The sequence below is a fragment of the Hippoglossus hippoglossus genome, chromosome 6 (assembly GCF_009819705.1).
Source record: "Hippoglossus hippoglossus isolate fHipHip1 chromosome 6, fHipHip1.pri, whole genome shotgun sequence".
Lineage (NCBI taxonomy): Eukaryota > Metazoa > Chordata > Actinopteri > Pleuronectiformes > Pleuronectidae > Hippoglossus > Hippoglossus hippoglossus.
Window position 1 is genome coordinate 22,807,729 of NC_047156.1, and position 134,324 is coordinate 22,942,052.

At 40.6% G+C, this 134,324-nt stretch overlaps 2 protein-coding genes across 4 annotated transcripts; one reads left to right on the forward strand and one right to left on the reverse strand.

Moving 5' to 3' along the window:
* Positions 1 to 1,750: 1,750 nt before the first annotated feature.
* On the reverse strand, positions 1,751 to 65,491 carry cacna2d4b (calcium channel, voltage-dependent, alpha 2/delta subunit 4b). Of its 3 annotated transcripts, XM_034586928.1 has the most exons (40): positions 64,846 to 65,491; positions 58,177 to 58,258; positions 54,605 to 54,721; positions 52,282 to 52,341; positions 50,774 to 50,936; positions 50,294 to 50,425; positions 49,451 to 49,511; positions 47,005 to 47,155; positions 46,744 to 46,818; positions 45,794 to 45,883; positions 45,552 to 45,665; positions 44,140 to 44,218; positions 43,889 to 44,022; positions 43,627 to 43,644; positions 42,889 to 42,966; positions 42,697 to 42,777; positions 42,015 to 42,089; positions 41,732 to 41,818; positions 40,623 to 40,694; positions 39,727 to 39,788; positions 38,668 to 38,735; positions 38,468 to 38,513; positions 37,962 to 38,059; positions 37,625 to 37,715; positions 36,802 to 36,894; positions 36,201 to 36,322; positions 36,005 to 36,073; positions 19,320 to 19,381; positions 15,948 to 15,962; positions 15,475 to 15,519; positions 15,311 to 15,373; positions 7,390 to 7,460; positions 6,446 to 6,521; positions 6,179 to 6,231; positions 5,504 to 5,559; positions 5,171 to 5,191; positions 4,361 to 4,478; positions 3,379 to 3,494; positions 2,959 to 3,041; positions 1,751 to 2,190 (listed from the first exon to the last, which is right to left on the reverse strand). In XM_034586928.1, exons 1-40 carry the CDS (start codon positions 64,929 to 64,931, stop codon positions 2,089 to 2,091), a joined length of 3,285 nt encoding a protein of 1,094 aa, XP_034442819.1. In that variant the 5' UTR covers positions 64,932 to 65,491; the 3' UTR covers positions 1,751 to 2,088. The 3 variants fall into 3 exon arrangements, with proteins under 3 accessions (XP_034442819.1, XP_034442820.1, XP_034442821.1); XM_034586929.1 differs by lacking the exon at positions 43,627 to 43,644; XM_034586930.1 differs by lacking the exon at positions 5,171 to 5,191.
* LOC117762558 (leucine-rich repeat and transmembrane domain-containing protein 2-like) lies at positions 25,332 to 34,609 on the forward strand. Its single transcript, XM_034586932.1, has 4 exons — positions 25,332 to 25,777; positions 32,266 to 32,428; positions 32,699 to 33,382; positions 33,713 to 34,609. The coding sequence occupies exons 2-4, from the start codon at positions 32,344 to 32,346 to the stop codon at positions 34,192 to 34,194; spliced, it is 1,251 nt and encodes a 416-aa protein (XP_034442823.1). The 5' UTR covers positions 25,332 to 25,777; positions 32,266 to 32,343; the 3' UTR covers positions 34,195 to 34,609.
* Positions 65,492 to 134,324: the final 68,833 nt, after the last annotated feature.

A 134,324-nucleotide genomic window follows, 5' to 3' on the forward strand; every position in this document is an offset into this window, starting at 1 on the left:
TGAGGTTCAGTGTCTTGCCCAAGGATACTTGGAATGCGGGTGATGGGGATTGAACCGATAACCTTCTGGTTAGAGAACAACCAGCTTTTTCAGTATGACATTTGACATTCTCTGAGGATATCAATAACCTAGAAAAAAGAAAAATCACTGACTGCAAGTTGGACACTGCAGGAGCTTTACTAGTTTTTGATCTACTCGTCTCTCTCCTACGCACCTTTTCTGCAAAATGGAGGTGTGAAGCATTCTTGAGAATTTTTGAGTAATAACTATGTGTATGGCACTTATCTAAACAAGGTTACAAAGTGCTTCACACAAAAGTCCATGGCTAAATTAAGATTCGATTGAAATAAAAGATATTCTGTTGAGTCCAATTTGAGCCAAATCATAGCAAGATAGGGTCAAGACCTTAAATATTTTAGAGAAACCCACTATATATGATAAAACCTTTTATAACATATAACTATATAACATACAACACTTTAACATGGAAAATTACAATGAATTAAAAAGAATTTAAGCTATGACCTTTTTAACTGAATAACCTGTTTGTGTGGCTCATACTGTGACATTTCTTCATAACTTTCTGCTGTAGCATTCTATTTAACTCAAGTGAGTATAATATAACAGCAGTACTTTGCAGAACATGGCACATTTTCTGATAAATGTCTAAAAGGGTAAAATAATGACATTTAATCTCCAAAAGGTCGAAGGTCATCTTCACTGTGACAAAAAACCTCTTTGGCCATAATATAAAACAACTCCGAATGAACAGAATGGGAACTGTGACCATATTTTATAGATCTTGAATGATTGGATGTCAACAAATTTGGACATTTTCATCCACTTGGTGCTGGAAAGTAAAGTGAAAGAAAAACAAACATACCAACAGGTAGAAGCAAAAAATGTATTAAGAATCCAGAATTAAAAGCCGTTAGACTTAAAGAGGACATCCAACATCTGATGGTTTCACTTAAAGGCTCCAGCTGATGCAGATACAGTATTTTCTCTCATACCTGAGTCATGTTTAATGTGCCGGGTAGTTCATCTACAATAGATCTGTTTTAAATAACAGGTCAACTGACGTCTCTAGTTGAATGCAGTGAAAACATGTTTAATACATCTAGGTGACATATAAGTGCTGTTTACACAGGAATTAGTTGCATCCCAATGAAGTTTGTTTAAATGTTGACACATAAAAAGTTCTTGCTCTGCTGCATTTTTTGTAAAAGTTTCTGACATATACAAAAAACATCCAATGATATCAAACCTAGACCAAATGTGCCTCTCTTTTAAAATAGGCAATATATTATATCTTTTACCTGAAAATCACCAAATCAGAGATTCCTGGGAAGTTTTCTGATGACTTAATAAAATGACTATATCAATACCATATCTTGTGTCCCATCATATGTAAAATATGAGACATGTAAAAGAAATGTTGGTGGAAATTTTAAAAGCTGTATCATATTTTAAGCTCTCTGTTCCTCTTTATGGGAAACCAGTCTAAAAACAAGCTACTATGTATTGTAGAAATCACCTTTCTGCCACTCACATTGACCTATACACCACAGTACATTGATGTCATCACCATCTGATTCTTTGTCTTGTAACTGTTTTTTTTTGGTAAATAATTTCAATGTAAAACTCTACTTTTATACAATATTTCTGTATCAAAAAGCTACATTCTTGTTGTGAGTAATGGCAACATTTCTCCAAACACAAGCTGCACTGTTTAAACTCCAGGTTCCTTCAAGAGTCTGTTCAGAGCTTCAGCAGAGTGATGACTCCTGATTCTCACGCAGCTCAGAGTCGCCTCTCAGTTTAGCTCCTTCTTCAGTTTGACTTATTCCAAACTGACAAATGAGTCCATTTAAAAAAAGAATAATCTCATAGCCCTTTATCTCCACTGCAGAGTGAACTGCAGCATGTCTGAGCAGTGGGGGGGGGGGACATCTGAGATATTCCATTGTCTCTTGTGGCAAGTATTTAAAAAAAAAACTTCCTTTGGCTATTTGGTCAGTGTTTTGTTATGGTACATCCTCGCTCCGGCTCCCCTGTGAGCATCCTGATTGGTGGGTTAGTCCTGGTTTACGTCCAGTGGTGGAGGACCAATGAGACGAGCGCAGAGGCAGAGAGAAGAGAAGAGGACAGGGAGATGGCCGACGCTCCGCCACATTCCTTAGCATTCTCCTGTTGAAGTTAAAGATGATATGTGTCTGTATTCGTTATTAATGTACAACATATCAGCATTTTATCAACTGCATTCACTTTTATTAGTTCAAGTATTATCTGTTTGTGATTAATGCAATGAATTGATGACTTAATATATGATTTCTTTCCTTTACCTGTTTAAAGTGAGCTCTGTGCATTGTACATAAACCAACCAGTTGCATGCTAAACACCGTACACACAGCTGAGTGCAACAGGAATGTTAGAGTAATGTTCATTTTCATTAGCCACATCAACAGCTTAGTATACATTGTCTATTAAAATGACTATTGTTTATTGTAACATTAAAGGATCATTTAGTTGAACACATATTAATAACACACTACAATGTTGCTATAAGCAGCAGTGATTGTATTTTTAATTGTTTAGATGATGTATTTGTAAAGATTTATAATTTCTCATTTCATCTGTGTTTAGCTACAGTACACTATCATTCAATATCTGTGTATGCAACACTGGAAGAGTTGTAGTTATTAACAAATACATGAACAGATAAACTATAGTTATTAATTTAAAAATACTAACAGTGACTTAAAGGTAAGTGTTACCATGTTATGTTTTCTTATTTGTTTGTTGATAGTATTTTTGTATTAATTAAATATTTTTATAGTCATGAATCTAAAAAAGTCACACACAAGTCAGTTTGGTCAGTATCAGTTAAACGTGCTCTGCTTCAGAGGCTGTGTTTTAAATAGTCCATGTGTCCACCACAGCGTCAGCAGCGCTCACCTTCGGGTGGTAGGAGTGGCACGACTCCGGACGCCGCCGGACCTTCTGGGATTTCATCCTGTTGCATTTCACTGTGGCATTATGTTCACTGGAGTTAAGGAAAACTGAAAACTGCTCAAGAGAGTGGAATTCTAGGAAAATAAACCAAGACCAAAGACAACCGGCACAAATGAGAAGAAACAAATGAATAGACAGACTGGCTCTTAACTGATGGACCTGACTAGTTGGAATATGGACACTTATCCCTCTGGGCTGCACTGAGGGGTATTTGAATGCATCACTCGCTCTTTACACGAGTTTCTATTGAACCAACACCATCAAGACCACACTGTCCAAATCACAAGGTCACAGCTGTGTCCTCCCTACAGCGTCTCCAGCAGGGGGCGGTGTTGTTGCTGCTTGTCAGTGAATGAAGGATATATTTGATCTCTTTGGGTTCCAGCAGGATCGCTCCATACTGACGGGAACAGTCACAGTCGGCCTGAGTCACAACCAGAACCAGGTTACTGTCAGGAATCTGCTGCACCACGAACATCCTGAAACACAAACACGTTACAGCTCATCAGTCAGTCATCAAACGTGTTAGATGTAGGTGAAAGGGAACTATTGGGAGATATTGAATATAAAATAATCTGTGTGATGTTTTTACTAGTGTGTTCCATCTAAAACACATCGGGTCCTCTCTATGGAGGCCTCCATGTTTTTTTTTCCAGTTATCCCAACCTGGACAAACTAAACACCTTTTGAGTTTTTATGACAAGTGAAGGTTACCACAGGTTCTCTTTCATGTTTGGAAGGGGAGGATGGGGTGAGGGGTATTCAGCTGCAACATGCAACATCACCACTAGATGTCACTAGATTTTACACACTGAACCTTTAATAAACAATCACAGATCATATTCACTCAGTTAACAACAAATAACTCGTGATTTGGAGCTATACAAATAAAATTGAATTGAAAATTGAATTGATTTGGTCTTCATCAGTCCAATTAACAAGCTTGTTAACTTCACTGTAACAATAATATATAGGCAACATAATAAAATATATAATAATAATATCTTTATTTGTATAGCACTTATCTAATCAATGTTACAAAGTGCTGCACAAAATACATGGCAACAAAAAACAAATTAATACAAAATAAAAGGTAATCGGATATTAGGGACGTATTCAATTCAGTTCAGTTCAATTCAATTTTAAGCACCAAATATTAAGGTCGAGACCTTGAAAATTATAGAGAAATAACAACAGACCTTTAAAAGATAATCAGTCACAATGACAACAATGTTTGGTAATTATAGGAAATAAACTGACAGATGATATTCCTTTTAGTAAATAGAGGAAGAGGATTTCATTTGTTTAGTTAAGGTCAGTGTGTGTGTGTGTGTTTGTGTCGTACTTCTGGCAGCGTCCACACTTGATGAGGCTGTTGGCTTCTCTGATAGATGAGTCGTACATGAATCCAGGATACTCAGTGTCACAGGGCTGCTGCGCCTCCACCTTCCTCTGCTTGTGAGCTGAAACAAACACACACACACACACACACAAATTTGAATAATATTATATTTATATATATATAACAAAGGTGTTAGGGTAAGACCTATATTACTGGGAAAAGGTCAAATTTAAAAACCTCTGATCTCTTGTGTGTGAGGCTGTTAGTTAGTGTTTTGCAGAAGCAGCATTGGGCAAGCAAAGGGAGTGATGGGACATTTTTGCAGCTTAAATAGGCTGCCAAAATGGGAGGGTGTGTAATGTAGAGGATTGTGGAAAATTAAACATATCACATGATTCGAGCTGGCTGCCTGAACTAGCTCGCAAGCTTCGCTCCCTATATTCAGGTAAACTCACTCTCTTTCTGCCATTTTAAAACACTTTATTGTAAACTTTTTTTTCCATGTCAGGATCCTGTAGGAATGACGACTCAGTCAACCTGTTAACAGGATATTTGTGATCTGATCCTCTAAGCCCCTGCAGCATCTGTTACCATGGTGATTTACCTAGGTTAACAGTGAACCAGCTTCCTGGTGCGGGATGGCCTGAGTTAAGTCCAAATCTAATCTTGATAAGAAGCTAAACCTGACGACCATCAAACCACCCCCACAGTGTGGACAGTTTTCATCGTTTTTCTGTCATTGTGAGGACATGTCCTCTTCATAAACACAAAAACATCAACACGCACACACACATACAGACATGATGAACTTACTTGTGTGATAACCAGCCTTGGCTGAGTGGATGAAGATGGATCACAGAGCAGACACAGGGAACACACCGAGGTGGTGATGAAGATCATGATGATCATGATGATGAAGATGAAGATGATGATGATGAAGATGAGACCGCCGTATTGGAGACAGATGTTTGTAAATGAGATATAAATTGTGGAAAAACACACCATCAGCTGCTCTGGCACTTTTCAGTTTGACATGTATTTTATTTAACATCTTAACTTTTTTTTAACTTATCAGTAATCGTCATCAAGCACCCGAGCATTGATGGACGAGTCGTTTTACTTGATTTGATCATCAGAGCATCTTACCGTCCACAAAGTAATCAGAGTGCCAGAGACCACAGAGGTTAAAGTCCAGCAGAAACCTGGCAGGAGACACAAACACCTCATTACAGATTATTTAGAAAATCATATGCAACATACCAAACATATAGGCAGACGCTAATTTCTTTCACCTTGTTTAATACAAATTTTAATACAGGTGATATTGGAAAGACTTTAACATATTTTCAAAAAAGGAAAAGTTAAATTCTGCACACTGGCTCATTAATATAAAATATACCCACTGGACATATTTCACATCCTGCTGATGCTGAGAAACTACCTGCAGCTCTGTCTTCATGTATGAAATTTGAATAGATTTAATATATTTGGGAACTTTGGGAGTTTATTTAAAACGGACAAATGGTTTCCAGAGCAGAGTGAAGAGTAATCGATTCAACTTTTATTTATTCCCTTTATAACCTTGAGAAAATTATTGATTTTCGTCTTCACTCGCTGTGATGATTTCATAGGTTCACCACTGTTCAAGTATATAAAGTAGCCATGATTGTGAAATGAAGTCTAAATTGTGTATACGTTAATATCTGAATTCACAGTTGCAGGAGTGCCTCATGTCACTGAAACATCCTGGATCCACATCAGCCTCTTTACCACAGTTTCTGTCAATTTCACTGATAGAAGTAAAAAACCCTCATCTCTTACATCAGTGTGTTGGAGAAGAGCCACTTTATCAACGCCGCAATGCAGTAAAATGGCTGCAAGAGGAAGAGAAACAAGAAGGGAATTAAAGAACTGAGGTTTTTTTTTTTAATTAATGGAAAATCAACAAACTCTTACTGCATATTTCTGTAATGACACTTGTTGCTTATGTTAAATGGACAAAACTGAACATTTAGTTGACTGATGCATTCATAATCAAGACCCATAAACTACATATATAGTATATGTTAGTGCAGTGGTGCGACTCACGCTGAGCAGAGGTCGGGCGCTGCTGGCGTGATGATGAGTGTTTCTACACATCGCCTGGTAGTCAAACAATGACACTCTGCAAACATGCAAACATTCAACTCAGTAACATGTGAGCAGAGAACAGCTCGGGAGTTCACACACAGTCATTCATCACTCTCAAAACAAAAACAAACAAAATCAGACGTACATGTGTTTGCAGGTTACACATCATTACTGAACAGAGTTAAGAAATGTATTTCTATTTGTGTAGTTTTCTGTATGTAATGTCAATCAATCAATTGAATTTCATTTGTATAGCCTATATTCACGAATCACAATTCGTCTCATAGGGCTTATCAAGGTGGGACACCCTCTGTTCTTAACCCTCAACAAGAGTGAGGAAAAACTACCACAAAAATCCTGTTAACAGGGGAAAAGAAATGAAACCTCAGAAAGTGTCACAGGTGAGGGATCCCTCTCCTTGTTATTTGAAATGTATTGTAACTCTCGGAAAAGACACAGTCAATGTGTGTAAAGATCTTTAACTGTACACATTATCATATTTTAATGTGCCACGACTTTGTGTGTAATTCTTTTTCTTCAAGACACATCATTCGCATTGGTTGACATCAACTGAGCTTAGATTGGGTGACTGTGGCTTAGGAGGTAGAGCCACTAACCAGAAGGTTGTTGGTTCGATCCCCGTCTCTCCCAATCCCATGCAGATACTGAACCCCATATTGCCCCTGATGGCTGTGCCGACAGTGTGATAGTGATGTATGATAGCAGAAGTGCTGCACATAGATGCATTGTTTGAATGTGTGTGTGAATGGGTGAATGGGAAAAACTAAAAATGTCTATAACTTGTTTAAAATGTTTAAGTTGGACGTGTAATGTGTTCGCTGTATTTCTAAAGAAAACTTAATGTTGAACTGATAAGAGATCAAAGCAGCAATCAGTCATACTTTTGAAACATGCCCATCTTGATGAGTGACGCCATGACAGACCCGTCCACCTCGCCAAAGAAGCGACCGACCTGGAAACGACAACAAGAAGGTACAGTTGAGATTTGTTCTTCCAGTTCAATGGAACATCCACATTCATCCACAAAGAGACAGTAATTTGTGCATCATCATTTATCAGTTGATATTACAATCAACGCTAATAATTAAAAGAGAAGTTTAATGTGTTAAATCAGTGTGTTATGATATTAGTTGGTATTTTTATGTCTTGACAACTCAAGAGAGTGTTATGACTTCTATTTCAAAACCAATCAGGAAATGGTTGATTGATAATGCCATTTCATGTCCCTTCTGTTCTGTTTAACATGAGTTCACAATTACTGTTCTCTGGATTGTTTTTCTCAAACCAAGCAATTAGACTGATGTATCTGTTTTAAAGAAAAAAAATTGTTATCAATACATTTTCAGTCAACACAGGAGCTGTGGACTTAAAGGCCTTAAAATCTACAATTTGTTTGAATGAGTTTATGAATCTTTGCGATGGGATCTTACATTAAGCCCCTATGTCCCTCTATGTGTTACACAAATATTACAACAAATACTTGTTTCCCATCTTTTCTTTGCGCTCCTCACTGGTAGAAAATGGTGGTGTCATGTACTAAGATTTAACGACATCTGAATCAGGATCTGATGATTGTGATCTGTGGTCAGACTGTTCAGTCACTGTCAGTGAAATCTGATCAAACACAGCCACAAAGTTCTAATGATGTAGATTAGTTGAGTTTCGTAAATACTGCACCCATCTCCTGTGGAGTACCACACGGCACCATTGTAGGCCCTATTTTATTTTTCTAATAATTGCTTCTGTTAGTCTGCTAAGGACTAGTGAAGTACAAAGTTGGTTTTAGAATTATTTGATTTGTTTTTAAATCACTGCATGGACTGGAACTACATTACATCACCTACTCCACCTTCAGACCCATCAGATCTGCTGACCAATCACTGCTCTCCATTCCATGCCTCCAATTAAAATACGAGGTTGCTAAAATAAAATAAAGTCTTTACTTGTTGGTTGCTTTTCAAAATTATTGTTTGGAAAAGTACATTTAAAGTAAGATAAAAATTGATTTGTGTCTGACAACCAGTAGAGTCGCTCCACAGAGTACTCGTAAGATAGATACACTGCTGTCCTCTTCCTATCTGCTTGATCACGTGCATCTTACTGAATATTTTATCATTATATTTTTTTCTGATCAATAATATTTTGGCTGTGCTTTCCTTGATGCTGTTGCACTTCAGCTTCAATTCATTTACCAGCAGTTATCTTAGATTCTCAAATCAAAGCAAATAAATTAAATTTCATATTATAAGTAGCTCTTACAAATATTAAAGTACTGCCAACAAACATTAAAATCTTTAAAGAGTGCCATCTTAAACCCTAAATAAAATTATCCTCACTGCACTTCATTACATTTCTTGAGGACATTTGTCTCTTGAAAGGCTCCTCCAGTCTACTGCTTAGACAAAAGACATGATGTACGAGTTTTAAAGATTACAATTTTGATGTAAGGGAAAAAAAATAAAAAGTCTGATTTGGTGGGGTAGCAGCTGGAATAAAATATTAAAACAAAGATTTTCACACTCTCTTTCTCACTCTCTCTCTTTCTCTCTCTCTTTCTCTCTCTCATGCTTTGTGTGTGTGTGTGTGTGTGTGTGTGTGTGTGTGTGTGTGTGTGTGTGTGTGTGTGTGTGTGTGTGTGTGTGTGTGTGTGTGTGTCCCTCCCTGACTGTTTTGCCTAAGCAGCTTTGTTCGTGTTTGCAAGCTGCTCTCTGCCCACACTCCATCTCTGTCTGGACTGGGTTTTCCCAGCAGCCTCAGAGGACTCACAGGTTGCTGAGTGTTAGCAGTCAGATGCTGCGTATGCTGATACTTCACCCTCTTGTCAAACTCCTGCCAGGAGCTATGCAGACATCTGGCAAAGGAGCAGGCTCAATTATGAGACTGCCATCAGAACTGGTTTACTGACTCAACCAACACCCTGAACATACAGCTTGCAGGACAACATCAAATCATTACATCAAAAACCTGTTCAAATATTCATTCTGAGAGAAGTGGACATGTTCTGGATGTTGATATAGTGGCCACAAACAAATCAATATGTGATCACTGAGATGCACAACCTTTCTTTGTATTCATTATGAACCAGTTCAGAGAAAGTCATCTCCTTCAATGTGGTCCAGGAGATGTTCACATTCACACAGCTCAAATAATGTGGCCACATGAGACCCAGATCCCCTCTCAATGTGGTCTGAGTCATCAGATCTTAGGACGCACTCAGGATGCATGTGAGTGTGTTAAGACAAAAAGATTTGCGCTGTCCACTTGTGATCAGATCTCTAGATTGATGTTAATATCAGGTGTTAACGGGGTCAATGACACAAAGAAGCAGTGTTAGTGTGTTGACTAACCTCAGTGAGAAACTGGGCCTGGAAACAACAAGATCCTTTAATATCTTAACTTACAAATCTCCATTCATCCCAAAGCGCAGCTCACAAACACTGAGAGTTTCACCAAATGACACTGCAGAGCTGAGCCTGACCAGCTGAGTCAAGACACCCTAAATGGCCACTATATACTTAATTGCTTAAAATGCCTAGTAATTGAACAGAAGGTTTTCTCTTAGGTTTCTGTCCAGTGGTGCACATTACAGTCCCATGGAGCTGCCATTGTAGCCACACACTATCAGTCTTGTTAATGTCTGAACTGACTACAGTGGATATAAAAAGTCTACACACCCCTGTTAAAAAAGTTAAACTAAGATAAATCATTTTAGAACTTTGCCATCTTTGATTTGACCTTATGCATAAAACCTATACAATTCAAGCATAAAACTAATCATTTAAGAAAATAAATAGATAAAAACCTTAAATGAACCTTTTGGTGTGAACATCTTTGTTTGATTGATTTGGACAAACTGTATGCTCTGGGTCATTGTCATGCTTGCTGGTGAACTGTTGGGTTTCTCTATAATTTAGTAGGATCTCGACCTTCCTATGTAAAGTGCCTTTACAGTGTGCGGTGTGATTTGGTGCTTTGCAAATAAAATTCAATTGAATTGAATTATGCAAATCCTCGGCTGTGTTCAAATAGAAGTATTTCAGCGGCCGCCATCATAAGAGCTGTTCAAATTCTTTGAAGCATAAGGAAAGGAGCTTCAATGCTTCCTAACTTATCTCCTTTAGCATTGGAAACATCAGGCCATTCTTTATAAAAAGGAAAGGAGAAAATGCTGCCCCACAATTCTTTGCAGCTGCCATGCAACCTCATAGTTGCACCTGAACACACCCACGTAAATATAAATCTCCTGACACGATCCAAATCTAATGTGAATCCTCACATGATGTCTGAGCTACTGATTTCTTCTGTCACATCTGTCCCGTGAGGAATCACAATAAACAACATTTTAATCCCCTTACTGTGGAATGTACACAATAAATAATTTTCTCCAATTACATAAGGTTTGTTTTTACGTTCATCCCCCACAATATTATGTTATTTCAACATTTCAGTCCTGTTTGTTTATTTTCATTTTCAATTGAATCCCTTTTGTTGTTATTTCTTGTGAGTAAATTAGGTTAAATGTTTCCTCTGTATAAACTGAAACTATCTCTTCTCAGGAAGTGCCATTCTGTGTCTCAATGGAAACTTTATTATAACTTTCAGCACACAAACTACAGCACTGTTCATTTTGTGCACATCTTCTGTTATAAATAAAGTATATACACCGGGTGTAAATGGATTTTCTCCGCCCTGTGTTTGTCCTTTCCTAACTCCCAATGGCTTCTCCTTCACATCTTTCATTGACCTTGTGTTGTTCACACCCATCTGGTTTAAGGAATAGTGGTTATGAAAGGAGATGATTTGGATTCTCCGAGTGCACCCCTCCACTCGTAGGAGATATTCACAATTCTCTCAGTGCATCATGGTTTTAGCACCAAACACACTGTTTCTGATTAGGTCTCATCAGAAACATGGTTCTGAAGGACAAGACGTAGGTTTTCTTTTCATCACAAAACATTCCTCCGTCTTTCCACCCTTCCCCCGTAGAGCACACACATTAATGGTAAATGGTTTGTATTCATAAAGCACTTTTCCAGTCTTATCAGTCACTTGAGGCGCTTTGTCTATCACACACCATTCATACTCACTGCATGAATCATGCTGACTCTCTGATTGGTGGATGACCCTCTCTACCTCCTGAGCCACATCGGCCCACATATGAAGAACAAATGGAAATTGTTGTCACATGAATGGAGCAACCATCACTAGCCAGAAACTCCTTCATCCAGTTTGGTCCTGTCCTTGATAATGTGACTACTGTACCATAATGTCCTCACTGGGTTCCATCATAAATCGAAAGCCTTGGAAAATTCTTTTGTACCCCTCTTCTGATTGATGCCCTTGTACAATAGGATGCTGTCCATGCTCTGGAAGCTCTTTGTGGACCACAGCTTTTGCAGTAGTATGCAAACAAGAGGATGTAAGAAAAAATGTGAGATCAGTTTTATTTTACTTTTCCTGTTGGATATCAGAGATCACAGGTCATAAGAAAGGTGTGAAAAGTGCTAACATGTTTGACCTTGGCAACATTTTTTTACATGACAAAACCCTGACATTTTAACAGAAGTATTATATCCACTGCAGATCGTGTACATCCATCTGAGCGGCTGGCCGCCCTGAGGATGAGCTTCGCAGACAGGGACCATTGATCACACAGACATTTCCTCAGCACACGACCCAACACCACCAGCAATAACCAGCCCTGTGTTTTGCTTGGTCACCCTGCACGCGCCACTTCCTCCCGCCGACGTATTTCTTGAACTCAGCACTGACCTACTTTCTCTGCTGATTAAATATTTACCGTGCCCTGCAACGACCTATGAGCGCCACCTTCACACCTCCAGAGGAGGATGCTGGGTGTTTCCACAGGCTTCCTGTAAAAAGTTCAGAGCTCAGCAAAATATGGAGGCAGCACTTCATCATAATATCTGCCTAGTAAGGCCATTGGGAATGCAGCAGACATGCAAATAATAAAAAATGAGCTCAGTTATTCGAGGTTTAAGGTTTCTCTACAGCACAACATTTTACTGCTGTTTGTTGAATTCTTTTTTTCCCCGTTCTCCACCAGTGTCACACCAATACTTTTAATTTGGATTAAATGGGGGGGGGGGGGGCAGAATCAAGCAAGTTCTAATTTGACATCCAGCAGACACAGAGCAACATGATGATCCCACTGCAGTTTTGTTCGTGAGTTAGTGAGTTGCAAAGATGACAGTTCATTTAAATGAGTCTTTCCTATTTAAGAGTAGAGACCAAAGGAAACGTCACGTCACTGTGTCTCTTTAACTTCTGGTTAGAAACTAAAGTACATGATCAGACTGTTCACTTTGTTTTTTACTGAATGGATCTACAGCCACAACAAACTGTTTCAGCTCTCTGTTTACAGCCCACTCACATTTACACAATATTACATAAGAGATGGAGTTTTCCACAGTGTTTCATTAAGAGAACGTAAACTACACATAACCTCCATTTGACCCTGACTGCCCTACAGATAGCTAAGCCTCATCTGGCCTCAGCAGATCCAGTTGCTGCTGCACATCTGGCAGCCTCACAGTCACCGAGGCTGCACTGTCACACACACATCACAGGTTCCACTCTTGGTAACGAACCAAACAACACGCTGGAGCTCTGGAGAGAGAGGAAATAAGTGAAATAGAAGTAATGTATTGGAGCTGAAGAGGAGATGTGGGGCATGAAGTGGTTGTGACTGCACAGCTGAGAGTGTGTGTGTATTTATCGAAGCATGGTGGGCTCAGGATTAATCCTCAGTAATATGGCTCCTAACAGGCTAAATTAATCCAGAGCTAACAAGCAGCTGTCCGATGGACAGCAGGGGGACACTCTGCACGTCTTTACACACACACTCAACTTTCCTTCTGTTACTATTTTGGCCAAGGACAGAAAATTGATGAAAAATAGGTAAAATCATGCGATACTAATAAAACATAATTGTGAGATAAGGAAATAATATTATTATTTCGTTTTTAAATAATTCAGTTTGCATTTACTACAATAATATTTACATTTTTCAATGTCAGACAAAGTTTTATATGACATGTGATTACCACTTCTGGTTATTTTATGATGAATACAAGATTAACAGAAACAAACTTATTTAAAACATAATTGTTAGCAGCACTCCTGGACTTTTAGCTGACCATCAGTTTTTTTTGATTTCATTATAATAAATAAGAATAAACCTTTTGTTTTTGTGTTATAGCATTTGGATGCTCCATTCCACATAGGAACAGAAACACAATGATGTGGCAGATAAAGAGAAGCTTCTGGTGACTGACATTAACATTATAATATTCTGTATGTAGCCCATTCTAGCAGAAATCAGAAAAACTGAAATAAATATTGTCATTATTTAAAATTAAAAAACTATAAATGAACAGAATAAAGGACAACACACAACATACATATAGACTGTAATTAAAACCCAAACCAATAATATGAATTTTATGTCTGTATGTCTGTATTTTTTATTCCACTCTACAGTATGAAAACATTTTTATTGTTGTTATTACTCGGTAAAATTGGATGTTTATTAAATATTCTGGTCATACGCAATTGATTCATGACAGATGGTGATAATGCACAAAGAAATGCAATGATGTAGAAGACTCCTGGCAAGCAAACGTGGAAATGATGTGCAATTTAAAACTATTTCATATAAAAAAAAAATCTTTCAAATGTTTTGTAACAAAGCAAATAGAATAAGCTACTAGTTAGAACTCAAGAAAACAACACATTTGGGGTCTTTTTTCCTTTCTGTGACAAAGAGCTCAGGTTCTCATGATACGTCTGAACACAGACAAAACAAAACATCACATCTGTAACTCAAACTAACACTTTAAAGGCTGCAATTATAAATACATGTTTTAATCCTGGGTCTCTGTGTTAATTGCTCATTTATCTCTTGTTAGTTGCCATGTCCAAGAGCTCTAATTGTAGCTTTTAGATCTAAATCTCTGTCTTTTCTCTTCCTCTAAAACAGTTTTGAACTGTTTGATGACTCATCCTTCACTCATAGCTTAATTTTACCAGACAAATTATGCTAATTCAAATGGTGTTCTGACATCTGTTTCATGGGGTCTTTAATCCAACAGTTTAGGACTTTAATTAGGTTCAGACTAGTGTGACCTCCGCCTGGACAGATCTCGTCTGTCCTGGGTCTGGCGGCACACTCCGTGCCGGCTCAGCTCTACCCCCGGTCAGATAAGGTTGGCAGGTGCATCTGCTGCTATATTTCGCTGCTAACGCTCCACACACAGAGATTAAAACCATAACTGTCCTCAAATCCTGTGAGCCATCCAGATGTTGTTTATGAGCGCGTGAAATGATCCAAAGAGCTGGCGTGCAGCAGGGAAATCACCTCCTGACACTGACCTCATGGACACTGAACTTCATGATCAAAATAGAAATCTATTACTAATCTATCGACTCTGAGTGGATTAAAGGAGAGTGTTCACATTTAATCATCAGCTGTTATTTAGGTGTGTTTTCAGTTCATTTCAGTTTACCGAGAAAACCAACATCAAACCAGTTTACTCATGTCTCATTCTTTTGAACAGATCCCGTCTGCTAGTGCAGGGTTATCTGGGGAAATCACAGGGCGTGGCCTATCAATGCAACATCAGCAAGGCTGATGTTGCATTGATGATTAAGGCCACCTTAATTGGTGATGCGTTGGCCAATAACATTATTAAATCAGAACCACACAGAGAGCCCAGGTCATTTCCCAGCATCCTTTACACTGTGAGTTTTATTTTCTCCTGATCAGATTCTGGATCTCACCTCGTTCCTATCTTTGGACAGCAGGATGAAGCCGTTATTGTCGACCAGGAAACAGTTCAGGTCCTGGACAGGAAGTGACAGAAAGCAGCGTGTGTTTACATTGTTAAATATAAAAGCACTAATATTTGGTGGAAATCCTCGGTCAGGGGCCAGTTGGTACTTACAGCACTCTCACAGCTGAGTGGACACACGCCTTCAACGTTTGAACACTAAGACAAAAAAGAGGAGAGGAGGAAGCCTCACAAGGAGTGAGGAGAGGAGGAAGCATCACATTCTCACAAACAAGCTGAATCACTGATCAAAGCTGCAGAAGCTGATACACAGACCAACTCAACTAACTACCAGCTCACTAAATACATATTTCATGGTAAAAAATAAATGTTTTACAGTGGAAGAGCAAACCACATCTTAAAGAAACAAAGGATATGTGTCACTGAGGTGAATGGTGCAATGAACTCAATCCGTTTTTGAATAATGCTTACAAAATCAAAATGTGGCTTGCCAGTTTGAAATAGAAAAGGACTTTTTTGAACTATGAATCATGCAAGGCTGCTCTGGTGGAGTCCTACAATAAAAATCTAGAACTAGATACGAGCATAATAGATTTCCTTTAAGTCAGTAATCAATAATCACTTACGTCTATGTCGCTGGGCTGGAGACAACCATGTGAAGAGTCAAGGAAAAAAACAACAGAAAATCACATGAATATCAATATTGCTATTATCATATGAATTATAGTAATGTTAAGTATAAACTAAATAACATTTTGTACTCTTAGTGTTCAGTAACATTTCATTAGGACAGTCCACAGACAAAGAATCCACACAGTGTGTAACATTTCAACAGGGTCTTAGTTGAGATTCAACAATTCAACTGAGGCTAATACTATCTTTGCATAGACATTGTTGAATATCAGTTGGTCATTAGAATGTTCAGCAAAGATTAATGACATGTTAGTTCTTGTTTACCTTCTGCTTCATGATCACCTTCATGTTTACTTCCTGCTACATGTGAAGGAAACTTAAGATGACAGTACTAACAATTCACTGTCAAAGAAATCCACACAGGCCTGATGATGCAGTTTAGTTCAGTTTCACAAACACTGCACCCATCTCTTTTGGGGTACCCCAAGGTACTGTATTAGGTCCTAGTTTTGAATAGAAAATTAATACACACAGTGAAAGCAGGGATTCCTTTGGTTTGAAAGCTAACAGAGGTGATCAGCTTTTTCACAATGTTTGGATCTGTATTAAATGGCCTTTGCTTTGAATGGGGTGATGTCATGTTTTGATGAACGCATTGTGACTTTTATTTCCTGTGTCCAATGTTGCATTAACATTAGGGACATTAGCATGAAAGCTCCAAGTGTCAGGTACGCCCACTGTCAAGCATTAACGCATACGTGTGAGTCCTGCATCCTGACAGCTTCAGTGCAACAGGACACAGATGGAGAAAAGGAATATATTCAGGTCTTGTTTCAGGACAAAGACACAGAGACAAAATTAGACTGTTCAAATCAAGATAAAAACCTTGTTAATCCTAAATATTGACTCTGAAGTGGATGTTAGGCCGAGCCTTGTTTTAAATTGACTTTTGTTTTTATATTGAACAGAAGAAGCCTTGAATAAACCTCACCTCAGAAAATGTAAATCAGTGGTGACAGGATGTAAATGTGTGTTCAATGACTTTGACTCTTATGAGTTAATGTCGGCAGTGAATACATTAATCCAGCCTGTCACAGCTGTCTGCTCTCATTAATAACATTATCTACACCATCAACCTCCACAGGACATCTGCACACATTCAGCTGCAGCTCTGCGTCTGCTTCACTGAACTGCAGGAGATGTCCACAAGGTCGAACACCTGCGGTGTGTGTGTGTGTGTGAGAAAGTGACAGTGTGTTTTTGACGTCATATTTTTGGGCGAATACTGACACAAGACAAGAAGTCTGTGGACAATCGAGGGTCCCCAGGGCTGTAATGCTCATTACACCAGGAAACTAAATTGCTGGGGGGATTTCTTTAAGTAGGATCTAACCACTAGTGAGGCAAAAATTAAAATTACAATAAATTTGTCCTGAGGGTGGTGCCAGAGGAAAGGTCATGTTGTTCACGGGATGAAAAAGGTTTATGTAGGGTGACAGATTTAAGACATCGCAGACTTTCAACACCAGCTGTCCATTTTCAGTAGAATTACTGCAAATGGCAAATTGGTTTGCCATTGGGCAGTAAATCTGACCTGCAAATTTTCCCTCTTGACAAATGGCAAACCCTTTCACTGCTAACCTTCTCACTAACCGTCCAGTACATATGGGTGCTGTCGGTCCTTCAGCCTCAGTGGGTCAACTTCAGTTGGGTGCACCGCAATGAGGCGAAGTACATGTTGCACAAGAAAGTTTAGCATAAAAGACACAAATGTGAGATTTATTCTTAACTGTGCGACTCAGCTGTTCCTTAACTCACCTGTGCTATGATCTGATGGCTACATTTTGCAAGCTGATATGGGTTTTGCGAGTTAGCATTCAAAACTTTGTTTACATGCCTACAATATAACTGTTAGATGTATATGTGCAAATTTTGACCATGCATGTTCATTTGTACCTTTTAAATCTCTAAATTTAAATATGTTAGTAATTATTGTTATAATTACAAAGCCAATGTTACTATTAACAGCTGTTCATTAGCAAATGTAGCTATTACAGCAAATAGAAAATGTACAAATAGCTCTTTTAATGTCTCCACTTTCTCTAAACTGAAAAGACTAAGGAAAAGAAGGTTTAAATTGTATAATGAAAACTCTTACTCATGACACTATGAGCAGACTGAAAAGCAAAAGAAACTGACATTATCTTAATTTTCTTCTCTTCAGGGAGGAATCCTGTTGTTTTACATCGTAATTGGAATTTATTCTGTGCACATTCCTCTTAAATCTTAATGAAAAGTCTTAATGCCCAAAAAATTAATGGCCTCTGTTCCCTGCTGAATATAATGGAAGAATTAACCAATGAATACAGAGGATTACTGCAAAAATCATTCATCTGTCCTTGGAAACTCAGTGATGTATTCACTGTACATGCTCAGTCTGAGATATCTGTCTAACTGCGGATCATGCTGCATCTCTGTGCGATGCAGTTTATACACCCACAGAACAGCGTTATATAAAATATGATGATGCACCATAGCTAACGTAATAGTTTGCTTCATTCTTGGACACACACGGCTCTCTGTGTACTCACAGGTCAACAGTCAGGGCTTTCAGACAAAGAGTGCAAAACAAAACAGTTTGCACAAGGCCGCGTTCAGGATCAAGTTTAGCACCAAACTACAGACTACATCATAAAGTAAACTATCTCCATATTCCTTTGTAACCTTGTCTGAAACTGTATATTCTGTGTTGTGCTGGGTTCTGGGGATCAGTGAGGTTCATACGTGTGAATTCACAGACGTACAAATCCACTTTTCTTCCATTCTTCTTTTGAATTCAGTTTAATTTGAAACCTGGCAGAAGAGAATCGTAAAGAGCTTGTGGAGTATGTTAGGAGTACCTGTTCTTGTTCTCACACACACACACACACACACACACACACACACACACACACACACACACACACACACACACACACACACACACACACACACACACACACACACACACACACACACACACACACACATAGGTGGTGATACACAATCCTGTAGATTTTTCTACAGGTGGTCAAAAGGAAGCAAATTCCAATCATCTGTGCAAATGCTTTATATGCAAATACCTTCAACATGTCTGTTAGGCCTCAAGGACACACACACAATAAGTGTTAGTGAGAAACTGACAGTAAACAAACCCTCGGTAAACTGCACTGTGTCCTTGTGATCAGCTTGGGTTTTAGAATCAAGAGTCATGTATCAAATCTGTTGACGGTAACATGAGTGTAAGCCTCTGGTAATAGACAGGTTTCAATGAAAAGTCCTCAATAATGACATGAGCCAACATGTGTAAGAGGTCCTCCAGTCACCTGCTTTGTGATGGTCCAGAACATCTTCTCCAGCATATCCAAGGAAAGCTGCAACCCGATGGCTAAAAATAGAAAAGACACACACAAACACACACTTTTTGAGACAGACACAGGACAAGATGGACTGAGCAGTTTGCTGTGTTAGTGGAGGAAAGAGGGTGGAGGACAGGAAATCAATTCAACCCTGGGTTCACCTCTGTCGTGTCCTGATGCTAATGAAGGGATGTAAACACTGATGATCTTGATAGTGTGTGTGTGTGTGTGTGTGTGTGTGTGTGTGTGTGTGTGTGTGTGTGTGTGTGTGTGTGTGTGTGTGTGTGTGTGTGTGTGTGTGTGTGTGTGTGTGTGAGTGAGTGAGTGTGCTCCCTGCAGGCTGGGTAATGACATGTCCCTTAGTAATGCACCATAGCAGCTTCATCACTGAGTATCAGAGTCAACGACACAGCGAGTATTTAGAGGCATGTTTGAAGGGTGAACTGTTGATAGTGGTGTGTCAAAGACTTCAGAAGACCCCATAAATCCCACCTCACAACAGAAACTGTCCAATCGCAGCTGGTTTATTACTGCAAAGTAAACCTTTTGAAATTGAATTTAATGGAAATCAAGTCCCAACATAAGGTTCAGGCTCATCTTTTCTAAGGTCCTTCTTTTTTTTACTGTGGCATGAAACTAAGATCTGAAGAGGTCTTGCACTGTAGAGTACTACTTTCTGAGGTTCAGTGTTGTCCTCATATTGCATCATCATTTCTGAGGTTTTTCATAAACTGGAAACATAAAAGTTGTTTTTACTTGTGTCCGGCACCAACAGGGGGTCATTTCACCACAGAGCAACAGAATATCTGCAACTCTTCCTGTCACATTGATAATGAAAACTCGTCTTCACACAGGCAGCTGGTCTACAGCGCGCACACACACGCACACACACGCACACACACACACACACACACACACACACACACACACACACACACACACACACACACACACACACACACACACACACACACACACACACACACACACACATTAGGTACCACCACATTGAGCCTCTTGTGTACTGCTGTTATTGGAAAAGTAGAACAGCTGAACAGAACATTTCTGGTCACTGCTTGTTATTGAGCTTATAGTTATTGTCTGTTTCACGGACTGCAGATTCTCTGTGGATGCTGCTATACAAAAAACAAAACACTTCACATCAAACAGTTGCACATTTTTAATACTGCCTCTGCAGCCAAATTCAGTGATGCCATTTTCAATTACCCTTTTACCCTTTGAGAATCCAGATGAACCCTTAACCTCTTTTGAGAGTCACTATCTTTCCAATCTCGACTGTATTGCTCCACTAAAAATTTGAAAGTTAAAATCAAACACCCTCCCCTGGCTTAATGATCACACTGGATCATCGAGAGGACCAAGCAGAAAATTGGAACAGCAATGTCAGTTTAAAAAATACTACTCATGTATGATACACTACTAGAAAGCACTGAAAAATACAATATCAGCATAGTTTTCGAACCTATAGAAAAACAAGCATAATCCCCAAAACTTCATAATCAGTTCTGTTCCCAATTGCTCATTGAATGTCTTATATATCTCTAAAAAGACAGAGAATATTGCTGCTCCTTTCATTGTGAAAATACAGACCAATCAATTCATATAATGTATGATGGCATTTTATCACTGTATTCTTCTCCACCATCTAAATGTGGGTAGGGAACTCTGAGGAACTGCTTTATATCTACTAAGTTCATTCCTCTCCATTAGAACCTTCTTTGGTATTGGAGCAAATGCCTGCTCCTCTGTTTAATTGTGGTGTTGAAGACTGCTCTAACCTGGGACCACAGCAATTTTCATTCTACCTGTTTCCTTTCTGCCATTCATTCAGAACCGAGGTGTCGCCCACCACTCTTATATAGATTGCATGTTCCATTGCAAACCAACAAACCCACAGCCTTGATCATATGTTCGACTGCCTCAGTGACGTTAAATGCTGGTTGTCCCAAAACTTTTTGAAAATTCCTCGTTAATAAGTTTTCATTTTAACTCACTGGTCCCACGAATTATACCAATCGGTGTCACTGTTAACTTGATCCCTTAACCAAGAATATGAAGCCGTCCGCAAAATATCTTGGCACTTTTTTTGATGCACGATGTCTGTTTGATGCTCAATTTAAAACATATTGTCCAGTCAGTCATATAAATTACGTAATTCCTGTCTCGTACTGATTTACATAAGGCATATATGAATTTATTTCCCCTGTCTTGACTTTAATCCACACATTACTCCAATACTTATTTATTCCTCATTCTAGTTGAGAGTTTAGGACAGAGGATGTCACAACTTGTTTTGCTCTATAGGCAAATTGTAATTTCTGAATATGGGCAATACAAATAAAATTCGATTGATTGCTGAATGGAGCTCTGCTAGTAAAATGCATCACAGCTTTTGACTAAGGGTAACGAGGCATTTGCAGTTAGAGACCACAAACAGGACAGGACCAGCCGACCTGTTGAGATCAGACATCGTCAGTGTCTTTATAAACTCTCGACACTGACATGTCATCACCTATTCACATCCATACCGCTCAGTTGATGTGGTGAACTTGTTGGAAAATTTGTCACGTGTCCAGCAGTGACAGAGCAACTCAGGCATTCCTTTGGACCAGTGTTTGTGTCCACCTGATCAATCTACATCCAATATTAATTTTCTTTTAGCTATGTTTTGGGACTCCACCACCTTCTGCCTTCTGACAGTTGTCTGTCGACCATTTGCTTTTAAGTTGTTGGTGAACAGCAGCTTTTTACAGCCTCTCCTATGAAAACACCTGCTGCAACAGAAACTGATGCTTCAAGAGCGAAGCAGTAACAGTAAAGCTTTGATCCTGATGGATAAACAATGGGCTGATAGTCACTGTGAAGCTCTGTAAAGCTGAGCAGAGCTGCAGATTCAGCTGATGATTATCTACATGTTACTGCAGACACCTTTCACATTGTTTCTGCATTTGTCATCATTAGGGTTCAAGGGCTAGCTAAGTTAGCATTTTGATTCCAAATAGTTAATTTGTCAACGTTAAAGGTCAGTTCATGTGTTAGTAGAAAAGTTCAAATGTTATCTATATGGAAGATATCACTATGTTAAAATAACATTTGACTAATGTAGGCTGTGGTACTGGGACTGAATGTAATCAAAACTGTGGAAGTATCTTAGCTGAAACTCATCACTGAATAAAAACTCAGACAAAGAGCATGAAATGTGATTTGTTCTTCAGAGCGAGCTGTGACCTTTGAGTCGTGTAAACCTCTTAAGGCATCACTCTTCTTCAATCCTGTAAAATTGCTGCGGACTCAGTGGTCTGCAGCTTTGCTCTGCTGTTTCATTTCATTTCTCAGTTTTTTTTCTCCTTTCCTGTCAGCAGTGTCCTTATAGCCGCCCTTCAGCACTGCAGCTGCACTGTCTCTGCTGCAGTCTGCAAGGACATGTCCACGATGGGGCAATGTACACCTGAGACATTTATTCTCATTCATTTTCTGTTGATGTAGGAGCTCGTTTCTGAAACTATTAAAGTTTAATGGTTCAATTTATGACCAGCACCTACTCTCTTTGTAGGCTTTGTTCTCTTTCCATCCATCATGTGATTTTTTTTATCCATCTCCTCTCTCTGTGTCCGTTCACATGTTTTTTTTGCTGCTGGTGGACGCCTCAGTGTGACTCTCTGATACTTCTCATCGCTGTTGTGTTTCCTAGTTTATTCTGCAGCTAATTTCATCACAGAGATAGTTTTATTATATTATTAAAATAATAAAAATGAAGTAATGACAACACAGACACAAACACTTGCTCTTGCCCTGCAGTTTTGACTCTAGTAATCTGCTCTGTTGAAGTGTCAGTTGTTTTGAGGAGTCTGATACATGATTTGATGTTGATTACAGTTTTTTTCGATTGCATAAACACTAAAATCAAAAGTATTACACAATTATCAAAACCTTACACCCAAGGAGCAAAACATGGGCCCAGATTTGCACCACTATAAGCACAATGTCAGCTTCACACTTTTTGCAAAACAATACACACAGTGATTTGCAAAACACTAAACACACTTGTATACATTAGACACAGAAGTATATCAAGATGTCACTTCCTTGCAATTCCAAAGCACTGACTGTCAAATGACCCCCCCTATGAGCCAATTGGTTCAACACAGCCATCAGGTACGCAAACACATGATTGCCAAAATGGAAGGAGTCAGAAGAAGAAGAAGAGTGAGAGTGAGGGGGGGAATCCACGGAGGAGGAGAAGAGGAAGAGTTGGAGGCCGTGCCAGAGGTAGAGGCCGAGGTGGAGGTAGAGGAAGAGGTAGAGGAAGAGGAAGACCTGAAGCAGGAGGAGAACGTGCTCAAAGAAGAAGAGGACCAAATTTATCAAATGAAATTCGTGCAACACTAGTTGACCATGTCGTGAACCATGGATTGACGCTGAGGGAGGCTGGACTAAGAGTTCAGATCTTAGCAGATATACAGTGAAATCTGTCATTGTAACCTGTACTGGATACAGAATTTTCTGTTTGTCTGATATTTGCTGAGCTTACAGTGTTACGCACACTACTGTAGTAGCAAGAAAACTGGGACATGTTTTGTTGTGATTCTCCATGTTGACATGTTGACTGATTTGGGTTTATGGAGAGAAATTAATTATAATTTCATCAGTCTGCAGCATTGGTCTTGTGTAGTGAATTTATTGTATATTTGCACTTTCTCTGTGTACTTCACTTACAGTACTCTAATCACTGAGAAGTAGAATTGCTAAAAGTGTTTTAGGTTACCAGTACCAGTGTGTAACTGCTTCAAACAGAATTAGGTCATATGAAACGTGCGTGTTTCATATGGTAACAAAATATGGTTTTGATAAATTAGTGTATAGTTTTTACAAGAGTGTTTCATTTTGCAAAGGATCTGTGGTGTTCTGCTAATTGGGTGTGTGGTTGTGCTAATTGTGTGTAGTGTTTTGAAAAACCGGGCCCTGTTTTAAAAATCGTGCTTAAGCAATCGAGAAAAACTGTAAAGGTTCAGTGTGTAATATTTAGTGACATCTAGTGGTGACGTGTTTCTTCATCACCATCAACACACACACACACTGTAGTTTATTTTGACTCAGTCCAACACACAATTGTCCTGCTGCCCCAAACACTCCCCCAGAGGACCAAATGGGGATTTATCCGCCGCTGAAAATAGTCCCCAACAAATGCACCATTTTCTCCTGTTTAAGGAAACATTTAAACTAAAGTGTGCAGCTGTTTTAGAAACAATTGAGCCCATCAGGCCTTGGAGAGTGGGAGTAAAAATGTGAATGAGAAAATCTATGAGTGATGTCAAGAGAAATTTGTAAAAAAAACTGTGGACCGATAGGTGCAGCTGTGCAGACTGCTATAGGACAACACACAGCGTCCTCTGACTGACCTTAGAGTTCAGATATTGTTTTCAGGGTGTACCCCACCTCTCACCCAATGTCAGCTCGGGTTTGTTGACCCTCAAAGGATAAGTGGTAGAGAAAATTGAAAAAAAAAAACTGTGGAACATGTTTGGAAGCTGCTGTGGTACACTTATACCACAAGGTGGCCCCATATCTGGTGAGGGTACATACTGTATGCTCCCCTCTGGTAACTATCTCTTTTTAAATATCATTTCTTAGTTTCTTTAATTTCATACAGGTTTTCTATTCAAATTCAAATCTGCTTAGTTGCCAACTATAAAACGAGTATGACAGAGTCTCTCTCATACAAAGTGCACCACTCTCTCTTCATTCATTCAGAGCTCAGCCTGCAGCTGCAGCACACACTGCTGTTACTATTTCTGTCAAACTGCTATAATGCACATCACACACGCTGAACAAAACACAGAGACACACACACACACACACACACACGCACACGCACGCACGCACGCACACAAACAGGCACACACACCATTAGCTCAGCAGCAGCATGTGGCTCCTCCAGCTCTTTCTCTCTCCCTCTCTATCTCGCTCTCTCTCTCTGTCTCAAACATACACAGAGGCTCTCTCCCTCAGTCGGTGGCTGGGTGTGTGTTGGACAGAGCTCTGAGGCAGTAAGAAGAGGCTGAGAGCAGCAACGTGGAGGAGGAGAAGGAGGAGGACAACAATGATGAGTGGCATTTGATCGGAATTCTAACTCCAGTCCAGCTTCTGGTTTCTGGGTTAAAGAAGCTTCCTGATTCTGGTTTTAATGAGGAACTGAGCTCCATGTGTTTAAAAGACTAGACCAGTTTCTGTCCTTGAAGAGTCCAGCTCAGCTCGGGCTCAGATTCAGATTCTGGTTTTAAAAGGGAAACCTTTGGTTTTTAAGCTGAATCTGGAATTTTTCCTTTTTCCTCTGAACGCTGCAGATGAAGGCGAGGGAGAACAGTTTCTCTGCTCTTTCTCAGTTTGAAGCCGCAGAACAGATGGTGAGCAGTGTGTGTGTGTGTGTGTGTGTGTGTGTGTGTGTGTGTGTGTAGCTACTGTATATACAGTAAAATGTGTCTTTGAAAGTGGCAGTGACTGTGTCTCTGTGCATGTACATGGCCAGAAGTAAGTGGACAACCTGTCTTCACACTTTAATGTACTTTTGGTGTGGGGTTGTTTATCATGGCTAGAGCTCCTTAGTTAACAGTGAACAGCACGCTACACCTGTAGCTAATGATTCTTTTCAGTATTCAAATTGTCTGTGAGTAACATAGACCATTTAAACAGATCTGTCAGTTGTTGGCTCACAGCAAGAAGGATTCTGTGTGTTCTGTCTGTGCCTGTGTGGGTTTTCTCTGGGTGCTCCAACTTCCACCCACAGTCCAAAGACATGCAACTTAATTGGCAACTTTGACTGGCCCATAGGTGTAAATGTGAGTGACACACTGGTAAACTGGCCAGGGTGTACCCTCCCTCTTGCCTTAATGCCAGATGGGATTGGCTCCAGCTCCCCTCCCACAACCCTCAAGGGTCAAGCAGCATAGTTTTAATGACTAGCCAATCATCAAATTTGTTGTCTATTTGTTGCAGCAGTATTTTAAACAGTACTGTGCCCCCCCCCCCCCCCTGTGTTTAAAGTGGCCCTATTAGGAAACGGTTTTCACAGTTTGGTGTAAGAAGAATTGCACAGACAACCTCAATGACCTCAACACCATCCAACACCTATGAACTGAACAGTGATTGTGAGTTACACCATTTAACATCAACATTACCACTGGATCACTTGTGTATGAGTGGGAGGAAGTCCCTCCAGCAGGATGAACGGCTGGTGACCGAAACCAGAAGTTTAACCATCGCTGTGGTCCACATAGCTTTGGCCATGTAGTGTACAACTCTATGCCCGTGCTTTTAATGAAGAGAGAGTCTGAAGGCATGTGGGAGTGAGCTTGAGTGTGCGAGTTTGGCGTGCAGTCAGTGTGTGTGTGTTTGGGTGTGTGTGTGTGTGTGCTCATTGTTTACATGCACGTCCTGCCTCAGTGTGGATGCTGCAGTGTGTTTGTGCTCTCTGCCTTTTGGACCAAGCGCTCGGCTGCCTCGTTTTCGGACTGTTGAGAGGAAAAGTGTAGCCACAGGAGGGACGAGGCCGCCTGTCAGAGGCCATTAAGCACCTAGCGGGATGCCACGTTAGAGCCCAGAAAAGTGGAGCGATGCACTGCAGATGAAGCAGGGGACATCATAGCGGCAGGACTTCAGTGACAAACTCCAAACAGCAGCAGAGTTTTGAATCCAGATAAATAAACCAGCACTTTTGCACATACAGAAAGAAGTGGCGTTTTTGCTGCTTTTTGTGACAAAGTTAGTTGTCACTAAAAATGCTTCAAAAAGACAAAATCCGTGCATTAGCGATATTTTCTAGATGTTTTGGAGGGGATCTTTTGAAGTCTTAACTAATCGCATCCTTGTTCATCACTTGCGCTATGATGTGCCCTGGGGTGGAAACCATTCACGCCTACAGTCACTTTAGAGTTTCCAATCAACCTAATCCCAATCTACATGTCTTTAAACTCTTGAGGAAAGTCCTAACATATGAAGCATGTACAGTTCACTGTTTACCGCTGGTACTGTGAAAGTGCTTTAAATGAAAACCTCTACAAAACAGCAGATGTGTGGTGATGGTACAACGGTAAAAACAGAAAAAAAGTGTGGGTGTGTGTGTGTGTGTGTGTGTGTGTGGGGGGGGGGGTGTTCGCTGGGACCACTTGTTCCGATACCATCTGTCCCACTCAGGGATTGAAACCACATTTTTAATCTGTGACCTGCCGATGCTGCGCGGGCAGCGTCTAATCTGGCTGATGGTGCATTTGACAAGCTGTTTGCTTCCAACTAGTCTTGCACATGACATCCACGGTGAAGATGACGGTGATAAGACAAAAAAAACTAACCTCTAGAAAAACAATGATTTTGTGCCACATTGAGATCTCTCACATGTAGAACTTTTGTTTGATAGCCAGCATTTAGCCCAACACCAAGTATCACAAACATGTCACATGACGAAACCTGGGAATCTCTCCAGTTCTCTAGAAAAGCAAACTGGGGCCGTCCTCAAGATCAACCATATACTACGATTCCAGTGCCCACCCCAAGTAGGAGATCAACCAGAATCACTTTGCTTGATGCACAAGGCAGCATGAAATAGTGTCAATAAACAATTACCTGAATCCCACATCAGTATTATTTGTTACAAGTTAGTTTTATGTGAAGTTAGTGCATCATCCAGTTCGTCAGTCATTTATACTTGATTAGAATAATATAGTCTAAAGGCCAACTTCAACTCAGTCTTTGAATTGATGCTGCATGTGGTAGCTGCGTGCACTAAACCTTAGCTTGCTGTTCACCTCCCTAGAAATCGGACATGTTGTGGGGATGCAGACTGCAACACCGTGATTGGTCAACTTGTTATTATGTCACATCCATGTCTCTTATCCTCTCTTATCTTGACAAGCACACAACACTCTCTCAGCCTCTGTCAGTGTAATGGTCGTATACACCTCATCTTCTATTATCTCTTTCCTGTGCTACAGTTATTTTTGTTTCAAGTGTGTGTTTCAGTCACCATGGTTTGAAGTGTACTCACAGTGGCAGGAAGCACATTGCCAACTGGCAGTTGACAGTGAAAAGTAACCCTGTTATTTCTTGTTGGTTTGTTTTTTATCTCTGCCTTGTAAGGTGACCTTGAGTGCGGTGAAAGGCTCCTATAAAGAAAAGGTATTGTTATTATTTTTTTTTTTTATTATATGCACAACACAGCATATAGGCCCCATGCCTATAGGCTATATACTCTGCGTCAATCATATCTGGAAGTCACTGCAGGCTTTAGTGGTCAGAATAATTGTCTCCGCGGGTTTGCACATTTTTAGTCTCGTTAATCTCCTCAGTATGAAATTCTGAAAGATTATTCAGTCCCTTGTCTGAGAGTTAATTTTCTGCATGGCAGCACAACCCACTACAAGACCTGTCTGTTAATACTTTTTGGGGATGACCAACTACAGAAGAACATTAATTTAGACAAAGAAACTTAATCGCCTGTAGCTACAATTGAGGTAAAAAAAACCTAGCCCTATAGTTGCGAGCCCTGCCTTAGGATAAGAGCATCACTTACACTCACAAGTCCAAAGAAAGAGATGCCAAGTAGGACAAGGAGGAGGGGTCTCTCAAAGAGACACATCAATGTAGGGAGAAATCGTGCTGAGCAGCAAAGTAGCACTTTTACACTCTGAGATGCAATCTTGCATTCGTTTGTCCCCATGTCTGCTTTCCCCTGAGCTCCACTGTCTTTTGGCTCAAAAGTAGTTGAAGCCATCAATGACCAGAACAAATGCACAATTTACCTAAAAAATACTACAATAGATTTTACTTAGAAAGCTTGAAGACTTTAAGTCACCGATGAACCTGCTGGGTAAAGTTTGAGTTTAGGTGAAGCTGACATCCCCGACCTACACCCAGCAGCCTCAGCGCTCTCAGTTATGTCCTTAAAAGTCACGAGTCCAAAGAAAGACACGCAAAGTGGGGTGGAGGAGAGGACGCTCTCAAAGAGACGAATGAATGAGGAGATGTTGAATAGCAGAAAAGCCGCCAGGAGCAACTTCAGCTCTTGATAAACACAGGATGACATACCCACCCCTTCTTTTGCCTTTGCGTGTTGGAGTGTGTGTAGGTAAGCAGCGCTTTGTGTGTGTTTTGAGGCTGGACAATTTTGTGCAATAATCCTAAAGTAAAAGTCTCTAGATGAAGACATCATGGGGACGTTAAGTTTTTATTATTCAGCTCCATCAGCAGGATTTATGTGGCGCAAGATCGTGTTTTTTCTATAAATCCTTTCTCCTCATTCCATAACGTGTAGCATGACTGATTGCCATCTGTCGTTACGACCATCAGACAGTGTAAAAGGTCAAGTCATCTCCTCCATGAGATGCTCTAAGGTCTGATACAGGCCCCGCTCATCCTCTTACAGGATGCTGTGGTTGATCTACTGTTGCTGTCATTCAATGCCTGATCTGACTCACTGGGTTTGTAGAAATGTTTTTTTTCATGGTGCATTAGTTTCATGCTTCACTAATGCTGAACCTGAAACCTGCCAATAAGTTGTGACCCATTTGTTATCACTTCATCATTTGTTACACGTATGTGTTACATAATTACAATATGAACCCTTGAGTTATCGACAAACAATACGTGCAATCTTGTTTCATGTTCATCAGAGGAAAGACAAAATAAATATAGAAACGTAGAAAACAATCACCTCTAAAAATCTATTTGAATTGGTCCAATGACATTTGGGTCTGTTGTATTTAATTCATCTAGAGTCAGACAATATTGTATATAAATGGTGTATACACCAGTGTGAAGCAAATGCTTATATGCAAGTTGAACTGTGTTGAAACATTAGTTATTTTTATTGATATTGTTTTTCTGGTGAGAACTGTCTTCAAATGAGCATCAGCATTGACTGTGCATCACTATTTATCCTCTAGACACATGTAGGGGGTTTATTTGTGAAAATCTCCCGGGAACTATGTGACATTCTAATGTCTTCTCTCCTGTGAAGTGATGTCAGATATTCATATGTCACATTTGCCCCTCTCCACATCATCTCCCTGCTCCACCTGCATTCTAATTTCCCCTGCTCTGTAATGCCATTTGAGGCCTGAAGGCATTTTCCCTGCCTCACGCAGTCCTCAGCAGAGTGACTGGCATTTTTGTGCCAACTTAACAACAGAAGGACCTGCAACAAAAGAAAGACCCCGAGGCAGTGTTTCCCTGGCTCTTTAGAGCAGCTATACAGAGGGATGATGGAGTGACAGCACTTCTCTTTTTTCTCTTCAGCTTTATCTCTCATGTGCAATTCCCTCTGCATGTCAAAGTGGCTGAAACTACCAAAGACATCGTGACAAAATTGAAATCGAACGAATTATTAAAAGAAAACAGATTACTTGATATTCACTGTTTTCTTTTAATGATTCGTTCGTATGTGTGAGAACAATGCAGATGCCATACAGTAACTGCAGCGTACAGGAACTGTAGGTGGGTGTTAAGAAGACAGAAATTGGCATTGACTTTTCTCCGGTGTTGCTGGAGGAAAATACAGGTTTATTTTACTTCATCGTGAAGCTCCTTGTTTATTCTCTCTGAGTGAGAGCGAATGAAAAGGACAGAAGAAACAAGCTGTGAATGACAACACAACTCTGTAATAACGATAAACTCTAGATCGGCTCTGCCAGCGACTAAGCTGTTGATGTTTTTAAATCTGTACATTCAACGTACTCCACTTAATCCCACTCATTGAGTTGCACTCTTGCTGGCAGCTCTTGATGAGAGGTTTGAGAAACTGGCTCGTGAGATGAAAATCATCAGTTTCAATCGTGGACCAGACCATAAGTATAAAAGCTCGGGGAGGGAACGAGTAAATCTTTCATTTAAGACCGATGAAATGAATGAATGTAAACGCATGAGGAGCTGAAAGAGAGCAAAGTAAATCAAAACGAAGCTCATGAAGGATCAACGTCTACAGTGGAGAAGAGAAGTGGGAGAAAATCCAATCGACCAATTTAGCGCAGTTTATCTTCTCATAATGTGATGAATGGTATTTTTGTATAATGCAGGAGATATAATAATTCATATAATCAATCATTATCATGGCTGAGTATTTCCACCTTGGAACTACAATGTACCAATGACAGTCTGAAAAGAAAAGATACAGACTGCAAGAATTTCACATTTCACGTAGCTAAGCAACAAATGTCGTGAACTTGCGGGGCTGTTCTTCCTTTAACGTTTCTCCATCGCAAACCTCTGTCACTCCTTATTTCACTGTAGCATTACGAAGTCCTGTGTAGCTATTTATCAGTACAAGCTAAGATAGCTAAGGTAGCTAAGTCAAAGCTGATGATCGTAACCAAGGTTTGGCAACACATCCTTAGAGCTGTTTACAACCGTAGCCACACCAAAGGCTCATCTGTACGTGTCGAAAGTTGTAGATATCATGTTTCTTTGTTTGTTTTATGTGTTGACAGATTTTCTAATCTCTGAGATAAAATTACAAATGCTGATAAATCGACATATATAAAAAGATATATGTGATTATTTTCATAATTGATCAGTTTACATAATTTATCAAGTAAAAGAGCCAAGCAATATCGAGTAGTATTAAAGGTGTAAGTATAATTGTTAGCTGCAGAACTGCATTGCCTCATAAATTCAGTTTTGAGGAGGTTGCAGTCTTTGGGAATGAACACATACGATTAACATAATTAAATTACATAATTGATGACTGTAACATTAGCCCTTATTACTGTTAAATTTGTGTCAAGTTTCTATGTTGACAAACGCCAACAACCAGTGGAAACTACTCTAAATTTAGCAGCACTTTCTGAAACACGTCAATTTTCCCTCAAATAACATCCTCTCCTTTCTTTATCTTTTCTGATGTCAGGACAGTCTCGGCAGCCAGATGTCAGCGTGACCCAATAGAAAGCGAGGACAGCCGGATGCCAGACTTTCTGCAACAGACATGAAGAACCTGGACCAGTATGGACGAAGTCACACGGAGACTCACATGGTTGAGGCTAGGCAGAAGATTCCTCCTTCACACAATAGTAATTTAACTCATGTTGAAATACAAACTCTCTTGGTCCAAAAAATAGAACAATGACTGTATCTTCCCAAAGATTACTGATGAGGAAGAGGTAGACAGAGAACCATTCTTATTAATGTTTAGCGTTGCTTTTCTGTGTTTGCTCGCTTATTTCCTCATTGTAGTGTTGCAGAGCTGTTGTGATATCACCACAAGATTATCATAGTTGTCTAGTTTATTAAAAATCCTGAGTTTTGTAGTTGATTTCATGTTTGTCTCTCATGTTTTCCAGTCTATGCAGCTGTGTCCAGCCTGGTGTTGGTTCTACTTGGCCTGTTGGGTTCAGCCCACAGTTGTCCTGGTGTTTGCACCTGCTACGGTAACACCACTGACTGCTCCTCCATCGGCCTCCTCTCTCTGACACCCATCCTCTCGCTGCTGGACCAGGACTCTCTGGTACTCCGCCTACCCCAGAACAACCTCTCCTCTTTGGGCAAGACAGGGCTGTCCAATCTCAGCAGCCTGGAGCTCCTGGATCTTTCCCAGAACCACTTTTCCTCCCTGCAGCCTGGAGCTTTCTCAGGCTTGAGCGGCCTTCGCTGGCTCAACCTCTCCACTAACTACCTCGGGGTAGGCCTGGTGTCATCTGACCCCAACAATAGCACAGATGCCACACAGGGCTTGAAAGGAAGCCAGGGAAGTGTGGGCTTGAGCAAGGAGGTTTTCAAGGGGCTGTGGCGGTTGCGAGGGCTCGACCTATCCTCCAATGGCCTCCTTTGGCTGCCTAAAGGCCTACTGAATGAAATGAAGAGACTAACCTGGCTGTCCCTAGCCAGAAACCAGCTTGTGGCCCTCGACAGAGTCACCTTTGAGCCCATGGTGGGTCTGCAGCAGCTCCAGCTGGCAGGAAACCCCTGGGAGTGCGACTGCAAGCTGAGGGACTTCAAGCACTGGATGGAATGGTTAATTTATAAGGGTGAGCAGGGCTTTAGCAGACCTCTTCAAATCTCAAATACTCTGAAGTTGATAGTTTTGGCAATCAGCTTACATGGTTTAAGAATGTGCAGGTGAAAATCCCTTTGTATTTCAAGTCTGTTCTTCAAAAGCTGTCTAATCGAAGCAATTAATCTCTGCTCTGCAGGATGGATTTGTATTGAGCAAAGACATCTAACAAAACCGTTTAATAACCCCGATCTCTGTCAATCCTGCCCTGTCTCCCTTCGTTTTCTGTCTTCCTCCCTCCCTCTTCTTCATCTTTACCATCCTGCTCCTCTCCCTTCTGTTCCCCTTTCCATCTGTTTTACAGATGGTCAGGTAGATGGCATGCAGTGCAATCTTCCAGGGGATTTGAAGGGCAGGGACATCCGCAGCGTGCCAGCAGAGATGTTCAGCTGCTGCCTGCAGAGTCCAACAAAGGAGGGCGGGTCAGGTTATGCCACCCGGCCCCCCTGCCCACCCGGCCGGATCAGCAGTAATGAGGAATGTGTTCGGCAGCGTTACCGGCCTGTCAGTGTGCGCCGGGCACACGGCACGCAAATTGTTGCAGGAGTGGTTTGCGGTACGGTGTGTGTCATGATGGTGGTTGCGGCAACCTATGGCTGCATCTATGCCTCGCTGATGGCGAGATACCAGAGGGAGATGAAGAGCCGTGGGCAGCCTCTGATGGCCGAGTGTGGAGCTGAGACTGACCTGGAGGATGGACAAATGTCCCCACTGAACTCGCCGAAGGAGACACCAGCCAAAGAGGCCTGTGGCATTGTGCACGGGTATCGAATCAGTAGCTTTTGAAATACTGTTTTCTTTTTCCTGATTATTAATCCTACCTGGACGTCTTGGCTCCTCTGCTCCGGACCTCCCATCACTGATGAGACAATGACAGGAGAGAGAAACCCTGCAGCTCTGCAACTGTGCTGAAAATCGGTGGGTGGGACCGATTGTTCCACTAATGGACCAGACTAGATTCAGTGAAACAGGAATGTTGCAGCACTTCCTTTAATGTATGGATGCTCTGTGAATTGTTATTCCCCACGCTGCATCTCTCAGCCAGCTCTAAACTCCTCTGAAGCTGCTGTTTTTGCACTTCTGAACCTTGACTCATCTTCATCTATGTTTTTGTTTCTTTCTTAGGAATATGAAACAACAGTTTTTGTTTGAACCGTCTGTCTGTATCTGAGCCCGACAAGCACAAGTCCAAAAAGTTCGTTAAAAAAATGATTTGTACCTCTGTTAGGTGGATACCCTGTGGAACACTTTACTTTACATTATGTCAGAATCCTGCTGCTGTCAGGGAGATGCTGCTCTAAACTTCACCACTGAGATTAACTGCATCCCAACAGATAGTGGAGCTGTACTGCCTCCTAGAGGGCAAACCTTGAGCTACAACAGCTTGGAATCCAGCACACACAAACTCACAAACTCAATGAGTCCAACAGTTATATTCCCACCACAGCAAATTATGAGACCCTGACTGAGAATATCTGAGAATTTCCGCCCACATATATACTGTAACTTTCATATGTGTTCTTTAGTTTGTCCATATTTTCTGTGATAGTTCAGATTTAACTCAAGGACTGTCAATGAAGCTGAAGATAATAAACTCTATATTTATCTAAATTATGTTTTATTTCCTTCTTAAAAATGCACAACCACTTGACATGACGACAGAAACCACAAATGGTTTAGAAATGTTTTTTCCAAATGATGGAGAGTCGAGAAAACCTGCAGACATCGTATTATAAGTTCATCCACACTCTGGATCTATAAAAAGTCTTCAGACTTGCCAGGCCTGTGAAACTCCACCAACACTCTCACCACCACACTAATTGTTGAAGGCAGCATCTTCTGTGTGTCTGAATGTGAATGTTCAAATGCTGGGAATCTTTACTTTCTGATGCAACAGATTCCTATATTATAAAAAATATATATATATATATATCGATATGACAACAGTAACATTCTCATTTGATAGGCTTCCAAACACATAGCTTTTTCTTCAGGTCAAGCATCACAATATACAAGATTTAACCTTTTTACACATCCTGATCCACTACCACAAGAAGTCCAGAAGATACCCCAACCACCTCAATGGACGCCTTGTGATGGAAAGAAGCAGCTGCTCTACTACAAACTACCTCTGGAGCTCCTTACCCTCTCTGTAAGGCTCAGTCCAGACCCTCTGGAGGAAACTCATTTTGGCTGCTTGCATCGACAATCTCATCCACAACTCAGAGCTCAAGACAAAAGATGAGTGTCGGACAATTGAAAGATTTGCCTTGTGGCTCAGCTCCCTCTTCACCACAACTTTGTTAGTTTAGAGGTAAATAATATCTGACAGCCTCCAATCCCGTGCAGAAACATTTTACAACGAGGCAAGAGAAAAAGTTTAGTAAATTCAAGATCTTTGTCATATGTTTTAGGCCTCTCATAAGGCTTTTGTTTATAAGGAACCTAAACTTGGTCCTTTTTAAGACTTTGTGAACAGAATGCAAGTGAAAGCCACAAACTGTTTGAGACATCCCACAGACGAAGTAAGAACCAAAGCTGTTCCTCAGTTGGAATGCTGAGTGTTCAGAATCAGAGCTGCAGCAGTGACACTGACCTCCTGCCATGGCCGTCTTCCCTCCAGATGACACCGTCACTGATGTCGTCGCTATGACATACTTCACCCCTGTCGGGAGAGGACATTTAACAGAAGATTAGCTGATTAGTGAAAGTTGATGAGGACTGCATTATTTGATGTTCTCATAAAAAAAAAAAGTCAAAATAGAAATAAATACTGAAGGTAAGAGACAGACCTTTGTCGTTGACAGGGAAGAAGAAGAAGCTTCCAGGAGTGTTTTCCACGGCCAGACGGTACCACAGAGGGAAGTGGTCAATGGTGAACAGGTTATCTTTATCAGCTGCAGTCAAGAACTTTCTGTTGGGTGAAATTTCATCTTCAGACAACATTTAACTTTGAAAGCAACGCTACTGAAATGTGATGGATTAAAGGCTTCACTGAGTAACTGGTTGTACAAATATAATTTCTGTAATCTCAGTGTAATCTACCTTCAACCACGAAAAGGGTTTAAAGGTAGAAAACATGAGCTTATCTTCAAGTAGTTGTTTGACCTCAATAATATCAAAGACCAGTTTAAGTCTAACAGGTGCAGAGAACAGTTCCCAGCTATAAGAGTCCTCACTGGGACGTCCCAGTGGCCTAATGGTTTAGGACAAAGACCATGACACACCAGCTGCAGACTAGTATTTGATTGCCTAAATGTGAAGCAGAAAGACACATCAACTATTGTTCCTGCACGATAATAATAATAACATACAATAACAGTTCAAAGGGTTAGTAAGGTGCTGTTTGTATCTGTCCAACATGCTGTTTTGTTGTGAACAGTTTGAACTTACTTTGCCGATCTGGTCTCCACTCCTGCATATCTCATGATCCTCATCAGGCCGGAACGAGTACCGAGGAAGGCCGTCTCAATCCCCGGCTCCACCCTGCAGAGCCCAAACACAGGATGAGGATGAAGCTTCAATCAACCAATCAACCAATCAACCAATCAACCAATCAACCAATCAATCAATCAATTCACAAATCACAGTTTGTCTCATTGGGCTTAACAAGGTGCAACATTCTCTGCCCTTAACCCTCATCAACAATAGAGAAAACTACAAAAAGAAACCTTAGATGCAGCAGACATAGTTTGTATCCTCCTGAACTCTGACCTTCGACACTAAAAACTTAATTATGGTAAAAACTAATTAAAATGATTTAATCATGAGGCTGCAACCTAACAAAATGTGGTTCTTCCACAACTTTCTGAATGAACGATGTAAATGTTATAATACAAATGTAATATCACTTTGAACAGAAAATAGTTCCCAGTGAAAACAGTGTGTATTAGGAACTGTCCCTTTAAAGGTGCTCTATGTAGGTTTTTGCTATTGCTACATTGCTATTGTTACAATGAACAGCTGTTTACTGATCTGTCTAACTGAAACTACACGAATTGAGCTTCAAACTTTATTTCTTTACTCACCAAGAGCTGTCTCCACTGCTGGAAAGCAACATTATTGTTGACTACGGTTTTCTTGTCTTGTGAAACAAACTATGGCTGAAGAAGCTCTTGGTAAGAGAGCATCATCACCACTCGCTCCCCAGAATGTTCGTAGAGAAAATGTACATAGAGCACCTTTAAAGCTTCAGAGGATGTTATATATATATCACCTGTCGTTGAGCATCAGTGCATTCCAGTAGGCCTCCAGTGGAGCTGTGACCACAGCGTCAAACAGCATCTGCTGCAGCAACAGCTCGTCACCTACACAACAAACAGCCTCGGTCAAATAAAGGTGTAAAGGTCAAAGAAATAGTCAATCATTCTGAGGCAGAACTTCTCAAGTTCTCTCAAAAGACATTTTCTTTACTGTTCTACTCCAAAGAGAGGCATCTCGGAAATACTACCTAAAATATTCAAAAGGAATTTCAGGAAAGTAGAGGGAATACAAATTCATGGGAGCCTATGAAACACATATTTTATGCCTTTAATATTAAAAAAAAAACCTACACTCAAGCTCGGGCTCCATCCCCAGCAGGTAGCGTATGGCGACCTGCAGCTGTGAGTATTTTCTGTGAGCGGGGTCGATGTCCGTCTCACAGTAAGTCCTGAGGAAAAAGGTTTATTAAATCAGGATAAACACACACACAGACACATTATGAGTATCAAATGTTTTCTCTTCACTGTGGAAACAAAGTGTTGGTAAAAAAAAAAGATAGTAAAACAAATTGATATATTAGAATAATGTCATGAATCTGCTTTCAAAGACATACATTATCCTGACTTTTATTTTTTACCTTTTTACACATGGCTGCAATCTCCTTTCATTTCACTACTTGGACTCCTGTTTCATATAGATGATTTAAGTTGTCTAATTAGCTTTTTTTTTTACTGCTGCTCTCAGTTGCTGATCACTGTGTCACAAATAAACTGACGTAAAGTTAAACTGCTGCATCTGGATGAAATCTGTTGCATCAGCTCATGTTTCACAGTCGTGTTTCAGGTGTCGGACGTACCACTCGGAGGCAATGCTCAGGTCTGGGGAGGTGAGGTCATGCAGCCCTGCAAAGGATGGTAAAAAGACTATACTTAGTAATTCAGTAAATCAAGTAAATCAAGAGCAATTCAACTGAATAGGTAACGTTTCTTTCTGATCAAACTCAATCATACAAAAGTAGGAATGCTTTTCATGTTTGGGAATTGTGGGAAATCGTACCTTCCTCAACAGACACGTTTCCGAAAAACATCAGACTTCCATGACCTTTCGTCAGCACCATGCCGAAGCTGCAGAGACACAGGGAGGAGGTGAGTTGTATATGCTGCTTTCTCTAGTGGTCACATCACACAGAGAGAGCTGCATGTGTCCACAACGTCAGGATGAAACCGTTTGACCCGAACTGACTTTTCGACGGTCAGGATTCTCACTGATGTTGATATCGGACAGCGACAAATAAATGATCACAATGTATCGGCAAAAACATTTTATGAAAAGACAAAAAATATAAGAACAGTATGTTTGTTTGATTGAGAAAAATTCCAAATGGGTTATTTTGAGGGCCAGATATAGCTCATTCTAAATTTGTGATTCTTATGTTGTGTTGCAGTTTAATCTATTGACACAGTATCAACACAAACTACATATTTCTGCTCACGTTAACACAAGTTACTATTGTGCAAATCAAAAATGCAAGTTCAGGTTCACTACTGCCAACGTTGTCTCTGCTACACCGACAGTGGACCTGAGAGAAATTGAGTCCTCATCATATTATCATCTTATTATCTATACTTCAGATTTGACCGAAGTGGCTAACCTGCCTTTTAAATTGTGCTCAATTACAATGATGAGCTTCCAGGTACAGTCGCACATATATTTCTATCTTAAGATGTTATGATTTCTATTATATCTGATACTTTATGAAAAATCACTGCATTAACCCCTCATCACAATTTTCACTTGGTATATAACATATAAAACAGGAAGAAAAAGCTTAAATCTAACATGTTAATACAGAGAGCTCAATAACAAGGCGAAGAAGAAGAAGAAGAAGAAGAAGAAGAAGAAGAAGAAGAAGAAGAAGAAGAAGAAGAAGAAGATGCAGAAAAACTTTGATGACGATGATGATTATTATAATAATAATAATGATTACTATCATTATTATTATTACTTTGCATTGATCTTTTGTATGTCTGGTGTTGACTTTTGTGAAGTGACCAACTCAAATAAACAGACAGCATGTTTAAAGCAGTGTTACTTAAGAAATTCAAACTGATTTACCTGAAAGGTGTTTCATCAATGTTTGTGTAGAAGTAGTCATTGTCGATATACAGAGGTCTTTTCTAAAGAGAAGAGAAACATCAGTAAAGTCAGTGCCTCTCATTCACTGTCACTGTGGACTTTTTGAACCTTTCATCCACTCGTCACTTCATCCCCCAAAAAATAAAATAAACCAGCTGCACCTCTAGTTTCTCCTTCTGAGAAACCAGGTCAAAATCTGTCATGCATGTTCATTTCTCAAACATGATGATGTAAATATTAACATTTGAATGTTAGCACCTGAGGGCTACTTTAAAGGTCCAGTCTGTAATATTCAGGTGAAATTGATCTATTGGTAGAAATTGAATGTAACACAATCCTAGTGATGTTTTCACTGGTGAGTAAATCATCTAAATTGTGGTTCACTTACAGACATGTAACATATGAAAACACCACAATCAGCTGCCAATGACATGAAGGCCAATAAGAGCATGGGAACCTTGTTGGGTTTCAGCAGCCTGCATTAACAGGCGCATTACTGCCAACTACAGTTCTGCTTTTCCTCTTTTTGTAACTTTCTAGGTTGGAAGAATCATCATATTCCAGTAAAAGTGAAGTGCACACAATTCCACAATGTTCAGCCTGAGATATTTGGTTTCTTTCTGAATGCTAGCTTGTCCCATTACAAAGTCAAATAAAGCTTTGTGGGTTCCAACTAATTGTGGCTGAACAGCGGTCAACCACGTACTGAAGGGTATGGGACAGTTTCATTTACGGGATAATAGAATTTGCGTCATTCCAACCTAATAAAATCCAGACTGTGATTCAAACAAAACAAACACTTGTTAGAAAATCATTTTGGGTGTTATATTAAAAAATCATTCATTCAACACTGTAAGAACGGATGGCTTCCTCACCCCTTTGTCCACAGATGCTCTGGTGCTGAGGCTCATGCTGCCGGTCTCTCCTTTCACCATCGCTGTTCTCAGCTGAAAAGGACAAGAAGAGACAAATCACTTTCTTGCTCTGCACATTTTTATTGATTGTTGGGATTGGTTTGTTGTGTCAAGCTTGGTGCTTCTATTCCTATGACTTGAATTCATATAGACTCAACTCGTGAAGTGATTGAGCACTACACAAAATGAAAAAAACATTTGTATCTTCACAAAGGAGGTCATCTTTTCATTTGCGTTTGTTTACTTGCCTGTTAGTTAGCAGGATTACACAAAAACTATTGGGGCGGCTTACAACAAAACTTGGCAGAAGGATGCAGTATGCGTCAGGGAATAACCCATATAATCTTAATGTGGTTTTTGGATGAGGGGGCAGATGACCTTTTGTAATATTATGAGGTAGTGGCTTTATAAGTTTGTGCTATTTGGTGCAGATACAAATAAAAATGTGGATTTAAATATGGTTTGATAGGGGGAGTGTTTGGCCTTGGTGGAGATATGCACTCTATGAGTAGCATTCTAGTTGGAAAATGCATTTGTAAATAAAACAAATAAAATAACTTCAGTTGGGTCAGGGTTTCAGGTTGTTATTCGTCCATCCTGCAACCATCACAACTGACTGGGTCTTAACCCTAAGAATGGGAATGTGAAAGGTCAACAAACTCGATCTAATCTCTATACTGAGTGAACTGAGTTCAATTTTGCAAAACTTTTTATCAACATGTAGCTCAGCACAACAGTTCCTCTCATCAAAATTGCATACTTATACACTCATACTAGCAAATTTGAGGATATACACGTATGTTCACACTGACAAGTATGCCAACATGCAGTGCACTGTAAGTACCTGGATGCTGGACTCAAAACATTCCAAAAGTGGATTGCCACCTACCTCTCACTTTGAAAAAGGGAATTCAGTCTAGAGAAATGTGAGTTGGAACTTGTAAAACAACAGCAAATACAAGTTTGCTTGTAACATATTTAAAAAAGTTTATTTTAGTCACTCCTCCACATTTTGTTATTTGATAATCATATAGTTATGTTTGTGTATGAGTGTGTATCTGTGTGTTTACCAATTCATCTGTATCCTCCCACTCCACCTCAGACATGTCCACACTGTTGTAGTTGGGCTTTGGCTTCAGTTTCTTCCCATCTTTATACTGTAGGACAGAGTGAGATACGGAATAACTGTCCTTATAAATACTTAATCGCTTTTCCCTTAATGTACCCTGCAGGACATCTGCTACACTGCAACACTTTAAACATTGATCGTGTGAATCAGAGTGGTTGCAGGGCTCCTGTGCTAAATTTGACCCGTGCAGTGACTTAAACGCTCGATCCAGAGGCAGAACTCACCAGAGGTCGAAGGTCGGGGTGAGCCAAGATGTAACCGTTGTTGGTGAGGAGGAAGGCGTAGCCATGTGCTCCCAGCTGAGGCAGAGGCAGGAAAACGGTGAAAAAAGAACAAATAAGCTCTCCTGTCACTGATTAAAACCCTGAAACTCACCTCTGTTCCTCAAAATTACATTATTTGAAGCTTTAAAAATAAAAAATAAATAATCCTTCATTGCCTTAAAATGTCTTGGATGTGACTTTACACATTGTCCTCATTTAGTAAATGCCGATCTATGACAGTAGACTTGGCTACCATAGCAAACCTGGTCTGTAAAAATGCTTATAAATATCTCCACCTGGCGACTCCTCTAATACTCTGATACTGTGAGATGTCAGAGGTTTGCTATGGAAAATTTAAAGAGAAACACTCCACAAGTTATCAGGATCGAGCTGTCTGAATCTTTTTCTTTTGATACATGGACATTTCTGAGGAAGAAATATTCAGCCATTGTGTTGACTGATTCAATTGATTGTGTAATGTTATATCATATATGTAAAAAAAACAGCACACAGACATGTCAACTTTGGTCTTAAAAGTTTTTCCATTTGGTAAATCTGACAGTGGCTAGAATCAGAAGATTGTCTCAAATAATGTAGATTCCAAGAACCAGTATCTTTGACAGCTCAACAGGCCTGAGCTCACCATGTATCGGGGCGCCAGCTTCATCACCTCCATCAGTGGGATGTCTGTGCCGACAACACCCAGCAGGATCCCGTGGGACAACTGGTGAGACAGGTCACAGGGTTATGTAAAAGCTTATGAAACAGCTTTTACCAGCAACAGTTACAGTTACTGAGACACACAGTAAGTGTCCTTCACTCTTTGGACACTGACCGTCTCCTTCTTCTTGCTGAACACCGGCATGGCCACAGACGTCATCAGCAGTAGACTCTGAGCCTTGGTGTAGAAGAGCTGAGAAAGGAAAAATATTTAATACAGAGTATTATTATCAAATCATTAAAAACAAACACCTACAGATCCAAGATCACTGATGTATCAATGAAAATATTAACGACTGTGTGACTCTGGCTGGATTAACGGTGCTGGGTGGTACAGGGATATTACAATCTGATGTGACACAGTCACATGCTGTATGTTTATGAGGCTTAAATTGATTTCTTTTGTTTTGTATTTATTCAGGTCAGAGGGTTTAGAGGGGACTCTGGGCTAAAGTTTCAAGTTGTTGTCTATTATTCTCGTTTTATAGTTTAGATTTCATGCTTCACTCTTTATGTTAAACAGTAAAAAGTTAGCATGAAAATGATATTGTTCTTTGTCTATAGAGATATACAATACTTATGTTTATGGCAACACTGTACGCAACTACTGCTGCTCCGTGGTGAAACTCCAGATGGCGATATAGGACTGCTGCACCCTACAGTGAACTTACTACAGTCACTACAATCTAGAGCTGAGGGTCATGACACCTCTGAAAGTCAAATAACTAAGTACATTTAAATAAACATGTTTTGGATTTTGTTCATTTTCAAGATATTTTCATTTTTCATTTTATTTTTTCCGCACAAATGAAAAAACTGCCTGTTTATCCAAAACTACAGCTTCTTTTTTTACCTCCTTAGTGCTGGGAAGCTGCCGGATCAATGGAATGGGAGGCCCAGAGGATCATGGGAGAATGAGGTGAGACACAAGGAGGAAACAGACACAGAGATGAAAGTGAAGTGACAGTGATAATGCAGATGAGGAACACCATACAGTATGATGGAATACAGGAGCAGTTCAAAATGAAATGAGTTGAGAATTGACATCCTTTGTTATCTCTGATATGAATCATGAACTGCTTCTTTAAGCTCTCTGATTGGCTGCTCTGGCATACCACAGTGTCCATATAGGCTTCTGTCCAGATGATGTCATGGTCGTGGTTGATGACCATCGGTCGGCTGAGCACGTGCAGGTACTCCATGACGTTCTCCTGCACGTCTGCCAGTGTGGAGACGTGGGTGTAGTAACCTGAGAAAGCATACACAAAACAGTGGTAAACAGACGCACAAACACACACACACACACAGACAGACAAACACACACACACGCTCACTCACACACACACACACACCGACAGCTGCTGACCTTTATTGTTGCACGCGATCCACTTAGTGTTCTGCGCAAAGGTCATCTCTCTGCCGATCAGGTAGGTGAAGACTCGCACCTGAGCAGAGAAACACACCAGTTCACACTTTGCTTTGTGTCCTGGATCTTTTCAACATCTTTGTGAGCTGCATATTTTTGACTTGTTGCTTCCTATCACAGTTAATTATTAATTAATAAAGATTAGTCTTTATTAATTGTGACTAATTTAAACTAAACTTTGCAGTGACCATCTCTGAATCATTCCAGTAACTTCACGTTACAAGTTTTTATTTGACCAACCTAGAATGACAGATTGTGGATTAGAAGGGAGGTTCTGCCCGTAAACATCTGAGTAGCAATACCTTATATACAGAGCAATACGAAAACCGACCAAAAGCTGAATCTGGTGTAGAACTAAAAACCTTTTCTCGATTTTATTTTTGTTTGATACATTCTTTTTGTTCCAGAAATACTCCACCTGCAGAGGAGCCATTCACAGCCGGATTTGGGGGATGGAGGCTGCATGTCTGACTGAGCCACTTGTTGAACCGCTTGCACGGTTAATCTGTCATTGAGTTAGATCTTTGCTGGCATTCATTCAAACAAAATAGTTCCTTACAGCTGCCCTGTAAGCCTGCATCTTACCATGGAAATCAACAGATGGAAACAGCTGCGGGCTGAAAAGTGGAGCCACTTTCACGTGCACTACTCTATGACGACAGTGTTTTGAAATAAATTCTGAGCTGGGTGATGTGATGTTCTGGCTGATTTGGTCCAAGCTCTTTGACTCTGAGCATCTCTTGCAATGTTTTTCTGTGTTATTTTGAGCAATTTAATTAAATTTCATGAACTTTCTGCCCTTTCTTAACTAAGCTTTAAGAGCTGCTAATGTCTTAATTCATGGGACTAATAAGTTTGCTGCCACCTTTTGGGAGGTGGTATATGAAGCGGTTGAGGCACAGGAAGAATGTACATCAGCTTCTCCCCATCTCTTGTATTAAACAGGGGCCAATGCGCACAAACAACTTATAATGAGATTCACTGGACAAAGATTGTTGCTCCAAATGACGACATGATTCCTACCATATGATCAGAAATTATTTCTATAGGTAGAGATACCTCTTTACCTATGATGGCGTCCATTTCTCACTTCTTTGTATTGTCTTCCTCACATCCCTTATGATATGACATCATATGATGGGGAATCATTCTCTGATCAATATAAACTCTTGATTGTCTCTTTTGCTCTATCATTTGTGGATATAAAAGTGTTTATGGACCATGTTAAAGTTGATAATGACAATGACTTTGACCTATCAGCTTCAAAGCTCAAAGTTAATCATGGACACCCCCCCCCCCCTCCCTATTGGGACCAGATCTCAGTTTTAAGGGCTCTGCCGACATTTCCTCACCCTGCGTTCAGGCCAGTTAAACTCCTCAAAGACGGACTCAAAGTCCTCCATGGCTCCGTCTGTGATCAGCATGATGGCCTGGTTACACATGCTGCCCTGGCCGTTCACCCTCACCTGCACACAAACACAGACCGACAACTTTCATCTGCTGGATGCCAGGCTGGATTACACCTGTTTCACTTAGGATGGAAACTCTTCATTTATATATACTTGAATGTGCTTTTGTTACACAGGACACAAACCTCATTGAGGATTTTGAAGGCTTCCTTCATGGCATTCTTGATCTTTGCTTCTCCTTTAACATGCAGCTCATCCACCAGCAGCTTAAAGTGCTGAGAGAAAGAGAGAAAGAAAGACGCTCTCTCTTCAAGCCTGCCAGCCAAGTGCACATAGATCATTTCTGATTTATTTGCAAATGCTCAAAAATAGCCTCTTAATTATGTGCTTCCATAGAAATATGATGAAACTGAATAAAATTCAATTCATGAACATAATGACAACAGGAATATTTGACTTCACACAGGAGGTAAGTTTTAAAATGTATATGAACTGCTTGTTGTCCCCCATAGAATGATTTATACACTGCACACATGTAACTCACAACATTGTGTCCACAAGCCCCTTAATCCACCCATGACAACCACATTCCTAACCTAAAACCACGTTGGCCTCAAAATAAATGCACAAGTCTGTTAATAAAAGAAAAAACACAACGCACACACACACACACAACCACACACACACTGTCACTCTATAGAAGTGAGGACACTCAATGACATAATGCATTCCCTAGCCCCTTACCCTTACCTTAACCATCATTACTAACTGCCTAACCCTAACCTAAACCCTAACCCTAAAATCCAAAATGTCCTCAAATTGATGATATTGAACCAAAATTGGCCCTCTTAACTATAGATAGACATAGACACACACACACACACACACACACACACACACACACACACACACACACACACACACACAAACACACACAAACACACAAACATCCAGAATGATTCAGTGGTTTCGGATGTCACTCCAGGAAGGAGTCCAAGAAGTTGATGCGAAGATGAGGGTATTCCTCTGAGTGTGTGTGTGTGTGTGTGTGTGTGTGTGTGTGTGTGTGTGTGTGATGGCTGCTAAGACGCCTCCCCAGCTCTTTAAGCCTCCATGAAGCAGATAATAGTCTTACCTCTCTGTTATCCAAGTCAGCCTGGACCAGAGTTCCTCTGAAGCATGGCTCCACATAACGGACATAGTCAGTGTACTGCAGACAGCAAGACACACACACACACACACACACACACACACACACACACACACACACACACACACACACACACACACAGTCGTTGTTTTTCACATTGTTGGTCAGTATTAATCTTGATGATTACAGGCAGGTGTATGAATAACATAACACTTGGAGAAATATCCCATAAAGTGTATGCCTCACAGCAATGACGTTGACAAAGTCGTTCTCTCCCAGAGTGTCCAGGATGGTGTTGATAGTGTGTTTGGCGATAGTCATCTTCAGCCCCTTCATGCTGCCGCTGATGTCCACCATGATGATGATGTCCTTCGGAGATGTGGCTGCCTGGATGTACCTGTGCACAGGACAACAAAGGAACTTTAGTCATTATTTCCTCGTATTACAAAACAGTATTTATTAGGAAATCTAAGATAATGCTTAGATTGTTGTGGGTCAAAGAGGGTCAATCTGCAGTGTGATACCACGGTGAATTCATTTGGTGTTGGACGAACTGGGAAAGTCAGCGTTGTTGTTGACGTCATATACACAGGGCTGACAAAAGTCAATGTTTGAAACTTGAATTGCATCATCAAATTTACACTGAAATCAATGAACTGGAATTCAATATTCTTTACAGAGGTTTTTTGGTCAAAGATTAAATACTATAGTAATACAGCAATGTTTGTACCAATGCCACAGTATCTTCACTTCAATTTAACACTAACACACCAACCGGTTTTGCTGTAGTAAGATTCATATCACCTAAAAGGAAATAACCCAGAATTAGGCCAGTGTATTAAAGAATTAATGAATGGATTTGATGCTATTTTTGTGTTTCTAGAAAGCCGACGTGGTGCAGCTGGGTTGTGACTCTGTTGGAGCTCTTAAATATATTATAATACTTACATGTATTTTAAAATTTTAATCTCAATATTTCTTACACTTAGTTTAACTGTAAATCCAATGAAGAACACTAGAAACAATGAAGAAACGTGTGACTGTTTTCTCTACTTATGTAGATACATCTGTTTATTTGCGGCTGTTGGTGTATTTATTTCAGGACCAATTCTGAATATATATTCAGAAATAGGAACATTTGACCTAAATTCATGGGGGACGCTTTGTGATTACAAAATGCTCCTTGTGATTACAAAACGCTCCATTTTGTTTCTCTAAACAAAATGTTTAGAGAAAAGCTGTTTCACTTCACTGTTTACAAATGCAAACAAACCTTTAACAGTCAGTCCGTCTCAAAGCATGTCGCTGAGTTTCAGTTTCTGTGTCCCACAGACGCATGTATCAGGCTTTGGCAGCTCAGCAGCAGTAATGCGGAGTGACGAGGCGTTCAGGGACATATGCAGCTCTCTGGTATTATTTAGAAATGCATGAACAGTCGCATATGGTGCCATGTGGGCAGCGCTGACCCGGCTAAGGAGCAGCTTATCGTCTTTTCCAGGGGATCAGGGCTCCGGCTAGCCGCTGCTCAGCCGACACACAGCCAGCGGTACCACCGCCTCAGACTGAGTAAAACTAGGCGTTACACAGGGGTTTTAATGGTCTTGTTTCACTGAGTCTGTTGTTATGGGAAATACAGACGGGATGGAGAACGTAAAATGAATGCCTTACAACACAGTATTTGAGCATTAAACATGGTCTAGTAAAGTCCTCCATGCCTCTTTCATTGACTCTACTCGATGCAGACTGACTGACTGACTCACTTCCTTTCAGAGAGAAACTGAAACAAACAAAGAACATGGAAAACTGTATTTAAAAGAGGAAAACACTTAACTTAACACTCAAACTGATACTAGTTCAGTTGAGGTGGTAGAGGTTGGCTGAAGGCAGTATTATATACTATAGATAACTAGTGTAGAATCTGTGAAAGGATACATTTTACCCTATCTAGTTGCTTCAAGCCTCTTTTATTGCTGGACTCTATTTGCCTGTTGAGCTGCTGCTGGTGAGTTGACACACCTTTATTAACAGGCTAAATTTAGCAACCCATCTGTCCCAGTGTTTACAGCAGATAAGCATTTAATATAATCCATATCAGTAAACAGAGTTAATTCAGTTGGTTAGAATGGGTCATCAGCTAAGCTGGAATCTCTGCCAGCTCTGTGTATCTCCAGCAGAGCTAAAACTGGAAGACTTTCTGGTGTGTGTGAATGTGTGTGATCGCTTTTTTGACAAAATAGCAATTATAGTGACTTTATAATTACTGTTTCAAGTTTCAACATGACTATTTGTCAGTCCCCATATACCATATACCAACAAAATTGAATATTGTTTATCTCAGGAAAGTGCAGGGGTTTTTCTGGAACTATCTCTAAAGACTGTCAACACTGCTTCCTTTAACCATCACCTCCACTCCTAAAACGATCTCTCTCCACACAAGCGTTTAGGCTCCATATCAGTTTTAATCCCCATCCCCATCCACACTAATGCTAATATTTATGTAACGTTCTACACTGGTAGCTGAGGCTATTGCCAGTTGTTTTTTCCAGATGGGGGCCATGTGATAGAAGCCTGACATATCAGCTTAGGCTACGTCATGACTGGTGATTTGCAGCTGTCAATTGAATAATTGCAAAAGACACTGACAAAAACAGTTTTATTTAGATTTTACGACCTGTCCGTGGACTGAACTCACCAGTTTCGGTTCCTGCAGTCAAAGGCTGCCACACCGTTGGAGTCCGGAGTCCATTTAATACCTGACGGAGAATAAATGGATTCATTCAAATCTGATTATCTTGAAAGTAGCAGCAAAACAGTTTTCAACATAAATGACATGTGAAGGTTAAAGCACATTGGCGACAAAATGTAACTGAAAAAAAGCACCATTGCGATACAATGTGAGTTTAACTTTGGAATCAATCTTACGGATGTAAATGGTCTGTATTTATATGGCGCTTTTCTAGTCTTAATTGCCACTCAACGCGCTTTACACTACAGTTTTACATTCACCCATTCCCACAAACATTCATACAGTGCATCTATGTGCAGCACTTTTCTCTATGAGAAGTGACAATTTGGGGTTCAGTATCTTGCCTCAGGACACTTCGGCATTCGATGTATAAACATGTTAGCAGTAATCTACTTTCTCTCTCGCTGAACATGGTCTCTTTTCGAGATGGTGATGGTGGGGATGATAATTTGAAAAGAGCTTCAGCCATTGTTGTATTTAAAAGAAAGGAGGGTATAACACGTCCTCTCAGAAGAACAACTTCTTTAGAGCAGACTGTACGTTACAGTGATTCGTGAGACTGGCCAGTCACCTCAGGGCTAGCTGGTTAGCATGCTAACTTCAGTCGAAGCAGTTAAGTTAACATTGGAGATACATTTTGTAAACGCTTCAGGGTTCCATTCAACCAGACTTAACTAGGCTGGTGTGAACCCGCCCTTGTCTAAGGGGAATCAGACAGGATACTGCTCAGCTGTTATTAAATGTACATTACACCTAGTCTCTTGGACAGTAATTAAAACATGAACCCACCAGGGTAGATCCTGAAGAAGCCAGTGGAGCTGCCAAAGAACTGCCATGTGAGCGTAGGATCTTTCTTGAAGTTACCGATGAAGACGTCGTTTAACGCCTCTGAGTTGTAGATGGCATTGAGGATGTTAGGATCTGCAGATAAAAGAAAGAGAACACAAATACAGTAATACACCGATTTTTAGATATGGTGCAACCTACACTTTCCAAGGCTGTTGTTATCTCATCTTTAACATGAATAAACATAAATAAAACTACTTCAAAGTCATATACAAATCGATACTCTTACAGCTCCAGAACTTGCCTGAGTATAATCTTGTTTTTAAGTTGTCTTCAGTATCATAGTAATACAGTGGCAGCTCTCTGCACATCATTTGCTACAATGCAACTAGAAGCTCTTGACAATTCAGGGCTAATTCAGCATACTTTTATTTGTGGCAAAATGTAAATAACTATACTATTTAAAAAAGGATAACCACTGACCTTTGTTGTAGACATTGGTGGGAACCTGGATGTCACTCTGCTGCATGTTCACCGGCAGATTGTTGAAATGTTCGTTCTCCTCAAGTGCAAACTCCCCGCCCAGTTCCATGTAGTTCCCGTCCTCGTCCATCGAGTTGATCAGCATGGAGTTATAGTAATCAAACTGAGAGGAGACATGATAAGAGTCTTTTGAGAATGAAAAAAACACCCAGTGCCAAAATAAAGCACCATAAATCAGCTGAAGTCGGTTCAGCGAGGGGCTGTGATTCGTCTCCAAAATCTTTGACCTGAATGACATCCAACCACATTGAGCTAAATAATGACAATTTAAAAAGCACAGTAGGAAACATAAGTCAAAATGCCAAAGTAAAAAGAATGCACATGAATGAGAGATTTTTTTGAATTTAAGCATTGGGTAATTCTGGCAATGTCTATTTGTACCGTTTTATTGTAATAAAAAATGAAAACAGGAATATTTGGATGTCTTGAGATTTCATGTAGAATTTCATGTAGAATTTTGATATTTTGTAATAGGAGATAATTTATGCAGCTTGCTATTAATAAGTTCTAATGGGCCATTAAGAGTAATATGGTGCTTTTCTATATTGTGTCCTGTCCTATTAAAATCAGCACTGAGATCCACTGAGTCATTCAGTTGAACATATTTAATATATATATAAATAATATCCTGATATTAATATTTCTTTGTATTGTATTGTTGTTTGTATTTTGAGACATTATCTGCAAATGTTTTTGGAGATTTGTCTGTGAATCTGTGAAGGAAATAACAAATGTGAAATTTCATTTGTGCAAGTGTCATAGCAAACGCAAAAAATTTACACAAATTTGTAAATGTAAGTACGATTTGAACACAATTAATTTAAATGTCTAAATACCAGTACTCAAAAAACAGAATGCAAATAGAACGTTTATAACGCTCCCACTGTGTCTGACGTCAACTTACTATACAACCACGCAACTCGGTTTTAATAGTGTTGCATGTTCAAGCATGTGAACACAACTGCTGGAGATGATCTAGTTACTGTTAGTTAGTTAAACCAATAAAAAAAAGCATACCATTTGTTGTTACACTTCCACATGAGTCACAGGACCTTATTGTGTCACAGTATGTGTTCTCTGTATGTCGAGTCTTTGCTGCGCTGTCGACCCAGTTTCCATGCAGGATCAGTGAAGTTTGATCTAATCTAATTTCAGGTGTAAGCTGAGGCTTTAAAGCGTCAATCTGCTGCAGTGTCCCTTGTGAAGTGGCCCGCTGTTGCTTCTGATCCAGACACTGATACGATGCTAGCACTCAGCTTAGAGACAAAGCAAAGCAAATTAAGGTTTGACTGATAGAAATGAGATGATTGTAGTGTATATTAAAATTTAGGAGGTTAATTTCAATTGTTTGGTATATATGAAGCTACTGGCCCTGACCTTGTCACAGACATGCAAAGAGCTGGGACAGCCCTGCAAATTTCAACTGGTCAAGACAAACAAAAACTAACCTTCATTGAAGCGTTGAAGTCATGGTAGAGGTCAGCGTCTTCTGCCGACTCTGCTAACCTCTGTGGGAAGAAATAGAAATGAACAGATCAGACCGCAAAACACAGCACACATGTCTGTGGGGGAGAATTTTAAACGTTTGTACAATGTGAGGGATAAGGTGTTATTTTTGACTGTAAATGTACTTGATTGTCGTAATAGATTTCATAAGACCATTAGCAGTTAACAGTAAAACTTAACTCGCATCTGTGTAATATTGTTAGAGTGCTTAAAGGGACTGACTTTGTTTGTTTTTTTTAACCTAAAGTGCCTTGATTTACTGTTTGTTGTTATTTGGCGCTATACAAGGAAAATTTTATAGAATATACAGTGCATCCGGAAAGTTTTGTTATGTTACAGCCTTATTCCAAAATGGATTCAATTCATTTTTTCCCTCAAAATTCGACACACAATACCCCATAATGACAAAGTGAAAAAAGTTTGTTTAAAATGTTTGCAAATTTATTAAAAATAAAGAATGGAAATATAACATGTACATAAGTATTCACAGCCTTTGCTCAATACCTTGTTGAAGCACCTTTGGCAGCAATAACAGCCTCAAGTCTTTTTGTGTATGATGCTACAAGCTTGGCACACCTATTTTTTGGGCAGTTTCTCCCATTCTTCTTTGCAGGACCTCTCAAGCTCCATCAGTTGGATGGGGAGCGTCGGTGCACAGCCATTTTCAGATCTCTCCAGAGATGTTCAATCGGGTTCAAGTCTGGGCTCTGGCTGGGCCACTCAAGGACATTCACAGAGTTGTCCCGAAGCCAGTCCTTTGTTATCTTGGCTGTGTGCTTAGGGTCGTTGTCCTGTTGGAAGATGAACCTTCGCCCCAGTCTGAGGTCCAGAGCGCTCTGGAGCAGGTTTTCATCAAGGATGTCTCTGTACATTGCTGCATTCATCTTTCCCTCGATCCTGACTAGTCTCCCAGTTCCTGCCACTGAAAAACATCCCCACAGCATGATGCTGCCACCACCATGCTTCACTGTAGGGATGGTATTGGCCAGGTGATGAGCGGTGCCTGGTTTCCTCCAGACATGACGCTTGGCATTCAGGCCAAAGAGTTCAATCTTTGTTTCATCAGACCAGAGAATTTTGTTTCTCATGGTCTGAGAGTCCTTCAGGTGCCTTTTGCCAAACTCCAGGCGGGCTGTCATGAGCCTTTTACTGAGGAGTGGCTTCCATCTGGCCACTCTACCATACAGGCCTGATTGGTGGAGTGCTGCAGAGATGGTTGTCCTTCTGGAAGGTTCTCCTCTCTTCACAGTGCAATGCTGGAGCTCTGTCAGAGTGACCATCGGGTTCTTGGTCACCTCCCTGACTAAGGCTTTTCTCCCCCGATCGCTCAGTTTGGCCGGGCGGCCAGCTCTAGGAAGAGTCCTGGTGGTTCCAAACTTCTTCCGCTGACGGATGATGGAGGCCACTGTGCTCATTGGGACCTTCAGTGCTGCAGACATTTTTCTGTACCCTTCCCCAGATCTGTGCCTTTATACAATCCTGTCTCGGAGGTCTACAGACAATTCCTTGGACTTCATGGCTTGGTTTGTGCCTTTCCAAATCCTGTCCAATCAACTGAATTCACCACAGGTGGAGTCCAATCAAGTTGTAGAAACATCTCAAGGATGATCAGTGGATACAGGATGCACCTGAGCTCAATTTTGAGTGTCATGGCAAAGGCTGTGAATACTTATGTACATGTGATCTTTTCGTTTTTTATTTTTAATAAATTTGCAAAAATTAAAAAAAAAAATATTTTCATGTTATCATTATGGGGTATTGTGTGTAGAGTTTTGATGGGAAACAAATAATTGAATCCATTATGGAATAAGGCTGTAACATAATAAAATGTGGAAAAAGTGAAGCGCTGTGAATACTTTCCGGATGCACTGTAATTCATTGTGTGTCCACCTGATGAATCTGAGTCCAATATTCCCTCTCTTTTTGCTCTGTTTTTGGTCTCCACCACCTCAGGAGGAAAATATTTTGCTCTTTAGCTGATTAATAGTGCCTGCCTCCGAAAACTCCTGCTGCTGCCGCGGTGAGAGTAAATTAGAAATATAAATATTTCATTCTGCACAGATAAACAATGAGCTGGAACTCACCTTGAGCTCTGTAAAGTTAATGGGAGCTTTTGATTCAGCTGATAATTCTTTGCGGGTTCTTCACTACCACATCTTTTGGATTGTCACTGGCATTATTCTTATAAAAATGTAAATGAGAGCTGCTGCTGCATACTGTTCAGATAACATGCTCCTTACATTTGAAAGTCTTCCTCATCCTCACCTTCACTGACTTCATCTTGCTTCCCAACATTCGTTCGATTTCATCTGAATAATCCTTCACCAAGTCATTTCCCTGAATCTTCACGATCTTGATGATGGACTCCACATCTTTCAGTTTCTGAGAGGAAACAAAAACAGATTTTAAACTTTAAACGTGACTTCAAAAATACCATAACCCTGTATATAAGCCCTTTGTATATCCCAGAATTCTATGAGCTTATTTGTGTTTTCCATCATTAAACTAAACAATGTGTCTCAGGATATGATTTACAAACTGAGCCTGAGCTTCTGTCTCATGTTTATAGTGCAAATTAAACAATTTGGCAGTAATCTTACTTTGATGTGCTTCATTTCACCATATTTCCACAAACTGATCTCGTGCTGTTGGCAGATTGAATTATTTTTCAGACTGTGAGAAACCCTCAGAATAAATCTTTTACAGCAAGGTAATCAGGTCCCTTTCTCTGGATCAAGAAGCTACAGGCAGATCAGTGAGCTGAGAGAGAGGAGGGACGGCCCAGTCTGCTTATTTACACTCTGAATCATTCAATTAAGTCATCTACTAATTCCAATTAGTCCAAGCAAGCCTGAAGGGAATAGAACAGGGCCAAACATTTGTGTAACGTCAGTGGAGGTTTCCTGTCTCTGATCCTGGAGGCTCGTAATAGAAAAAGAAGAGTTTTGGCCACACATAATTTCTGTTTCTCTGACAGAAACATAATAATACCAGCAGTCATCTACTGCTACTGCTACTGCTGCTACATCAGCTACACAAACAGTGTTTCAGTGAATCTCTGTGTGAAGGTAGTGAGCTTAATGGCCTTGAAAACCAATGTTCCTGATCAGCTTCCTACAAATGGAATTTGGGAAGATTTCCATGGTAACAGATGTCCCAAAGTCTTTTATATTCAAATAACATATACAAGAATAACAACTAAAAGGAAAATCCGCATAATAGTACATACCTCCACCAAGACCCTCCTGAACATTTCTGTTTTTTGACAAGCAATTATTCTCTGAGAAATCAAGGAACATTTTTAAAATATCACTATCCTAAATCCATCGGTTGATCCAGATCTGCACCAAAATATAGTGGGTTCTTCCCTGACCCAGACCACATCCCTCCACCAAGTTTCACAGTAACCTGTGCAGTAGTTCTTACCAAATCCAAAAAGACTAACACAGAGACAGACTAGTGCAGATGAAAACACAACCTTCTTCGCGGAGGTAATAATTATAATAATACTCATATCTTTATCAGATGCATATATTTAGCATTGCAATTAATAGTAAATGATTAAATTAAAGTTATTAAAATAATCAATTAGCAACTAACTATTTTCATATTTGATTTGTCATTTCAGTCATTTTTAAAGCAAAGCAAGCCAATTGTCTGGTTCCAGCTCAAATGCAACTAGTTGCTCCTTTTTTGTCTTGACCTGAGAGGAAACTGAAAGTCTTTCTGGGCTGGGACTGTTGTCCAGTAACCATCATTTACAGGTTAAGAAAATAATCATCTGATTTATCATTAACACAATAATTATCAGAAGCTTAATCGTAATTATTATTTATTTATTTGATATTAGTTAAATATGCATGTGAGATGTAAATATTACATTAATCAGTTTAAATTATAATAAGCAGATTTAATACGTTTAAGTGGGAGGATGTGAATCCTGCAACTGACCTGATGCAATCCACTGGTGAGCAGGTGTTTCACTAAGTGAGGTTGGGTTAAGACAAGCTCAGTGTCCATGTGTCACTCACAGCCTTAATACCTCAATTGTTTTTTGGGAGGTTGAGATTCACCTGCTTGCACCAGGAGCTAAGAACCAAGCTCCACTGTCAGGACCTGACTCATCATCCTCGTCCCCATCGTCATCCTCCTTTGGATTATTGATATCCACTGGTTACACGACTGCTCGACTTCAGTGTGTTCAAAACTGTAGCCGCCAGACCAAATCTCAAAAGCAGCTGACTGTGTGTTAATTGATTGAAACTGATTTAAAAGTGTTCCTGTTGAATCTTCACTGCATGATTTGGCACAGAGCTACTTGGCTGAGCTTCTAAATCAGTCCTCAGCAGCTTGTTGCCTGAGAACCTCTGATGAGACCTAAGAACAAGGATGGCTCTGCTGTCAGAGAACATTATCTCTATTAACATATCAAGGTGCACATCTTGTCCACACAACCTCTTTAGCATCATGGTTCCCTGTCTGATGAAAGTTAAAATTAGGAACCTGACATATACAAGTGAGAGTGGCAGGTACCTGGCCATGCAAGCAGACAAGTAGAAGTTAAAACTGAGGGAAAGGCTGTGTCTATGTTAATTATTCCACATCTTTAAAAAAATGTTAAATCTCTTTTCAAAGCCAGAGCCTTTGCCTCGCTTATTTAAGCTATTTGTTGATGCCACTAACTTTTTATCAGAGGGTCACTGAGCACTGCTGTGGTAAAGGAGAGCAGTGGTGCAAAATGAACAGGTTTAGTACAAAACTCATTGAAGTCAAGATTGAATATTTGTATTCCTGCCAATATGGAATCAATAAATGATATGTGGTTCAGCCCTTATCTGGTTTTAAATGGAAGGTTTCTGTATATTTGTTTTATCTGTTCTCTCCTCATGCATCATTTCATTCACAACAAGAGAAAACATGCAGGAAAACAACTGCATGAAACTGGAGAGGGAAAACAATGACACGATCACAGGTTATTTTAGGATGGGTTTAGTTTCTTTACAGGCCTGTTGCTGCGTTGTGTGTTTTTACCACAGGAGGTGCTTTGTGTGTCTGAAAGCAGACACGCTGCAGGCAGCTTCTGATAAATCTAAATCTGACAGATAAATGGATGAATGTCTAAAATCAGAACAGGCCACAAATCCCGACGCTGGTAAAGAGGGCTCGGCCCTCAATCTGGGCATTACCATGATCTCTGTATGTGTGTGTGTGTGTGTGCATACACCCACGCAGATGGAAGCTATCACACACACAGACAGATGAGGATTCACACACTAACGCTCACGTTTGCCTTCTCCCCAGGTTATCCAGTCTGGTTGCAGTAGAATCAGTTTGTGATTTAAAAAAAATCACATTCTATCATCGCAGGACTGATTGTGACTTTAAGACACAAACTGTCAACCTGCTTCAGGATCTAAAGGAAAACACCCAACCCCAGCAAAGATTTAGAACGATGTTGGTTTCTTCTTGTTGTAATGAATAACAGACACATGTTAGGAAAATGACATGTCCAGCAAACCCAATGCAGTCTGTTATATAAAATGTTTCAATGACCATTAACCTCAGCATTAAATTTGACTATATTCAGCACATGTGGACACTCAAAAATCATGTGGGAAGAAAGTATTCACAGAATTTTCACCTTACACTTGTTTGCCTCAGCCAAGTAACAGGAAACACTATGGACTGTATTTCAAAGATGGACGACATGATGGCTCCCCAAAAGTGAAACCAAAACGTCTTGAATGCCACCTGGTAACTGGCTACAGCATAGGTCACAAACCCTGCCTCCTCCATGTTATTGGATTGGACATGAACCAAAGTTGGACTTGACTTACCTTCTGCAGCAGCATGGAGCCAGAGTATTTGGTGGTTATGTCTCGCAATTGAACGGAGAACATGGTCGCCCACTGCTGCACCCTGAAAGAAAACAGCCGTCAGTGGAACAGCATGATCACAACAATACAACAGCATCATCAACTGGAGGGATGATTAACCTGTAAACACAACAGTGGAGATCAAGACAATAAAGACCTCAGGGCATTGCTTCAGTGGTGGACTGTAACTGAGTACATTTACTCATTCTGTACCTAAATACAACTTATATTTTGACTTTTAACCATTTTGCTCATTGAGATTTTACACACAAAACATCTGAAAGTATGATGCATGATTGTTGTAGGGAAATGTAACAGTTAACCTGGTCTGTATTTATAAAGCACTTATCTAGTCTTGATGATGACTCAAAACACTTCACAGTACAGTTTTTGCCATTCAACCATTCACACACACATTCACACAGTGCATCTATGTGCAGCACTTTCTGTATGAAAACAGCACAGCCATCAGGGGCGATGTGGGGGTCAGTGTCTTGCCCAAGGACACTTCAGCAGAGTGGAAGGCTGGGATTGAACTTACTTCTGGTTAGAGGACGACCCGCTCTACCCCCTGAGCCACAGTCAACGGTCAACAATGAACAGTGAAAGCCAAGGACGATTATATTTAATGAATACTTGATACTTCTGGTATATTTTACCATTAATAATACTTTCACTCATACTTTACTTAAGTGGTAGTTAGTTGAGTACTTGTCTTGGACATTTGGCCTGTCACACACATGTTTGCAAGACACTGACATTCAATATGTATGATACTCCAATAAGTATAAAATACTTATTGGCGATTCTCTGGTCATTGCTCCTATCACAGCTCAGTATCATAGATCAGTCTACTTGAGTATGATTACAGACATTTAATGTACAGCAGCAGACAGATAAGAGACAATGCAGGTTTACTAGCAGCATTAGCATTTTTATTACCTGACATTTTCCACTTTAATTGGCATTTTAGTTAATTTCCCACCCGTACAATCTACAACTGGGGTATTTGTAGAAAAACACATACGAATTGTGATTGAAAGACTCTCTCACAATGAGCAGGTGATGAGTGTGAGGGATTGTCTTAAAAAGTGTTCATGTTATGTATTTCAGTTAAAAATGAATTGCGTGGGCGATATATTGTCATCTGATTTCTGAACACTGAACGCTGAAGCCTTAAATTGGCCTTAAGAATCCTGTATCAGTAATGTGGTTACGGTTGTTATGTATGTATATTGTGTGTTGGATGTGTCCCTGTCATTTTGGTTGTCTGTTGCCAAGGCGACACTCTGCAGGAGCAGCGAGTTATGGCTGAAAAAAGGCTGTTAAATATCAGAGATTTAGATAATCTGTTGTTCATCTGGGTCACAGCAGAGAGCTGCAGGTGTTTGACCAGAACAAACTCACAATAACACAATGCAACACAAAAACAACACAACACAGAGAGCTGCAGGCAGTGTATGAATAACAGGGGAGGCATAGGGAGCTCAGCTCTATTTTAGGGGACCTGAAACTAACTGAAAAAACAGACAAATAATCAATATTATTCAGCTCAGATCCTTTAAAGTACATTAGCAAAAGTATTTAATGAAAGCAGTGGTTATCTGAATGACATTATTATGCATGATAAATGAGCAGCATGTTTCTGTTGCAGTTGATGCAGCTGGAGCTGGTTTGAACTGAAGCCTCATTTACATGGACATCACATAAATCTGAGATGATTCATGGGAGAGGATAGAAGAGGAAGTTCTGATTCGTAAATCTCTTTTCAGTTTCTGGACTCTTTCCTTAAATCTTTGATCTTTGCTGTGATATTGGATTAAAATGAAACTATGTCAAACCAGACGTCATAGACATCTGACCCCAAAAAGGGCTGTTTTAGTTTGGAATCTCCAGGGTTGTGTTTGAATGGGCAGAAACTGAGACTTTTAGAAATTAAGACACAGACACACAACCACTTCCAGATTGCTTCTTATCAGTCTGGACTTGATTCAACATCAACAATGAATGCAAACACTTTCTGTCAGTAACAGTTTCACCTTGTCGTCAGCCCCCCCCAAAAAAATGTCCCCATTGCTGTTCCTTGTTTGTACTATTTTCTTTAACCAAACAACCAACTGCAGAGAGGACCATCAGTGTTTTCACTACTACACAGTGTGTGTGTGGAGTCAGAGCATAGGCTGTTTATAAAGATGGACGATGCATCTCCACTTCCTCCCACTACAATGATGCCAAAATATCCCGGATTCACTTGGAGCCTCAGTCTTTAGCTTTATCACTCTTTATCTTCGACACTAAACATACGTCAGTTTGATAGTAACTACCGATAATGAAAAAATTATTTGATTTGCACTTTGACATTTAATTTGGCCCATGTCCCATCCACTAACATGGAGGAGCCGGAGTCAATGACCTATTGATTGCGATACTTTTGATTTGCTTTTGGGCACCTGTCATGTTGTCCATCCCAGTAGATGATTCATACTGGGATTGCATGAAGAGACAAAAGACAATGAAACAGAAAAACTGTGGCAGATACTAAAAACTCACAACTTTGTTTGCAGTGAATTGATGAACATTTTTGAAAAGCATCTCCACTTCTCCATCTCTACTTTTTGAGCCTAAAACAGGTCTGTGAAGCAAACTGTACCTGCAGTGACTTTCCATCTGTTACCAATTCCACCCCCCCACCCTGCTCACACACACACACACACACACACACACACACACACACACACACACACACACACACACACACACACACACACACACACTCAAAATCAGATGATCCACAGTACTGAGGCTGATCTGTCAAACAGATTAAAGCCGAATCACAAAGACTGATAGAACACAGCCATCCTCTAACTTAGGAGGTCACAGCCATCTAATAGAGACAAAAAACAGAACAAAAAACCACTGCAAGAAACAAATTTGTGTCAGAAATCACCAACGTTCATGAATGTTCAAAGAATAGAATTCTCAGAAAGCTATAACATTTCTAAGTTTAGACTGATAAAGGATTAAAAAGCAACCAGAAATACCCGATGATTCTGTAATGTGGGAGTCAGGGACATATTTTGCGCCTCACACGACTGAAACAACAAAGATTCTAATTAACTGTCAAGAATTTGAGTTTACTTGCATCTTTTTTTGCTTTAGCTGCGATATTGTACACAGAGCAAAGCAGGACAACAGAAGACCAAGATGTAAAGGCTACAACCCAGGCTTGTCTCAAAATACCCAACAACAAAACTGAGCGAGTGGCATATTAACAAAAGTAAAACATGAGATTCAGGGCTGGGTGGAATGTCCTCTAACCAACAAAGGTCATAACTGAGCTACCTCTTGTAATCGTAGGTGAGGTGTATTATAGGCAAATCTACGGTAACAATGGTGAGTATGAGGTGGAAGCTGTGAAAACTTTTCAGAGTTGTAAGATCCAAGCTCACAGTTTTATAAACCTTAGTCACAGGCACAGGCACATCTCTTCAGCTCTGGATTACTAAGCAGTAACCGCAGCTTTTCAGGGGTTTAGGTGTATCTGACAGTGGCCGTCTCTGTCTGGGCCTGCAGTGGTTGGTTGAATGGCGAATGTGGGTCAGGATAGAAGGTGACCCGGGCTGGCGGCATGTGGCCGGTGGCCAGCGAGCCATGCCGGCCCCACAGATGGTGATGCAGGAGGGAGATTGTGTCCTGCAGGAGGCTGCAGCGGTGCAGGACTGCAGCTGCAGGGAGCCTGACATGTTGATGCTAATGGAGTTGATAGCTGTGGGACCTCACTTCTACACCTAAATATATTACACTGTTAATTGTGTAACAATGTGTGTGTGTCAGTTTGAATGGCTTTTACCAGACAAGAGACTGTGCAAATCTGTGTATCATTTGTCCTTCTCATATTGTTTTGGTAATCAAAATCGGGAAAATAGAAATGTGATATCCTATCCTATGCTAATAGTTGAGCTACCTGGTTTCATGTAATGAATATTTTCTTTTTCCCAGCAAAGTATTTTGGAAAATGTCCCGTTAAAAATGTTCACAGATATAAGGGTCCATGTTTCCTTATATCTAAAGAATATGATGTTGCCATGGATAGAGTGAGTTAGAATGGTATATGCTAAAGCTATATACCACTAGATACATTGAAAATTAATTATTTGATAGTGAAGAACTTTCACAAACTAGAGGATTGTTAGGTTCTGAAGTAGTTAATTTCCCACCCGTACAATCTACAACTGGGGTATTTGTAGAAAAACACATAAGAATTGTGATTGAAAGACTCCTGCTGTAATCTTTGTTCTCTACATCCTGTTCTTACGGTGGCCCTGAGAGCTCAACACACTGCAACTGAAGAAAACACATGCAAGTGGACAAAACACAAGCAAAGTGAGGAAACATCTTCATCAATTTCACAACACAACACAACACATTACAGAAACGCGTTGCAAATACAGAAACGCGCTGCAAATACAGAAAACGACAACGGAAGTGTTTCCAGAGGACAGCTAAAAGTGATGCTTGTGTTTTGTCCACTTGCATGGGTTTTCTTAAGTTGCAGTGCGTTGAGCTCTCAGGGCCACCGTATGTTCTAGATCACTACCAATCTTTAAATCACTGCTTAAAATATTTTTTTATAGGAAAGCAGTTAACATTTTAAACTCCTTTATTCTTTTTATCTTACTCTTTTGCAACCAAATTTTGTTGCCTATGAGATTAGTATTTAGAAAAAAAGGCATAGATGTAATGATGTCTGATCTACTGAGCGGGCCACATGGCTTTCACAGCACTGCCACACAAGCCAGTAGCCAGTCAGATTTACCTTTAGCCTCAATGTACCCTCAGGCTCGGCTTTTAGCGTTATTACGATTAAAAGGCTGAAACACCTGATGACGCCAAGGTACAACTGAAGATTATTATTATTATATTCATTATAACAACCAGTGTGACAGAGCTTAAATATGATGGTACACAACTGTTCCTGGTCTCTCCCTACCCCCCCCCCCCATCTCTCTCTCTTCTCTCCCCTCTTCTCCACCCACCTCCTCTCTTCCGCATTTGTCTCCGCTCACCCCACCCAGTCGAGGCAGATGGCCGCCCACACTGAGTCTGGTTCTGATGGAGGTTTCCTTGAGTTAACGAGGGAGTTTTTTCTCTCCACAGTCGCCAAAGTGCTGCTCATTGTGGGAACTGTTGGTTTTTCTCTACATTTTAAGGTCTTGACCTTATTATGTTATGATTTGGCCCTTAAAATTGAACAGAATTGAATACCTTTTATTTTAGTCCATTTTTTGCCATGGATTTATTTCGTGGGAAGCACTTTGATACCTTGTTTAGATAAGTGCGATACAAATTAAGGTATCATTATTCTTATTCTTATTCTTATTAGATCAAATGCAGGCTCAGACGTGTAAATATGGAGGTGAGAAGTTTTCATTTCCAATAAATTATCTTCTGTTTCTTAGTTTTAGTTACTCAGTTACTCAGTTTTACAGCTTCAGAGCAGCCACACTGGTGAGAGGATGAGGCGGAGCTCACACAGCACCTGGTGCCCTGCTGCATAACAGGAGGTTGGAGATAAATGAGGTCTTCTTTTGAATAGGGAAGAATGCAAAGCTGCTCTAATAGAGTCCCAGAAAAAATACAGAGCTGCCAATGAACATGATAGATCTCCTTTAAGAAGTGTATCTCTCTGGTTAATTCCTGTAATGAGACAGCAGATATGAGATCACTGAAAGCAGCTGCAACAATCTCTGAGCTGTGTCATGGGCAGAGGAAAGCAGCTTTCTGTGAATCCAGAGGGAAATCTGCCGCCTGTGGACACAAACATATCCCCCTGGGGTTTTCGTGACAACAGAGTGCACTCTGGGAGTCTGTTGTCTCCAGCTCCATTTATCCAGAACAAAGTTTCTATAAGCGTCACATCCACACGGACTGAAACACTGACACTGGACGCTGCCCCACAACGCCTTGCTCAAAAGCACATGGAATACAACCTTTGAGCTCCACCAGGGAGCCGACCTAACTAAAACCCAAACCATGCACGACTAACTGAAAATACATTTAGTCACTCACTTTTACAGACACATGTTAAATGTGTTATTAATATTTTCTTTATCGTTAACAATAACAGGAAAAACAAAAACCCTTTAGGAGGATATTAACAACACTGATGACAATTAAATTCAATATTAAAATTGGACCTTAAAGCATGTTTCTATTTCGTCAATTTGTAAATATCACTGCCCGGATCCCTCCTATTTTAGACATATTGAATCATGAACTTCGGCTCCTTAATGTGAGTTTACAAAACATAATAAATCCATAACAACACAGCATTTATTCCCATCCCTTTGTATTCTCGTATTAGTACAGTTTTAGTCTTACTGACCTATTGATGCATCAGTCACACCCATCAAGCTTTGCTATCTCGATGAGATTTCAACGTTTCCAGAAAATACCAAATGTGTCAGGCTGCATTTTGGGGTAATGCTTCTACAATGATGAAAAATATATGGACCCCTTACTTCTAATATGTAGTGAAACGTACATAATAGGGGAAACTAGTAATCTGTCTGTGATTGTAAATTGTTTTCTTGCAGAGAACTAAGGTCCAAGTGAAGAATGGACACTTACGTCTCAGGTGGGATCTTCATCTGAGCCTGAGCTGTAATCCACAGGCAGAAAAATCCCAGAATCCTCAGGAACTTCCTGCCGTCCATCCCGCTTCTAAACTCGGAGCCCAAGCTCCCCACGGATCTGACTATAAAGTTCTGGAGGCAGTGTCACAACCCGAGATCAGCTCTGAAAGTTCAAAGAGATCATAAGGGGTTTGTAGTAAAAGGCTTCCTCATGTTGCTTCAGTGAGAAGATAGTGATGGTGACAGAAGTGGGTTTCTGACCCTGAATGCTCCCCTTCAGGTCTCCATAAAGCTTTTCTGCTGCTGGCATCCTCTCATCGTCTTCTGGGAAACTTACAGAAGATTTTTGTACTGACTTTAAAGTTATCCAGGTCCAACTAACAGGATGGAAAAATCTGTTCCAAAACAAAAGAAAAACCTCTTGTGGTTAAAGAGGTAAAGTGGTCCTTCTTAGAGGCTGCCGATAAAATGTGTCCAGAGGCGTTTCCTCTGCACCTGCCCCAGGTTCTTCAAGGTGTTTCCAGGTTCTTGCAGGTTACTCCTCAGGAAACCAGGACCAGTCACAAGTGGGTTGATATCTCCACCTTGCAGATATTTAGAAAGATACGTAGTCAGCAGCCTGCAGCAGATTTTGCAGCCACTCGTCTCCACTGTCGCCCAATTTGCAACATAATCCACTTGGATTAAAACATCTCTTCCCTATGGAGAGAGAGAGAGAGAAAGAGAGACAGAGAGAGAGCGACAGGGGGAGTGTTTGAGCAGAGGATTGGACGAGAGCTCTGTTTTATCTAAGAGGATTAGAGTAATTTCTGGAGACAGACTCTCCTGTGACCAATCAGAGCAGCCGAAAGAGGAAAAAACACGGAGGTTCTGTTTGGCTACTGAAAGGAAGCGAGAGAGTGAGGCCGGCAGCCAAGAGAGACATGATGCCCCAACACACAAACACACACACACACAAACACACACAAACACACACAAACACAGTCATGTCGCCATGACTTCAGAGGACATTACATAGATTTTTTTCTTGGACACCAACCTTAAAACATATCTTCACCCTTCATCACACACACACACACACACACACACACACACACACACACACACACACACACACACACACACACACACACACACACACACACACACACACACACACACACACTGTCTTGTCTCTGAAAACTTTGTCTTTCAAATGCAACAGCGGTGCCACTACAATGCATCTGGAGTCAATCCCATTTGACATTGGGCGAGAGGCGGTGTACACCCTGGGCATCCCCAGCGTATCACAGGGTTGACATACAGAGACAAGCAACCATTCACATTACATTTACACCTATGGACAATTTATTCTTCCATCAGCCTGCATGGTTTTGGACTGTGGGAGGAAGCTGTTGTTTTACACATCACACTTCTGATTCAGCATGCAATCTAAGATCACACGGGGGGGCGGCAATATGGTGGCTTTGTCTGATTCAATGTAAAGTAACAAGCAAAGGCAAAATAATCAGGTTTCCCCTCGAATCCTGTTCATTCTGTCCCCTTGAGTTTTTGGCATATTTAGTCATCCTCACCATTTAGACTTTTACTCCGGACGATCAGGTTAAATAGTCAAATAAAAACTGAAACAAAGTTCATCTAGTTCTATTCCAGACCAACAATGAGCATTTTACTTCAAACTTCAGCAAAATGCTTTCAAAAAAGATTTCATTCAATTGGAAAAATGCAACATTATCTGCTCCCTTGAGTAAGTGGCTTGATATTTTGTCTTCCTTACAGTTATCTCAGGGTCTGTGTGGTGGCTTCAGGTGTCTCCTCAGGTTTGTGATTTTGTTTGTGCGATCTCCTCCAGGCATCATGTTTATCTGTAAGACTGGGTCCTCTCAGAACTGATGTCAGTCTGATCATGTTGCTCTACTGGTATGATGAATCACCGGGGAGATCATTTGATTACACATTAGAAATGTGCAGCTCAACCGTTCAAGAAAGAACATTTACATGATGTCATTGTGAGAAAGAAAAGTGTAATTTTGTGTCACCTTTTTGCCCGCTTTTTTCATCAATATCATAAGTCTCTTTTTTTTTCATTATATATATAGCAGGTTGATACAGTCACAGTCAATGCTTCATGGCGTTGGTGCCATCTTCTCATAATCTTGTCTTGGTAATGGAAAGAAAAGGTTGTCAACAAACAAATCTAATCTTTTTTTCTGTAACCTAGTTAAGACAAATCCAGACCACATCTGGATGTTGTCTGGCTCACACTGAAATCAGATCTCAGCCAGAAGTGAGTGGCATCTTTAAAGTGAGGTGAAAATAAGCTCTCCATGCTACCTAAAGGTGAAGCCGTTGTAGTGGCAATGTCCCTTCTAAAAATATCAATATATGCATAAATGTTTTTAACACTTCCTTTACCCGTTTCAGAGTGAAGGCACTCCAGTGACTGAATCCATTCATTTGTTTAAAACAGGATTTCATTGGGACATAATTGCAGGAGCGGAAGATGCAAGGCTTCTTACTGTATTGTACTGGTATTTAGGACTGCTTTAATACAAGGACATACTGTTGTCATACCAGAAACCTCAGAAAGGCTGTTGTTAAAACCTAATGTAAAGAAGGTAATGGGCAGCAGTCGGACACCATGCTAAACACAATCTGATCGTCAAACATCCATGATGACACAGTCTTAGTGAAGCAATCAGTTTTTATAAAAATAAAAATCTTTACCACCATCATATCCAAAGTTTCAGGCTCCTACAGTCAGCTTGAGGCAGTTCTGCCTCTCAAACACTGTTCACCATCCTGAGCTCAACATTCAAAACATTTCAAAACATCTACATGAGAGCCACCGCCCTTCATCGTATCACTGCACCTGTCAGGACTCTAGTGTTATTATTCCTCTTAAAAGAAAAAATAAGTTTTATGTGAATAATATGAATAATAATATGACATTAAAGTGACTAACACAGGTAGCACGAATAATGATTCAGCAGCTCCCTCTAGTGTTTAAATGTTTAACATACAACTGATGTACAATAACATGCTTATATACCTCTGTACTTCTATACTTGGTTTTACATAACCCTAAACATAATTTCAACTTTAATCTAAATAACAAGCACATAGAGCCAAAGAAAATGTCTTTACTTTCAAAAAAGGTCTCTATCCAACTTCAAATGGTCATTAAACATCAACACATAGAGGTCAGACTGTGATGACTCCACCACCTCATCAACAACACTTAAAGGGATAGTTTACCAAGAAATGATTATCTACTCACCAGTGTGCCGATGGAGGAGTGGGTGAAGTGTTTGAGTCCACAAAACACTTCTTGAGTTTCAGGGGTAAACAGTGTTGTAGCCAAATCCAATACAATTGAAGAAATTAGTGAACTATCTTCAGACGTAAAAAAAGCAACAGAAAAAAAACACAACATGCCTCCATACGAGTGTTCCTACTATCCCTTTAAGTAAAACATGGTCACACACTGTCTGACCTGCTGTCACACTATTAATGACTTTATAATATAATAAATGTACATATAATATTTATTATATTATATAATATATAATATATAATATATATTATAACTCATATGGTTCCTTTCATTTTATTGTTCAGTTCTTTCACCATAGCACCAAAGCATCCGACAAGCTAAAAATAGTACAAATTCAAAAGCAATTGCCAGAGCACAGACTAATCCAAGCAGATAGGGACGCGATAAGCTTCAGTATTCTACATGTTGGAGACTCTGTGAGCAACAACAAGGCGTTATAACAGCACTTTGTCTTTTTGTGAGAAACAAAGCCACCGAAGCCCTCAGGCTCTTTGAAGAGGCCACTAAGGAAGTTACAGAGAACGGATGCAGTCAGTGTAATGCAAAAAAAAGTATGGTGCTGCGTCTAATTAACTGACCGTGGAACATGGATCAGTACGGAAGCGTATTGCTGTCACTCCTAAAAAATTAAGAAAAACGTCCCGTATCAGGTTATAATGTGAAAAATGTCACGTTATAATGTGAAAGTCTCCGGTTATCATATCATCAGGTCTTGGGTGGAGGTAGATCCCCATCACATGCACTGTGGCTGGCTCAAAACACTGCGGTAAAGTTGGACTACCTCCAATTTATATATTTTGTTTAAACATGTTAGAAATAAGTAGAGTAATAAATGAACTGAAATGAAGATGTCTTTGGAATTCCACTGTTGTTGAATGAAGCCAGTAAACAGCTTGAGAGTTTATTATGCAATGACTATTTCTGACAAAAGTTAGGTTGACAGCAACTAAAACCTGTCCACTTAACACACTGCAGGCCAAAGTGTGTGTGTGTGTGTGTGTGTGTGTGTGTGTGTGTGTGTGTGTGTGTGTGTGTGTGTGTGTGTGTGTGTGTGTGTGTGTGTGTGTGTGTATTAAAGTGCTGATGAGGTGGGTTCCAGGTCCTTCGGGTTTCATGGCGGATCTGGTAACAGTGTGGTCTCAGTGTCAGTGCTGAGAGTAAATCATACAGTTAAGAGTGTTTCACTGACACACACACACACACACACACACACACACACACACACACACACACACACACACACACACACACACACACACACGCGCGCCAGTATATTATATTTTGTCACTTTTTATGTCTGAGTGCGCACTATGGCTATGTCTGAAAATGTGCACCATCATCACTGTATTTAAACAGGAACACACTTCCCACTCTCTCTGAGGGCTGCTTTGCTTAACTTCAAGTGTGAGAACAACTGTGAAGACTTTTGACATGTGACATGGTAAAAAACAGTGCTGATCAATTCAGGATCATACTCTGATTCGGTGTGTTTCACTGTGTTCTGGTTTCATGAACTGAACCAAGTACATCACTAAAAATGACAGATACACAGGTCTGTTAAGGTCTGGATTTAGGAATTTGTCTTTATCTGACAGGTGACAGTTTAGAGAGAAACTGGAAGTAGGGGAACACAGGCCGAGGACACCGCTGACTGGAATGTGGGTGTTTGTATACAAGAGATTATTATTTTGTCCTAAAAAAGAGAAAAGACGGGAACTGACCCCTTCAACCCCATCGCTCAGGTAAGTAGGTTTTCAACAAGATCTCTGAGTTTCCTCTGGGATTCGAGGCTGGAGTGCAGGACTATTACATATCAAACAACACCTGTTACGTTCAAGCTTCACACAATGCTGATTTACCAGCAACAGTTTTAAATCTGGTATCTGTGAAAACATTCCCTCAATGCCGCACCAGGAGCGATGCTTACTGGTTGGTGGACCTATGGTGGGAAAAACTAGGAAAACATTTCTCTCCAGATCTACGCTCAGAGGAAAGATCAGAGTCTACAAGAGGAAGTGGTCGTCAGTGGAGACAAACAGATTATCACTGTGTGGCTTTTCCTTATCAGAGCTCTGTTTGTGTAATTATTCTCACTGACAGAAGGGGGAGACAAAGGTTCCGTACTGTACCCCCTTTGAAACACTGAAACAAGCAATCAGAGCTCAGCAGGACTTAAAAATGTGGCAGAGCCAGGAACATGGCGATAGGTGTAGATTCTGGTGTTTTGAGTTGACTTATAGAAGTAACTTTTAAACAACAGAGGCTTTACACCTGCTTGGATGAGCGATTATGACGCGTGAAATGATGTCATCAGCTCAATCTTAATGTTAAATTAAGAGCACACAGCTTTAAAAGCTGAGTAATGAGATAAAAAAAGTTTCCCTGACGATTGATCCAAGCTCGCTCACAAGTTGTTGCTGAGGAGACACCCTCAGTTGTGTGACATGTAGCATGACATGCCAGAGTGTCATCGGGTTCCTCTTGACACCCACACCGGGGGTCAGAGTTCAGGTGGTGTCCAAAGCAACATGCCAGTTACATAACCTGCTTCCCACACACACTCACAGTATTTGTGCTGTGCTGCTCTCACTTTCAGTAAATATTGATCGGTTTCCCAATTAAGTTAAGTAACTATGGTCGTCGCTGAGTTTAATTTTAGCACCTCTTTGTGCTTCATTAACATAAACGTGTAAACGAACTGAGATCGACATGTTCTGTAAGGTACTGAATCATTCTGAAGGCCCCTCAAGAATTACACAGCAAGTAGTTTAAAAATGAAAAATACAACAAGTTCTTCTAACATGGAATAGACAGTCAGATAATAAATGTCAACTCACTCCTGGTGACTCCAGGTCTGTGTTTTTAACTCCTAACTTGGTACGAGAAAGTAACGGTTTACAAAATCTGTGCAATAAAAAAATGCAATGTGTAACAAATCAAGCCATGTTTTATACATATTGGTGGTGTAGGGATCACAAGAAGTGAGTGCAGAGAGAAATGGAAAGAGAACAATATCATTGCAGTATTTTGTGAGCTGTGGATTTTTCTCTTCTGCGTCTCGACACAGCAAACAGCTGCTGTGCAATCAAAGTCCAGTCCATCATCCTTAGCCTTGTGTTAACACACCGTCACACTCATGACCGCTGCTGTGTGTATATGTGTGTGTGAGGAGGGTTTCATCCCTCCGATATGGAGGGCTTAGCCCGCCCGAAACACAACAATGGTCGTATTGAGGAGGACGTTCCCCCGCGTGGCCTGGTGTGGATGAAGGGTTATTGAGGATTTTGAGGGGCTGGGGGTAATGGTGATGTGTTTTTGGTTGGGGGGTTGTTATGTGTAGAGATCCTGAGCCCTGCAGCTGTCGCCTGGCACGCTCCAGCCTCTGGAAGAACCAATAGCTCACGTCAGTGCCAAATGTCCTGCTGCGACTCAGAGCAGGGGCCTCTGTCATCGTGGGGCATCTGGAGAGGGGGTAAGCTGGTGGGGAGGGCAACCAATGACCACCACAACACCACCAACACCACGTCCCTCCCTCACCCCTGGGCTGCATGTCACCCAGCTGCTTCGCCCTCTCACGCCCTGTTAAAAGGAAACGTGTCACAGCTTGAGCGTCAAGCCGCTTATGCCGCCAGCACGAGCGTCAGAACCAGCAGCTGTCAATCTCAGGTGACTGGTCAGCCAGTTCGTTTTCACGAAACACTCATTTAACTTTCTCTGTGATGACAGGTCAGTGAGCCGAAGAGATCAGTAAACCTCTTGTCTAACAATTAATCTTATTAATCTGGATTCAAAGAGTTTTAAATTAAAAACAGTGGATCACGTCAAATAATACGCTACTGTCTGCTAAGATGCTTCAATGACAGTGTGGAGATTCTGAATTTGAAGTTCATGTGGTACAGTGACCAGTTAACTGTTTAGAACACACTATAATGTAGGCGTATGCAGATTTAGTAGTATCAAATTAAATAAGCACTTTGATCTGCTTACAATTATATTATAGCAAAGGGCTCACAGGTGAGTCCCCCCCTCTCACCCCTGGGCAGTTGTTTCAGGATTTGGTTTGAGTGACAGAGGCGAGAGCCACAACCTCAAGTGACACCAGAGGAACAAAAGCTGCATGTATACAATCACCAGACATCTGGTAAAAACAGCTTCAAAAGTTAAAGGTTTAAAACTCTCTTGCCAACAAGTTATACCTCCACCAGGCATGTACAAGGTTTCAGATGCAACGACACGATATGTGTCATGCAATCTCAATCTGTGATGTTATTGACTTTACAATTAGGTGATTTGTTGCTCCTTTACAACACTTCTGATTATAGTGTATTGTAAACCAGTTATGTATATAAAATTCATATATTCATATATAATATGCTTCAAAGCCCATACATAGGCTCTATACTCAAACATTCAAAAATAATAAACAACACATTTGAACAACTGCATCATTTGTGGATAAAAATAGAAATGTTTAATTTACACATGAAACGAGTTATGAGTAAGTGTGCACAATGAGTAAAACATGATCTCTCTGCGAATCCTGTCCAGACATGGTTCCTGACTGGATTTGCCCTCTCTCTCTCTCTCTCTCTCTCTCTCTCTCTCTCTCTCTCTCTCTCTCTCTCTCTCTCTCTCTCTCTCTCTCTCTCTCTCTCTCTCACACACACACACACAGCTTTACTGAAATTTTAGATAAAAGTAACTGTGGAGTCAAGTTGAGTCAAATATATTTCTAGGAAACATTTGAAGCAGTGAGCAGCGTCCAACAAACACCGGTAAAATGCATAAAAAGAATTAACAAATGAGCCACTAAAAATGGTTGATAAATACAAAAGGTTAGTTTTCAGCTAATACAAGAGGGAAATGGCAACACATTTGATATCGGCTGGGGTTGGATTTTAGTAAATAAAGTCAAACTCCAATTTCAGTTAATGAAATCAAACTACATGTTATGTAGTCAACATAGTGAATAAGTGCAAATAAAAAGTACAAGAAATGTTCTCCAACATTGAGGAGTTCTGCACTTGTGTGACATTACTGTGGTCGATGACCTTTTACATGGCCTCCTCAGCTTATTGGCTGCTCCCTCCACACATTACATCACCGCCGTCCATATCGGATTTCTTGAAAAAGTTGAAATATTCACGGAGGCATCTGTTTAATTAAAACTCCAGGCCTGAACGATCCATGCCAAACCATAAGTGCAGAGGTTTGAACTGCTGCCCTCCTTCTACATCACCTCTTGTTCTCTGTTCTGTCAGAGGAGCAGCGCCCACAGTTGGTTTATTATTTATCTTCCGGCGTGAGGCCAACAGTTGCTGCTCAGCCTCTCTGAAGCCCTGCGCTGCCACCTGGAGCTGTCACTTCACCTCACTGCTGCTGCTGCTGCTGCTGCCGCCGCTGCTGCCGCCGCCGCTGCTGCTGCTGCTGCTGCTGCTGCTGCTGCTGCTGCTGCTGCCCACATCCAAAAACCATCTCGCCAGGAAAACATGGTGGATTGGATTCAAACTGGCTGAAGGTTTTAGTAGGAAGTAAAATGCTCACGTGTAGTTATATCGCAGTCAGATAAAAACAAAAGTGTGATAGTTTCTCAGATGCAGCTGGACGTCCTGAACATCCTGATTTCAAAGTGAATTCACACCATCCTCTCATCATTACACACTGTGATGGCTGATGTAAAACTAACCATAAAAAGGACCCTGTGGACCATAGACTATGTTTACATGAACACCAAAATTCTGAGAAAATAATTCATGAAAAGACATTATTTTGACTGTGGTGTTTACATGAGTTGCTAATACAATATTCCATTCATATTCCTGTTAACATCTTACATAGCATACTCTGATTATGACTCACGTCCTTACGTCCATTACAACCTTTTTAATCAGGTTAATCGCGTAATATTTGTGTCCAGGTCAACATAGTCAATGTCGATTTGAATTCCCATATTTAAATGGGTTTGTTATGGATATTGATTGATATTTACAACAGCACTAAAGTAACTACAGCAGCAGCTTATCATGAAATACCATGACGCCAGCCAGCCAGCTCTCTGTATGAGTATGAAGTGGAAAGAGTAGGTCCCTGTGTGCTGGTCGCTAACAGCATTTAGAATTTATAGTTATAATTGGATGCAGAATGAGTAAATGTCCCTGAGTGCATTGAAGATGTTCAGTGTCTTCTGAGCATTATCCACGTTGATGTAAAAGCTGATGCAATGAAGTAGTTTTAGTTGCTTTTGAAACCAATAAAAGTGCTTGTTCAGGACAGGGGAAGAAGGTGTGTGGTACAATCCAGCCCAGAATAAATAATTAAATTCAAAGACAGAATGTGGTTGTTGGTCTGTTTGATTAAGGTTCGGGTTTGTGAGCCTTGGCATGCTGGATCTTTTCATGCGTAAAGTAAAACAGAGGAATAACTGTCAGGACTTGTTGGGACTCATCCTGACCAAGGAGGAAAGGTCATTCCGGCTCCGATGATCTGATGACTTTCAACATCCATAACTGCAGCAGTTGTTCGTCTGTTAAACCTTAAACATCATCCTGAAGACGCCAGCACCTCCTCCCCGAGTCCACCTGATCCTCATATCTACCTCTTCTCTCTGTGTTTTCAGAGGCTGTAAAGGACCCCAACAGACTCGCAGTAAAGATCGGGGCCCTCCATCAAACCAGGGGGCCGCATGCCCGCTGCCTCCTTGTGTGGCCACCCATAAACCCATCCTCGTGGCGAACGCGTAAAGACACCTCGTTAAAGAGCCTTTTACCTTCGGCTGGCGTGGTGCTCCAAGAAAACAACACCTCACAAATACTGGCACACATGGTTTTCCACTTCAGAGCGCACTCAATAAACAAATGTAACCCGATAACAAAGAGCCATCGCTGCTAATCAACCGTCGGATGCAGTTTCATTCACCTGTTAAAGGAAACATGGGATCGAGTTGTTTCAGTCGGGTTGTAATGTCTTCACGTACCCACATAAGATGGCAAAGGTGTTTTTGTCTTCAGTGTTTTTTCTATGGAAGGCAAACTAATGTGGAGGTTGAAGTGGAAAGATTGTATCAGCACAAGTAAAACCAAGTTGTGTGGCTGTGATGGAAGAAGAGGTTAGCCTCCCTCTCCGACCACATGGTGTCTGCCCCCCTTGGCAGCTACAACACAGATTCCTCCAAACTGAATCAGAGGTCAGTTCGTCATGGTGATGATTCGGTTTCACTGTTGAAATGTTTCTGGTCTTTGTCAGAGCTTCTGAATGTTAAAACAGAAACTCAGATGTTCTTCAACAACATTTACTATTTGGCACAAAGATGTCTGCAGCACAAAGGCCTGATACAGTATCAGTCACAGGTCTGTGTCAGATCATAAAGATGTCACGCTTTCCAAAGTCCTGTTTTTACACCTGTAATGGTGAAAGAAAATAAACATTTATAGGTGCACTGTGCACAGTTATTCACAGTGAATCAAATACTAGGTTTTCACCTCCAGCTCTTTAAGGTTGCTTCATCATAGTTGTTTCCACTTTGGATCAGTTTCTGTCTTTGAAAAATACTCAGATTCATTAAAGTCCTATGTAATGAATCTCTTGTCGATTTATTTCTTTTCACCAGTGGCTTACCGTCAGGGCAAGCAGTGATTGACTGGTAAATTCTAAAAGTAAATATCAATTAGATGATACCTAAGTGGAAGCAATATTTCTCCTTACATCTGGTCCCAGAACAGCACTGTGACTCATAAAGGATCAGATGTTGCCTGTTTACATTCATTTTAAACTTGTGGTGCAGAATGTTATTGTCTCGGGCAGCTTGCTTCTATCTTTTCTGTCATTTTGGTGGGTATGACCTTGTCCCATTGGCAAAGGCTGGAGCTTGTCAAGCAGAAGGTAGAGCAGCTTGGTCTGGACTTTTGTGCATTGGAGATCAAACCTTGGATCTCTGATGGCAGATTGACTACAGACTGAGTGCTTGTCAAGCTGATGTCCTCTGAAAAATGCAAGGCACCTCTGTGCTCCTGTCAAACTATCTCCTATCAATGAGAGGCACCAAATACCAGTCCCTAGTCCTTCTTGGCCACCTCCCTCAATTGCGCCAATCATATTATTTATCAAGCCAAAAAAAATAGAGTGTGTAGAATAATAGAACACAAAAAGAAAAAGAAGACTAAACCTTGACCTTTCCCTCAGGTCAGAGGTCACTTCCAGCAGAACAAACCTGGCTTCAGACCAAATCAAGATTTAAAAATCTGGCAGGGCCTTGACCTCCCGCTCTGCCCCTTCAAACTATCAATAAAAGGATTCCGACTTGGCACGGCGCGCAGATTCTGCAGATTGAGCGGACGATTAACACACAACAGGCTCTCAGAGAGGCAGAAATCCCCTCTCTGCTGCGTGGTGTCCTATTACCCACCACGATTTTCAGGGGTTTTAGCGTCTTCCTGTGGAAATCAATATATTCTCTGTGGTAAAAATGATTCACAGTGAAGGTCTGACCAAAGCAAATCCAGTACTCAGCGGATGCCTACTGCTGCTGCTGCTGAAAGTCCATACTTCAAAGTGCTCATCCAGGGACCTTCAGATTAACCCACCACAGCTCAGCCAGCAGTGTTGGTATTTGTTGGGTTTTTACTATATTGGTGCTAAATAGATACTTTAACAAAGGTAGTGCTGCATTTTTCCCTCAAACGAGACACAAAACAATGGCTTTTTATTGATGAGTTAAACTGGAAGTTGAAATTTAACATATTAATTGCTAACAGTTTAAAGTTCACTTAACTTAAATATACAAATGTGTGTTTGGGCTGTAATGCAGTGTCAAAAAACTGGCCAGGCCAGTTTGATTGTTTAATTATGAAAGATGGCACATTTTTCTATTCATATTTTCATCCTCACAAGAACATGTCTTGCGATGGTCTTCTCCGGCAGCTGCAGTTTTTTCAGTTTGTTTGGTAAAAAGATGAAAGTGAAGTTCACAGTCTTCTGCCAGAGATTCTGGTCCTGGTCCAGGACCTGCAGGACCTCTGGTTGCACAGGGTTAACAGGCCCCAGGAGACCAGAGGTGCACGCGCACACACACAGACAGAGTGCACCAGCTTAATCCCCCCCCCAAAGCAGCAGCTTTAGTGTAATTCACGCCGCAGCTGTCTACTGCTGGAAGAATCGAGAAATTGTCCTGCACATGTTCAGCTGCAGGAACAAATGTCACGGAGCGAGGCAAATGAAAAAACAAGATGGACTCCTGAGCCTCCCACCCCCTATTACACACACATACACCCCAATACACATATATACGTATAAACATACACATGCTAGTGTTGGCATGATGTAGAGGGAGGCAGGTGGGGGCTGCCTGTGGTTTTATGGCACAGACAGCAGAGAGTGTCTCTGTAACTCTCTGTGTGTCCATCTATCAAATTACTGGATTTCATTTTATGTCACATTTTTGAAGAAATTAACCCAAACATACATACATACTAACACTTAAAGCATAACTCACTCTTTCTTGCATCAATAAAACTTCATATTTCACTGTTTCTAGTTTTATTTTTTTAAATTCTCTCCAATAATTGTGTGATGTGTGTGATATTTGCTGTTTGGTCATTATATAGCCGTTTTCAGACATTAACTTTGGAGAATGTTGTACAATTGGGTCTGGACCCAATTTACTTTTACTAAAGTCTACCTTTCACACATAAACAACTCAACAGGAGATTCTCGGGTCAGAGGTGTTTGGTACAAATAATTTGTACTCAAGGATGAACTGATTCAATCTTGGTGGTCAAAGGTCAAGGTCACAGTAACCTCACATATCACATTTTTCGCCTTGTGAAGGTGATATCTCTGGAACACCATCAAGGAATCCTGGCACATACATTCACTCAGAATCAAGCATTAACTCACTCTATTTTGGTAGATATAGGTCAAAGGTCAAGGTCACGGTGGCTTCACAAAGTATGTTTACTCAAAGACGAACTGATTACATTTTGGTGGTCAAAGGTCAAGGTTACATGGCCTTGCGTTGTTTTGAACTCAATGTATCAGGAATGCCAAGAGGGAACTGCATCACATCTGGCACAAACATCCCCTTGGAACCAAGGATGACCTGAAAAGAAAATGGTGGACAAAGGTCAAAGGACAAGGTCACTGTGACCTCACAAAGCAAATGTTTTGCCTTGTAAATGCAATATCTCTGAAACACCTCGAAGGAATTCTTTCACATTTGGTAGCAGGTCACAGGTCAAGGTCACAATGAGCTCATGTTACTGTATTTTAGTTGTCAAAGGTAAAGGTTACAGTGACCTTTATATGACAAAAGGTACGTAAAAAATATGTACACAGAAACTGCACCGGTTGGTGGAGGCATTCAACTGCAGTGCGTTAATTCTAGTTGACACAGGCATCGGCCCTTATCACCAAAACGTCTCTACACATCTGCGAGTATTCTATGGCACCACTTTTTCATTCTGGGATATTTGTATTCTTTCAAGTGTTTTTTAGTTTCACTTTTTTTGCGTCTTCTCATGTGTTAGAAACGTCATAAACACGCCCACTCACTCACTGTGAATCCTTGGGAGGATCTCCTGCTGTGTTCTCACATGGGTTAATTTGGACATTCAAGAGTTTTTACAGGGGGCTGGCAGAAGAAACTCCGGAGCCTCTCAATCGAACATTTACTTTTTTACATACAGCCACTTTGAGAATGTCTGGAGATTCTCCGGAGTTCAAGTGCATGTCTGAAAACAGCTCAAGGGGTCAAGCTGCTGAAAACCCCTGCGCCAGTGGGACAAAGATCCCAAAATGATTTTATACCCACATATGTCACTTACAAAATATGGTGTTTGTTCTTTGGTTGGAAAGTAGTCTCAGCACTAACAATGTAACGGCAGCAGTAGTCGCTGTCTGACACACAGCTCCTCGGCCTGTGGGGATTGAGCAGCTGTTATAGGCGGCTGGTGGTTTAGCATTACAATGAAACTGCAAGTAGCTAAACTAGAGAACAAAAAACAATGCAGTGGCATTTAAACAATGTTGCTTTCTGCTAAAGGAGGCACCAACAGCCATTACATTCATAACAAATACATACTCTAACTGGTTACTCAGTCCGGGGAGTTAGAGCGGCTCTCAGTGAGCACAATGAGGTGCATTCCTTTTGTCGTCTGTGAAGAGGGGTGGAAGACGCCATTACAGCTGGTCAGCACCACACATCACACACCTGAAACCTACTTGGTGATAAAATCTGGGACTGCATACACTGTGCATTACTGCTCCTCCGAAGGTCCCATTTCCCAAGTCGTGAAGTTGTTGTTCCAACTTCGTTATGTTCATGTGCTTTGTACGTCAGAATGCGGAAAATAATTGGGCGCTGTAAGTAAAATCTATGGATTACTGTGTTTGGAGCATTTCAACAACACCTTAACATCTCTTACAAAGAACAAATAAAATGATCAGGAGTGACAGACATATAAATAATTTTAACATATGAATGTTAATCATAAATACATCTGTACCTGCTAAAAATGTGTTAGGTGCTTCAGAGAGATGGATTTATAGTTTGCAAGTGACAAACTGTAACATTTGATTATTATTATTAAAAGCTACAAGTTAGAGCTCATTGTAAAATATGTTATGTTATGTTAATTGGTTTACAAGTGATGACGTCAGCTGCTCAGCAACTTATGTATCAATTTTTTTATTATTCTGACACCACATAAATGCACAGATAGATGTGTATATAAAGATGGATGTAATGACAGCTCCCAAAAGTGAAGCCAAATCATCTCGTTTGCCCCCTAGTGGCTGGCTACACACATTCTACAGCACGCCACATTCTCAGTCTTGGGGAAAACATAAGATTAAACAGAAACTGTGACTTAATTTATGCATCAAAAATATTAATTTTAAATGTGCACGTTAATCATAAATAAATCTGTTTTGGATTAAAAGTGGTGAAATGTGCTTGTGGATATGCAGATTGCAAATGTTGAAACATTTGACAAGCTGAAATATTATGTAAATTGATTTAAAACCAATAATGTCAGCAAGTCCACAACTTGTGTACCAAAACTTCAGAGTTGTTGTTCCATCTTGAGATGGTGTTCGCGTGAATTTTCCCAGTCGCAAACTCATTTTTATAATTATTCTGAAAACACGTGAATGCATAGATAGATTTAAATAAAGATGGGTAGCATGACAGCGGACAAAAGTGAAGCCAAATTATCTTGACTGCCCCCTGGTGGCTGGCTGCAGTTTTGGTCATAAACGCCACCTCCTCCATGGTAGCAGATGGGACATGGACCAAACTTTGTACAGGACACTGCACTTTCAGGCTTGAGGGAAACTTAAAGGTAGAGTTTGTCATTTTGGGGGACGAATGTTGATATTTGAAAACAAATACATCCCTCGCTTCCAGTTCCTTCAGAAGCTCAACCCCCTCCCATTCATATCTGCACATCGCAGAATGTTGTAATTAGCCACCACAGTCATTTAATACAACCTCTGTATTAACACAGGTGGACAGTGTTTGTCTGCCCGAGAACAAACAGACAGTCAGACACTGATGTACATTACCGCTGCAATATCGATGCTCGGGACTGGTCCGATCGGAGGACATTACATACATGTGTGTCGTCTCCAAGCTGGCAGCACGGTCTGGAAGCAACTCATAGTGGTTTCTCCTCTGTTGAAATGGCTAAAAGATCGCATTTGGAGCGCTACTGTGGAAATGATTGTGGATATAATGTCCTGTGAGAGACAGATTTGACCTGACTTGCCTAAATTCAAAAGAGAATCTTTTGAGCTTCATTGTATGATTTAGAATTGATATTGAGAAACAAGAATACGTAGAAAGCTTTTATATCTTTGTTACTTCACGCCTCTGAGAGTCCGTGCATGTGTTGAAAGCAGAATGAGTTGAAGCTGCTCCGGTCACACCTCATTGTATTTTTGGCTCAAGAAAGCTTCTGTGAAAATCGGTGCTAAAAGAGATGGCACTGGCTGCTGAGATAAAAAAGGAGAAATATGATGAGACGTATTAAATCTTGAATCAAGACCGTGATAGAAGTTTAGAAACAGCAACTGTTGGCTGTATAACTCAGATCCCAGCAGAAAGCTATCTGACAACTGAGACTCTCATGGTGTTTTTGAATTATTTCTATTCAGAGTAAAATGAGCGGTGAAAGAGTTTATTTATTTTGCTCTCATGCACTCTGTTAGCAAACATGCTACCGCTAAAATGTTAAATGTATTTTTTTGAAAGGCTGGCTCTGTGTGTTATTGTTCATGGTGAATATGTCCAGTACTTTTGCATTGTGTGTTAATATGCGGTTTAGGTGTACAAGTTTAGCCACTAATACTGTTATGCTGTCCTAGGGATACTACAGAGTATATGTGAGTGTGCATTTATACTGGTCTCCAATAACTGTCACAGGCCTCAGGTTTTTTCGAATATTTTAAACATTCTTACAAACCCCTGTAATTCTTCTTCTATTCTACCTACATCTGTCCTCTGTGACTCTTTTCTTAAATTCTTTATTGAAAAGATGTCAGTCCTTCAATCTTCTTTAACCACGCCCATTGACCATGACCCCTGTATTCCTCATGTGCCCAGGTGTCTTGGGTCAGTTTGAGCCCATATCAATCTCCTCCCTATCCGAGATGGTCCACCATATGCAGCCCACAAATTGCCCCTCAGATAGCTCATTCATGCTTGTCTTCTTAAGGAAGTCTTTGACACCGTTGACCCATGTATTCTGTCATTGATAAATACCTTTCTTCTCTCTGGTTGTGTCCCAGCTGCCTTTAAACATGCTGTTGTGCAGCCCTTGTTAAAAAAGAAAATTCTCGACCCCTCTGTTCTTTTTAACTTCAGGCCCATTTCTCAAAATTGTAACTGTTGTTTCAGGAGACTCTGACATCCTGGTGCTCTTAGACCTGACGGCTGCTGGCGACACTGTCGATCACTCTATCCTCTTGCCATGTTTGGAAAATTGTGTAGGAATTAAAGCTGCTTCACTCAGGCGGTTTCAGTCCTACCTAACAGAAAGGAGTTTCTCCGTCTGCCTGGGTGATATTCCTCTGAGATGTCCCCACTTACCTGTGGTGTCCCTCAAGGTTTTGTTTTAGGCCCCATCGTAGTAACCTTATATATGCTGCCGCTGGCGAAATTTTTTGAGAAATGTGATGTCTCTTCCCACAGTTTTGCGGACAATGTACAAATCTACTTGCCCTTGAATTTAAAAACGAAGGGTTCACTGCAGCCCCTGCTTTATTGTCTAAATGACATTAAATCATGGATGAGCTTAAACTTCCTCAACCTAAATGAAAACAAGACTGAGGTCATTGTGTTTGGACAAACCCTGAACTGCTGGATGTGGGCACCCTTGGCCTTATAGCCATTAATATTCACTCCTCTGTGAAGAGTCTTGGTGTTTATTTTGACAGTGTTTCAGATTTCCTCCCTTGTTAGGACTAGCTTCTTTCAGTTGAGACTCATAGCGAAGGTAAAGGCCTATCTCCCTCCTAAAGATCTAGAGAGGGTGATCCATGCCTTGATAACTTCTCGACTTGATTCCTGTAATTCTTTGTATGTGGGCTTAGACCAGTCATCCACTCAACGCCTGCAGCTCGTGCAAAATGCTGCTGCTCGCCTCCTGACAGGAAAGAAGAAGACAGACCATATTACACCTGTGTTGTGCTCCCTCCACTGGCTTCCTGTTCGTTACAGGATTGATTTTAAAATTTAGTTGTTAACTTTTAAATCTCTTAATGGACTGATTCCGCCTTACCTAGATGAACTTCTTCATGTTAGAGAGCTGAGATCAGCCACTCAGCTGCTACATGAAATGCCTAAAACTAGTTTCATAACTAGAGGTGATCAAGCCTTTGGAGTAGCCGCCCCAAACTTGTGGAACATCTTACCACTCCATATTAGCTCTGTTTCCTCTCTCGCATGCTTAAGATCATTGTTGAAGACACATCTCTTCTCTTTGGCCTTCTTTTTGAGTTGAGAACGTTATTATACAAGCAGATATTATTATCTTTAGTATGATATATTGCGTGTAGCTGTTTTGTTTTTTTACCTTTAACTTAAAGTTGACATTGACATTGACATTTGCAAATATGGCCAAAACGTAATTGGAAAAGTAAATGTAGAGATATCGAAATGAAAGAGACAAGATAGGTGTTGTTTAGTGTTTGAATTTTATTATTTTTGTGTGTATGAAGATGGAAAATGTGTCTAAAGAGACAAAAGGTGTGCAGTAGTGTAACTGCTGGTGAAATAACCAAGGGACAATGCATACAGTAGACAGTGAAGGAAATGTTAATAAATATAGATGTGGAGAAGGCAAGCCACGTCTCTGTGTCTCATCATTCTCTCCTTTAATTCAGAATACAAACTTCAAAGCTGTTTATGGTTGCTGCCACCCAGTACCCGTGAAAAGGGACACTGGAGACACGTATCAACACCAGGTGTAAAATCAGGTTAAAATCATATACTCTGGTTATGAAATGTAGTTTAATATAGGTGTAAATGGAGTATTGTTGACGTATGAAACTCTTGTTTACAGAGATGATTAGAAATGATCAAAAATTTTAGATTTATTTGATCGTCATTCCGACCATAAACAAAAGTGCACAGTGGAACAAAATTACGTTGCATCCAGCTCACAAATGTAATTTTGAATTCCATGGGTTTCCTAAATAGATATAACAAATTATCTCAAGTAAAAAAAAAAAAGCGGTTATTTTGTATACATAGTGTAAACACATATCACATAAATAAGATGTAAACATACATTAGAAATATTGGACAAATTGGATTCAATTCCAGGCACATTATAGTTTTTTTGTGGTGTGGTGTAATGTACTGTACCAGAGAGTATATTGCACACTCCGCTACATTGAAAAATCTTGATCAAAATATCTAACTGAAATCTATAGCGGTGTAGTGTATGGAGTATAAATATAAATTAGAAATCCTACAGTAAAGTTGTATTTAATACAGTACTTGAGTAAATGTAGAAAGTTACTTACCAATACTGATGATTTATGTTGTAGATGCAGCCTCTAAGGGTCGGAAACTGAGAATGTCTGACACCCAAATAAAAATACATGTCATAACTGCAGATCATGTCCCAGCAGCAGAACCATGAGAAGTTCAGGTGTCTCAGCTGAGACAGGATTCTTTACATTTAAACGCATCACGACAGAGCAACATTTTCTCTTCATGTGTCAGCCTGATAAACCCAGTGAAGCCTGCAGTGTGTGTGTGTGTGTGTGTGTGTGTGTGTGTGTGTGTGTGTGTGTGTGTGTGTGTGTGTGTGTGTGTGTGTGTCATACATTCTCAGCATGTCGTTGGTCTTACTGAGCATTAGCGAATACATTTACCAACATGCCAGGCAACTCAGGAAAAACTCTGCAGTATTAGCCGCTGCCTCAGGGGGGAACCACTCAGCTGACAGAGTCTCTGAGGCTCCACATGGTGACAACACTTGAATCTGAAAACGAAATAAAATCCACAGGTTTGTAAAAAAATGTAATATGTTCCTGCTGCATCTAAATCATATTGAAGATGCATTATGGGAAACGTAGGATCCAGTGATTTTGGATATCTTGGTGTGTGATACTTGACCCTCCCTTTTTAATCTCTCTTATGAGATATTTACTTGTTTTCCCTTATTAAATAAACAACAAAAAATGTGAGCCTGTAAACGTGGGTTTGGAAAGCTTATGATGGAATTTTCTCAACTTTTTCAGATTTTATGGACCAAACAATTTATCAATCAAATAATTGACATGAAAATCGAATGTAAAAAAAATGTTGCAACCATACTCAATAGGACTTCAGCGTCCTCCTGCAACTGCTGTTTGTTATTGAGGCGTATACAGGCATTTTCATGTGTTTTTGGATTAGTTTGTTTAGCTTTATTTTGGCATCCTGGAAGTGCAGCTGAAAGTTGCCCCTGAATCTGTCATTTAAAGGAAAACCTTGTTGTTGTAATGTTGTAAATATAATAAGTGATCGTGGTGGCAGCTTTATTCTTATGTGCAAATACTGAAAACATTGACACACTTTTCCATTATGTTACAAACTGTTTCTTCTAATCAGTGTTGTAAATATTGTTGTTATGTTTATGTTCTCAGTTGCATGCGGCGTCTTCTCCTGTCCGTCCTGGGAGAGGGATCCCTCACATGTGGCTCTCTGAAGTTTCTACATTTTTTCACCTATGTTAATAGCTTGTTTCTTTCAAATTGTCATTTGTGAATATGGGCTACACAAAAAACTGTGGATTATAATTGGCATGGCTGCTCCCTTCATCTCTGTCAGACATTTTCGTGAGAGACAAATTGTGAATATGGGCTTAACAAATACAATTTGACTGATTGATTGATTGATCGATTGATATTGTATTATACACTGCTCAAACAAATTAGGGGAACACTCAATCGTCACAGTATAACACCAAGTCAGTTAAACTCACGTAATTTTGAATCAATTTCACCTGCTTTTGTGCAAATGAAAGTGACAACAGGTGCAATGGAGAGAAAAAGCAAGACAAGCCCTAAAAAGGGGTTTTGCTTGTGGTGGCCATTGCTCTCTCCTTATCCTTCCTGACTGATTCTTCTCTAGTTTTGTGTTCTGCTAGTGTCCTTATCACTACTGGTAGCATGAGGTGGTACCTGCAGTCCAATCAGGTTGCACAGCTAGTCCAGCTCCTCCAGGATGGCACATTTATACGTGCGGACTAAAGAAGGTTTGCTGTGACTCCCAGCACAGTCTCAAGAGCATAGAGGAGATACCAGGAGACAAGGAGAGCTGGACAGGGCTGTAGAAGGGCATCAACCCAGCAGCAGGACCAGTATCTGCTCCTTTGTGCGAGGAGGAACAGAAGGAGCAATGCCAGAGACCTAGAAAATGACATCCAGCAGGCCACTGGTGGAGTGCCAGAGAGATTAGGCAGTTCCTGGATGACAAAGACATTGATGCCATTGACTGGTCTTCGTGTTCCCCTGACCTAAATCCAATTGAGAACCTATGGGATGTTTTGTATCGGTGTATCTGATGCCGCCAAGTACCAGGAGCTCACAGATGTCCAGGACACAATCCGCCGACTCATCAGGAGCATACCCAGACGTTGTTGGGAGTGCATACAGGCACACAGGGGCCAAACACATTACTGAATTATGATTTGCCTTGATGAAGTTGGATCAGCCTCTGATTTAAATTTTTTACTTTGATTTTCAGTGAGGTTTTGAATCCAGTCCTCAAGGGGTTGATGATTTTAGCTTGCGTTGCCAGTTGTTATGTCATTTTGTTCTCAAAAAATTATACAAAACACATCAGTTAAGATTTTCAACTTGAATAATCAATTCATCAAGATCTGATGTTTGAATTAAGTGTTCTCATACATTTTTGGAGCAGTGTGTATTTTATTGCATGCATGTGGTTTAATGAGAGTGTCATTGAAAACAACAAGTATTCGATTTCTTTTTCCATCTGACACACAGCAGCTGCAGGTGTTTGATGGGTGGTATATTTGTATGTGTAATGTAAACGTGTAAAATGCTAAATCATAAAGTAGTAGATAGGGATCTTTTAAATTTATCAAAGTACTTCATACTGCAAAATAAACAAACATTTGTCCTTGTTAAAAAACTTTTACAGACTGTACCTGAAGTATCTCCGTGCCACATCATCCTACACAAGCTGCCCAGTGTCCTGCCAAAGGAGCGACATCTAAACGCCTCTTAAGAAGATGATTTGTGCCGCTGTAACTTGGCTCTGAGACAAGCTGCTCTCTCATTTTTCATTTCAGGCATTTCGCTGACCCCCTTTACCCAAAATGACTCCCCAGCAGGGCAACAGGAGAATTATAAAAACACATGTCGTGTTGTACTGTGAAGGGTTGAGAATTTTATCCTCGATATATCTTACGGTATCAGGATCAGATACTGCTTTAACATCTGGGGATCCAATGGGAATAGAGGCTCGCTGAAGTCATCCTCCAGGCCTTCACAGCCATGCTGGAAAACCAACATGAGCTCTTAGGGGCTCTCGATGTAATGTGACCACATACCTGTCGGACAGAGAAGTATTTGGGCGAGAAATAAGATCCATGGAAAGCAGGTTGTAGTTTTGTTTTTCCATCGACAGTTCCATGACGCAGCCCTGCCCCCCCCCCTTGCTGAGCTTTGCATACCCAACATGTTCTTGTGGATTCATTAAACTTTCATACTGACGCATCTTTTCCTGACAAGACATATCCAGAGAAAGGTCACATACCCGGGCCCGGGCAGCATGGCCCTCTGTGACGCTCTGGACTAAAATAGTGTCATAAAGTCATCAATCAAGCAAGTAGGCCAAGGGTCAGTAACGAGCCAGCAGCAGAGGGGGGAACCACAGAGGTAAAACCGAACCCAGACCAGAATACACAACAATTTTTAGACTGTAAAATTATTTTAGACTGGTTTCCTTTCATGCAGACAGACATTGCAGCCACTGGGCTCAGTTCATTCCCAAAAGAAATCAGCCTGTAGATACTTGAGAGATGCTCTATAACAGTCAGCATCAAGACTGGCAAATTTACAGTGTGAAATCCTAATCTGATGAAACTGATGATGAAACTGAAATAATGTCAGACCAATATGGCAAATGCCGTTCTGACCAAGTCCTATATCCCAGATCCACACTAATAATACACAGCACAATATCAGGGGATAGCATTATAGTGTGTGTGTGTGTAAAATGTGCAGCCAATCTTGAAAGGATTGAAAGGATTAAAACCTACATCTCTGACTCTGACTCCTCCATTATAACAAGACAGACCTGAACTGAGCTCTGACTATAAGCTTTATCAAATAGGAAGGTTTTAAGCTGACTGTTAAACATAGAGAGGGTCCCTGCTCCCCGGAGCTTGATAGCTTCTCTGGCTCCTACTCTACTTTTGGAAACTGTAGAGGCGACAGTAAAGATAGTTCAACTGACACTGTTTCAATTAAAACCACAGAGAACGGAAGTATCATATCATCTAAGAAACAATAATGTGTCGACAAAAAGTCCAATAACGGTTTGATGGATGATGCTAAGAAAGGTCAGGGTGTGACCAGAGACACCAGGATTCATCCTCTGGGGACCACTGATTGTTAGTGCACAAACTCAAGGCAATGGATCTGGTAGAATCGAAGGGGTCCACTGACCAACTGACCATGCCATCCTGGCTCTAGGGATAAAGCCATGTGCTTTAGCTTTGCTTGTTACACACATATGGTCTGCTCATGTGCAAAGGCTGTGCATTGTGCACCCACCAGGTTTAGGTTCTTGATAGCACTGACTTCAGACCAGATTTGTATTGCTCAAAAGAGATTTCTCTTTCTGCTGCCTCATGATAGCAATGTTCCAACAATGTACCAAACCACACCTTATTTTAAGAGCAATGCAACCAAGGAAGATGGGTGCAAGTGCGTTTGCAATTTACTATGTGGGAGCTGGACATGAAATTGACAACTGAGTCAGTCCTAAACTAATAAGGACAATTTGTGCCTGATGTAAGATACGGCACTAAATGTTTGCTGTAATGACTTAGAAGCTGGATCTGTAGTTTCTGGAAGAATGAAGAGTTTAACTGTCTTGCTTCCATTTGACTGTGGTCGTCAGCGTTGAACGTCTGACAAATAGAAACCCAGCAGCTCCGTGTCCTTCACTTAAAGTAAGAAAATGAATGGTCAAGGTTAAGATGATTAATATGAGGAGTCAGTATCAGTAGCTTCAGTCAGTGCTGCTGCACTGTCCTGTGACAGACGTGAATCCCATCACACAACTCCATGTGCTGTGAGTGAGAGCTGATCCCGCCCTTTAACTTTAATCTGACTCCAGACACTCGGAGGGAAGGTGCAGAGCTCCAGTCTGGGAGTTAGGGTTCGCCAGTCTAAGAAAACCCTCCCTCCCTGCGTCTGTACAGAGAGACAAAGGGCAGACATGTCTCTGTCTGAAACTGATCCCTGCTGTGAACCAAAAACAAAATGAAAACTAAACAAATCACAAGCCTCTTCCCATGCTCCCTCCATTCATATTCATCCCATAAGAAAATAACAAACCTATTAGTGCTGATCATCAACCATAAATATCAAACAATCGCCGGGCCCAGATGGGGGGGATTATGTCGCCTTAAGTCATTACCATCACATCCTCTCCTTAAGCTTCCAATTCCCCCTCTCAGCTGCATTGTAATACCCCACCACGGATCACTTTCCCATATTAAACTCACTGTTTGCGGATGAGCTTATTAATGCTTTTGTTTCTCTGTGCCAAAACAAATGCCCTCCACTCATAAAAGTCCTGAGCGTGATTAATCTGTTTTAGCTCCAGTTTGGTCACAATGCTGTGGAAACTGGCCGCTTCCTAGGTGGCGACGGGACGTTTTTTTTTCTTGACGCCCGCCTCCTTTGAAGTGAGGACAGTGCATGTTTCACGCCGAAACTGAATGTCAGAAGTCGGGCCGGGCTTACAACAGGCCGTAACCTGAGAGCACAGAGGGGCTTAGGCTTCCCCCGCCAGAGTTTTGATATCAATTAGATTTGTGGTCACCTGATACGACCGAGGGCCCGGCACTGAACATCTGCACAGGATAATGAGAGGAGGAGGAGGAGGAGGGCTGTAGCTGTGCTGTGGTACCCTGGCACTGCTGGAACACACATAAAACATCAGGCCACATCGATCCACAGACCAGGACGATGACATCGATTCTTACAGAACCTTAAATAAACCACCAGCAGATGTGTTTGTCTGCTTTCTAAAATCTTTGTTCTGTACACCTGCATACAGCTTACTGTGTCCGCTTGTCAGCTAGATAAAGTTTCTGTAGTAACTCAATTTCTTTCACACACTTTTTGAGCTCATCATTGTAATTCTTTGCTGTTTGACAAATTGTCCCATTTCTGCACTAAGGACATCAGGAGATGAAGAGAAGGAGTTTTCACTTGTCATGAATGTAGTTCAGTCACACAACTCAGTAGAACATGTTAGTGTTCGGCGTCTAGGCTCCAACTTAATCACTCCCCCCGATATGATTATATAGATATGGTGGGACTGATGAGCAAATACTTATAACCCCCCTGTCGGAGCCTACAGGTGGATACTGGGTTGGTGGAGGGGCTGAAGCAACTGGCAGCAATACTGACGCAGCAGAGGGGCAAGCAAAGGGATTGATGGGAAATTGTCTCTGCTTAAATAAACCGCCTAATACGGTGGGTGTGTATTATAGATGATCATGGAGAGTGAGGTATGTCACGGATAAACACACGCTTAATGATGCAAAATGATTTATTTCTGACTACTTTCTCATTTCACAGATTTGGGGTAAAGAACATATCATAAAATAAAAAACTGCATTCAAATATTGATTTGGATGTCTAGTACAATGGCAATGGTCAAATCTAAAATCTTTTCACATCTCAGTTTAATCAAAGTACTTTTATAAAATGAAAACATGCACGATGATGTGTTCAGGTGTACAGGGGAAAGGACACACATATCTGTCAGGGACACACTGTTAAGAGAGACAACTCTCTTATTACTGTTCTTTGAGAACCAAAGTCTGTCAACAAAAAAGAAAGAAATCTACATTTCTCATGTCTTGCTGTCTTCTTTTAAAAGATCTCTGATCAATGACAAAGGATTCAGGCATATATGTCTAAAGACGTATATGTTCTTTCAAATTAACCCCTAGTCAGTCACTTCTCCTGGTCAGTTCAGTCCTTGGAAGCCCGAGAGGCCGAGCCACTTTGGAGGTACACTGAGAGTTTGGAGAGCAGAGCTGAGGCTGGGCAAAAAGTGGGAAGTCCTGCTCCCTGGGGACGCTGGGCGAATCTGTCCCATAATTAACGTCCTCCATGTTACTTCGCCAACCGCTCGCAAATGGTACGCAAACAACCCTGCAGCCGTCTCGCGTTTCAAAGTCCTCGGCACCAGCTGTAGAACAGAGCACTTCTTTCCGCCTATCTGAGAGGAGAGAGAGGATGAAGACTGAGGAGCGAGCACGTCTGATAAACTGCAGATGTCCTGCAGGATAATCTGAAGCTGCTGACAGGCCCTCTGAGCACCGACAGCCTGCACAGCAGCAGCTCCACACTGCTTGTGGCAAGTTGTTAGCAAGCATAAAGCTTCCTCCGTAAAAGACGTATTGTTTTCACCTTTGTTTGTTGATTTGTATTTTTGTTAGTTTGTCGGCATAATTACGCAAAAACTACTGGACAGATTTTCACTGAATTTAGTAAAGGATGTTACATTGGCCAAGAAACAACCATTCCATTTTGGTGCAGATCTGGTAATATTTCATCCTTTTCTTTAACATTGTAATGTTTGTCCAAGGGAATATTAATTGGATATTGATGAAAACAATATTTAGGGGACTGATATCTATGAGTGTGTGCAGTTAACTGTAGAACAAAGTAAAGATCCATATCTAGTGGATTTTAGTTTTGGTTTCATAAGGGGACTGTTGGGCCTTGGAGGTGTCACTCTAATAAATGCTATTCTAGCTAAAAGAAAGGTTCACTGGAAGTTATAATCAGTGAAAAACAGCCATGTTTAACTGTACAATTCAACCATTAAAGTCAGATGCAACATTAGTGTTCATCTCTCTTTGAGACTGGTTGACATTTCTGTATGTTCCACTTTTTAGAGCCGGATGAGACATTTTCACTTTGGTTTTTAAGACAAATCAGGAATCTGCATGAATCTTATGAAACAATGTCTTTCATAGATTTTTTCTGTTGGTCTTAGTCTGCAAAAAAGTAAAGGTTAAGGTAAAGGCTGACGAACGGAGCCGGGGGAGCGACACTGAATCAGAGTGCAACAGTTACATGGGGGAATGATGACAGCAACTTGATTCAGACAGAATAAAAAAAAAAAAGCTTTTATTGGAATAAAAGCTTATTTTTTTTAATTGACCTTGCCGTAATTATCACAAAAATGTAAAAATTATAATCTTCCAAGCAAACCCCAAATATTTAAAGCCTCCACTTTTTAATCTGATCAACAAAAAAATTACATTTGAGACTCTAAAACCCGCTCATGTTTGACATTTTTACTTGAGAATATGCTGAAATGATGAATTGATCATCAAAATAGCTTCAGTTCAATTTTCATTGAGTCAAAAAATCAATAATTGACTGGTTCTAATTACCACAATAATAAATCTGAAGTCTGAAGTCACCCAGCTTTTCACTGAAGTCAGTTCTACAATGTGTTTTAAGATAAAACAATGAGAGTCATTGATCGTGATGATTAAAAGTGTTTGATGAAAGAGGTTCACAGCACCTTCATCCAACATCTGTCCTGCATCCAGACGTTTAGACTTTACACTTGACATTCCCTCTTTTCCCTCTCAGTAACCCTAACCTTGGCCGACCCCTCCCCTCACTTTTGTCCTCGGTGACCCCCTCACCGGAGCAGAGTTGAATTTACATTCTTCACCAATCCTTTAAGCTCGGCGACCAAGACGCTCTCATCCCCTGATCAAAACAGGCCTGTTGACACGTCCAGCCAGGTCCCAGGACGCAGTTTGTCCTCCTCAGCTCTTCTAATTGGCTCACTGAGAGGAAAAAGATGTTGTACGGGGACATGAGGGCAGGAGGATACATGCCATTGTGCTAAATCTTCTGGTTGTTGCTAATTGTTCCTAGTGACAAGCACTGCAGCTTCATTAGGAAGGGATAAACAGAGGTGGGAGTAGTGGGTCAAAGGTCAGGGATGATGTCATGAAGTAGAAACACCTGCACAGTGAAGCTGTGGAGATGAGAACCAGCTCCAGCATCGCAAATCAACAGGAACGTTCATCTCCATTTGGAAAACAACCTACAGACTCAGTAAGTATAACTGCTACTAAAGCTGTGACTCGTGAGATTAGCTGGACTCCACTGTATTTAATGTGTGGGGACACAGTGGACAAGTGATGAACACAAGCATGACTTGTAATTTCTCAGTTGATCAGAAAAGACTCATAAAGAAAATGGTCCGTATGAAGTTTTATGGAAACACTGTTTCATAAACAAAGTTTTTGTATTTATTGTAAAATTAACTTCTCTACACTATTATAAACTATGTATTCACTAATTACCAGGCATTTGCTGATTTGCTCTTTTGTCATTTCTTGCAAACTACTCCATAAGTTTGTAATACAAGTAAAACAAGATTCCTTTCCGTTTTAAAGCTGTTAACGATGAGTTGAAAAGTGAGTTTTACAGATATTGTTTGGGAAAAAGCAAGTTGCTTGAATCTAAAGAGTTCATGTGATCAAATAACTGGACTTTTTTCAGAGAGTTGACTTGCTTCAGGGAGTCTTACTGTTTACATAGGAAAGAGCAGGCTTACTTCCATGTAAGAGAAATTTCCTTTTCAAATTTAATTTTGTATAAAATATGTGTGTGTTTCCATCATCTGGGTTGGAGCAATCAAACTTGGCTGTCAGGTTATATCTGATGGTGGTGCTTTGGTTTATGTCACAAACAGCTGTAAGGAAAAGAGTAGAAGCACTAAAGGCTGCGAGCCAGAATAAGTGGAATAACTATATGTAAACCTATTTAACCATATATAAAGTAACATAAAAATACAGTTTCACCATTCAGGCACATGGGCCACGTCAATTTGTCTGAGCAGGTCCCTGGTGCTGTGCTTCTGCCACTCTGCAAACTGCAATGATGCTGGGTAGCCATGGTAACAGCACAGGTATGGAGACGTCACACAGTCCACTGCTGTGGTCCAAGCTGACGTGACATGGAAGGAAAATCTATCAAATAACGTTATCATCTACCAGGTGGATTAATAGAGGTGCAACAATTAGTCGATTAATTTACCAAGCAATCAAAAGAAAATAAATTTGCATATATAAGATATTTTTTTCAAGCAAAATCTATTTTGTGTAACAATTTCTTATTTATTTTATAATTATTTCTTCTAAGCTCGTGGTTGTTTTCCCAGTCACTTCAATACAGTCAGTTTTATGACTGAAAAGTCAGTGGCCCCCTGAGGAGCTGCAACCAAACATGCTCCTGCTCTGACTTGTTAGGTGTTTACCTCTTGTTTGTGACCTCTGGCCTCTCTGAGAAGAGTGTACAAGTGAGGTGTAAAGCATCTGACCTGAAACAAGATCTGTGCATGAATGATGACAAATAGTGAGCTGATGATGCTGTGAAGTGCCTGAACTCTGACTGGTAATCCTGCCACGCAGTGACTCATCATGGTGATATCAAGTCTATGAGGGGTTCTCATTCCCCAGTCATTCCCATTTCTCCTCTCTCACTGTGAGTAACCAGGATGATGACGGCAGTATTCAGGCATTAAACAGCCGTTAAACAGCCGTTAGGTACACAATGGAAACTTGGCTCTAACAATACGTGTTACCTTTCTCTGTTTGATGCTGTACTTTGGTCTGTTTGAGGAGAGGTTGCTGCAATTACTTAGTCTCCAGTAGAGGGCAGTAAAAGCAGTAAGTGATAGTTACTGATAACTGAAGGGGTTCCTAGCATTTCATCTTGCAAAAATTAGTGGGTCTTATTTGCACTCACTATATCACATATTCCACTTAACCTATCCAATTTAGATTAGTTAAGTTTAAAGCTGAAACAATGACTTTAAAGCTGAAACAATGACGTATTGCAACTATAATGATTCTAGATTTAGAATCGTTTTTTCAAGAAAAAGTGCCCAAAACATCCAGCTTCTTATTTTCTTTCTTTCTTTCTTAAGTGTTCCCCACCCCCCACATGGGACAGTGGGTTTTGAACTGCAGGTCACATTAAAACAAGACAGGTTTTTGTAAATTGTGTTGAACAATTTTTATATTGTTCAACACAACACAATCATGTGATTGATTTGGAAAATAATAAAAAATATATATGTGTTTAGTGTTGTTTTTATTTATTTATTTATTTTCTTAATTATATCTGTTGTAACGCAGTGTTCTTGAAGCCTTGTAGCTCGATTTTATAAGCACGTTCCTTTAATTGGGCTCTCAGTCTCCATCGGTCCCAATCATTTATCATCATTTACATTTCAGGAAGTTTCCAGTTGGTCCACAAAGTGTTGGGACTGAGAGCTACTGTCTGATCGCTGGCTGCGGCTGGATGCCTGAAGCCCTGCTGTCATAAAACTCACTCTAATCAATTAAAGCATACAGCTGCAGTGTGTTGAGCTGATCGTGTTTCCCTGTTCAGAGCACCTGCTATCAGCCTTGATCACGGCTCTGCGGCCCAAAACCCACTGACTCACACCGGCCTCACAGTTGGCCCGTCCTCTGACAGGGCATCTACACACACGCACGCATGCATATCAGCTTACACAGCGGCGTGCGTGCCAACAGCTAACACGCTCCTCCACGCACAGCCACACAAACTTTGCCATTTTATTTTCGTGCCCGTCACAATTTCACACGTCTTTTCCGGGCGTGGTTGGATAATCCCTCGCAGGGCGAATGCCTGCAGGCCGGCGGGGGCCGCGGCGTGCCAAGCTAAGACCATCACGACCTCTAAAAAAAAATGACTAAAAATGACACAAGGCATTGTGGGTGCTTTCTATATTCTAAAGAGAAATTCCATCTGACATTTCCAGGAGCTTTTCTTACAGAGGATTGAATGACTCTCAACATGATCAGTTAAACTCAAGCTCTGTGAAGAGACGTGAAGACGACCTTAACATAAGAAAAGTAGAAAACTGTCACATTTGTACATAATTTACAAACACTCTTTTACAGTGTATTTAGTATTTAGTCTTACATTAATCCCCAAAAAGTTTTTAGGTCTAGAAATTGTCATGAATGTCAAGTGTTTTTAAATTGTCTTGTTTTTTTAAGATTTTGGATAAAACCTCAAGTGGAAACACAAAAAATATGATCAAAATCTATTTGGCCCTGTTTATAAAGTGGCCCCACATAGGACCCCATCCCAAATGTTGAGAAACTCTTGGACAGACATCAGTAGTTATACATTGGGCCCCAGTTAATTAATTAACAGAATCAACAGTAAATTGATTTGCAACTATTTTGATATTAATTCATTAATTTTGATGATACAATTAAAGATTTAAGACAAACCGCCAATCATTCTCCTGTAGTAACTTGTAAAGATGTGCTGCTTCTCTAAGTTTCAAAACAAGACATATGCAGAGCTGATCTTCTTCAGAAACTTGTGATGGACATATTTTACTATTTCCTCACATTGTATTAATTATTTAATTAATCGTTTGAAATTGAGAAAAACAAAACAAATCAAAAGTCAGTGTGGAATGTGTGAGAACATGTTGAAATGTAAATTTGCTGAAGCTGATTTAAGCTTTAAAACGAATGTTAAAATGAAACACAAAGAAGAACAAAAACCCAGTGACAAAGAGACTCAATACTTTTTAACTAGCTCAAAGTCAGGGTTTTAAAACCTCAGAGGGTTCCCTGATGTCCCCCTTGTGGAATAATATAGTATGTCTGCATATAGTGGGCAGTAAAAATGTGAGCATGTCCATCAGTCTCGGTACATGAATCACAGTAAAGGCCTCCTGGCTGGGGGACTCTGGAGAATAATCTTGTCCAGCAGTTTGTCTTTTCTCTGCAGTTACAACTCATCACTGTGAAAACACGCTCATGCCTCGAGAGTGGAGTCAGAGCTTGTTAAAAAACAGAATTACCTCACCCATTCTGCACGGTAAAGAGGCCGAACTCTCCGACAGAGACATTCTTTCTAGTCTACTGTCGGCACGGGGATGAGCCCACCACCTCCGACATGAAGACAGAGAACATGGAAACTCTCAGAGTTGTTGGTTAATGATGTTGTTGTCTCAGGAAACGGATACAAACTGTTGGACTGTGGAAACCGTGCGAGAGAGCTCTGTTAGCATCTCCAGTGGCAGTAGTTGTTATGTTCTGAAACAGTAGCAATAGTGTCCTTTGTCTGAACTGTTCTGTCTCTAAACAATAGTTCACATCTCATAGAAACAGTTGTTTTACGACTCAGCCCAGTTGTCATGGTCAAAATGAAAGTTTTTTCATATAAAGTTTGAAACAATTAAACACAAACCAATGATAATTAAAGGACGGGAACAGGAGGGATGGAAGCTGTAGAAACAGATATAACATAAAGATGACAGAACTGCACCTCCAGGTCTCCAGGCTATGTCCAATCAGCTGTGAGCTTTTCACACATCCGGTTTTACATTTCAGAGACAGGTTAAATACATGAGGGGGAGAGGAGTGGTGCTTGCTTTTACAGCAGCACTTTTAACAATTCTCAAAGACATAAGAGAATCCTTCTAAGTATAGTAAACATCACAAAAGAGGCAGACTATTTACAGCAAGTAAAATCTGTTTCAATGTTGTCATGGGAATCTGACTATTAGATCTGAAAAAAAAGAGCTAATCTTTCAAAAAGGCCCTCTTTGTACTACACACACTCATAAAGTGTATATATATATATATATCATATAACTCATATAACCTATTAACTTAATTAACTTAATTAACTTAATACATTATTCAAATTCTAAATCCTGAAATAGATACCTCATCATCTTATTTTTAATATGACACTTTGCAAACCCAACTCTTCAGGGTCATTTTTTAACCACTAAAGTAGATGAGAGATATGTGACCTTGCACAACTTGTTTTAATCGAGTCTAAAGTGTCCAAAGTCAATTTAAGTCATCGACACCAACGGCGAATATAACTGACCCCCGGCCAACAGACTGACAAATATGAGAGGCAAACTGCAAACTAAGTGACTCCCTGCAAAGTAAAGCTGATTTATGGACAGTTTGACGTAATCGGACCAGACCATCTCTCAAGGCATCATTGCCGTAAACATGGCCATAAATAAATAACACACGTTACCAGACAAAGTGGGGTCCTTACTGTACTGTGTCTGCAGCTATCCAGCGGGGGTGGGGTGGGGGCAGTGGTCAAAGGTCGTGGGTGACAGGGGAGGCTGTAAACAGCAGTGGTGGGCCACAGTGGGCAGGTACGGCAGAGTTTTATTTATGAAGCTGCAGCCCAGGTCACGGTTGCCAGGGGCGACTCAGGGTCGTTACCGTGCCCATGGGGATAGGAAGTTGGTCACAGGGTCAGGGGGCGAGGGGGTGGGGTAAAGGTTTGGGTTTGTGGGCAAGAGGGGGTCAGATCGACAGGTGGGACGCTGCTGCAGACCAGCCACACCTGCCCCGCCTGTCAATCAACGTGCTGCCATGACTGTGTGTGTGGTTACAGTGAGAGAGTGTGTGTGTGTTTTGTGAATGAAATGACATAGAGAGATAGGCCGGCAAACCGATTACTATTTTAAAAGACTGTGTGTGTGTGTGTGTGTGTGTGTGTGTGTGTGTGTGTGTGTGTGTGTGTGTGTGTGTGTGTGTGTGTGTGTGTGTGTGTGTGTGTGTGATGTCTTGTCTTGTGTATTGTTTGTTTGAAACATTCAAAACAAAGTAGCCAAAAGGCAGCACAGGACTGTATATGATCAAGGGTAGTTTTCACTTGTTAGTATTGTTTGATATTTTTGATCTGTATGTCCACAGGTTATAAAAGTAAAATAAATGAATGTGAATAGAATGTGTTTAGAGTCGATTAGCGTTCAACTGCTAAGCATTATGCGATAGAGATACCAGTTACTGGAATGTGGCTCCGAGGGTACTGTTTATTTTTTGGGTACTTTACTCTCTCTGCATCGTACTATTTTCAAGACTGGTATTGGTTTATACGATTTTGGTGTTTATTTTCAAAGATTCATAAACACGAACTATCATGTTGGTTGACATTTTGTACACAGTAAGTGGTTAATAGTAAGTAACAAGGTTACCAACAATGCCCAGTGATCTCCAACATCATGAAATTCTGTCTGTCAAGCTAGTTAGCTAATTAGCTAATTAGCTAATCCATCAATAGATGCAGATGAAGTTGTGGATTATGCCTCAGTTTATGATTTGTCATCCGTAAAGGTTTCAACTTCTCCGGTGCTCGCTGCAGGCATGTGTAACGAAAGCTGTTTTCACTGCAGGGGGCAGCTTTTACACATATTTTACAATACAATACAACTTTAATAATCCTGGAGGCAATTTAATGAAACAACAAGATACAGAAATTCACTGACAGATATTCATTAAATATTAACACAACAAAACACCATAAAAGCGCTGCTCAGTGGTGCACAAAAGTGCAACTTCTTTTGTGTTTGAGCAGATGTTTCCACAGGTTATAGCTCCCTGGACAGCTTTGCATCGTCCATCAATATTGCAGGAAGCTTTAAGTGCCTTGACTTTGTGTCAACAAGTGTACCAACCTCTTTCAGTTTGCAATTTTACTGACTCACCATGACGTGACTCTCTCAATCTGTGCCCTGTTACCTTTTCACCAGATGTTTGATTAACAGTGAATTGGTGTTCTATACTAGCAATGATTTGATCGGTGCCCTTAAAAACACTCAGCACCCAAACCAAAGTTAAATTTATTCCATGAACAATTTACAAAAACGAATTGAATTGCAATCAATATATTCAACATTTTACTATTAACTATTGTGTAATTCTTATTACTTTAATAATGCAGGAACTAAAATCTCTCTTCAGGTGAAAAAGTAGCGAGAGGAGGTAGGAAAAGAAAATAAGCTCCGAGATGAGGAGATACAGGAGAGAAGAAGGGAAAAGAAAGTGGAGAAGGAAGAAATATGAAGATGATCATTAGTTATCCGAGGAAAACTGTCAACTAGCTACCAGTTGGTTTCCCAGCATGCCCTGCAGTCGGCCAGTCGGGCGCTCGGCTCCGTCTGGCTCTTATGTAGGCCGGCTGTGTATGTGTGTATGTGTGTGTGTGTTGTGTTGTGTGCGTAGTAGACGTACATTTGCTGTGTCAGTGGCAGGTGCAGATTAGGCGGGTCGTTGTCCTGACAGTTGCAGTCGACCCAAAACAACACATGCAACACACACATACACACACACACACAAAGCAGCCTCTGTGAGTCAGCACTCTACACTTTCAACGAAACAGATTTAGAGAGAAGCTTCATCAGAATAGAATATTTAACATTATATTTTCCTTTTTTATATTGAGTGTTATGGCTAGTTGGGGTACATTTTTTGTGTAAATTTACATTTTTTAAGCACATCTTCTTACATTACAGTACAAACAAAGGAATTTGTCATCTATTGCTCAAACTCAACAAATACATTTTGTCATAGAAACGTTTTCCTTCTAAATTTCTTATATTAATTCATCCACAACAATCGGTCAGATAATAGGAACATTTTACTGAAGTATTTTCTCTTTAGGGAGACATCAGTCCTGCACGTTTCTGTGTTTTGAACTTTGGTTAAACTTTGGTTAAAGGTTCAGGGTGTAGAATTTAACAAAATCTCTTGGTGAAGTTGCATGTTGCAGTTGAATACTCCTCACCTCCCCCTTCCCTTCCAAACATATAGGAGAACCTAATGGTAGCAAAAACTCAAAAGGTGTTGAGTTTGTCCAGTCTGGGCTACTGTAAAAAACATGGTGGCCTCTATGGAGAGGACCCACTCCTGATGTAAATTAAAGTATTCAAATATAAAGGCTTATTCTAGGGTAAAGAAAACCCTAAGATTATTTTGTATGTAATTTCTGCCAATAGATCCCTTTTACCTAAATCTTACACACTGGACCTTTAAATTCTGCCTCATACACAGTTACTCTCTGCCCTCTGGTAGTTTCTCATTAGAAAATACATTAAAAATGTAGCTCTGTATCAGCAGATTTGTAAATATCACACACTGAGTTTATCCTCAGACATGTTAACATGTATGAATATGATCTTGTGCTTTCACCCTGCACCAGTGAGGACACACATGAAGGACAGACACAGTATTCTGTGCAGGGGGAAACACAACCCTGTCGTCTTTAGAGGGCGCTAATCATGCTGTACTGGCCAGTGTGTGTGTGTGTGTGTGTGTGTGTGTGTGTGTGTGTGTGTGTGTGTGTGTGTGTGTGTGTGTGTGTGTGTGTGTGTGTGTGTGTGTGTGTGTGTGTGTGTTTTGAAGGCCATGAGGGACCCATGGGACTCTCCAGTTGCAGGCCTGCAGACTGGCTGGCACCCTCAAAGTAGCTTCTTCATCCTGGAGACAGCTGTTGTCTCCGTGACGACACGATTGGCCAATGCGGGAGTGGGAGGGGAGTTGGATTGCCCCGTATGTGTGTTTGTGTGTGTGTGTGTGTGTATGTGTGACTGGTCATATCGAGTGGCGAGGGTCTAGTACAGTCAGATTTAGTCGTACATAGAAAGACAGAATATAATGAAACCTGCGAAATTAAGATTCTGAAGTGTGTACAGCTTGTGTTTGAATTGTGTGTGTGTGTGTGTGTGTGTGTGTGTGTGTGTGTGTGTGTGAGAGACAGAGAGAGTCCAGTTGGCTCCGTGCAGTAAACACCATTCCTTCAGTCCCACTGTGGCAGGAGAAAAGACTCTATATAGATTGAGCAACGAGGAAACATAATTCTGGGTCTGATCCTGCAGTTAGCAGCTGGACGTGTAAAGAGCCTAACGGGACCAGACGCAGGTTTCTCTAAAACAGTGTTAGCTTACATCCAGCTCATGGACCTGACCCGGCTGAACTGTTTGTCCAAATATGAACACACAAACATATCTGTGTCTGTGAGGCCTAATGCACCCATAAACATAATTTACAGTCAATTCAGCAGCTGGCTCGGCATTGATTCTTGATTAAATGTCAGTTAAATCCAAAAATGTTAATATACTATCAAATAAGATGAAGTAAAGTTGTCAATCCTCACAAATGACAAGATGCAACTGTTCGGAATGTTTTCTTGATAATTGACTTAAATGACCAATCAATTATAGATCAATGAATCAATCAAATCATCACATTTAGGGAAAAAGGGGACGGGATGGGGATGGGATGGGGATGGGATGGGGATGGGATGGGAGGGATCCCTCTCCCAGGATAGTGATGGTGGAGCCTGATCATGATGGTGGATTCTGATCTTGGTGGCGGCTGATCGTGGATGATGATTACAACTAGAGCCACACGCGGCACCTTTTGCACTTTTGTCCGCCCTGGGAGACGGATCCCTCCCATGTATTTCTTCCCCTGTTAAAGTTTTTTTTTAAAATAGTTTTTCATTTCTCCTGTTGAGTGTGTAGGACAGAGGATGTTGAAGTATAATAGATGCCATGTGTAGTAGAGCATGTCAATGAAATAACATTTACAACATTCATTAGAAAAGACAGTGCCTATCATGACATATCAAGTGGAGAGATGTATCGATGTTTATAAAGATTTTTAAAAATCGAATCAATAGCCAAGTAGAAACTGCTGGCTCCCTTGTTTTGTCTTGAATGACCCAACAGCTGAATAGTTAGGGTGCATACTTGGCCGTATACACCTCCAGCAGCATATCTCTGGTTGGACTCCTGGCCACCCAGCCCAGTTAGCATCTCACATCCACCAACAATCTCTCACCCTGTCACTGTCTAATCTTAACTGTTCTTTCAAATAAAGGCGTAAAAATGTCGTAGTAAAAAAGTCACAATAAAACAACCGAGGAAACGATTGATGTAGGAAGTAAAGATGCAATTTAGTTATTTATATTTGTAAAAAAGTTTTGACCTCATTTATATGTGTATGTTTAAAGATGTTTTCAGACATTCATTTCGGGTTGATGCACACGTCGGGTCTTATCACCACAACCTCTTGACATCTTGGTCGGTGTCTTCTTCGTGTATTGCAGCACTTCTCAATCAAAGATATTTGTTTTCTTTTTTCTTTTTTGCATCTGCTGCGTGTTCCAAGCATCATCAACTCCCCACTTGCTCGCTGTGAATCCTGTTCTCACTTCGGCTCCTCCGGACTTTATCCTGAGTTTTTACCAGAGGGCTGGCTGGGAAAACTCCAGAGAACGTCAGGAGGTTTTCTGAAGTTCAGCGCATGTCTGAAAGCAGCTTAAGTTAAGTATACTTTAAACAAATGTTTATGTTAACAGTTTATGAGGTAAATTTCCACTTCCAATTTGCCTTAGCACTAAAAAAATTGGAAAAAAGTGTTGGTTCTGGCCCCGTTGAGGCACCGGCACATTTTAAAATCAGACTATAAGCAATATGACGAACATAATCTTAACTCTTATGAGGTTTGATCTAGAAAATAATCAGCAGATTAATCAACAGTGGAATATATCATCAGTTGCATCTCCAGTTCAGTGACTGTAAGTCAGAGGAGGTCAGTCTGTAGATGGGAACTCAGAGGAGACAGCTGCTGTTTAAGTGTCTGAGATAATGAATCCTCCATCAACTTGAGCAGACAGTTGGAGTTCAGAGATAAAATGAAAAAAGAAGTCACAGCTATTTTGAGTGAATGAAGGACAAACTGTAAAGTGATGGACCAGATGATGCAGTGACAGAGCGTGACATTTGCTCCTCAGGATGTGACCCTGCACCTCCGAACACAATGTCCGCTGAACCCGTGACCTTCCGCTGGAAAAACTGATGATGTGGTTTGAAGTAGGCAGAGGGCTACGACTCGTGTTCTTCAACGCACAGAGACAGGTGTGTGTGTGTGTGTGTGTGTGTGTGTGTGTGTGTGTGTGTGTGTGTGTGTGTGTGTGTGTGTGTGTGTGTGTGTGTGTGTGTGTGTTACAGAGTCATGGATTCTGACTTTAGATGGGTACTTTATTTAACAATAATGATAAAATAACTACAAAATGGCTGAGGGACATAAAAACACAAACAGGCCTAAGAAAGAAAAAAAGATGTTAAAGCCTCCTTACCAGGGACGCTACGACACAAAAGTAAATCTCAGTCTCATGGAAGTAAACTTTAAGGTCCAGCCAGACAGGTAGAGGGTTTGCTATAACACTACGAGGCCACGTGGGCACCTCCACACACACACACACACACACACACACACACACACACACACACACACACACACACACACACACACACACACACACACACACACACACACACACACACACACACACACACACACCAGTGACAGTGTCAAAAGAGCACACAGCAATCTCTCCACACCGCATGCAGTGCAAGGAATAAGTGCCTGCAGTAAACAAAAGGTAAAGGTAATCAATAAAAGTCCTTAAAACAGTTAATCAAGGTTAATGGAGGCAGTCGTCTCTAGGTGCTTGCCTGCAGTGAGAGGCAAGAAGGGTGGGCTTCCATGAAGGAGGAAATATGGGATGGGGACATTACTAGGCAAACACACCCAAACACACACATACAATTCTTGAAAATAACTGTATTCCATGAACCAAGGGGTATTCCACTGGAAACATTTAAAAGGTGTTGAGGAGTTCAAACATAAAATCACTTGTTAAATTGAACTTTTTTTAGACATGTGTGCAACTCCATCTGCTGTCCCAGCATCCTCTGCTTTCTTACAAGTAGCCAGACAGAGAAACAAAACACTAACTAGTCAGAGGGGGGAGGTCAGGCCGGGGTCAAGGCCATCATCCAGATATCACCGGGAGCAGCTGATGATCAATGGGCTCGAGGTGTTGCAGGACACGGGTTTGACCCTGAAACTCTCCCAGTGGAGATTTGAGCGCAGTCCAACACGTCTGCTGCTGCTGCTGCTGCTGAACACTTGAGGGATTCTAACATTACATCTGCAGGTAGGACAGATTCAACCATGATTGCTGCAGGAAAACATTTCACCCCACCCTACAGGTGCCTGACCATGTATAGAGAATCAGATACCTTCACCCTACAGATGTCAGCAGCAAATAATAATGTTTATTGGACCAAACAATTCTAACACAGAGGTCACTTACTAGTTTTTTAAAAAGCTATTTACCTATTCAACACTTTATCATTGGATGGGTCAAGAATTAATTTTCAGTCCCAATTTTCAGTTTCCACCTAAAAAGTGACCTCCATGGAAGAAAATATATATGTATCTTTAACAACTTGTTAGAGAGGGAGAAGTCTGTGTTATGTTAAAATATTTTTTTTACCATCTACATACAGATTTGGCAAATAAATGATGGCGCATATAAGTCACATGATTAACAATATTGAAGATGCTGCAGGAGAAAATGGCAGCAGATGGAAATCTGATCACATGTGAAATGATTAGGAGACTGTTCACAACCACAGAGTGCGTTGGAATAGTCCATTTTACTGAGGAATCTTCCTAAATAAGTGAAATGGCCGTGAAGTGTTTCAGCGGCCGCCATAATAACAGCTGTTCGAATTCTCTAATTCACTGTTTACGTTTGAAAAAGTGCACCCAGTTACTTCAATTGGATTGGATTGGGCTACACTCTGTTTACCCCTGAAACGTTAAAAGAAATATAATATAAAATCCATACTGCTCGTGTGGTATCATCCAAGTGTCCGTAAGCCCAGACATTCGAATTCGACCCGAAACTCTGTCATTTACACCAACAAAACCTGACCCTAACCCTTACGGACACTTGGGTGACACCACAGGAGCAGCATGGAGGCATTTTTTCTTTTGTTCTATTACATTCGAAGGATCGGCCATGCATTTACTCCAATTGTATTGGATTTGGCGGCAATGCTGTTTACCCCTGAGTGTCAAGAAGTGTTTTGTGGACTCAAACACTTCACCCACCCCTCCATCGGCATAGTGGTGAGTAGATAATGAATGCATATTCATTTTCGGGTGAACTTTCCCTTTAAGGACAGGGGATGCCACAGCTTGTTAAGCTCTATGAGACAAATTGTGGTAACATTTAGATTGATTGATTGATATTTTTAAAGAAAGCTCACCACTCAGACTGGGCTGAAGCTTCACCCTCCAATTGACAAACAAAGGACACAGCCAATACACCTCAGCAGTGGTTCAGGGACAAATCTGTGACCTGCTAGAGCCTTGAATGGAGCTAGAAATGTCTGTCCACTGGTCTCCATTCAACCTGACAAGAGCTTGAGAAGATTTGCAGAGAAGAACGGAACAACATCCTTCAGTCCAGGGGTGCGGAGCGTGTTCATAAAGAAAAAGACTTGAGGCTGTAACCAAGTAAAGGGTCGGAATTTATCAAAAATAATAAATCAGTATAGATTGAAGAATTATTTAAAGGATTTTGGCATAAGGCTGCAATGTTACACAATGTGAAGACATTGGCTCGACTGAATACTTTCTGAATCCACTTTATGGCAGGATTTGGACACACAGCCGTACCAGTTCTAAACATGCCTGTTTGGAACGGGCCATTTGCCTGGCCTGTGGTGATGCTGGTTGCAGCTTCCTTGGACAGCAAAATTGATTAAAGCAATTGTGGACTCTGAGAAGTCACGTCGCATTCTATAGCAGAAGCTGTTTCATGTTTATTCCAAGTTTAGTGAAATTCAACCGAGTAAGCAGGAACCTGAGTTGGAGAATCAGTTGTGGTGAACGCACCTTTATTTAAAGAAAATGATAAGTATTGAACATGTCACTTGTCCAGATTGCACCAAATATTCAACACATCGTCCAAGTTTAAAGATGGATGGATGGTTTTTTGAGATAGGCAAATTAGGCATACAGACAGAGATTGCTTGCATTATAATAAGATGTAAGATGCACTGGTAGGTGACATTTTGTGCTGATCTATCTATTTAATTTATTAAAAACAAGAAAAATCCCCATGTCAGTAAAAGTGCAGCATTTCCCCAGAATATTTAATGATGTGCAGTGAGCATCAGACAAAGTTCGATTTGTTTTCATCTTGATGAGATGAGAGTCTTCATTATCAGTGCTGGGCTGCTGAACTTCACCTTAGCAATGAAGCTCCCAAAGTCTTAAGTCTCCTCCTCACGGATTGATTACCCACGACCCCCTTCTGTTTCTGGGACTTCCTGGTCAGAAAGTCATTTGTCAGTATTAAGGTGGATCAAGTCAGGAGCCACCGTAGGTACCAAGGTTAGGACACAGCAGTTGAGTAAACAGCAGTCAGGGTATCACTTTCAGTCCGGCTGCTGGCCTCACCTCAGGGTAAACAGAGGCAGAGTCCGAGTTCTGCTGCTCAGGTATCAAACTGACCCACGCTGGAAAACCTTCTCCTTTCTGTTAGACTGACTCAGACTCTCACAAGGAGGAGTAGGAGACGCAGAGGGAGCAGACAGATGATGGCTGAGTGTTTATGTCTCCTCTTTGTTAATCGTACTATCTAGTGTCCTGTCTGAGTGGAGGCTTTCACTGCAGGGCAGTCTGTGACCTGCTGGACCTGCAACGCCCCCCCCCCCCCAAACACCAACACAGGCCAGTAGAGTCTCACATTGATCCATGTCGGCACTTTCTGTTGAGGAAAATAAGTTTGGTTAAGACTAAAGTCCAGGGCCAAGCACTGGAAATCACTTGAATATTTTGGATGTTGTAAGCCCCAACATGATTCTGTCTAAACATACAACAAAATAAAAGTGAAAGCTGTCTTCATAATACAACAGCATGCTGCAAACTGTCGAGATTCTAAAACTAAAAAAAGTTTGAGTTGATTAGATTCACAAATGTGTTTAACCATTTTTGCCAACCAATTTAAACACATGTGAAACAATTTCACGACCTGAATAAATACTATGTTACTATGTTAATACTATGATAAATGGTAGTACAGATTTTTAACTTCAGTTTCATAGATCTGATAATTTTACTCTCAAAAAGCTTCCTGTGTAAACGGATGTCTAAAAATAAGTGTGAAATTATATTTTTTTATTATTTAGAGATTGTTGAATATGTAAACATAGATTAGTTTATATTAGTTTTTGGAGTTTTGAGACTTTTTGTCACAGTCATAAATTCAAGCGTGACCTCAAAGTTGGAAAGAGATTTTTTATATTCAGAATGGGTTGTGACCACTCAATTAGAACACATAAATGTACACCATATATAAATATATGGTTTAATAAACTATTGGGGGGTGGTGGACTCATTCTTCTGCTGGGATAATAACCATTAAAATAAAACTACAAATCTGTGACGTCCAGCCAATATGTTCAGGAAAATCCACATGTTTTGAACCATTAGCCTCAAACTGATAGTTCACCCAAACATGAAAATGCACTCAATATCTACTCACCATTATGCCGATGAAGGGGTGGGTGAAGTGTTTGAGTTTCAGTTGTAAACAGCGTTGCAGACAAATCTACACTGTGTTTTTAGCCTGAATGTCCTCTGTGATCCATTCGTGAGCGTGGCCCCAGAGGAGGATATCAGAGGACGATGTAAATGACACCGTTTCGAGTCGTATTTGAATATGAGAACATTTCTAATGCAGTCTCTTACATAGAAGTGCTTAAATGTTCTGTTGGAAACTTCCTGCATGTATCTGACCTCTGGCAGCATATTGTCATCATGAAGTCTAACCATCTGAGGATTGGGGAGATTAGGAGATACAGATGCTGACTTTGTAAGTTACCTTACAGCACAGATGAAACAAAGGAGACACCACCAGTGAATGAAACAGGAGTTTCCAAGTATACAGCTTATTTAAAAAACAGACTAAGCAGTTTGATTAGTCTTATTAACATGAACCAATTACATGTCAGTTTGAACCAATTCTTACTTGGTTAATTGAAAAACAACAGCCATTGTGGTTACAGACCAAACTTTTTTGTTGGAACATGTGATTTGACATCTGCATATTTTCATTTCGGATGATGATATTGAGAAAATAAAAATACAAACAATTAAGACCACCCTCTGTCTTATTTACAGTCTGTTTTCACTGGACTCACCGAATAAATGCAGAAAACGTATCTAAAAATACTTTTGAAAATCTTTATGAAATTCAGACCAGTGTTAACACAACCTGTCCTGCAGTAATTAGGGTTTATCCTCTGGTCAGTGAGTCAGGAACTTGTTTTGTTTGTGTTTCTGAATTCCCAGCTGGCTTTGAAGTACCCACTCCCTTAAGCCAAACAGAGGAAATGGTCAGAGAGGTCACCACCTTTTCAGCCGTCGGGTTCACGTCCAATCAGAAGGTCACAGACACTGACAAGGGATTCAGTGTTTCCAAGTCTGTTAGTGCATTCGTCCAAACCTGTCAGGAAGGGTCCAGAACTGCTTCACTCCAAGGTTTCTCTAAATGAGATAAGATAAGATAGATGAGATAAATGTACTTTATTGATCCCAATTTGGGAAATTACTGTATCACAGCAGCATGACAATGGCAAAATATTTCACATAGAGCAAAGAAAAAAGGCTAGATGCAAAAGGCGACAAAGAGACAAGCGCGCTAAATTGTAGTATTTGTATGAAACATGACATAAATATGACTATTAGATGTGCAGTACAAAAAAACAAGTTCACAGTTATTGCAGGAGTAATCTGAGAGTTTTGGTGTGGATAGAAACTATAGGAGATGTTCCACCTTGTGTGATTTACTTTATTTATTAAACCTTAAACTTAACAGATGCAAACAATCAAAAGATGAAATTATAGTTGATTGATCTAATTGATTTGTTAACAATTTACTGATAACACTTTCTTAACAAGTTAAATATGTGCATAATATATTCCTCAGTGATCACATGTCATCATCTTTCAATCAGAAAGCTTTATTTCATCTTTCATACTTAACTCATCAAATCCTATCCAGCAAACATGAAGATTCTGAATAGTCAGTGATTTGTAATGAATACACAAATTGGGAAGTTTGAGATACAAGGAAGCCATTCAAAGTAAGGTTCTGTATATCTTAAAATTTTGTTTTAACCATTATTTTTTTGTTATTTCAATGTCAATATGTTTCAGTGTTAAAAGCCTTGTCCTTGTCCATTCCTATGATGATCAAATTGTCCTCAAAGTTATTAATCTTAAATTAATCCTAAATTTAAGCTGCATTATTAGCTGTTTTGCATACAGAAGCTGTAAACATCACTTTTTGATTTTTTTTCTGGTCTGGTTTGGCATTGAACTTGATGTCCCCCCACATGTCTGTAGTCCACTGTTTGACACTTAACTATCACATTTCCAAAACAGCAGTGACTCGCCTTGTGGCCGATGAAATGTTCAATGATGCTTGGGTTTCAGCTCTTCAGCGGCCTGATTCCTGGGGCTCACACTGTGGTGTCCCCTGGGTGCCCTACCCTGCCGGACCAGCAGCTCCACAACCGTAGAGTTTGGACCTTATCAGTAGGAAGCTGGCCCCTGGGAGCCATCTATAAACCAACCCTGAGCTTGCAGGGCTGTGCTTGTTCTCCTCACTCTCCTCTGCCAGGTGTTAAAAGAGAGATTCGTAAAAATGGAGCAGCCATACGTGCGGCCGCACGGAGCTTTAAATGAGCTTTTCATCGAGGTGGGGGTGGATATTCCTTTTCTTACAGCCCGAAGCACTCAGAGCCAAGGCCAGCTGCCTGCTGACAGGTCGACCATCATGGGGGATTTTGTGTGGTGATGTTCAGGTTTTCATGTTTAAGTTGGTCTTCTAAATAAAAAATTAAAAAAGTTCATGAATACTCATGGTTTATTTGCGCTCCCACACAAATCATACAAATAACACAAATAAACAAAACCGGTATGAAGTATTTGCAGTAGCCAGTAACTGGATGAAGAAAAAAAATAACGCTTACTCAATACAGTCTGCTTTAAAGGGGACATAGCATGCCCATTTTACCACAAGTTGATATGGTTCCTTGGGGTCTTAATGAAATGTCTGTAACATACTTTGGTCAAAATACCACAAGGATCATTTAAAACAGCACCCTTTTTACCCTGTATAAAACAGCCCTCCACAGAGTGACCTGTTTTGAGTGACTGTTCCTTTAAATGGCAGTGAGCCAGCTCCCCCCTCCCCCCTCTCCCCCCATGATTTTAAACGATATAAATTACATATTTTATATGATATAAATTATAAAATATGCATCCCATACTTTGTATTCCCCTTCTGTTGTCCTGGAGTTTTAATTTTCCCAATCACATAATTAAATGTCCCCCTCTGCCCATCCACTACAAGCACACAAGCAGACAGACAGAGAGAGAAAGAGAGGGGTGGGGGGGGGGTGCTATGAAGACCATCATTTACCCCCGAACCCCGACATTCAACGGGTACAACAACAAGCGGAGAAAGCAGAATCGCGGGCTGACCTTATATATACAGTCTATGGGGCTGACCAGCGGAGAAATGCACGTCCCGTGTGAACAGCCAGGCGGCTGTGCGCTTGAGAACGGCGCTGCGCTGCGGTGTAACCCGGCATAACGAGTGTGGGGGGGCGGGGGGGATGAGGTGGGGGGTAAATTTAAAACAATTTACATTAGTTAGCTTGGCATATATGTGTATAAAATAAGGTCAACAGTTTATTTCGATTTTTAATGATGTGCTAAGCATATGCTTATTATACAAGTAGCATTTCTAGACACAAGCAAAATTGCCTGCATGAAGTTATGATAAAGCAAAGGTGGAGGAAGTCTCAACAGTTCAGTCAATCAATCAATCAAATCAATCACATTTTATTTGTATCGCCGATGTTCATAAAATCACAATTTGTGTCATAGGGATTAGTCTTTTTATCAGACGTAGTTTCTTTAAAGAAGTTTTGTGTTGAAATCTTCCAACAAATGTTCTATGTTTTTACAACTGTGGTGAACTTCAAAGTCTTTAGAAGGAAATGTTGTGCTCTCAGGTGACTTCTGAGGTGTTTACAGTGAAATCAAAGAGATAAATCTAAATGTTCCACTCAGTTCTTCATTGTTTGGTCTTCCAAGAATTCAGCGTGTTTTCAATGCACTTGAAGTCTTGAAAGTTTGTAAGCAGTCAACGTACATGCAATGTGGGTCCATGCAGAGTGGGGCCAGTGCCTCAGGCAGTAGAATTTCAAAAAACAAGACATTGGCGACACATCATACGTGGAAAGACCTGCTATAAAAATTTAAGACAAGACACAACAAACAGAAGAAACGAACAATCACCAATCTATTGCTCGACAGCAGTCCACATTAGATATGTGATGATGTGGCAAAATATAAGAGGAAGAATTATGCAATATTACTTCCAATAGTGAGTGGACAGCCAGTTGGGTTGCTATCACAGAACCTATAAATGTGGATTTTTAATGCAATTATTACTGGGTTTTCTAATATTCACCTAAAGGGCATAACAATATCATCTTTCAGTCACACGAGTTTTACTTGTCGCTGTCCCTGCTCAGTGTGCTTGTAAATCATTGGACCCTCACTCAGTGACAACTCAGCCCATCAAACTGATTTACAGTTGTAAATGCTGAAGGATTGTTGCAGAGGAGTGACTGAAGGAACATCCCGTTGAGATGAGAGGTAGAATATTTTATCTATCACTCTCTACAACACCAGAGACATAATGGTAAGAGTTAAATTTGCCTTTCACTTGACTATGTTATCAGACATCTAACGACATGTTGCTGTAATGTCAGATAAACCTTGCTCCTGATCACCAGCTCTGACTTAGCTACTTCACCTACTTTAGTTTTTAGAATATTGATGCTCTGGCTTCTCCCTCGATACCTCTCATAGTGCTACAGTCAAATGAGGGGTATCAAGGGCTGGACATGGAGAAACGTTATGGAAAGAGTTGACTGATTGTTTCACTCATGACATGTCTGTCACTGTATGTAAAAGACCATGCGACATGTCAACAGGGTTAAAAAATAGATTTTTACTGGAGAGCATCTTTGAGGTCGAATGGTGGGTGGAGACCAAGGTACCTGACGAAATTCCAAAGCCGGATGAAGAGAGACCTGCGTCTGTTGTCTCAGTAGTAAACTATTTTTATTGGTGAATGTGCGGCAGTGAGCCGCAACAGAGGAAGATGTTTAGTGGAGGTGAGGACGGGGAAGCTACATTTCTCTCTTGACTATACACACACACATACACACACACACTCAAAGTCACTTTGTATACTCAAACACATACTGTACATACAGTACATTGACAGACGGGTCTAATTACTGCTAAACACTTACACATACTGACAGTAACCCAACACACATTGCTGAAGTCCAACTTTGAACCTTGCTGCTCTTCCACACCGGTGTTATTCTGTTTGACTGGACCTGTGATCAGGTCAACAGGCAGGTGGAGCTACAGGTTTGAATTGTGCCAAATTCAAGACTATTCGATTATCGTTGCGTGTGATGGACGTTTCCTGACCATTACTTACCAGCAGAGAACGGAAGGTCAATGTATCATCTATAATTAAGTCAATCCAGAGGGAAAATGCAGAGCTTAGCCACTAAAAACTGCATTTCTGTGGGTGAACAGTCTCGCCTTTTGTTTTCTGACAGCCGATATACTTATTACTGACAAAAATGATCGACAACTACAGAGATAAAACCCAACTTATAACCAGAATTATCGTTTAAGAAGCTTGTTTATTATTTGTAGCCTACAAACATTTCTTGATATTCACCAAAGACACTAATGACTTAACAACGGAAAGCTTCATTGAAACAGGAGTGTGAGCAGTGAGTCGGGATAACCGTATGTTCCCGAAATAAAGCCTTGGGTGCCTCTGGTTGGGAATGTGAGCTATGGAGGCCCCTCTAAGTCCCTGGACCAGATTCCTCCTTAAAATAGCGTCCTGGGTGAGAGACGTTCTGAGGCCACAGAGCTGCTTTCTGCAGGCATTCACACTTCAGTTAATTTGCGGTTTCTTCATAGCATTCGTGAACTGCATGGAGAAGCAGGAATATCTGGGATATCTGTTTAAAAGGCATGTCTTGACCTCTGACCTGTTAGTGTTGGCCTCTTGTAATGATAGTGATGGTTGGTGATTGTTTTTCATTACCTGCAGGAGTCAGATGGGATTCACAACACAAAAGAAAGATAAATGGTCTGTATTTAAATAGAGATTTTCTAGTCTTGATCACCACTGAAAGCTCTTTACAGTACAGTTTTTGCCATTCACCCATTCACACACCCATTCATATAATGCATCTATAGGCAGCACTTTTTCAATGAGAACAGCACAACCATTTGGGGTTAGCCTTTACTGGTTACCAGTGGCTGCCTGCTTCAAGACACTAGTACTTGCGTACCGTGCTGCGAACGGATCGGATCCAGTCTACATCCAGGATATGGTTAAACCTTACACCCCAGCCCGTCCACTCCACTCTGCATCGACCAATCGACTTGCTGCTCCCTCACTGCGAGGGACAGCTAGCCACTCAACTAAATCACGACTGTTTGCTGTCCTGGCTCCCAAATGGTGGAACAAGCTCCCCATTGGCATCAGGACAGCAGAAAGTCTGCCCATCTTCTGCCACAGACTAAAGACAGATCTCTTCCAACTACACATTGGCGAGCATAGAAGATAGTCTAAGTCAAGTTGCACTTATATATTGCACTTACATGTAGCACTTGTGGTTTGGCTTTTTTTAAGCAAATGTACTTACATGAATCTTGCTGTTCTGAGTTTGTACCCTCATGGTTGAATGCACTTATTGGAAGTCGCTTTGGATAAGAGCATCAGCTAAATGATATGTAATGTAAAATGATATGTAATTTGGGGTTCAGTACACTTCGGCATTAAGAATGCGAAAGACTGGGATCAACCCGCAGACCTTCTGGTGAGAGGACGACCCGCTCTATCTCCTGAGCCTGTGGCTTGCTAGAAGACACAAAATATTGCACTTTCAAACAGGACTATTTTAAATCAGATTGGTAATAAGATAGAATGTCAGTGTAATGTTAACTCAGGTTAACTGTGGTAACATGGGTGAGAGGTGCAAACACAGTTTATCACCTGAAACAGCGCTGTCCATACACAGAGCCCCGTCTACACAGAGCATCATCATGACATGCACAGAAGGAGGGTAGTAAGCAAACCAAAATGAATGAGAGCTTAAAGCAGTGGTCAACAACCCGTCGATCGCGATCTACCGGTCGATCTCGTCAGTCTTCACTGTCGATCCCTGTAACTCTCTGGACTCACTGGCTGTGGTTGCTCTGCAGATCAGCTGTGTGTCGGTTGTCTGTTGTTCACACGGTTACTGGTGGCTTCAATGCAAGTCGGATTATGTAATGAACTTAATGTCAGGACTCTACGGTATGATGACGTGCATCTTCAGGTCAGAAGTGTTGTAAATACGTTTGTGTCATAGACAGATAAACATTGTGTTTCGCTGCAGAATAAACAGAAAAAATTATATTTCATGGCCATATTCAACTCAAAGCCTATATGTAAAAACATTGTGCTGCAGAAGCAGCTCCTCTGCAAAAGACGTTGCGAACTGTGAAGCTCATATTCAATTCAACACAAGGTAATTTGGGGGGGGGGGGGGGGGGGACCAGGAAAGCAAGCCTCTCCAGGAGGGCCGGGGTCCACAAGAATCGACCTGTAACTTAAGGTCTATCCCCCAAACATAAGCCTGAGAGAGCAGACAAAACATCTGTGAGGAAACCACTTCTCCCAGTGATGAAGATGAATGACTAGTGGTGGGAAACGTCACTTACACAGACGAATGATTTGACTGAAGGATCATTAGAGGAGCTTCAAGTGTTACTCATGTAGCCAAATACCTAAGTGAAATCATGTTTTAAGAATTTCTTTTCATTTTCATTTAAATATTCCAATAACATTTAAGTGCCTTTGGCAGAAGTTACAGCTTCCAGTTTTCTTGTGTAAGTTCCTACAAGCTTTGTGCTCCTGGGCAGTTTATCCAACTCAGGCAGATCCTCTCAAGCTCAATTAGATTGGATTGGAAGAGTCTGTGCACGACCATCTTCAGGTCTGCCCATGAAGGTTTTATGTGGTTTAAGTCTGATTAATAAAGTGCTGCAGAGAAGGTCGCTTTCCAACAGGTTCTCCCATCTCTAAAGAAGAATTCTGAAACTCTGTTTGAGTGACCATTAGGTTCTTGGTCACCTGCCTAACCAACACTTCTTTTCAGGTTACTCAGTTTGTCTAGATGTTGCTGTAGGAGTCATGTTGGTTCCAAAATGTTTCTCTTTCACACTTCGTCATCGTGTTTGTTGGGAACAATCACAGCTTAGGAAAGCTTATTGCTATGGTCTGATTTATGCCTTTACATGGGCAGCAGGGTGACACTGACTTGACAAAAGTGACTTGCAACTCGACTTGGACTTTAATACCAATGACTCAAGACTTCACTCTGACCTCTGTACTTGTAATGGCCTGACATATTTCAAAGGTAAAAATATGACATTTATTTATATTATCAATATATGTGCAACTATTTTCTGCTGGTATAGTCACTCATCAAGAGAAGCGGTGGATGCCTGTGTTAAAGCCAGGTGTGGTTGCCAAGCAACATTGCCACTGGTCGTGGGAAAGTAGTGATGTGTCCATTAGCTGTTACTTCCGGTGCGAGTTCTCCACTATTAAATCTTTGAACCTTTGGTCTTCTGCATTAGGTCCTTAAAAAAACCCCACAATAAATCAAATAGTAGTCACCCTCATCCTGCACTAATTTAAGAATACATTTGTCTAATTGTAAATCAGCTTTGATGGTGATTTGTTCATGTTTCAAATTTTAGCCCATTTTTAGGCCTGATTTAAGAAAAAATATAAATCCTTGTTCATTATTCGGCAGTTTCAAATGTGTGTTTTTGTGCGTGTGTGTGCGTATGCGTGTGTGCGTCCAAATCTACAAACAAATGTATCAGTCTAATTCTAAATTGGATTTGAGGGTGATTTGTTCATGTTTACATTTTCAGGCAATGTATAGTGTGTATCCATGTACGTGTAGACAAGAAAGAACAAAATATCCATCCCTTTTCATGGTGGACAGTTTTAAATGATTTTATATATTTAGGACTAATTAAAAACTAAGATTTCTTCTCATTTCAGTTGTCTTCTGCTTTGCTGTGTATTACCATCCCTCACCAGCTTCCCTGTAAAACAGTGCTTTCAAATTAACAGGGAGTTTACCGAATTCATATGTCAAACATTGATTTGTTTTCAATGAAATGTTAATTCTCAGTGTGATGAATAAGAACATTATTACATTATGTAAAACTGACTCACTCCCCCAAACACAACTCACTCATTCATTCACTCACTCAACCACCCACTAATATAAACTTGCTCTATAAGCATGACTGTTAAAGATACAGTATAAGTAAGTATTCAGCACCAGTCAGAAGCAGTATTCTGTATTCACTCTCATTTGTCTTGTCTGTGAGAGAATGTGTGTGTGTAATTTGAAAATATGTGTAATTTTAAAATAGGCTGTTAAATTTGTGTTTTATTTGTAAAGTTTATTTGAAATGATAAATATTTTAAAAGTAATTCACTATTTGTGTTGATTCAGTACAGTAAGTGTTACTCTTAGAGCAAGAGTGCACAATGACTTGAACAATAAAGTCAAGCCCTTGGACTTGACTTTGGACTTGGTAATCCTTGACTTGGGACTTACTTGGGACTTCTCTGTCTTTACATTTGACTCGGGAGTTTATCATTAGGACTTGAGACTTACTTGTTACTTGACAAACAATGGCTTTGTCCCTCCTCTGCTTCCTCTCATCAATGTGTGGGTCCTGGAACCTGGGATTGGCTCCAGACCCCCTCCACCTTCAAAGGATGAGCTAATGGATGCATGTGTCAAATACTTACACACTCCTTTCATCATGTTTGCCATACAAAATTGGCCTAACCATAGACACTGCAGAAGGGCAGCTGCTCCGTCTGAGGCTCTTTTCTGAAAATATTTGTTTTTTATTTTAAAGTCTAAATGTGAGCATAAAATGTAGAGTTAAAGTTTGGAAGATTTGTGCAACATGTTTTGATTTCAATGGTCTAATGCTGGGCTGCACCCTGTGAGGGTGTTTTAGTAAGAAGTTAGAAAGTCAAAGTATTATTTTGCTTAATAAAGTAACAGCTCGAGTTAATTTGAGTCCTGTCAGACAGTGGTCACTGAGAGAAAAGGCAACTGCACTTTTAGGCACTGTTGCATCACTGTGTGGTTTCTACAACTCATCATGTTACAAAATATTACGTAGTTTTTATTTTGTAAGGAAATGAATAGAACATATTAATTGTGTCTATCTACAGTATATGTCTGTCTGCCATGTTTATATGTCTCAGAGTGGAACAGAGCTGTTATGTGTTTCACAGATGGACAGACACCTGTCGTACTGAGACAATGACCCCCAGTCAGGAGGTCAAAGGTCACAGAGCAACACAAACACACTGGCCCACTTCCGTTGGTAGATCATATAGGTTTGCTCTCATTTTATAGATGTAGAAATATAATATATTTATAATACATATATACAATTTATGTATTATACATAATATATATGTATTATGTATCAAATGTGTGTGTTTGTGTGTGTAAATTTCAACAAACAATGTTTAATCAGTTCATCAAAAAATAAACAATAATAATAAACAGATTAATACTGACAAATTACACAACACACTATATGCTGTATATGTCACATAGATAGATACTCATACAGTATAGTGCAACTTTACAGGAATCTCATCCTCAATGTTTTCTCTGAGTTGGCATGGATGTTGATACCTATACAGGAAGTCTATTTCAAAGGTCAGTCAATTTTGAAAACATATTTATGTATATATTTACACACTCATGTTATAATATATCTATGCCTTCATTAGATCACAATCGTGGTGAGAGGTTCCCCAATTGGGTTCATGTTTCATGTTTGTCATCTTAACATCAAACTTGTAGAATTCCCCAATGACTGAAAGATTGATCGACTGAAAGAAACAATCAAGAGATGATGATGATTAACAAAATCACAGGGAGTGGCTCTAGTGTGTCAATACCAGACTTGGGGATGAGTTGGTAATCACATGCAGCAAAACTAAAGCCAAGCAATATTAGAACATTTAAAAAGTGTGAATGAGAACAGGAGATTATAAGAGACAATAAACCGTAAATCGTGGACCTTAGTGTACACAAACAGCCTGAGGCTGCAAAGTCAGCAGTCCAAACACTGGTGGAGCATCTGGAAACTACATCCACTTCCACCTCTGACACTGCTTCCACCCTGAGCCCGGGACACTGCCGGGTTTAGGGCCTGGAGGGGGACAGCAGCCAGTCTGAGGACCTGAGGGAAGTGTCCAGGGGGGAAACTCCCACGGGGGACAAACGATCCTGCCATGTTACCGGAATGGACACTGCGACCTGGAAGTCTTGTTTTCCACATCAGACTCAATATGGTAGACCAATCTCTCCACGGACGCCATGGGAACCCAAAACACTGTCCAAGTACAAGGGAACGTTTTGGTTATGGTGAGACCTGGAAACACTGAACTGAACACACTCAGTGAACATGACTGAAGCTGTAGCCAATATTCATACCTGAAATAGACTGACATTAAATGAAGTGAAAGACTTCACAGAGCAAGCAGTGAAATGTCCCCACTGTTTTACTAATACAATAAAATCTTGTGATAGGATAATCTTGTGGAATCAGAAGTATTTTCAGAGGTGTAACAGAAAACAAAAATGCAACAATGTGAAATATTTTATATAATTAGATTGTTATTTTCTGTGTAGATAAAAGACAACTGTGGAACGGAAAGACACACACTTTCATAAGGTCTAATCCAAATTCATATTCACATCATTCATATCACAATGTTCTGTCATGAAGATCTGGTCCCTGGTCTGCCTGTCCCTGATTTTACCTCAATGGTTTTACAGAGCTCGTCAGAGATGATGTGTTCAGGCCAAGCTGCAGCACAAAGAGCTGCTACCTAATTTAATTTATTAGATGAAACTTCACGTTTTGTTCAGAGAGATAATTCCCACAAAAGAAAACCACTTTTAAGTTTTCTTAAGATGAAATTCAATCACCAGATGAACGATACAAAGCTAAATTTAGGCTATAAACATACTGTGCCAAGTTCGCATGACTTTAATGTCACCACCACAACCCTTTCAGCATTTGATTTGCTAATCACATCTTTACCAAAAGCCTTTCTTCTAAGAATGTTAGGAATTGTTTGGAATAGTTTCTTATCTGAAAAGGGACATTTTTCACAAGCGCACAGAGAAATGTGTTTGAGGAAGAAGAAATCAGGAGTAATCATTAAGATATTCATGCTCTCAGTCTAAATACATTTGAACACACAGCCTGATATTCCATGTCCACTCAGGTTACCCCCCCTGCTGCCCCGCCGGGCCCGCTGCTGCGAGGTGCAGTGATCGTGAGCTTCAGCAGGTTTGATATTAAACCTGATATCCACTTGTGGTGTTTATATAAAATGAGGCTGTGAAAGACATCAGACCTCAGCTCAGGCTGCTGCAGTCTAAACGCCACCTGTTAACAGAGAGCAGATGATTTTCTTCTTTCACCGTGATCCAGTTTTTGTCTCTTGTAGTTTTTTTGGCCAGGATGGTGTCTTGAGACCTAAATCTAAAGTCATGGCCAAAATGGGTGCGTGGGTTCCAGAGACCAATTCAGCGGAAAGTTTAGTTTAGTATTTTCCATCAGAGCATCCTGTCTTAGATCCCAGTACATCCCGTCTTAGATCCCAGTACATCCTGTGTTAGCACAACAAAAATGTAACTGTCACACTCTGGACACACTGGCTGCGTGGGTCACAGACATAGGGTCGCAGAGCTCTGGGTGTTTTTCAGTCTCCACAATAAGTTTAATGTCATCAATCCTTGACGCGTGGTCCGAAATGGGAAGAGTTTTTTACCTGTTGCGAGAGAGACAGAGAGAGAGATCCACCCATCTCCAGGCAGCATGTTATGACTAATTTGTTGGTGTAAAACTCACTCTCGTGTTTGAAAAAAAGTTTTTATATTGTCTATCTCTATTGCACAGCAAAGTCCATAAGTCACTTTGAAAATGTATAGAGTGGTAATCTAGCTCATTTGGGGCTGTTGAAGAGTGCTTATGTAGCTCATGTTGTTCTAGCACACATTTTTGTTTTCTTTCTCTCATTGCCCCCTGTAAATTCAGTGTAATTTCTGGCCCCTTTATGGCCCCTCATTTAGAAAAATCCTGGATCCGCCTCTGTTCAGCAACGGACAGGAAGAAACTGCGCAGACTCATTAGAAAGGGTCGGTCCTGTGATACCCCCTTGACCCAGGTGGGACAGAGGAGAGTGACAGCTAAGCAGTCCCCCCCCCTGCAGGACACCATCACAGCACTGGACAGCTCCTTCAGGGACAGACTGATACACTCAAAATGTCTTAGCCTGATTATCTTAACCTATCTTATTGTATCTCATCTTATCTTAAACAGCACTGCTAAACAATGAAATATCCCAGAAACTGTTGGCTATTCCTGCATTCACTTCTCACAGCTTCTTCTACTCTTTCAACATTTGGACCCCACACTGCCTGACTCTCTCTCTCTCTCTCTCTCTCTCTCTCTCTCTCTCTCTCTCTCTCTCTCTGTGTTGAAAAAAACCCCACACACTCCCGGATAGCCTGGTGGTTTCGAGCCGGGGACCCCCCACCCTGTCCTGGCTGAGTGCCGGGCGGCAGAGGGCAGGATGGCGCCTCCGCTACTTAGAGGGCGAAACTTGCTGGGTTTCACAGCTCTGTCTGCGAGTGGAAAATGGGATTATATCCTGCGGTTTGTCTAAATCCACTGACCAGGGGAAAAGAAAAGCTCTCACTGTTGTTTTCTGTGCCTGGTGTCTGATTAGGAGCCTGAAATCGCCATTACAGAACATCTGAGGTATTCAGCTGGAAGGAGGGCAGAGCGTGAGGCACTGACTGCAGCAGGTGCAGCTTTATGAGGCTGAAGCTCAAACATTTTAATGATATAAACAGTTGAAAGTATGAATCAACTGAAATCCGACCTTGTTCAGTCAGTGGTGAAACATATTTGTACTTATAATGTATGTTAATTTGATAAATGTGGTACATTTTTATTATAGAACATGTACTAACATCTTAGTATCTTAGCAGGGATGACTGTATTAATAGATGTGTCTCAATCTTGAGTTCTTCTAAGGCTTCTGATTTAAAGACTTATTCATTCATAAGAATGATTGTGCCACAATCAGTCTTCAAATGCAGCCTCCGAAGGATACGGCTGCTGATGGCAGGTTTCTCAAGAGCCAGTCAGAGGACGTCATCATCCTCTTGTGCCAGGAACGGAGATATGGTCCAACTAATTGGGACAAACGTGAAGGAGATGAAGGAAACCAATGCTTCTAGGAAAAAGCACAACAGTTCCTGTGTTGACTAAAAATGATGCCACATGCAGGCCCTGTCGTCCTCGATCTTCAGCGTTGACCGAGGAACAGCTCAGCCAAGTCGATCAAATTTGTGACAAAGATGTGACATCCTCTGTTCTTAACCCTCGACAAGAGTAAGGAAAAACTACTATAAAAAAAACTTTTAACAGGGGAAAAAGATCGTGGAAACCTCAGAGAGCCACATGTGAGGGATCCCTCTCTCAGGACGGACAGAAGTGCAACAGATGCCAAGTGTAACGGAGAACATCAGAAATATAAGAGTATTTACAGAATTGATTAGAAGAAAGAGTTTGTAATGGAAGGTAAATGGATTGAGGAATTACTGTCAGTAATGGTCGAGTCTCTGAGTAAACATATTGTATATAAAGCAGTCTTGTTGTAATCATGGTCCTGTCTGGTGCCAAACGATGGAGCACCTTGAAATTCAACAGAAATATTTCAAATTCTAAAACACACAGGCTTATATGATTGGTATAAATTATGGCAGCTGCAGCCTGGAGACAAGCAGTCAAGTTGTGGTTAAGGGACTGTCAACTCTGCATTATAATAATCCACAGAGGTAATAAAAGGATCAATAACGTTGAAGGTCACTACTATTTCTGGAAATATTTCTCAATTGAAAATAACATACGACTGAGTTCATCTTTAACATGAGACTTGAGAGTGAGTTTCTGGTCATAAAACAGAGGTTTTTAACAGTGGCAAACACGTGCACTTTCTCTCCATCTGCCAGAGGAGAGCTTCACCAGTAAGGAGTTACCTCTGTGACAGAGTCCGAAACACTCGAGAAACTTGGTAAAAAGACCTCACACAAGGCACAAAGCAAACAACTAAGGCGTTTCTTCTCAATAAATACTTCACACTTGGCCAGGTCGTATTTTGATATATATAATATTAAAGGGACTGAACTGAAATACTTATCACAAGAACGGCTTTGAAAGTTTTGCCTTGACTACATTATCTATTCATCCTGCCTGAGCAAAGGATGTGTGGGTAACGCATTTTCCCACTATTTGGACCATGAGGATTCACATTTATAAATGTTTTTGTTTCTTTCTGAAGGAGGTTTGTCGCCCTGCTGACCTGGCCGTGCTTTGAGTGTCTCGTAACAACCGAACACAGCCTGAAACTGAAATTGCAGAAGGTCTAAATTTAGTTGAGTTGGTGGATGAACTGAATATACCTAACAAGATCATATTTAGGCCATTAAAACTAATGGTTAAGATTATCTTCATTAGTTGAAGGTGATGAATATGATCAGTGTGACAAGTTAACCAACTGACAATTGAGTATTTCTTGCTGCTTTTTCTGACAACTTTGTTTTCTTATGACTTTACACAATATGGCTTAATTCAAGAAACTACAGCTACATTTTCAGTGTGACTCAAGATGTGATGTTTCATCTGACGCTTCTTGTGAGATGCACCTTGCAGTAGCTTATGTGCAGATATTTGCAGGCCCAGTGGGAATCAAACCTTCGACCTCACCAGTCAGAATGCCTTGCTCTGCACACTGAGCTGCCGAGGACACATGATCCCAGTCATATCAGAGGGTTTAAATGGGTTTAAATGAGGGCCCTGGGGAGGGGTGAGGGAGGTGGGGTTGAGAGGAGATGAATGGCCAACGTTGGGAACAGCAGCGGGGCATTCTGGGAACTGGTCATGCTGAGGGGTTCCTTATGGCTCTCTATGAGAAATGGAGAGAGTGTGACAGGAGCCAAATGGAGCTGACAGCCAACTGGTTTGACTTCCTCTGATATCAACACACACACACACACACACACACGCACACACACACACGCACACACACACACACACACACACACACACACACACACACACACACACACAGAGTGCCTCATTGCATCAAATCCCTTTCACTTCCATTCTGACCGTGTTTTTTTTCTCCTCCATAATTTTGTTTTGGAAAAACACAAGCTCGTGTTTCGCCTCTCTGAAAGCCACCAGCGCTCTCCAACTACTTTCATGTGTCTGTCCAGCTCGACCCTCAGCTACTTAAAGACTTTTGTTTGGCTGCCGCAGGGCCGAGGGCAGATTTTGGCAGGAAGGCAGGTGCTGATAGGGACAAACTCCATAACGCAGAGCAAGCTGTGTGCCAAGATGCTAATGGCAGTCTTTAAAAAAAAAAATGCCAAAGGAACAGTGTCGGGTGTGGTGAGTCTGCCAGCGGAAAATATCCCTATGACCCTGTTGTTCTTCTGAAGAGTGATGAGTTTCCTCTGTGGACAATAGTCACAGGTTAAATACGGACAGAATAAAGAAGCATTACACTCTGTTATTACTTTATGTTTACTCTGTGAACTGTGTCATATCAGCTGTCACTGTACAGTTAATCTGCAGTGTACCTGCTCTGTCAGTGTGTCTGCTTGTTTAGAGCACTGCTGGGAAATAGCCCATTTACAATGCTACTGGAGGCATTTAGTTGTCAATGAGTCTTTAAAGGTTCAGTGTGTGAGATTTAGGTGAAATTGATCTATTGACATAAATTGAATATAAAATAATCCTAGTGATGTTTTTACTCGTGTGTAATCACCTAGATTCTATGAATTGCTGTGTTCTTTACCATAGAATGAGCCCTTTATATTTACATCAGGAGCGGGTCCTCTCTACAGAGGCCGCCATTTTTTTTACAGTAGCCAAGATGCAACAAACTTAACACCTTTTGAGTTTTTATGAAAACTGAAGGCTACCATTAGGTTCTCCATCATGATTGGAAGGGGAGTGTGAGGTGACGAGTATTCAGCTGCAACATGTAACTCCACCACTAGATGTCACTAAATCCTACACACTGAACCTTTAAACCTGAACCACACTAAAACACCTGCTGTTGAGAGAGCTCTGCAGTGAAAACCTATTTTTTGTGGGCCAGTCCAGAGGTTAGTATCACCCTAGTTACCTCGACAAAAAAGCCAGTGAGATTTTTTCACGTGTACAAACACAAAAGGACTGGTGAGTTGGTTGTTCATTAACCTGAAGGTTGGTGGTTTGATGCCCGGCAACACCAGTCTACATTTTGTAGTGTCCTTTGGCAAGTTACTGAACCCAAAATTGGCCTGGACGGCTTCACCGCCTATTTATGAATCCTTAGTGATAGACAAAGCACTACATATATAGATAGATAGAACTTTATTTATCCACACATTGGGGAAATGAACTTGTTACAGCAGCAGGCAGATCAGAAAGAGTTGGACAAGAGAATAAAGAAATAGACAAAAAGGACAATAGACAAAAAAATAAAGAATTTAAAAGTTAAGAGTTAAACGTTGGCTGCGAATATAAAAAGAGGCAACTATTGAAGGAGCAAGAACGTTTTGCGGAGTTGACTGCTTTGAGTAGCAACTGGAACTAAACCACTAGACGCACTTGAGTTCACCTGTGACAATGGGATGGAATCAGTTTTTCCAAATGCTGTTATAGCATTACGAGTGCTTCTCACACTTCCCGTTGCAGGTGCTTCAGGAGAACGCAGTTTCTCAAAGTTGAAACTGATGAATTGAAATTGAGAATGAAGTTAAGTCGTTGTTTAAGTTGCTGATGAAATTTGCTTGCGCACATTTCATGCATGTGTGTGATGAACATGAGAAAGGGGTATATAGGAGAGATTTGCACTTTTATTATTTAGTTTGAGGAGGTTAAATTAGAAAATTTTAGAAATAGCTATATGTGCTGCCATGACTCATGATTTGGATCCAGAAAATGCCTGCATCTTGTGTCATGCATACTTGCATACTGTTGGCACTTTGAGCACACTAGCATTGCACTAGATTGCACTAGTGATCTAGTGCACTAGCACTTTATGTGTATGGCCTATTGGTGTTTGTGTGTTGTTGCTGGTATGGTACGTTGCAAAGGGCAGTATAATTATTTTTCACTTAGAGCAAAGGAATTGCAAACGCGGTTCTGATCACAGGTATGATAAATAAACTTGCTGACTGACTGTGTATTGATCAGTGGATCAATCTCACCCGTCTGTCCTGCAGTTGTCAAATGTGACACTGTTATAATGTTTGGTTGATAACGGTTGGTTTCATGCCTTTTCAAGGAATAAACAAAGATTCATAAATATGTGTCTACTTCAAGCTAAGCGCTCCATTGCCTTATCATGGAGGAGTCAACACAAGCCACCTGTGGGCCAATGGCTGAGGGTTATGGGAAATTGCTGCATTATGGAGAAGTTTACATATGTAATGAAAGGAAAGAGTGAAATGTTTTATTTGATCTGGACTCCCTTTATACACTTTTTAAGTCACGTTGTTATGTCCTTTGCACTATACGGGATGTCGACAGCAGGAAATTTAAATTAAAATTTTTAAATAATTATTATCATTATTATTAATATTATTAGAAGTAATATTATTAGTATTAGTATAAGTATTATTAGTATTAGTATTATTTTAATTTTTAATTTTTAATATATTTTTATCTTATTGCCTCATTTGATATTTCCTTTTTGTGTATATGTATGTGTGTGTGTGCAAGAATAGGTTGTCTATATCTATGCGTCTGTGGGGGTGTATATGAATAGGTGTAGGTATATATACACAGTGCTTCAGGGGGGTAATATTTAACTATGAGCTCTTTATGGTTTGATGGTGGCATATTATTACGGGCTTTGTAGGTGAGGAGGAGAGTTTGAAATTCTATTCTAGATTTAACCGGAAGCTAGTGTAGTGAAGCTAATACAGGAGAAATGTGATCTCTTTTCATGGTTCTTTTCAGGGCACGTGCTGCAGCCTTTTGGACAAGCTGCAGATTCTTTAAATACTTGTAGCCTGATAATTAAGAATTAAAATAATGTTTTTCTTTTTGCACATCAGCAATACACCTCCGCACTTTTTCAGCTGAAGCTCTGTTTTAAGAAATGTTTCTGGTAATTCCAGGTATGGAGCTACAGCAAAGTAGGAATGATTTGTTCATGTAATTCACACAAATACTGACTTTTTTCGATTCTTCATTAGGTTATGACTTAGAAGTGAAAGTGTGCCACAGGCATCATCTCAGTACACACACAACAACAATCAATCAGGATAATAATTATTGAAATAAAATATGTGATAATATATACTAGAGTCTTGATGGTTACGGTTAACTAATTGAACTTTTAGTCCTTCTGTGGCTGCTTCATTTGCAGTGAACAGCAGTTTGTGTTTCACTGTCAGACCTCAGGATGTACAATTCATCATGGTGCACATGCTGAAACATGATTCCTGTTCATTCGTGGGGCCTCCCTCACCCTCGCCCTCGCCACTCAACGTTTATGGCGTGTGTGCTGCAGTTACAGCTATGTAGCCGAGGCTGGACAGCGACTCTTTACTGCCGACAGCCTGAGCATTCCTGTTGCTTTTGTCACAGCAACGATCCATTCTGATGCATGAAGAAGAAGAGGAAGAGGGGAGGACAGGCAGAAAGCGAGAGGAAGTCAGAAGCAGGATCAGACCCGGGTTCAGTTTCCATGACTGAGGACATTCTTTGGCCGTGTAAAAAATTAAAAACAGCTCTGCTGACTCGCACATCCAGATCAGAGAGTGATGAGAGGAACACGATGGCCTGCAGACGGTCACGTTTAAATTTGAGGAAGTCAATTTAACCACACAGACAATGTCATGGAGTCCCTCATGACGATTCTCAAAATCAAGCACAATACAAGCTGCCACAATACAACCAATTGTGTTAAAGTTAATTGTTGTGTTGTGTTGCTATTTGTGTGTTTGTGTGTGTGCGTGTGCGTGTGCGTGTGCGTGTGCGTGTGTGTGTGTGTGTGTGTGTCACAAAACATATTGTCAGCAAACTTGATGTGAAAAATACACGGGAGGGTATCTCCAGATGAAACTCCTTGAGCTGATCGGTCAGGGAGGTGGATGCTGATGGTCAATCTGACCTTCCCCAAAGCAAATCTCGAAGGAGCAGACCATTTCAACTTTTTAAAATAATCTGTTGATTCCACGAATTACTTAGCAGGATTAACTAAAGGATCATCATGGCATCTTTGACGCTCAGGACACATTGCTGTGGATGACAACGACCTGAGTGACGTCTGACACTTTGTCAAAGTGTGAAACAAGAAAACAACCTGGGAGGTTTGGAGGTGTGATGATCCCTAATTGCTGCAATTCAGAGTTTTGCTCCTGTCAGACATTCAGCAGACGAAACACTGGTCTGCCCCACAGGACAACAAACTAAAGGACAGCATCATTATTGCTTCCATACAGGACACAAGCCTCAGTGAAGGATGAACCCATCTTTCCAGCAGATGCCATTAAACCACAGAATTGTCAGTCAAATATCAGAAGGAGGACAATGGTGGGAAAAACGTTATAGAAATATAACACTGAGACACTGTTTTAACTGATGATAAGGTTTGTTACAACAGTCAAATGCTAACTGAACATGATGCATCAGTACTGTTCCCATGATCTGAGTTTAATGCAACAAGAGCTCAGGTGATTAGAACTACAGTTGGGCTGTCTGTGTATATGATTTTAATTCCCATTACATCAAGAATTTCCATTAATGATAGAATCTATAGATTTGTATTAAATAATAATAACTGAAAAGCTCATCATGGATAATGCATGTAGCAGACAAATGAAAGAAAAAGAAACCAAAGTGTGTCAGTAATGTAATGAGCCTCCAGATCATTCTCAGTGCTCCTTGCCATAAAGTCTTCCAAGCTCTGAACTCCACTGTTCTTCTAAAGGAGAGCCACTTGTTTTATGTTTTGCTGATGGAACGTTGTCTAACACATCATCTCAAAATGTTTGACCACCTAGAGAATCCTAAAACCCTCTAACGGCTCCTGAAGGACTACATGGATCTCATGAAAGGATCACTAATCCCTCCAAAACTCCTGTAGAACCTCCTCAGTGACCACTACAACATCCTATCATTCCCCTCAACCTCTTAATAGAACTCCAGTACATTGCCATTGACCACTTAAGCGATACCACTACATGTAGAACCTTCTCAATAACATTTAGAACCCCCCAAAAGGAACATTTTAGAGAACCTCATCAACCACTTAACTCACAACAATGACCTTTTAAAGGAGCTCCATAACCCTCGGAAGGACCGTCAGAGCCTTCTTAATGTCAATAAAGACCTCATAACACCACCCACAGAACCTGTTCAGTGACCCCTTAAACCTTGGAATTACCTAGAACCTTCCCATCGACCAGTAAAACATGCTAAACAATCCTCAGACCGTCCTTAATAACTACTTGAATCTCATGAAGGAACCCTAGAACCGTCTTTAATGTAGTGATGAATGAAGTGAGGTCCCAACATACATTGTCTTATATCGGTTTCAAACATAAATCCAGAAAGTGTCTGAATATTTGGATCCAGACAAATTCCAGACTTGGACTTTCACCTAAGAACAACCCAGCCGGAATTTATCTTAATCAGAGGCGTTCACAACAACAGGATATCTTTTTAATATTTTGGTTAAGGGTAACGCCTGGGTTGTGCATGCAGGACAAAGGGCATAATGTATTAAAAGACTCCGGGCAATCAATCAATCTATCAATCAAATGTATTAGTATAGCCCATATTCACAAATCATAATTGCCTCATAAATCACAAGGTGCAACATCATACCTTACTTTAACACTCATGAGTGCAAGAGTAAGGAAAACACCCAAAGAATGTTAGTAGGGGAAAATAACGTGGAAACCTCAGAGGGTGAGGGATCCCTCTCCAAGGACGGACAAATCTAATATAAATGGAGAGGTGAATGTTTTAAGTATTAATACAACAGAGCATTAACATGATGAAGAGCGAGAGGAGGAAAGAGAAGCTCCATGTGTCGTGTGTCCCCTGAAAAGCCTATAGCAGCATAAGAACTGGTCCAAGGCAGACCTGAACCAGCTGGAACTAAAAGCTTTATCAAAAAGGAAGGTTTTAATCAGAGGAAACACTTGTAAAACGAATGTTATTTCTCATACGTAGTCATGTTAAAAAACATAATCTTATAACAACTTCCATACTTTTATGATATATACACACACAAATATCTTATATATATATATTTATGCAAATATGTTGTATATATAATAATTTTTAATCACAGCTTTAAATGTGAAATTGTTCTTCTTTTGAAATTTCCAAGAGCCACATGTGATTTGTCTCTCATGATCAATTCATGAGCTTTTACTCTAAAGGTTGCACATCTTACCTCAGAGTAAAGTATCCCTGTTATACCATGTGTTAGATAATTGCATCTCAATACTTGAATTACTTGAAATGTTCAATATTTCGTTTCAGTGAATTGTTCATCTTGAGTGGCAAACATCTGCCAGTTATACACCTTCATTTTTAAAATGTGATAAAAAAAAATGGGCAAACAGGCAAAACAGGCAAAAATAATTCTGAGCTGTGGTGCTGGACATGTATCACTATTTAGAATACTCTGTAAGTTACTCATGAAATATTCAAACTACATTCCTTATTTCTTAAATAAAAATGAAAGATACAGTTTCAGCACCGTGTGCAATATTATCACTTGTTTCTAATAAAGTTATGTTTTTGTGTCAGACAGAACAATGTTGGACTGTGAGAAAACCCAACTTTGTTTGTGAAGATATCCGAGCTGAAAACATTATTTTAGGCTGGACAAATTGCTTTTGATGCGACATGTTTCACAGCTTCGCAGCCATCATCTCCTGTCCCTGTCAACTTCAGTGAAGTCTATTTTTCTAACCACTTCAGGAATGTTTAGTCCAACGGTCAGGAATCACTCATGAATTGGTCTTGCGGAGGTGTTGACGTTCGACAGATACTTCACCATTTGTACAGGACAAGAATGTAACAAAGTGTGTGGACCACCAGGACAAAGGAGACAGGACACCCCTGAGCCATCGTTAGGCTCTGACGTCCAGTAGCTGGTGAAGCCTGCTGCGGGTCCTGGGTCTGTGTCTGGGTTGTTTTCAGCCACTGGTCCTCTCAGAGCCACGTGGCCGCCTCTCGCTGTGCACTCAGCTGGAAGTCTGAGGGGACACAGAGAATCAAACATTCAGTGCTGAAGGTAAACATGGAGCTGCTGTGATCTTAGCTGAGGTCTGCTTCAGTCCTGCTGGGCCAAGCAGGAGGTGGAGGGTCACTCTGCAGGGACCGGCCCTGCACCTCTGAAACCAAACTAGGGCTTCAATACCCACAACTGTCCTAATAATGGAATTCCCTACTATGTTTGTTTGATCAAATCATACCACATCAGCTGCGTCACTTCATCAAATTATATACATTGATTTATAAGCATGCTTCTTTGGCAACTCACAGAACTGATACATACAGTGCTAATTTGTTTGATGGTTTCATTATGCTTGTGACTGAGAGTGTAGTCAGCTCCGCTGTGATACACAGTAGGTTCCACGTCATTATTAAGAGAACATGAAGGACACAGTGGAACATTCACAAAGTGAATGAGCTGAATGAAATGATTCAAATCAAAGTGATTCTGCGTTTTCGTTTGCCAACCATCCAACTGCACCACCGCCTGGCACCTCTGCAGCTGTATATTAGTTCACAACATTCAAAGAATGAAGACTGTATTGTGGTACAGATATCTCTTTTATTATTGGGTATATACAGTTTTTTTACAATACAAATAACCTGCTAAATAAAAGACTCCTGTCCCATTGCCAGTCAAGGAGTTTGCCTGTTTTTTTAGCCATTGCGTCATGTTTGACTTCTCACCTCGCTGTCTTGCCAAATTATCACATTCACCTTGGTGTCATTATCAGTGCTGATCAGAGAGAGAGCCAAGTAATACCTGTGTCTTCTGCAGAGTCATTTGGAGAGTCATTGGCGTGAATGCTAATACATTTTTTGACCATTGGAAAATGGGCACGAGATAACCATTACTGTTAGCTTACTAACCAGCTAGCCACAAAATATCACAACTTATAATACCACGCTGTACCTCAAGAGGTGACACTGAGTCACACATCCAGAAAGAGTGCGTTTCCTTGTCTTACTTTAGGGGTGGACACTAGAAGTTTTACTTAACTGTTAAGCTGTCTATTATTTACACATTCCCCCTTTGACATATGTGGTACTACGTTCATTCTAAAAAAGCAGAGCAACTATAGGAGACAGCGTTTGGGCAACAGAGCATCAAACACATGTGAAACAATGTAACTGCAAAGTGTCTGGAGTGATGTCTGTGGATGGTGGTGCTGCTGAAAGCTGATGGGACTGTGACACACAAAAGCTGCGACAGGCCTCACACAAACTTCCCTTTCTGCCCTGAGTGGGATCAGAGTGTGAAGAGCAGCAGCAGCAGCAGCGGCGGCGAGGCTCTCAGTGTGTTGATTCAGACTGTAGAGGCTACTCAGACCTGCAGGTTAAAGGGTGACAGACCACACAGAGAGGATGGCCACCTCATGACCACACACACACACACACACACACACACACACACACACACACACACACACACACACACACACACACACACACACACACACACACACACACTGACATGACCTAGCTCACAAACACTCAGTGTAACCTGAGCCTCATTAGCCTGTGAGGGATTACTGTGATCTGGTCTCTGCTCATCACAACATTAACTGCTGTGTAACACACAACTGGCAGAGTATGTTTACTGCTACCTGTGTTAGACACTTACACTACACACACAAACACACACCACACAGCACAAGCTATGGGTCACTGCAAGTTTACCCCCTACAAAGATAAAGACAAAGCTTAGAAAAAGCAAAGCATCCTCAGGGAGTTGTTGGGAACATTATTTGACAATGGTCCTGGTCCTGTATGAAAGTGACTCCTCCAGGCCACCGTAAACAAACAGAGGGATCTTCATGTGTGTTTGTTCATATTCTGAGTTCTCACACATGGGTCAGTATGGCATTAATTGACATGAATTATCAGAGGATTTGCTGCATCTTGCTGTTTCAGGTGACTCTGGTTTTGAAAAGTTGAGTTTGGGGAAATAACTTTGGATTGTGGGAAAAAAAATCATTAGTGGTAGTGCATGAGTCCCGAATCACTAAGAGAAACAAAACAATCATAATGTTACCTGTATATGTTTTCTGTGTGAGATTCTGGGAGAGTATATGTTTCTCTCTCGTTAACTGAGCTGATCTGTCTTGTTTCTTTATTCACATGCAGCCAAACAACCTTATTGTGTGTTTATTAAATGTACACGGCAACACACATATGTCATATCCATCCACCCATCAGGCCATGCATGCAGGGTAGTCCAGGTATTCCTCTGTGTTTTCCAGCTCCTCCTGGGAGATAACCCGACCAGATGAGATATAGAATCTCTCTCCTGTGGTTTGGGTCTTGGACTCGGTCTCTTCCCTTTTGGATATGCCTGGAAGCAAGGTGCCTGAAATTATTCATCTGTCTCTGATTAACACAAAGAGGATCTGAGCTGCTCAGTGTACTACTACTCACATAGAGTAGTAAAGTTACAACCTGGACGCTCTAAAACATCTGAAATGTAGGTCATACACATGTTATTAAGATGTTATTATTAACCCCCAAAAATTCTACAAAAGGACATGAATCTTCTAAAACCAACATATGTTTGTTGTGTAATTTTAAACATTATTATGTGACAATACACATGCAGAGTGTGAGGGTGGGCTCTGTGTGTTTAAAGAGCTCGTCTTCAAAGGACGTTTACAGGGAGGATGACACGAGACAGACAGAGCCCCCTGTTAAACACACACACGCGCGCACACACACAATTTGATTAACAGAAACACATTAATATTATCAAATAACAAAGTCCTGATTCAGTCTTAAAGAAATCAAAATACATATTCATATACAATATATACACCGAGCATCGGACACACAAATCCCTACAGAAGACACATAGACACACACACACACACACACTGGAGACTGGATCTTTTCGAAGCAGCTTTGGTTTCACTCTGTGATCTGACTGAGATACATGCTGTTCTTCAAACTGACCAGACAACCACAATAGCAATAACAAAGCTTGTCCAAGGAAATCATCTCAATTGTTGCATTGTTATTATTATTTGGGAC

What these genes read in the sequence shown, in the direction of transcription:
- cacna2d4b (XM_034586928.1), bottom strand. Translation starts at nt 64,931, where the DNA reads ATGGACGGCAGGAAGTTCCTGAGGATTCTGGGATTTTTCTGCCTGTGG. An exon ending in ACCCCGACCTTCGACCTCTG is followed by an intron (nt 41,819 to 42,014) that starts GTGAGTTCTGCC and finishes TCTGTCCTACAG; the next exon opens with TATAAAGATGGGAAGAAACT. An exon ending in GCGCCCGACCTCTGCTCAGC is followed by an intron (nt 6,232 to 6,445) that starts GTGAGTCGCACC and finishes TTCCTCTTGCAG; the next exon opens with CCATTTTACTGCATTGCGGC.
- LOC117762558 (XM_034586932.1), top strand. Translation starts at nt 32,344, where the DNA reads ATGAAGAACCTGGACCAGTATGGACGAAGTCACACGGAGACTCACATG. An exon ending in GATTCCTCCTTCACACAATA is followed by an intron (nt 32,429 to 32,698) that starts GTAATTTAACTC and finishes CATGTTTTCCAG; the next exon opens with TCTATGCAGCTGTGTCCAGC. An exon ending in GGAATGGTTAATTTATAAGG is followed by an intron (nt 33,383 to 33,712) that starts GTGAGCAGGGCT and finishes TCTGTTTTACAG; the next exon opens with ATGGTCAGGTAGATGGCATG.